Genomic DNA, 125,098 nt, shown 5'->3' on the forward strand with positions numbered 1-125,098 from the left:
CAGACACCCGCAGACTCACACAGACACCCACAGACTCACATGGAGACCCGTCAGTCGCGCATACGCACGTACCGTGCAGCTTCCCAGTAGACAGACCGGATGAGTGGTTATCATCATCATCATCGTCATCATGGTCATCATGGTCATCATCATCGTCATCATGGTCATCATGGTCATCATCATCATCATCATGGTCATCATGGTCATCATCATCATCATGGTCATCATCATCATCATGGTCATCATGGTCATCATCGTCATCATGGTCATCATCGTCATCATCATCATCGTCGTCGTCGTCATCATCGACAACATCATCGTAGCCGCCACCAGCATCGCCGTGATCGTAGAAAAATAAATCCCCGAAATCGTCCGCCACAGCCACCGTCACAAGCAATCGCCATCGTCACCTTCGATCGTCGTCGTCGTCGTCATCGTCATCTTCTTCGGATTCTTCAGTTGGCGGCCCCTGTGGGTGCTGTTGACGAGGCTGGCAGGACGCGCCGTGTTTGGCGTGGATTGGTGGTGGTGGGGGCACTTGTGCCTCCCTCCGTATGTTTGTACGGTCCCGACACGTACGCAGACACTCACAGGTCAATAAAGATTCGATTACCACTGCCAATTGTGCCTTTCCGTGAGTGTTGAGAGCTTGAATGAGACCATTAAGGGGCCACGGTGGCTAGGGGATGTTAACTACCTCGCCTGGTTTGCAGGAGGTCGTGGGTTCGATCCCGACCCTGAAGCCTGCTGCTGTATATGTGGAGTTTGCGTGTCTCTCTCTCTCATCATCATCACAGTGGCTAGGAGATGTTGACTGCCTCGCCTGGTACACAGGAGGTCGTGGGTTTGATCCCGACCCTGACGCCTGCTGCTGTATATTTGGAGTTTGCGTGTGTCTCTCATCATCATCATCACGGTGGCTAGGAGATGTTAACTACCTCGCCTGGTACACAGGAGGTGCGTGGGTTCGATCCCGACCCTGATGCCAGTTGTATATTTTGAGTTTGCGTGTCTCTTTCTCATCATCATCATTGCTTTTACCCGAAATTAACTGTCACTTATGATTGCAAGTTGTTGCGAGTCAGTGACTGCTTTAGTGTTAAAATATGGTGCTGTATTTTTAGGATAGTGTGTTTATAATATCATTTCACGTAGATATCCACATTTATTTAATATCTTTCTTTTGCAGTTTTTATTGGAAATGCAATATTCGATATCTCAAAAAACCTGACGTGATAGACAAAAACTGAGGCCAGAATTGGAATCAGCACCCCAAAATTGCATTAGAACCATTGGAATACCTTATGCCATAAAAAGTGTGTTGACCAGTGCTAATCAGTGCCTCCTACTCTGAGTCAGTCACTACACATGCGTGTTGAACTTCTTTCGCGCCGTACGTAGCCAACCATGCGAATGCTACTCGCTCGCCTCTCTAAAGTGCTACGTAGAAGGGACCATTGCCCAAAAACATCGCCGATCATCTACTGTACTGTACCTTTTAAAGACCACGTGCTTTTAAAGGCCAAAATAACTTCGATTGTTTTGCTGCTGCGATACATTCACACGTGACGAGCCACTTTGTTGAGCTATCATTCGTGGCCAAGTCGATTTTGAAGAAAGAAGCTAATAGCTCAGTGGGTATTACCTGGTAAGATTTCAAATAAATAGTAACATTGTATTTGGTTCCGTACACGATATGTATATATTTTTAAAGTTATTCGTGCACAGCAGTGGGTTCGATCCCGACCCTGACGTCTGTATATTTGGAGTTTGCGTGTGGTCTCGCTCCCCGTGGTCGCGTGGATTTTTTTCCGGGTCCTCCGGTTTTCCCCTCCAAATTTAGAAACATGCTTTTAGAGTATTTGGCGGCTATACATTTCATCATGAGCCAATTCGTTGAGCTATCATTTGTGGCCAGATCGCTTCTTAAAAGAAGCTGTATAGCTCAGTGGGTCTTACTTGGTAAAAATAAAAACTATATTTTTTTAGCTTTTAGAAAATGATCATACGAACATTTGAAATGCTGATCTTCAAAGAATGGTGCATCCTTCTGTTCCAAAAATAAAGCAAAACTGATGAAACAGTTACAGAACCATTAGCATCCTCTCGATTTTGAAGAAAGAAGCGAATAGGTCAGTGGGTATTACCTGGTAAGATTTAAAAGAAATAGTAACATTTTATTTGGTTCCGTACACGATATATATTTTTTTAGTTATTTGTTTACATTTCGTATACTTTACACTCCTGACGTGTTTGTTTTTTTGTATCGTCTGTTGTTGAAACGTCCTGAATCCGTGCGTGCCCCTACTGGACATGTGGTGGGAAAAGAGCTTTGGAGCTTATCGGATTCCTCCTCCAGTATAAATACAGTTTGAAGCGATTTGAAGCATGTTTTATTTTCAAAATGGAAATATGGTTTGAGGGGGGGGGGGGTGGCAGAGCTTTGTGACGTCATATTTGAGGGGGGGGGGTCTGACTTTGTGTGACGCTGTGTGACGAGGGAGGGGGGGGGTCAAAAATCGTCCAAAATCGCGTGACGTCATTTATGGACGGCCCCAATCCGTGTGGGTTGACAGGTACGGATTGAGAACCTTGGGGTGCAAGGCGTGTTTGGCGGGATACATGACGTCATGGTCTACCAAATGGCAGTGGCCTCTTCGGGCAGAGATTTAGGTGGTAATAGAGACACCCACAGACTCGCACAGACTCACACAGACACCCACAGACTCACACAGACTCACACACAGACACCCACAGACTCACACACAGACACCCACAGACTCACACAGACTCACACAGACTCACATAGACACCCACAGACTCACACAGACACCCACAGACTCACACAGACACCCACAGACTCACACACAGACACACACAGACTCACACAGACACCCACAGACTCACACACAGACACCCACAGACTCACACACAGACACACACAGACTCACACAGACACCCACAGACTCACACAGACACCCACAGACTCACACACAGACTCACACAGACTCACATAGACACCCACAGACTCACACAGACACCCACAGACTCACACAGATACCCACAGACACCCACAGACACCCACAGACTCACACAGACACCCACAGACTCACACACAGACACCCACAGACTCGCACAGACTCACACAGACACCCACAGACTCACACAGATACCCACAGACACCCACAGACACCCACAGACTCACACAGACACCCACAGACTCACACACAGACACCCACAGACTCGCACAGACTCACACAGACTCACACAGACTCACACAGACTCACACACAGACACCCACAGACTCGCACAGACTCACACAGACTCACACAGACACCCACAGACTCACACACAGACACCCACAGACTCGCACAGACTCACACAGACTCACACAGACTCACACAGACTCACACACAGACACCCACAGACTCGCACAGACTCACACAGACTCACACAGACACCCACAGACTCACACACAGCCACCCACAGACTCGCACAGACTCACACAGACTCACACAGACTCACACAGACTCACACACAGACACCCACAGACTCACACAGACTCACACAGACTCACACAGATACCCACAGACTCACACAGACTCACACAGACACCCACAGACTCACACAGACACCCACAGACTCACACAGACACCCACAGACTCACACAGACACCCACAGACTCACACAGACACGCACAGACTCACACACAGACACCCACAGACCCACACTGACACACACAGACGCCCACAGACACCCACAGACTCACACAGACACCCACAGACTCACACAGACACCCACAGACTCACACAGACACCCACAGACTCACACAGACACCCACAGACTCACACAGACACCCACAGACTCACACAGACACCCACAGACTCACACAGACTCACATACAGACACCCACACAGAGACCCACACAGACACCCACAGACACCTACAGACTCACACAGACACCCACAGACTCACACAGACACCCACAGACACACACAGACTCACACAGACACCCACACACTTACACACTCACACAGACACCCACAGACTCACACACAGACACCCACAGACTCACACAGACATCCACAGACTCACACAGACACCTACAGACTCACACAGACACCAACAGACTCACACAGACACCCACAAACTCACAGACACCCACAGTCTCACACAGACACCCACAGACTCACACAGACACCCACAGATTCACACAGACACACACAGACTCACACAGACACCTACAGATTCACACAGACACCCACAGACTCACACAGACACCCACAGACTCACACAGACACTTACAGACTCACACAGACACTCACAGACACACACAGACACCCACAGACTCACACACAGACACCCACAGACTCACACAGACACCCACACAGACACTCACAGACACCCACAGACTCACACAGACACACACAGATACCCACAGACTCACACACAGACACACACAGACTCACACAGACACCCAAAGACTCACACAGACACACAGATACCCACAGACTCACACAGACACCCACAGACTCACACAGACACACACAGACACCCACAGACTCACACATACACCCCCAGACTCGCACAGACACCCACAGACTCACACGGACACTCACAGACACCCACAGACTCACACAGACACCCACAGACTCACACAGACACTCACACAGACACCCACAGACTCGCACAGACACCCACAGACTCGCACAGACACCCACAGACTCACACACAGACACCCACACAGACACTCACAGACTCACACAGACACACACAGACACCCACACACTTACACACTCACACAGACACCCACAGACTCACACACAGACACCCACAGACTCACACAGACATCCACAGACTCACACAGACACCTACAGACTCACACAGACACCCACAGACTCACACAGACACCCACAAACTCACAGACACCCACAGTCTCACACAGACACCCACAGACTCACACAGACACCCACAGATTCACACAGACACACACAGACTCACACAGACACCTACAGATTCACACAGACACCCACAGACTCACACAGACACCCACAGACTCACACAGACACCTACAGACTCACACAGACACTCACAGACACACACAGACACCCACAGACTCACACACAGACACCCACAGACTCACACAGACACCCACACAGACACTCACAGACACCCACAGACTCACACAGACACACACAGATACCCACAGACTCACACACAGACACACACAGACTCACACAGACACCCAAAGACTCACACAGACACACAGATACCCACAGACTCACACAGACACCCACAGACTCACACAGACACACACAGACACCCACAGACTCACACATACACCCCCAGACTCGCACAGACACCCACAGACTCACACGGACACTCACAGACACCCACAGACTCACACAGACACCCACAGACTCACACAGACACTCACACAGACACCCACAGACTCGCACAGACACCCACAGACTCGCACAGACACCCACAGACTCACACACAGACACCCACACAGACACTCACAGACTCACACAGACACACACAGACACCCACACACTTACACACTCACACAGACACCCACAGACTCACACACAGACACCCACAGACTCACACAGACATCCACAGACTCACACAGACACCTACAGACTCACACAGACACCCACAGACTCACACAGACACCCACAAACTCACAGACACCCACAGTCTCACACAGACACCCACAGACTCACACAGACACCCACAGATTCACACAGACACACACAGACTCACACAGACACCTACAGATTCACACAGACACCCACAGACTCACACAGACACCCACAGACTCACACAGACACCTACAGACTCACACAGACACTCACAGACACACACAGACACCCACAGACTCACACACAGACACCCACAGACTCACACAGACACCCACACAGACACTCACAGACACCCACAGACTCACACAGACACACACAGATACCCACAGACTCACACACAGACACACACAGACTCACACAGACACACAGATACCCACAGACTCACACAGACACCCACAGACTCACACAGACTCGCACAGACACCCACAGACTCACACAGACACTCACAGACACCCACAGACTCACACAGACACCCACAGACTCACACAGACACTCACACAGACACCCACAGACTCGCACAGACACCCACAGACTCGCACAGACACCCACAGACTCACACACAGACACCCACACAGACACTCACAGACTCACACAGACACACACAGACACCCACAGACACCCACAGACTCACACAGACACCCACATACTCACACACAGACACACACAGACACCCACAGACTCACACAGACACCCACAGACTCACACAGACACTCACACAGACACCCACAGACTCGCACAGACACCCACAGACTCGCACAGACACCCACAGACTCACACACAGACACCCACACACACTCACAGACTCACACAGACACACACAGACACCCACATACTCACACACAGACACCCACAGACACCCACAGACTCACACAGACACCCACAGACTCACACAGACACCCACAGACACCCACAGACACCCACAGACTCACACAGACACCCACATACTCACACACAGACACACACAGACACCCACAGACTCACACAGACACCCACAGACTCACACAGACACCCACATACTCACACACAGACACACACAGACTCACACAGACACCCACAGACTCACACAGACACCCACAGACTCACACAGACACCCACATACTCACACACAGACACACACAGACACCCACAGACTCACACAGACACCCACAGACTCACACAGACACCCACATACTCACACACAGACACACACAGACACCCACAGACTCACACAGACACCCACATACTCACACACAGACACACACAGACACACACAGACTCACACACAGACACCCACAGACTCACACAGACTCACACATACTCACACACAGACTCACACAGACACCCACATACTCACACACAGACTCACACAGACACCCACAGACTCACACAGACTCACACATACTCACACACAGACTCACACAGACACCCACATACTCACACACAGACTCACACAGACACCCACAGACTCACACACAGACTCACACAGACACACACAGACACACACATACTCACACACAGACACCCACAGACACCCACAGACTCACACACAGACACCCACAGACTCACACAGACTCACACATACTCACACACAGACTCACACAGACACCCACATACTCACACACAGACTCACACAGACACCCACAGACTCACACAGACTCACACATACTCACACAGACTCAATCAGACACCCACATACTCACACACCGACTCACACAGACACCCACAGACTCACACACAGACACCCACAGACTCACACAGACTCACACATACTCACACACAGACTCACACAGACACCCACATACTCACACACAGACTCACACAGACACCCACAGACTCACACAGACTCACACATACTCACACACAGACTCACACAGACACCCACAGACTCACACACAGACTCACACAGACACACACAGACACAGACATACTCACACACAGACTCACACAGACACCCACATACTCACACACAGACTCACACAGACACCCACAGACTCACACAGACTCACACATACTCACACACAGACTCACACAGACACCCACATACTCACACACAGACTCACACATACTCACACAGACTCACACAGACTCACACATACTCACACACAGACTCACACAGACTCACACATACTCACACACAGACTCACACAGACACCCACATACTCACACACAGACTCACACAGACACCCACAGACTCACACACAGACTCACACAGACACACACAGACACACACATACTCACACAGACACCCACAGACTCACACAGACTCACACACAGACTCACACAGACTCACACAGACACCCACATACTCACACACAGACTCACACAGACACCCACAGACTCACACACAGACACCCACAGACTCACACAGACTCACACATACTCACACACAGACTCACACAGACACCCACATACTCACACACAGACTCACACAGACACCCACAGACTCACACACAGACTCACACATACTCACACAGACTCACACAGACTCATACATACTCACACACAGACTCACACAGACTCACACATACTCACACACAGACTCACACAGACACCCACATACTCACACACAGACTCACACAGACACCCACAGACTCACACACAGACTCACACAGACACACACAGACACACACATACTCACACAGACACCCACAGACTCACACAGACTCACACACAGACTCACACAGACTCACACAGACACCCACATACTCACACACAGACTCACACAGACACCCACAGACTCACACACAGACACCCACAGACTCACACAGACTCACACATACTCACACACAGACTCACACAGACACCCACATACTCACACACAGACTCACACAGACACCCACAGACTCACACAGACTCACACATACTCACACACAGACTCACACAGACACCCACATACTCACACACAGACTCACACAGACACCCACAGACTCACACACAGACTCACACAGACACCCACATACTCACACACAGACTCACACAGACACCCACAGACTCACACAGACTCACCCACAGACTCACACAGACTCACACATACTCACACACAGACTCACACAGACACCCACAGACTCACACACAGACTCACACAGACACCCACATACTCACACACAGACTCACACAGACACCCACAGACTCACACAGACTCACACACAGACTCACACAGACTCACACATACTCACACACAGACTCACACAGACTCACACATACTCACACACAGACTCACACAGACACCCACATACTCACACACAGACTCACACAGACACCCACAGACTCACACACAGACTCACACAGACACACACAGACACACACATACTCACACAGACACCCACAGACTCACACAGACTCACACACAGACTCACACAGACTCACACAGACACCCACATACTCACACACAGACTCACACAGACACCCACAGACTCACACACAGACACCCACAGACTCACACAGACTCACACATACTCACACACAGACTCACACAGACACCCACATACTCACACACAGACTCACACAGACACCCACAGACTCACACAGACTCACACATACTCACACACAGACTCACACAGACACCCACATACTCACACACAGACTCACACAGACTCACACAGACACCTACAGATTCACACAGACACCCACAGACTCACACAGACACCCACAGACTCACACAGACACCTACAGACTCACACAGACACTCACAGACACACACAGACACCCACAGACTCACACAGACACCCACATACTCACACACAGACTCACACAGACACCCACAGACTCACACAGACTCACACACAGACTCACACAGACTCACACATACTCACACACAGACTCACACAGACACCCACATACTCACACACAGACTCACACAGACACCCACAGACTCACACACAGACTCACACATACTCACACAGACTCACACAGACTCATACATACTCACACACAGACTCACACAGACTCACACATACTCACACACAGACTCACACAGACACCCACATACTCACACACAGACTCACACAGACACCCACAGACTCACACACAGACTCACACAGACACACACAGACACACACATACTCACACAGACACCCACAGACTCACACAGACTCACACACAGACTCACACAGACTCACACAGACACCCACATACTCACACACAGACTCACACAGACACCCACAGACTCACACACAGACACCCACAGACTCACACAGACTCACACATACTCACACACAGACTCACACAGACACCCACATACTCACACACAGACTCACACAGACACCCACAGACTCACACAGACTCACACATACTCACACACAGACTCACACAGACACCCACAGACTCACACACAGACTCACACAGACAACAACAACAACAACCGCCATTCGCCACTAAGTGGCGGTGACGTCACCACGACGCTTGTGCCAGGCCATGTGCACCCTGAGGCCACGTGAAGTGTCGAACGCCCGCTGGCAGGAGGTCACGGGGCAGACCCAGGTGCCACGGGTCGACTGACCGAGATGGCCGAGACGAGTGGCTGATGCACCACCTGTGCCCCCTACTGTGCCAACTTGCTGTGCTTTAGCCACCCAGCGCTCCGCTCGTTGTTGTGAGCGTCGCTCCTCCGCCCTCCGTTGTTGTTGGAGGGCGACTGCCTCCAACTGCCCAGTAGCGTCCTTCACGAGCCTCCTCCACTGAGGCCGATCTTGACACCGCTGGTACCAGTCATCGGCAAGTCCACTCAGCTCCACGTCCTCCTGTACCACATCACTCCATCTCTTCTCTAGCCCGTGCCGCGCCCGTTTAGCCCCCTCGATCCGGCCGAACAAAAGCTGTTTAGGCATGCGGTGGCTGGGCATGCGGGCTACATGACCCAGCCAACGCAGCCTTGCCTGCCGGAGGAGCTCACTGATAGGACTTTGCCCAGATCTTTCAAGGACTTGTGAGCTCCTCACACAATCCAGCCTGGTTAAACCCAGGATGGATCGTAGGCAGGCCAGCCTAAATGTTTCCAACCGGCGAAGATGCTCCACTAGGGGGGTCCACGTTTCGCAAGCGTAGAGAAGGGAGGGAATGACCGTGGCCGAGAAGACCTGAAGCTTCGTGCGGAGCGACAGACCAGGTAGCTTCCACACAGCGTTACGCAACCGATGAAAAGATATTGCCGCTCGACTGATTCGGAGTGAGACCTCTGCTGATAAACTGGAGCCGGTCATAAGCACACTGCCCAGGTATGGGAAACTCTCCACTCTCTCCACAACTGCCCCATCACCGATTGGGAGTTGTGGGGGTGGAGTGCCAGATGGTACAAAATACCCAGGCAGGTGCTTAGTTTTGGTGGGGCTGATGGTAAGGCCCCACCTCTTAGTGGCACGCTCCAGTCTCAGCAGCAGCGTCTCCAACTCCTCTTCTGAATGAGCAGCTATTACCAAATCATCGGCATACATAACGTGGTTGACCAATAGGGAGCCATCCCTTGATCGCACCCGGGCGTCGATCAGCCTCCCATTATATCTGTACCAAATGGTAATTCCCCCGGTACAGCTATTGAAGGCTTCACGAACTACGCAGTCGAAATAGATGTTAAATAATGTGGGAGCCAGAGGACATCCCTGTCGCACCCCAAGGTGTACAGGGAAAGGCTCCGACTCCCGGCCACGTAGTTTTACCCGGGCCCGCTCACCATCATGAAGGTCCTTAATGATCGTGAGCAGAGGGTCAGGGACTCCGAAAGCACGAAGAACAACCCAGAGCCCAGTCCGACTGATGGTATCATAGGCCTTGACCAGGTCAATAAAGCAGAGATGTAGGTCTTTTTGGAATTCCCTACACCTCTGCTGTAGCAGACGGACAGAAAATATGGCATCTGTGCAGGACCGCCCTTTCCTGAAACCGCATTGGGGCTCCGCAAGCCTCTCCTCAGCGTGCCTAGCAAGGCGATGTTGAATAATCCTTGCCAGGACCTTACCCGGCACACTGAGGAGTGAGATGCCCCTGTAGTTGTTACAGTCGGTACGGTCCCCCTTCTTAAAGAGGGGGACCACCAGGGCATCCTTCCAGTCCTGCGGAACCCGTCCAGTGGTCCAGACTGTTGTTATGATGTCATATAGGGCAGTCTGTGCACAAACGCCACCCTCCCTCAGCATTTCGCTTGGGAGATCATCTCTGCCCGGTGCCTTCCCTGGTCTCAGACTCCGGATCGCCCTCAGTACTTCCTCAACAGCTGGTACCTCAGCCAGCCACTCACAGGGGGTGACCTCTTCCAATATTTGAGGCACCGCAGCCTCAGCAGGGTTATCCCCACTTTGTGCCATGATGTTTTCCTGGCTGAGAGATTTTCCCTCCCCCAGGACCTCACAGAAATGCTCAGCAAATCTGCAAACCAGTTCCTGGGGGTCGGAGATTGGATCACCGTTTTTTCCTCTAATGATGGTAATAGGTGTGGCGCTGCAGGTTACTTTTTTGATGGAGTTAAATAGTGATTTGTGATCGCGGGCCACTGAGGCAGACTCCATCTCCTCAGCAACCCGCGACCACCACCCATCCTTACAGCGCCTTACGGCTCTCCGAACCTCCGAGCGAAGGCTGCGGTAAACCTCCTCATTCTCTGACGTGGGATGCTGTAGGCGATGAGAGTGGGCCTGTCGCTTTTTCTCAATTAACCTGAACACCTCCTCCGTCAGCCAGGGTTCCCGGGGAGGTCTGGACCGCGTACCCAAAGCAGCCATTGCAGCTGCAGACTCATACAGTTGACCCACAGACTCACACATACTCACACACAGACACACACAGACACACACAGACTCACACACAGACACCCACATACTCACACACAGACACCCACATACTCACACAGACTCACACACAGACACACACATACTCACACATGCACTCACACAGACTCACACATACTCACACACAGACACACAGACACACACAGACACACACAGACACCCACAGACTCACACAGACACCCACATACTCACACACAGACACCCACATACTCACACACAGACACCCACAGACTCACACAGACTCACACACAGACACACACAGACACACACAGACTCACACAGTCTCCCTGGCGGGGGGTATTGCGTGTTGCGAGTGTTCACGACGCGCCCGCCCCTCAATGGCAGCGTGTGCGGGTTACATGACGTCACGCCCTGCCAAATTAGATGACGTCACTGCCGCCCTCGCCGCCGCCGTGACGTCATACGCCTCGTTGGTGGCCACAGGGATATTTTGGCCGACGGACAAAGGGCGCGAACGAACGCGGCCCGCTGTACCCTGGACGCGCCGTGCGTGAGGGAGATGAGCACGGAGGTGGCTTCGCTGAGACCCGCGTGAGTAGCCTGCGTGCGCGATTGTATTTATTTGTGTTGTCGTGAGCATTTGCTGAGGAGGAGGTGAGAATTTGTTTTGAGAAAGCGGAAGGCCGAAGGCTTCAAGCGTAGGCCTTAGGCTTTGAGGTGATTTAGTCGTCACGCCGTGGTCTATCCGCTGCTGGATGGATGTGTAACACACGTACGTTGCGTGTGTGTGTGTGTGTGTTGTTAACGATCTTATTCGGCTCCGGCGTAGAAACTAAACGCGAGGCGATTCCGTCGCTCCGTCTCCACGGAGGTCTCGCGGCCTTCCAACCCCCCCACCCCCTCTCCTCACCATCAATCGCCTACCTCGGCTCCCCCCACCGATGTCGCTATTCTTTAAATCTTCCCTTCGTGTCGTAATTTCGCGCGTGGTAACGCGACGATTTTGTGTGTAACGAATGTGTTTGCGTAATTTTAAGGAGACACGAGGGGAGGTTTTCGTGGAGTTTGTGCGAGAAGTCGCGGCTGTTGGTGGTGACGCCAACGGCTTCGCCATTTTAAGTTTCACTTTTACACCCGGAACGGCTGTTGTTGTTGTATCCACATCTTAAGATTTAAATGTTATTTCTACTTTATTGTTTTATATTCATGAGTGTGTGTGTGTGTTTGTGTATGTAGTGTAGTGGGGAGCGGTAGTGTAGCGGTTAGCGCGTTGCGCTATGAACCTGGTGACCCGGGTTCGATTCCCGCTCACGGCTAACACCCAGTGACGATTATCTGAACCGGTCCTGGGCCTCCCCTAGGTCGACTCAGCCTTAAATGAGTACCTGGTGCGGTGTGTAAACATCGCCACTGGGGAGACAAAGGCGGTCGGGCGTGGTGCTGGCCACCCACCCCCTCGTGTACCGCTCTGGCCTTCATAGGTGCTCGCTAACAGCACTTGCCCCTACAGTCTGTTAAGGCTATACGGGGGATCTTTGTCTTTGTAGTGTAGTGTTCCGTGTTGTGTGATGAGCTCCCCCCTACTTCTCAACTGTTGTATTCATCCCGACCTTGCGATTTAAATGCTCAATAGCTACATTTTTATCCTTTCTACATTATTATTGTCGTATATTCATAAGTGTGTGTGTGTATGTAGTGTGGTGTTCCGTGTTATGATCTCCCCCAGACTTCTCAACTGTTATTGTATTCATACCTTGCGATTTAAATGTTCAATAGCTACATTATTGTTATCTTATATTCATGGGGGTGTGTGTATCTACATCTAGTGGAGTGTTCCGTGTTGTGTGATGATCTCCCCCCGACTTCTCAACAACCCGCGTCTCGCCAGCTTGGTGAAGTATATCCATAATACAGTTTTTTATTGTTGTGGCTTTGCTTTCCAACACACCAGTGTGCTGTACTAGTAACGAATTGGCATTTTATATTTACGTGACAAACCTTACTAATTGGTGGTGGCGGGTTTAACGACGCATTTATTTTTACGCTATCTAACCCAAAAAAACACTATTATGGATATAAGTCGCGAAAGCTTACGTGTTAAATTGGTGAAGTATGTACGTTGAACTTCTTTACGCACTAATCGGAGGTTCGGGGAAGGGCAACAAACTAGGAGTCTCTGTGAGTCTATGGGTCTCTGTGTGTGTCTGTGGGTCGCTGTGTGATGTTGTGGGTCTCTATGTGATGTTGTGGGTCTCTGTGTGAGTCTGTGGGTCTCTGTGTGAGTCTGTGGGTCTCTGTGTGAGTCTGTGGGTCGTCTGTGTGAGTCTGTGGGTCTCTGTGTGAGTCTGTGGGCCTCTGTGCGAGTCTGTGGGTCTCTGTGCGAGTCTGTGGGTCCCTGTGAGTCTGTGGGTCTCTGTGAGTCTGTGGGCCTCTGTGCGAGTCTGTGGGCCTCTGTGCGAGTCTGTGGGTCTCTGTGCGAGTCCGTGGGTCGTCTCTGTGTGAGGCCGTGGGTCGTTTCTGTGTGAGGCTGTGGGTCGTCTTTGTGGGTCTCTGAGGCTGTGGGTCTCTGTGTGAGGGTACGTTGAACTTCTTTCGCACCGTCCGTAGCCAACTGTGCTAATCGGACGTGCGGGGGGTGTGTGACAACAAACTAAACACAAAAAGCTGTTCCAAATAAATTAGTTTTCAATCTAGATGATGTAAAAGTGCAGCCCCCCAGTGGCTATGCTGGTTGATCAAGCCACCACGGTCCCACAGGTGTGGGGGAGACCCCTATCCAGCAAGTGGATTGACAACAGGGCCTGTTAGAGCTACATGTCCTGTACTATGTAGTTACGTTGTAATGTAACTACACCCACGAACGAATAACATCAGCAGTGAGTGATGGGTACACATTTAGCTTGCTGACAACATTGCCAGGCGCAAGAATAGAATACACGTGTACCATAATCTATGATGACACGTGTCTACCAAGGAAAGCCTTTAAAGCCTCAATTGTTTCGAAAGGGTCCTGAAAAGTCTTAAGTGGGGATTCGATGTTGATGTGTCATATTCGTATTTATATTTTCCACAGCGACAGTAATGATAGTTTTGAGTTATGTGTAATACGTAGCTGTCAACCCTACGGTTTATCTGTATTTTTGTACAGGAAAATAAAATTTTCAGGTCCATACGGCGTTCAGCCGTTTCAATACGGACTTTGTGGGATGGACGTTGAGATTTATAAAGGCACGGGTGACCAATAAAGTCTGAATTGGTCTGTGATAAGGTAGGCACTGATAAGGATTGACAGGTATGATAATATAATTTAGTATCGTTATCACAAAGGTACGGTCCATGCCAGTTAATATCAGCAGTGCACCAGCATTGATGTATTAGACTGCTGACGAAACACTGAATGTCGAAACTTCTCCATAGTTTGCTTGTGTCTAATCAATGCTGCCGAAATCATACACTCCCAGACGGCCACGTGGATGATCTGTTGTAAGATGTTTTTATTTCAAGATACGGATTTGGAGCAGTATACTGTTTTCCACAACAACGCTAATGATTATTTCGAGTTATGTAATTGCCACGGAGTTATTTGTAAGGTTACTTCTCAGCATCGAGATGTTGCTTGGCCAATACCAGTTGCAGTGTGTGCTTATGCTGTAAAATGTTTTATCTGTGGGAGGAAAGCCATGTTAGAACAGTTTGAGAATGTAAAAACGTCACGCAGAAAGGTGAATCGAACCCAAGGGCCCTTCTAGGTTTATGGTCACAAAAGCAAACACATTCCTGCGGAGGGAGCTGGTAGGAACGTTGGGTTGCTCGGTCAATGGCCAGGGTCAACGGCGGCGTGGTGTATTCCGCAAATATGGCCGACTGTGAGGGCGGGCACAAGCCGGCGTGAGTAGGTTAAACGTTGAGTTTTATAAGGGCACCACGGGGTGACCAGCCCCTCCCCACCCAGCCCCACCCCTCCCACCCTCCCCACCCAACCCCTCCCCACCCAGCCCCTCCCTGCACGACGGACGGACACAATAATTCCCTGTGGGCTGGTGTAACCAGGAGGTTCCTACCAGTAAAATATATCCTGTATCTCTGGGAAATTTTTGGCAGGATAAAGATGGTGAAAGAATAAGAATAGGCTTCACCCTTTTTGCCGATGAAACAGGAGGTGTTCAGATGTTCAAACACCAAATCAACGCGCCTATTGCAAGGCATCGCACTTTCTTGTGGCAAAACATCTAAACAAACGTGCTCTGATAATATAGTGGTACCGCGGTATACGTCGTTAATTCGTTCCAGAAGGTAGGACTTATACCGAAAATTACGTATACCCTTCCATTAAAACTTCAGGAAGCTGAAATTCTGGGGTTTTTCTCTTTTCTGTCTTTTTCTTGACTTGGACCTGGTTGAAGCTCACCAGGTTTGAGTTTTACTAAAAACCTGTCCATTGAAGTTTGTTTTTGCCTTCTAAGAATGTTCCTGAAGTGTGACATTTTCTGGTCATTCCACACAATACTGTTACGGCTTGTTAGAGTCGTAACAGTATTGTGTACGCGGGGACTCATCCCGACCCATACAAGTTCTAGCAAGCGCGTCATATCCCAAGCAAACCCAGCTTAAATATATGCTGCCAAGCGTGGTGGTGCTCATTCAGACGCTGTCTTTCCGACAGACCTGTTCTTCACCTGAGGACGGCTGCTTGCGTTGTGGCCGAAACGTCGTGAGAATTGTATTTTATTATGTTTTATTTTTATTATTTTATTATTTCCCTTCTACGTGACTTTACCGAAAGAACCAAGAAGACAGTAACTAATTGGCACGTCTTGTTTACGTGACAAACCATTACGGAAAAAAAATCTGACCCGCGACTACTGGACATCAATGACAAAGGGCTTTATATGAATAAATATTCTGATTCTGAATTGGCTGTGGCAGGCAGCGACGAGTTTAATGACACATTTATATTTCCGCCATCTAACACAAAAAACCCTTGGTTATGGACTTTATAGTAGTGTAATATGTTTTGACGGTGTCTCTCCGCGCTGTGCGTGGTGGTGGTGGATGGATGCAGGCGGCGGAGCAAGTGGGACGAGGCGGGTACCAGCGATGATCGGGTCCCGTGTGCGTTGGAGGCCGCCGCCGCCGCTGCGGCGCGCATCAACAACATGCTGATGGCCAGGGGGAAGCTCAAGGCGCCCGCCAACGTGAGCGTGAAGACCGGCAACGACACGGTGCGGGCTCCAGCCACAACGTCTTTGTCGTCATCGTCAACGTCACCGTCATTCTTAGCCCACGATCAATCAGGCCACTTCAACACGTAGGCTTTTGCGACCAATATCATCCATAATACAGGTTTTTTTGGGTTAGGTCGCGTGCTATTCTTCAGGAACGCAACTTCCACATTATAGGAGAACACAATGTCTCGCACCAGCGTGTAGCAGAGGTCGCAAACGGGTTTTGATTCCTTACCCGTACCCGGCCGCACCAGGGTCGCAAACGGGTACCCGTACCCTATCCGTACCCGGCCGGGTAGGGTACGGGTATCGGGTACCTGATTGCGACCTCTGGGATGAAGCTATGTTGCAGGCGCGGGTGGATTGATTCTAGGAACTTGAATTGTGAGAAGAGACAAGACGTTGGGAAATGAGTGACAAACGGTTACTCACCAGTGACTCACGGCCTACCCGTACCCGGCCGCACCAGGGTCGTAAACGGGTACCCGTACCCGGCCGGGTACGGGTAGCCGGGTATCGGGTAGGGTACGGGTATCAGGTACCCGGTTGCGACCTCTGGCGTGTAGTGATGGCCACTGATGGTGTGTGTGCGCGCGTGTGTGCACTTGTGCGCATGGGGAGCGGTTAGAGCGCCGCGCTATGAACCCGGCGACCCCGGTTCGATTCCCGCTCACGGCCAACGCCATTGACGAATATCTGAACCGCTCCTGGGCCTTCCCTAGGTCGACTCTGCCTCAAATGAGTACCTGGTGCGGTGTGTAAACACCCCCACTAAAGACAACAAGGGCAGTCGGGCATGGTGCTGGCCACCCACCCCCTCATGTACCGTTCCAGCCTTCATATGTGCTCCCGAACGACACTTGCCCCAACAGTCTGTTAAAGGCTATACGGGGGATCTTTGTCTTTGTGTGTGCAGCAGGTTATTGCCGGAATGGCGAAGTCGTCCCATGAGAAGGTGCAGGTCAACCTGGACATCAACGACATCCCTGCCGCAAGTCGCAACAAGATCACCCTCGTGCAAGTGCAGGAGGAGGTACTAACGACGACAATGATGTAAAGTCACGTAGAAGGGAAATAATAAAATAATAAAAATAGAACACAATAAAATAGTTACATGCTAATTTCTGACTTTAACATCCTGCTAATTCTCTCACATTAACACAGCTTATTCAATGCTAAATTCTTCTGTTGATATGTAAACTCCTTTGTCAAGGCGCTCTTCTCCTCTGACCCAGCTTAAAATACGCTGCCAAGCTTAGCAGTGTTCATTGGAGCGCTGTCTTTCACACAGCTCTGTCTTCACCCGAGGAACGGCTGCTTGTGTTGTGGCCAAAATGTCGATTGTTTTATTTTTTATTTCCCTTCTACGTGACTTTACCGAAAGAACCAAGAAAAGATGAATCCCTGCAGTCACGAAAGAAGCTTTAAATCGAAACTTGTCTCTTGTATTTGCAGATAAGTAAGCAGACAGGCACAGTGGTGTCAACCAGGGGGCGCTATATGACTCCGGAGGAAAAGGCAGTGGCTTCTCCCGAGTAAGTTGGCTACTTAATAATGAACTTGCTCATAGGGCTGCACGGGAGCTTCGTGGTAACGCTTGTTCCTTGCAGCAAGAAGGGCCCAGGTTCGATTACCGAATCTGGCGGCTTTCTGTGTGGCGGTTGTAAGTTCTCTTCCCGTGTTCGACACAGCGTCGGTGTGAGCGTGTGTGTGTGGATTGTGAGTGCGGTGTGTGTGGATTGTGAGTGGTGTGTAGTAAATATTGCCGCTACTGGGGAGACAAAGGCGGCTGATCGTGGTGCTGGCCGCCCCCACCCCCCTTCGTAGGTGCTCGCTTAACGGCACTTGCCCCTACAGTTTGTGAAGGCTATACGGGGGGGGGATCTTTGCCTTGGTAACCTGCTGTGTCACCTGTTGTGTTACCCATGAGTCTTCAATAATGAAGCAGAGGTCGCAACTGGGTACCCGATACCCGTACCCTACCCGCTACCCGTACCCGGCTGGGTACGGGTACCCGTTTGCGACCCTGGTGCGGCCGGGTACGGGTAGGCCGTGAGTCACTGGTGAGTCACCGTTTGTCACTCATTTCCCAACGTCTTGTCTCTTCTCACAATTCAAGTTCCTAGAATCAACCCACCCGCGCCTGCAAGATGTCTTCATCCCAGAGGTCGCAATCGGGTACCTGATACCCGTACCCTACCCGTACCCGGCTGGGTACGGGTAGCCGGGTATCGGGTAGGGTACGAGTACGGGGTACCCATTTGCGACCCTGGTGCGGCCGGGTACGGGTAAGGAATCAAAACCCGTTTGCGACCTCTGTAATGAAGGCTTTGTTGACCGCCACATGAGCAGCGTCCTTCACATGGACTCATCAATAAACGTCGATCATTGTTCACGCTATACCTTGCGCGTGTAAGAATTCATCGCGTGTGAATTTTACAGACGATATTCTAATGCTAAACATGCGCTAATGAAGAACAACGCCGTACAAACGAGGTTGACGCCCCTTGCCTGAGGGCCGTGGTTCTCTTTCATCAGTGGTGCAGGATACACGCGGCATCTGTTAGGGGGATGCCTTTGCTCATGCGGAGTCATGGAGCAGTGCTACTTTTTCTTGGTTCTTTCGGTAAAGTCACGTAGAAGGGAAGTAATAAAATAATAAAAATAGAACATAATAAAATAATTTTCACGACGTTTCGGCCACAACGCAAGCAGCCGTCCTCAGGTGAAGACCAGGTCTGTCGGGGAGACATTCAGACGCTGTCTCCCCGACAGACCTGTTCTTCACCTGAGGACGGCTGCTTGCGTTGTGGCCGAAACGTCGTGAGGATAATTTTATTATGTTTTATTTTTATTATTTTATTACTTCCCTTCTACGTGACTTTACCGAAAGAACCAAGAAGATGAATCCCTGCAGTCACGAAAGCTTTAAATCGAAATTCAGTGCCTGCTTTGTGCGTGTGCACGAGCAGTTCTGAACACGTCTGTTGTATATTCCTTGCACTTGTTTCACACCCCGTACATAGCCGACCGTGCTAATCGGAGGTGCGGGGGGGGGAGCAAGGACCGCAAACTAAACACACAAAGCATCTAAAGGCGGGTGAACACGTGCGCTCGGCAATACACCTGCTGTTGCTTGGGCTCTCTCTCTCTAGCCTCGACCATCTGCTCGGACATAAGTGTGTCCGTGAAGCTTGTTTAATTGGTTCAACTTGAGGTTTGTGTTTTAATACTCTTAGTTCTTTCGGCAAAGTCACGTAGGTAAAAAAATTAAATTAAAATTAATAAAAATAAAATAATAAAATCACGACGTTTCAGAGGCAACGTCACAGCCAGATTTGCTGCACCTTGATGCTGCAAATCTGGCTGTGACGGTCCCACCTGATGATGGAGACTTGTGTTGCCTCCGAAACGTCGTGATTTGATTTTATTATTTTATTTTTATTAATTTTAATTTCATTTTTTTACCTACGTGACTTTACCGAAAGAACTAAGAGTATGAATCCTTGCAGTCACGAAAGCTTCAAATCTAGAATTTGTGTTTTAATCTTGTGCAAATCGTTCATTTGTTGACAGTGACCAGCCACTTCACCTTCATATCAAGGGGAGCGGCGCGGATAGTGTGAGCTGTGAGTACCAGAATGCATGTAAACTTCTTTCGCACTGCTCGTAGCCAACCGTGCTAATGGGGGATGTAGCCCCGTCTGCACCGTTTCACCACCACACTTGCTCCCACTTTGTAATGCTGCCCCCTTCATTTCTTTCCCCAAGCTCTTGAAACAATAATAACCTTGGTCATTTCAAATAACGTGTTAACTCTCAGAAGGGAACTAATAAAATAAAAGAAAAAAATTCTCACGACGTTTTGACTGCAACACAAGCAATCGTCATTAGGTGTGAAATCCACAGCAAGAAAATGTTCACACCTGATGATGATTGCTTGTGTTGCAGTCGAAACTTCGTGATCATTTTTATTGTTTTATATGTATTTTTTTATTATTTTCCTTCTACTTGACTTTACCGAAAGAACCAAGAATATGAATCCCTGCAGTCACGAAAGCTTTAAATCAGTTACACTATGAGGTCTCTTTTACCAGTGGCAAAATATAGTAGTAGGTTTTTACCCTTTTAAACTGGTACAAAACTGACACCTTTATATGAAGACTCATGGGTAAAAGGTGTCAGTTTTGTACCAGTTTAAAAGGGTAAAAACCTACTACTGTACTTTAAATCAGTGTTAACCCTTATGACCCCATCACCTTGATCTTGTACGTAGTTTTTCATGACCGACGGGACGGTTCACTATTGAGTTCTTTTGTTGTGAGGTCGTCTCGGTGTAGTCGTGTCAGAACCGTGAAGCCCTCCACCACCCGACCAAAAAAAATGTATCGGCGCAAGTTAATTCGTTTTGTCTTGGACGGCGCTGTTCGATGCTGGCCGCTTGACATTTTTTTTGGGCCCGCGCTCGGCAATCGTGTTTTTAAAAATGAAAAAAAGTAAGAGACGCATTGGGGAGCAGCATTTTTATTTTTGCCAGGTAAGGCCCCACAGCTACCGAATAAACCTGGTGATCACAAGTGGCTTATCATCGTGTGGAAATATATAGCAGGCAAATTACTCTAAACCCTTGGTGATGTTGATTCAAAATGTGGAGGGATAAAACGGAAGGGCCCGGAGAAAAAGCCACACGACCACAGAGAGAGTGAGAGACACGCAAACTCCAAATATACAGCAGCAGGCGTCAGGGTCGGGATCGAACCCACGTCCTCCTGTGTACCAGGCGAGGTAGTTAACATCTCCTAGCCACAGTGATGATGATGATGAGAGAGACACGCAAACTCCACATACAGCAGCAGGCGTCAGGGTCGGGATCGAACCCACGACCTCCTGTACACCAGGCGAGGTAGTTAACATCTCCTAGCCACAGTGATGATGATGATGAGAGAGACACGCAAACTCCACATACAGCAGCAGGCGTCGGGGAACGGGATCGAACACACGACCCTCCTGCATTACCAAGTGTTGGCTTTTCGTTTATTGATGGCTGTTGCGCTTGTGCCAAACTTTTTATCGGCCTGTGGGGGGGATGGGGGGGGAGGTGAGGAGGGTCTAGAAGGTGGAGCGCCGTGAGGTTTTGGCGCTCCTGCCGATACTGCCCTCCCAGATCAAACAACGGCGGTGACACGAGATGCCTCACACCCTGAGTCCGTGGGTTTGGTGCACTAACACTCACCTACAGCGCACTGACACTCGCCTACAGCGCACTGACACTCGCCTACAGCGCACTGACACTCGCCTACAGCGCACTGACACTCGCCTACAGCGCACTGACACTCGCCTTCAGCGCACTGACACTCGCCTACAGCGCACTGACACTCGCCTACAGCGCACTGACACTCGCCTTCAGCGCACTGACACTCGCCTACAGCGCACTGACACTCGCCTACAGCGCACTGACACTCGCCTACAGCGCACTGACACTCGCCTTCAGCGCACTGACACTCGCCTACAGCGCACTGACACTCGCCTACAGCGCACTGACACTCGCCTACAGCGCACTGACACTCGCCTTCAGCGCACTGACACTCGCCTTCAGCGCACTGACACTCGCCTTCAGCGCACTGACACTCGCCTACAGCGCACTGACACTCGCCTACAGCGCACTGACACTCGCCTACAGCGCACTGACACTCGCCTACAGCGCACTGACACTCGCCTACAGCGCACTGACACTCGCCTACAGCGCTGCACAATGCCGGTGCGTACTGGCATCGCGGCCTCCGCGTTTGCTCAATTTGAAAATGGGCCTGCAAAATTTACTCTGGGGATTACACGCGGATTCATCTCGCCCGCCCCCCCCCCCTACCGAAACCGCTGCGGACTGTGAGACTGAGGCCGTGACCTTGAGGCCGTGACCTTGAGGCCGTGACCTTGAGGCCGTGACCTTGAGGCCGTGACCTTGAGGCCGTGACCTTGAGGCCGTGACCTTGAGGCCGTGACCTTGAGGCCGTGTGACTGAGGCCGTGTGACTGAGGCCGTGACCGTGAGACATCGCGTCCCTTTCTTGGTGACGATCGCCCTGCGCTCAACGACGAGTGGCGTGAATACCGAGTGTGCTACATCAGTGTTCTGCATTTGCGAGGTCCGGGGCCGCCACCAACAGGCCCCTGGGTGACCTTTAGTGAGGCCCATGACGTGACCCCCCCCCCCCCCCCCCGACAGTACACAAATGTGAAAACACCACTTGTGTAGGCAGTGTGGCGGCCCTCGCACTGATGACGTCTTATCGTCGAAAGTGGCCCCCCCCTCTGAAAACTTACACTACGACATTATGAATAATAGATTTGTATACTTTTAAACTGTTTTTTTGCTTTGGTTTTCTACTGGGCAATACTTTGCTCAAAACGGTCCAGTTTTTTCTCAATGCATTCACACTCTTGGTCTTAGTTGGAAAGTGTTATAATAGAGTAGCAGCAGCAGCATACCAATGTGTGTTTACACTAACGTTTTCAATTGGTTTACATTATACAGCTCTGACCGATTATACATTTACATATGCACAAATGACGAGACAAAAAATCCCCGGTATAGCCTTATTGCCAACATGTGTGAAGGCGGACACCACATCCGGTCGGCATCGTCTCCCCCGTGGCAATATTTACACACCGCACCAAGCGCTCGTTTGAGGGCAGGCCCAGGACCGGTTTAGATCATCGTAAGCTGTGTTGACCTTGAGCTGGAGTCGAACTCTCGTCGCCGAGTTCGTTAGCGCAGTGCGAACGCTCTACTTCGAGCAACTCCCGACGCCCATCCGATGGATCGTGAGAGGAGTCCGCACAGAGTTGCGATGTTTCACCGGTCCTCTCCGAACGCCGTACACTGTCTCGCACCGGCGCGTGGTGGTGGTGGTGGCCACTGACGGCGTGTGTGTGTGCATGTGTGTGCGTGTGTACGAGTGTGTGTGCCCATGGGGTAGTGCAGCGGTTAGCACCGATTAAAATTCCTCGCCGAGCTGAACTCGCCGGCGTTCAGATCGGATCTCATCTCGTCTTGTTTTTGTTTTCCTTGCCGTCCCGCAGTGGCCGTGCGGATGATCAACGATAAGATCGACGCGTGGGTGCGCGGGAACGGCCTGTACGAGCGCGTGTCCCTGTCCGACCCCGGCGTCGCCGGCATCAGCACGACCTCCCAACCGCCGCCCCCCCCGTGCGGCTTTGCGGCCGAAGCTGTGCCCACGTACCCGCCGGCCGCGGCGATGGCGGCGGGGGCGACGTCCGGGATGCTGTACGCGCCGCCGACGCCGCTGCCGACCGTCGGCTTTGCATCGCCCGCCACGGTCAAGACGCCGGCGCCTGCCTACCATCCGGCGCCTGCCTACCACCAGCCGCCGATGCCGGTGGTGCCGCAGGCGGCGCCGGTTGCGTACTCCCACCCGACGGGGAATGCGTTCGCCCCGCCGGCGAGTTACTCGGCACCGCCGTCCGGCTTCCGCATGTCCACACCGCTCGCTCAGCTGCAGCCCGGGGTACGTGAGCCAGATGTTAACTGCCTCGCCTGGTATGCAGGAGGTCGTGGGTTCGATCACGACGCTAGCACCTGCTGTGTATTTTGAGTTTGCATGTCCCCTCTCCCAGTGGTTGCATGAACAAAAAACTAAATGCAAAAGCAATTCTCAAGAAATTAGTTTATCAGTGTTGGTGATATTTAAAACGCGTAACTGGTCGGCTCTGAGGAGCGCAACGTCTCTACGCCCCGTCAACAAAGGGGGAGCAGCAGAACTACACAAACTCTCTCCTGATGCCCTCTCATCGTGGCCAGCAGATCTCAAAGTTGGGCATTTAGTTCCCGAACATATTGCCATCGTATGTGTAATGACGACTTGTCACACTTCTCTTGAGATGGAACTTTATTGAAGACTAGTTCACTTGATAATCAGGTGGAGATCCCCACTGCAACAGCCCCGAGTCTCCCGCGCATCTCTCCCTTGTACACCGACACGAGGTCACGCCCCCAATCTCGATCATTCTCGCTGACTCTGGACGCTCGCTCCACCCACAGACTCCACCGTCCTCTTGCGTCACCTGACCACGCTCCCTTCTCGAACATTCCCGTAGCCACCAGTCCCTACGCACTCACAACTGATTACCTCCCGTGGCCACTACTAGTCCCCTCACAACGCATGCAGGCTCTATTGTCACTACATATGTAAGAATTAAAATAGAATAATTCTCATCATCGTTGTCGTCCTCATCATCTTCGGGCCACGGTCTCCCGTCACCAGGTCTCGCGGAGGTCCGTCGTGACTCTTTCACCCCCTGTCTTGTTCTCCCCCCACCCCCCCTGGTACATTATGCCAGTCGCGTAGGGTCAGATTTTTGCGATGGGGGGTGGGGGAGGGGGACACGCAAACTGCTGTAACGGTCTCGTGAATCGTTACACAAAAGGTTAATGTAAATAAAAGATTGCGAGGTCCGCGATAGTACCATCGTGTGCCCGCTCTCCCGCACGCACTCGGTCGTCACCAGCTCCGCACCGCTCCCTTGCAGATGCACTACGTGCAGGAGAAGGTGTTTGTGGGGCTGGAGCACGCCGATCCGGCCTTTGGCCTCAAGGCCTCCTTGGAGGGCCCCGGCGGCTCCTACCTGCAGCACATCGTGCGCGAGACCGGCGCCAAGGTTCACCTGCGGGGCCGCAGCTCTGGCTACATGGAGCACGCGTCCGGCCGCGAGGCCTTCGAGCCGCTCTACATTTACATCAGGTGGGTGGGTGGGTGTGTGCGTGGGTGTGTGGGTGGGTCTGTGCGTGAGTGTGTGGGTGGGTCTGTGCGTGTGGGTGGGTGTGTGCGGGTGGGTGGGTGTGTGCGTGCGGGTGGGTGGGTGGGTGCGTGCGTGGGTGGGTACGTGGGTGGGTGCGTGCGTGCGTGGGTGGGTGGGTGCGTGCCTGGGTGGGTGGGTGTGTGCGGGGGTGTCTGCCTTTGTGGGGATGTCCATGTGTGTGGGTCTATCTGAGAGGTGCTCGCTACAGCACTTGCCCCAACAGTCTGTGAAGGCTATACGGGGGATCTGTTTCTTTCTTTGTTTCCCTACGTGTCTCTCTTTTGTGTCGAGTAATTAGCTGTTGGTAGATATGTGGACATGCCGTTGATACGTTATACCACGTTTCATTTGCTTTCAGATGTAACGATATGCGAGGCATGCAACAAATAATGATGATGATGATGAAGGGGTCTTACTCGTTTGTCCAGCCACTGGCCGTAACTAACCTGCCTTTAAAAATCTGTTATTCCCAGCCACCCCAGACCAGAGAAGCTGGCTTTGGCGAGAAAACTCTGCGAGGATTTACTCCAGACGGTGAGTGGTCGTTCAAGAGTGCGACATGCACGGCGCTCGGTGTCTATCGCCGGATTCCGCGTGAATAAGTCGCGATGAAATAAGCCAGCGCAATTTGAATCGCAGGCGTAGTCACCTAATTTTCAATTATCATTTGCCATCGGAGAATAGATTTTCCACAACTGCGCGTGCAGTGATTTAATCGCAGCGTGTTCCCGATTGGAATCATCTTTGATTCTACGGATGACATATCACGTAGCTTGATACTGGTAGGAACCTCCTGGTTCCACCATTCCACAGGGGATTATTGTGTCCGTCCGTCGTGCACCCAAAAATGGGGGGGGTGGGGCTGGGTGGAGAGGGGAGGGTGGGGCTGGGTGGGGGGTGGGGCTGGGTGGGGGGTGGGGCTGGGTGGGGAGGGGCTGGTCACCCCGTGGTGCCCTTATAAAACTCAACGTTTAACCTACTCACACCGGCTTGTGCCCGCCCTCGCAGTCGGGCATATTTGCGGAATACACCACGCCGCCGTTGACCCTGGCCATTGACCGAGCAACCCAACGTTCCTACCAGCTCCCTCCGCACGAATGTGTTAATTATCATTTGCCATCGGAGAAAAGATTTTCCACAACTGCGCGTGCAGTGATTTAATCGCAGCGTGTTCCCGATTGGAATCCTCTTTGATTCTACGGATGACATCACGTAGCTTGATTTAACTTGAAAGCCACTCTCGTGCTGGTGCAACTGTTCTGGGAAGGAGTCTTTTCTCTCCCTGTGCAGGTTATGGAGGTTATATTCCACACAGCAAATGTAGTTGGTCTCCTTATTGTTATACATGGAAATACCACTCGTGGGTTTCCTCTCACTCATGCCATGAATATCGTGGTTATTTTGGATAGCTTAGAGTTACATTGTACATAGTTCTAGTTTGTTTATTACTTAGTCATCACGTTTATTTAAAAAAAATCAGTTTTTGGTCGATGCACCCCCCCTCCCCTGCAAAAACCCTCCCTTCCCATGTGACCATTGATAAAAAAACCCTCCATCGCCTAGGGGGTTTAACCTGAAATAAACTGGCTGACCGTACATTATCACGCCGGCCAGTGTGCAGATTTTTTTTTGCCCCTCGGGACTGCTTCAGCTATCGCAAAGTTAATCGTAACGCCTGTAATTGTCACGATTTGTGGTTACGTTTGTGTGCGGAGCCGCAGTCCCGCTTGTCGCTTAGCTAATCGGAACAACTGTCCAATTCCCTCGAGGCTCGGGGAACGTTATGCAGAGAGAGATTTTTAGCTGCAGCTCAAGTTTAAAAAGATAGCGGATATTTTTATACCGTTGCCATTTTGGTGAGCCGTGCCACACGTGCGAATGAGACTATATTTCTTGATAGAAGACGTTGACTCGACTTCTTGCTGTGGATTTCACACCTGATGATGATTGCTTGTGTTGCAGTCGAAACGTCGTGAGAATTTGTATTGTTTTATATTTACATTATTTTATTATTTCCATTCTAACGTGACTTGATTTCACACCTGATGATGATTGCTTGTGTTGCAGTCGAAACGTCGTGAGAATTTTAATTGTTTTATGTTTATATTATTTTATTGTTTCCCTTCTACGTGACTTTACCGAAAGAACCAAGAATATGAATCCCTGCAGTCACGAAAGCTTTAAATCGAAATTCAGTGCTGCTTTGTGCGTGTGCACGAGCAGTTCTGAACACGTCTGTTGTATATTCCTTGCACTTGTTTCACACCCCGTACATAGCTTTAAATCGAAATTCTTTCTGAAGTGTTGCTTTGTTTTTTGTCCGTCTCCGCAGGTTCATGACAAGTACAGCGCTTACCAGAACTCGATGAGCGGTCAGGCAGGTAAGCAGTTCCGTTTGACACATGATCGGCTTTCGTGACCAATATCCGTAATAAAGGTTTTTGTTGGGTTAGATCGCGTAAATATCAATGTGTCGTTAAACCCGCCACCACCCCACATAGCCAATTAGTAAGCTTTGTCACCTTAACTAAACGTGCTAATTAGTTACTACTTTGGTGAAGTGCTGTGTCGGGCGGTGGCGGGTTTAACGACACGTGTGTGTGTGTGTATATATATGCGATATAACGCAAAAAAAACCAAGATTACGGGTTCTATCGTTGGTACGGTGGTGTTGGTGAAGGTGGCGCTGCTGGCAATGCTGCACGTGGCTGGTGATCTAGCACTGCAGACCAGCCAGGGCTGCTCAGTCACTTACACAAATTCGTGAAAAACTTGCAAACCCACTGGGCTTTGCCAGGAGATGGTGGCAGTACAGCAAGTGGGTTCAATTCCCCCCAGGGAATGAGTGTCACGCCTTCCCCACCTTCCTACACGAGTGGGTTTTCTCCAAGTTCTCCGGTTTTCTCCCACGTGCGTGAACACACGCATGACTGGAGTTGAACAAATATCCTCAACTGTTCGGGGAAGGAGTCTTTTCTCTCCCTGTGCAGGTTATGGAGGTTATATTCCACACAGCAAATGTAGTTGGTCTCCTTATTGTTATTCATGGAAATGCCATACATGGGTTTCCTCTCACTCATGCCATGAATATCGTTGTTAGTTCGGATAGCTTACTAGAGTCACATTGTACATAGTTCTAGTTTGTTTATGACTTAGTCATCACGTTTATTAAAAAAAAATCTGTTTTTGGTCGATGCACCCCCCCTCCCTTGCATACCCCCCCTTCCCATGTGACCATTGATAGAAAAACTCCATCGCCTAGGGGGGATTGAGTGTCACCCTTCCCCACCTTCCTACACGAGTGGGTTTTCTCCAAGTTCTCCGGTTTTCTCCCTCGTGCGTGAACACACGCATGACTGGAGTTGAACAAATATCTTCAATATAGGATCACAGAGCTTGGGTGGGGGGGGGGGGGGCGCCGGTTCTGGCTGGCCTTGGCGATCGACCGTGGTTTCTCGCGCCTCTGAAAACTGCGTGCGGCAGCTGCGGTGGTGTCACACGCGAGTGCGGTTTTCTTTTGTACTTCACCGTGAGTAGCCGAGCGCGAGCGGGGGAGGGTCTAGAAGGTGGAGCGCCGCGAGGTTTTGGCGCTCGTGCCGATACTGCCCTCCCAGATCAAACGGCGGTGATCCGAGCTGTTCCGCCCTGAACCCGTGGGCATGGACGTACTACACTCACCTACAACGCCACCACCGCCGCCACCGGATCGTCACTTGCTTTACCGGGTTTTGGGCGCGTCGCGATCCGACCGGATTTTGTTCCGTTTTGCCGTAGCCACACACACAGGAGAGGTCAGAGAGAGATGGAGTAGATACGATTCGGAGACTCCACTTGTTTGCAAAATGTGGCCAAATACGGCTCACGATTAAAAACAAAAATTCTGATGACCAATTTTGAAATCAACCTTTGAACAGTTACGTTGTCGGTAGAACGTTGCGTATCAAGTAAAACATCAATAATAAAACATGGAGTGATTTATATTACCGCCGTAGTGCCTTCCAGGTTACAGACGGTGCAGTGTGGCCCGTTTTTAAGAGGACATGTCTCTCGTAGCAGCTGCAGGTGTGCCCGTATTGTAAACAGAGGTCGCAACTGGGTACCCGATACCCGTACCCTACCCGATACCCGGCTACCCGTACCCGGCCGGGTACGGGTAGACCGTGAGTCACTGGTGAGTCACCGTTTGTCACTCATTTCGGGTAGGGTACGGGTAGGGAACGGGTACCCGTACCCGGCTGGGTACGGGTACGGGTACCCATTTGCGACCCTGGTGCGGCCGGGTACGGGTAAGGAATCAAAACCCGTTTGCAATCTTTGATTGTAAATCATCTTTGCCAGAGTTTTAGTGCCTGCCTATTACAGATTTACGCACAGAACTGACTCATCATTCCGCATGTTTACCCAGGGAAGCCTCACCGTGTCCCAAGACTCTGCAGGTTTATCCGCGTAGGCAGGGGGGAACGGTGTTGCCACTATGTGTCATCCCAATTGAGTAACTTGTAGATCATTTTTCAGCTTTGCAATGTTATGGGCAACACCCGTTAAATATATTCACGGGAGGAAATCGGATATCTTGGCGGGAGTGACTCATGCAGCCAGCTATGGCTGCAGGGTTTGGTGGTACATGTTGTTTATGTCGTTTATTGTTAAAATTCGGTCACAGTTCCTATGATCACTGTTACATTGCTTTTATGGCTTTATTTTGGTGATTTCGAAAACGTTTTGCCATGTTTGTTTGTTGTAGTACGGAGTTAGACTGATGGCCTTAATCTAAGTTGTCTTGTGGTTGTTGTTGTTGTTGTTTGACTTGCATCCCACTGGGATTTTTGCACACAGCGTTGGTGTACGGTCTTTTCTTGGATTTTCTGTTTGCACATAGTTACATGGTCACTTTAAGATGTTTTCATGTTTTTTGTTTGTTGCGGTTGCACCCGATTCAAGAGCCTAAAGGCTCGCAGGCCTATACCAAATAAATGAAACTGATGCAGAACACAGGGAGAACGTACCGACTCCTCACACTATCACACTCACTGTGCAGAACATATAAACTCCACATACTCGCACACACACTCTGTAGAACAGGAGCAGGGTGTACAAACTCCACACACCATCACTCGCACAATCGGCAGAACAGGGTCAGTAATATACAAAATTCTCAAGACAGATCCCCCGTATGGCCTTAACAGACTCTTGAGGCAAGTGCTGTTAGCGAGCACCTATGAAGGCCAGCACGGCACACGAAGGGGTGGGTGGCCAGCACCAGGTACTCATTTGATGCCGAGTCGACCTAGGAGATGCCCAGAACCAGTTCAGATAATCGTCACTTGTCTTGGTATTGAGCGGGTTCGTAGCACGGCTCGCTAACTGCTACACTACCGCACTCCACACACTCACACACTCTGCAGAACAGGGGCAGCATCATACACACTCCACATTCACACACTCTGCAGAACAGGGGCAGCATCATACAAACTCCACATTCACACAGTCTGCAGAACAGGGGCAGCATCATACACACTCCACATTCACACACTCTGCAGAACAGGGGCAGCATCATACAAACTCCACATTCACACACTCTGCAGAACAGGGGCAGCATCATACACACTCCACATTCACACACTCTGCAGAACAGGGGCAGCATCATACAAACTACACACACTCTGCACAACAGGGGCAGCATCATACAAACTCCACATTCACACACTCTGCAGAACAGGGGCAGCATCATACAAACTCCACATTCACACACTCTGCAGAACAGGGGCAGCATGATACAAACTCCACATTCACACACTCTGCAGAACAGGGGGCAGCATGATACAAACTCCACATTGACACACTCTGCAGAACAGGGGCAGCATCATACAAACTCCACATTCACACACACTCTGCAAAACAGGGACAGCATCATACACACTCCACATTCACACACTCTGCAGAACAGGGGCAGCATCATATAAACTCCACACAAGAATAAGAGACTCTAGGCCACTCTTGGTTGCGGGTCGCAAGCATTATCGCTGCGCTGCCATCCAACGCACAAAAAATACAATGCGACAGACGTCGTCTGCCTTTCACCTCCCCCCTCTCCCCGTGTGTCCTCCGCTATCGCGCAGGCTACTCGCAGATGAACAGCTACGGCAGGATGTCCATGTACCGCCCTGCCATGCAAGCACAGCCGGTTGGAACGGCGTGGCAGGGTCCTGACGGCATGCCGACGCCGTCACCGCAGCCACCTTCAGCGAATGCGCAAGGACTGGCGTACGCACAGTACCCCGCTCCAGCCTCCATGTACCAGCCGTCCGTACAGGTAACTAGCGATCTCGCTTGTTTCATCGGCAGCAGAAGCCGTGAACGATCAACCTGCTGGATTCTAGATTTGAAGCTTTCGTGACTGCAAGGATTGATATTGTTAGGTTTTTTCGGTGAAGTCACGTAGGTAAAAATTTTTAATTAGTAAAATAAAATAAAAATCACGACGTTTCGGAGGCAACACAAGCCTCCGTCTTCAGGTGGAACCGTCACAGCACGATAGCTGTATCAAGTGAGATAAATGCCAAGAAAACAGTCCTTGTATATATACTGGTTGAGGGTGGGAGGAGCCAAGGTAGGCCCTGAAAATTATTTTTGTGAGGTTCGGTGCCGCTGAAGCACGCTGTTAGGAATGAGCCTTTATTGTGTAAACTAGGTGCGGATAATGTAAAGGTGCGTGTAAAAGGGACTGAGCTTTTTTGTTATGTAGAGATGATGCGGCTGAAATCGCTGCCAGGAAATGAGTCTTTGTTGTGTAGAATGGATGTTATCTGCCTCGCCTGGTGGTACAGGAGGTCGTAGGTTCGATCCCGACCCCTGACGCCTGCTGCTGTATATTTGGAGTTTGGGTGTTTTCCCCGTGGTCGCGTGGATTTTTCTCCGGGTCCTCCGGTTTTTCTCTCCACGTTTAGAAACACGCGTTTTGGAGTATTCGTCTGCTATAAATTACCACGAGATGAGCCACTCCGTTTAGCTATCATTGGTGGCTGTATAGCTCGGTGGGTCTTGGCTGGTAAAATAAATAAAAAATGTTTTATTTTCTTATAAATAGGGTTTATACTTTCTGGTTCTTTCGGTAAAGTCACATAGGTGAAAATAAAATTTAAAAAACTAAATCACGACGTTTCGGAGGCAACACAAGCTTCCGTCATCAGGTGGGCCCACTACAGCAAAAAAATGTTTTTACTGTAGTGGGCCCACTACATCAAAAATGTTTTTACTGTCGTGAGCCCACTACAGCAAAAATGTTTTTACTGTCGTGGGCCCACTACAGCAAAAATGTTTTTGCTGTCGTGAGCCCACTACATCAAAAATGATTTTACTGTCGTGGGCCCACTACAGCAAAAATGTTTTTACTGTCGTGGGCCCACTACAGCAAAAATGTTTTTGCTGTAGTGAGCCCACTACATCAAAAATGTTTTTACTGTCGTGAGCCCACTACATCAAAAATGTTTTTACTGTCATGAGCCCACTACATCAAAAATGTTTTTACTGTCGTGAGCCCACTACATCAAAAATGTTTTTACTGTCATGAGCTCACTACATCAAAAATGTTTTTGCTGTCGTGAGCCCACTACATCAAAAATGTTTTTACTGTCGTGAGCCCACTACATCAAAAATGTTTTTACTGTCGTGAGCCCACTACATCAAAAAATGATTTTACTGTCGTGAGCCCACTACATCAAAAATGTTTTTGCTGTCGTGAGCCCACTACATCAAAAATGTTTTTACTGTCGTGAGCCCACTACATCAAAAAATGTTTTTGCTGTCGTGAGCCCACTACATCAAAAATGTTTTTACTTTAGTGAGCCCACTACATCAAAAATGTTTTTACTTTAGTGAGCCCACTACATCAAAAATGTTTTTACTGTCATGAGCCCACTACATCAAAAATGTTTTTACTGTCATGAGCTCACTACATCAAAAATGTTTTTACTGTCGTGAGCCCACTACATCAAAAATGTTTTTACTGTCGTGAGCCCACTACATCAAAAATGTTTTTACTGTCGTGAGCCCACTACATCAAAAATGTTTTTACTGTCATGAGCTCACTACATCAAAAATGTTTTTGCTGTCATGAGCTCACTACATCAAAAATGTTTTTACTGTCGTGAGCCCACTACATCAAAAATGTTTTTACTGTCATGAGCCCACTACATCAAAAATGTTTTTACTGTCATGAGCCCACTACATCAAAAATGTTTTTACTGTCATGAGCCCACTACATCAAAAATGTTTTTACTGTCATGAGCCCACTACATCAAAAATGTTTTTACTGTCGTGGGCCCACTACATCAAAAATGTTTTTACTGTCATGAGCCCACTACATCAAAAATGTTTTTGCTGTCGTGAGCCCACTACATCAAAAATGTTTTTACTGTCATGAGCCCACTACATCAAAAATGTTTTTACTGTCATGAGCCCACTACAGCAAAAATGTTTTTACTGTCATGAGCCCACTACATCAAAAATGTTTTTGCTGTAGTGAGCCCACTACATCAAAAATGTTTTTACTTTAGTGAGCCCACTACATCAAAAAATGTTTTTACTGTCGTGAGCCCACTACATCAAAAATGTTTTTACTTTAGTGAGCCCACTACATCAAAAAATGTTTTTACTGTCATGAGCCCACTACATCAAAAATGTTTTTACTGTCATGAGCCCACTACATCAAAAATGTTTTTACTGTCGTGAGCCCACTACATCAAAAATGTTTTTACTGTCATGAGCCCACTACATCAAAAATGTTTTTACTGTCATGAGCCCACTACATCAAAAATGTTTTTACTGTCATGAGCCCACTACATCAAAAATGTTTTTACTGTCGTGAGCTCACTACATCAAAAATGTTTTTACTGTCGTGAGCCCACTACATCAAAAATGTTTTTACTGTCATGAGCCCACTACATCAAAAATGTTTTTACTGTCGTGAGCCCACTACATCAAAAATGTTTTTACTGTCGTGAGCCCACTACATCAAAAATGTTTTTGCTGTCATGAGCCCACTACATCAAAAATGTTTTTACTGTCGTGAGCCCACTACATCAAAAATGTTTTTACTGTCATGAGCCCACTACAGCAAAAATGTTTTTACTGTAGTGAGCCCACTACATCAAAAATGTTTTTACTGTCGTGAGCCCACTACATCAAAAATGTTTTTGCTGTCATGAGCCCACTACATCAAAAATGTTTTTGCTGTCATGAGCCCACTACATCAAAAATGTTTTTACTGTAGTGAGCCCACTACATCAAAAATGTTTTTGCTGTCATGAGCCCACTACATCAAAAATGTTTTTACTGTCGTGAGCCCACTACATCAAAAATGTTTTTACTGTAGTGAGCCCACTACATCAAAAATGTTTTTACTGTCATGAGCCCACTACATCAAAAATGTTTTTACTGTCGTGAGCCCACTACATCAAAAATGTTTTTACTGTCATGAGCCCACTACATCAAAAATGTTTTTACTGTCATGAGCCCACTACATCAAAAATGTTTTTACTGTCATGAGCCCACTACATCAAAAATGTTTTTACTGTCGTGAGCCCACTACAGCAAAAATGTTTTTACTGTCATGAGCCCACTACATCAAAAATGTTTTTACTGTCATGAGCCCACTACATCAAAAATGTTTTTACTGTCATGAGCCCACTACATCAAAAATGTTTTTACTGTCATGAGCTCACTACATCAAAAATGTTTTTACTGTCATGAGCCCACTACATCAAAAATGTTTTTACTGTCATGAGCCCACTACATCAAAAATGTTTTTACTGTCATGAGCTCACTACATCAAAAATGTTTTTACTGTCATGAGCCCACTACATCAAAAATGTTTTTACTGTCGTGAGCTCACTACATCAAAAATGTTTTTACTGTCATGAGCTCACTACATCAAAAATGTTTTTACTGTCATGAGCTCACTACATCAAAAATGTTTTTACTGTCATGAGCTCACTACATCAAAAAATGTTTTTACTGTCGTGAGCCCACTACATCAAAAATGTTTTTACTGTCGTGAGCCCACTACATCAAAAATGTTTTTACTGTCGTGAGCCCACTACATCAAAAATGTTTTTACTGTCGTGAGCCCACTACATCAAAAATGTTTTTACTGTCATGAGCCCACTACATCAAAAAATGTTTTTACTTTAGTGAGCCCACTACATCAAAAATGTTTTTACTGTCATGAGCCCACTACATCAAAAATGTTTTTACTGTCGTGAGCCCACTACAGCAAAAATGTTTTTACTGTCATGAGCCCACTACATCAAAAATGTTTTTACTGTCATGAGCCCACTACATCAAAAATGTTTTTACTGTCATGAGCCCACTACATCAAAAATGTTTTTACTGTCATGAGCTCACTACATCAAAAATGTTTTTACTGTCATGAGCCCACTACATCAAAAATGTTTTTACTGTCATGAGCCCACTACATCAAAAATGTTTTTACTGTCATGAGCTCACTACATCAAAAATGTTTTTACTGTCATGAGCCCACTACATCAAAAATGTTTTTACTGTCGTGAGCTCACTACATCAAAAATGTTTTTACTGTCATGAGCTCACTACATCAAAAATGTTTTTACTGTCATGAGCTCACTACATCAAAAATGTTTTTACTGTCATGAGCTCACTACATCAAAAAATGTTTTTACTGTCGTGAGCCCACTACATCAAAAATGTTTTTACTGTCGTGAGCCCACTACATCAAAAATGTTTTTACTGTCATGAGCCCACTACATCAAAAAATGTTTTTACTTTAGTGAGCCCACTACATCAAAAATGTTTTTACTGTCGTGAGCCCACTACATCAAAAATGTTTTTACTGTCGTGAGCCCACTACATCAAAAATGTTTTTACTGTCATGAGCCCACTACATCAAAAATGTTTTTACTGTCGTGAGCCCACTACATCAAAAAATGTTTTTACTGTCATGAGCCCACTACAGCAAAAATGTTTTTACTGTCATGAGCCCACTACATCAAAAATGTTTTTACTGTCATGAGCCCACTACATCAAAAATGTTTTTACTGTCGTGAGCCCACTACATCAAAAATGTTTTTACTGTCATGAGCCCACTACATCAAAAATGTTTTTACTGTCGTGAGCCCACTACATCAAAAAATGTTTTTACTGTCATGAGCCCACTACAGCAAAAATGTTTTTACTGTCGTGAGCCCACTACATCAAAAATGTTTTTACTGTCATGAGCCCACTACATCAAAAATGTTTTTACTGTCGTGGGCCCACTACATCAAAAATGTTTTTACTGTCATGAGCCCACTACATCAAAAATGTTTTTACTGTCATGAGCCCACTACATCAAAAATGTTTTTACTGTCGTGAGCCCACTACATCAAAAATGTTTTTACTGTCATGAGCCCACTACAGCAAAAATGTTTTTACTGTCGTGAGCCCACTACAGCAAAAAATGTTTTTACTGTCATGAGCCCACTACAGCAAAAATGTTTTTACTGTCGTGAGCCCACTACATCAAAAAATGTTTTTACTGTCATGAGCCCACTACAGCAAAAATGTTTTTACTGTCGTGAGCCCACTACATCAAAAATGTTTTTACTGTCATGAGCCCACTACATCAAAAATGTTTTTACTGTCGTGGGCCCACTACATCAAAAATGTTTTTACTGTCATGAGCCCACTACATCAAAAATGTTTTTACTGTCATGAGCCCACTACATCAAAAAATGTTTTTACTGTCGTGAGCCCACTACATCAAAAATGTTTTTACTGTCGTGAGCCCACTACATCAAAAATGTTTTTGCTGTCGTGAGCCCACTACATCAAAAATGTTTTTACTGTCGTGAGCCCACTACATCAAAAATGTTTTTGCTGTCGTGAGCCCACTACATCAAAAATGTTTTTACTGTCATGAGCCCACTACATCAAAAATGTTTTTACTGTCGTGAGCTCACTACATCAAAAATGTTTTTACTGTCGTGAGCCCACTACATCAAAAATGTTTTTACTGTCGTGAGCTCACTACATCAAAAATGTTTTTACTGTTGTGAGCCCACTACATCAAAAATGTTTTTACTGTCATGAGCCCACTACATCAAAAATGTTTTTACTGTCGTGAGCCCACTACATCAAAAATGTTTTTACTGTTGTGAGCCCACTACATCAAAAATGTTTTTGCTGTCGTGAGCCCACTACATCAAAAATGTTTTTACTGTCATGAGCCCACTACATCAAAAATGTTTTTACTGTCGTGAGCCCACTACATCAAAAATGTTTTTACTGTTGTGAGCCCACTACATCAAAAATGTTTTTACTGTCATGAGCCCACTACATCAAAAAATGTTTTTACTTTAGTGGGCCCACTACATCAAAAAATGTTTTTACTGTCATGAGCCCACTACATCAAAAATGTTTTTACTTTAGTGAGCCCACTACATCAAAAATGTTTTTACTGTCATGAGCCCACTACATCAAAAATGTTTTTACTTTAGTGAGCCCACTACATCAAAAAATGTTTTTACTGTCATGAGCCCACTACATCAAAAATGTTTTTACTTTAGTGAGCCCACTTCATCAAAAATGTTTTTACTTTAGTGAGCCCACTTCATCAAAAATGTTTTTACTGTCATGAGCCCACTACATCAAAAATGTTTTTACTTTAGTGAGCCCACTTCATCAAAAATGTTTTTACTTTAGTGAGCCCACTTCATCAAAAATGTTTTTACTTTAGTGAGCCCACTTCATCAAAAATGTTTTTACTTTAGTGGGCCCACTACATCAAAAAATGTTTTTACTTTAGTGAGCCCACTTCATCAAAAATGTTTTTACTTTAGTGAGCCCACTTCATCAAAAATGTTTTTACTTTAGTGAGCCCACTACATCAAAAATGTTTTTACTGTCGCGAGCCCACTTCATCAAAAATGTTTTTACTGTCATGAGCCCACTTCATCAAAAATGTTTTTACTGTCGTGAGCCCACTACATCAAAAATGTTTTTACTTTAGTGAGCCCACTACATCAAAAATGTTTTTACTGTCGTGAGCCCACTACATCAAAAAATGTTTTTACTGTCGTGAGCCCACTACATCAAAAAATGTTTTTACTGTCGTGAGCCCACTACATCAAAAATGTTTTTACTGTCGTGAGCCCACTACATCAAAAATGTTTTTACTGTCGTGAGCCCACTACATCAAAAATGTTTTTACTGTCGTGAGCCCACTTCATCAAAAATGTTTTTACTTTAGTGAGCCCACTTCATCAAAAATGTTTTTACTTTAGTGAGCCCACTACATCAAAAATGTTTTTACTGTCGTGAGCCCACTACATCAAAAATGTTTTTACTGTCGTGAGCCCACTACATCAAAAAATGTTTTTACTTTAGTGAGCCCACTACATCAAAAATGTTTTTACTGTCATGAGCCCACTACATCAAAAAATGTTTTTACTGTCATGAGCTCACTACATCAAAAAATGTTTTTACTGTCGTGAGCCCACTACATCAAAAATGTTTTTACTGTCGTGAGCCCACTACATCAAAAATGTTTTTACTGTCATGAGCCCACTACATCAAAAATGTTTTTACTGTCATGAGCCCACTACATCAAAAAATGTTTTTACTGTCGTGAGCCCACTACATCAAAAATGTTTTTACTGTCATGAGCTCACTTCATCAAAAATGTTTTTACTGTCATGAGCCCACTACATCAAAAATGTTTTTACTGTCGTGGGCCCACTACATCAAAAATGTTTTTACTGTCATGAGCCCACTACATCAAAAATGTTTTTACTGTCGTGGGCCCACTACATCAAAAATGTTTTTACTGTCATGAGCCCACTACATCAAAAATGTTTTTACTGTCATGAGCTCACTACATCAAAAAATGTTTTTACTGTCGTGAGCCCACTACATCAAAAATGTTTTTACTGTCGTGAGCCCACTACAGCAAAAATGTTTTTACTGTCGTGAGCTCACTACATCAAAAATGTTTTTACTGTCATGAGCTCACTACATCAAAAATGTTTTTACTGTCGTGAGCTCACTACATCAAAAATGTTTTTACTGTCATGAGCTCACTACATCAAAAATGTTTTTACTGTCGTGGGCCCACTACATCAAAAATGTTTTTACTGTCATGAGCTCACTACATCAAAAATGTTTTTACTGTCGTGAGCCCACTACATCAAAAATGTTTTTACTGTCATGAGCTCACTACATCAAAAATGTTTTTACTGTCGTGGGCCCACTACATCAAAAATGTTTTTACTGTCGTGGGCCCACTACATCAAAAATGTTTTTACTGTCGTGAGCCCACTACATCAAAAATGTTTTTACTGTCATGAGCTCACTACATCAAAAATGTTTTTACTGTCGTGGGCCCACTACATCAAAAATGTTTTTACTGTCATGAGCTCACTACATCAAAAATGTTTTTACTGTCGTGGGCCCACTACATCAAAAATGTTTTTACTGTCGTGGGCCCACTACATCAAAAATGTTTTTACTGTCGTGAGCCCACTACATCAAAAATGTTTTTACTGTCATGAGCTCACTACATCAAAAATGTTTTTACTGTCGTGAGCTCACTACATCAAAAATGTTTTTACTGTCGTGGGCCCACTACATCAAAAATGTTTTTACTGTCATGAGCCCACTACATCAAAAATGTTTTTACTGTCGTGGGCCCACTACATCAAAAATGTTTTTACTGTCGTGAGCCCACTACATCAAAAATGTTTTTACTGTCGTGAGCCCACTACATCAAAAATGTTTTTACTGTCATGAGCTCACTACATCAAAAATGTTTTTACTGTCATGAGCCCACTACAGCAAAAATGTTTTTACTGTCGTGAGCCCACTACATCAAAAAATGTTTTTGCTGTCGTGAGCCCACTACAGCAAAAATGTTTTTACTGTCGTGAGCCCACTACATCAAAAATGTTTTTACTGTCGTGGTCCCACTACATCAAAAAATGTTTTTGCTGTCGTGAGCCCACTACATCAAAAAATGTTTTTGCTGTCGTGAGCCCACTACATCAAAAATGTTTTTACTGTCGTGAGCCCACTACATCAAAAATGTTTTTACTGTCGTGGTCCCACTACATCAAAAAATGTTTTTACTGTCATGAGCCCACTACATCAAAAATGTTTTTACTGTCGTGGTCCCACTACATCAAAAAATGTTTTTACTGTCGTGGGCCCACTACATCAAAAATGTTTTTACTGTCGTGGTCCCACTACATCAAAAAATGTTTTTACTGTCATGAGCCCACTACATCAAAAATGTTTTTACTGTCGTGGTCCCACTACATCAAAAATGTTTTTACTGTCGTGGGCCCACTACATCAAAAATGTTTTTACTGTCGTGGGCCCACTACATCAAAAATGTTTTTACTGTCATGAGCCCACTACATTAAAAATGTTTTTACTGTCGTGGGCCCACTACATCAAAAATGTTTTTACTGTCGTGGTCCCACTACATCAAAAAATGTTTTTACTGTCGTGGGCCCACTACATCAAAAATGTTTTTACTGTCGTGGGCCCACTACATCAAAAATGTTTTTACTGTCGTGGGCCCACTACATCAAAAATGTTTTTACTGTCATGAGCCCACTACATCAAAAATGTTTTTACTGTCGTGAGCCCACTACAGTAAAAATAAGAAAAATGTTGCTGTGGGTTGTCCCACCTGATGACGGAAGCTTGTGTTGCCTCCGAAACGTCGTGATTTGTATTTTCACCCACGTGATTTTACCGAAAGAACCAAAGAGTACATGGATCCTTGCAGTCACGACAACTTCAAATCTAAAAATGGGGTATAGTTGAAGTCGCTCCCCAGGCTTCTTGTCTTCACTCGCGATGCAGCAATCCATCTCGCTCCTGCACACGAGCCTATCTCGTCGTTCTGTCTTCACGGCAGATCCCCTCCTTTAGCTGCCACTCCGTTGTTATTCTTGAACATTGCCAATCGTCCGTTCCGGCCGTCACGTGTCTCTCTCCAAGCCCCCACTTTTTTATTTGTTTTTACCAGTCGGTGAGGTTTTCCTCACCTGAACCGTACGATCCCATCAGCGCGTTGCCTAACACTCTCGCGCACCGTTGAATACACAGTTCAATGTGCACATCGCTTTTATACGGTATGAGCATCTTCTCCAATCCCTGTGTTCCAGCAGCAGCAGCAGCCGCAGCAGACGCAGCAGCAGCAGCAGCCAGCTGCGACGGTGGCAGCTAGCAAGCGGCGCTTTGTCGAAGAGCTCGACAAGGCCGACCCGTCCAGGCTGCTTGGATACCAGGTAACTAACCACATAGCGCCACCCACTCAGTTCACCACAGCAAGGGCTCCGTACTGTCAACATTATTATTATTATTTTGTTATTATTAGTACGACTATGACGCCTGGTTTATCCGGGAAAGCCTCCCTGCTTGTCAGTGACTCTTTGTTCAGTAATGTCCTGCCAACTTTTTGGTCATTAGCGGTGCGATTAGATTTTTTTTTCTTTCAAAATTGGACCGTCACGCCGGCACGCAAATGTTGCCGCTCTCGCGAATGACGTCACGGGGTCTTTCACGTTCGCTGCGAAGCGGAAGGCACATTGCTGTTAGTACGTGCTGCAGTATTAGCCAGGGCAGCCGCTTCATTTGAACCTCGGTCGTTCTCCCGCTAGGTCGTGTCGCTGCCACAATAGGGGGGTGGTGAGGGAGGGAAGGTAAGAAGACCGTCTCACCTCTGTTCCAATGTGCCACTGGACGGGAGGTGATGGGCGGTGCCTGACGATGCCGTCGTCATTATTAGCTTCATCACACTGGATGTGGCTTATAGGGGGGTTCCCTGCCTTTGCAAGGCAGGATGGGTGGGGGAGTGACCTCTTTTTGTTACTTTACTTTTTGACTAATCGATGAATTGCCCCGGCTCTTCTCTCCTGCATGGATCGGAAACCCCGCTGTGTGAGTGCATCCTGCGATGCGGGATACGTGGTGTTGCTGCAGAGTGTGGCTCTTGAGTGCGTGTTGCCTGTGCTTGTGCGAGTGTGTGGGGGGAGCGGTGGCACAGCGGTTGATGCACTGAGCTACGAAGCCGGCGAGCCGAGTTTGATTCCCGCCCAAGTTCAACACCAGTGATGATTATCTGAACCAGTCCTGGGCCTCCCCGAGGTCCGATTAGAATGGTTGGCTCCGTACGGTGCAAAAGAAGCTCAACATATATACATCCAAATGAGTTCCTGGTGCTATGTGTACCGCGGTGGCAAGATCTTAACTTCCTCGCCTTGTATACACAGGAGGTGTTGTGGGTTCAATCTCGACCCTCAAGCCTGTATATTTGGATTTACACTATGAGATCTCTTTTACCAGTGGCAAAATATAATGGTAGGTTTTGACCCTTTTAACTGGTACAAAACTGACACCTTTATTCAAGGCATCATGTTTGCAATGACCACAACACAAGTAGTCAATAAAGCAAACAAAAAGAAGCAACTCTGATAAGGATAATAATATGCACTGTCCTTGAAGTTGATTGGCCCACACCCGAGACGGCTTTCTTTAGAGCCTAGTCCCCATTGGTGTAGGGCCAGATGACACCAGAAGGCGTACAACTCAAAAACAGTGCAATATCAGAGTATTGAGAGTTCGGGGTAAACATTTACACTATGAGATCTCTTTTACCAGTGGCAAAATATAATGGTAGGTTTTTACCCTTTTAACTGGTACCATTATATTTTGCCACTGGTAAAAGAGATCTCATAGTGTAAATGTTTACCCCGAACTCTCAATACTCTGATATTGCACTGTTTTTGAGTTGTACGCCTTCCGGTGTCATCTGGCCCTATACCAATGGGGACTAGGCTCTAAAGAAAGCCGTCTCGGGTGTGGGCCAATCAACTTCAAGGACAGTGCATATTATTATCCTTATCAGAGTTGCTTCTTTTTGTTTGCTTTATTGACTACTTGTGTTGTGGTCATTGCAAACATGATGCCTTGAATAAAGGTGTCAGTTTTGTACCAGTTAAAAGGGTAAAAACCTACCATTACTGTATATTTGGAGTTTGCGTGTTCTCCCCGTGGTCGCGTGGATTTTTCTCCGGGTCCTCCGGCTTTTCCCTCCACGTTTAGAAACCTGCATTCAGAGTTTTTGCCTGTTGTGGTTCTGGGCCTCCCCTAGGTCGACTCAGCATCAAATGAGTACCTGGTGCTGGCCACCCACCCCCTCGTCTGCTGTACCAGCCTTAGTAGGTGCTCGCTAATAGTACTTGCCCCAACAGTCTGTTAAAGATTATATGGGGGATCTTTATATGACTGAGAGTGTGTTGTGGCGAGGTGGGTGGAGCGGTAGTGTGGATGTTAGCGCATTGCGTTGTAAATCCGGAGTTGATTGCACAGCTATTATAACAATTATCTAAATCTTTCCTGGGCTTCCCCTAGTTCGTCTCGGCCTTAAAAAGGTACGTGGTCTGTTGTGTAAGACATCAACACCGGGGAGACAAAGGCAGCCGGGCGAGGTGTTGTCTACAGCACCCCCCCATTGTGCCAACTTTAATAGGCGCTCACTAACAGCACTTGCTCCTAGAGTCTGTCGGCTGTCGGGAGGGTGGGGAGCTTTTTTGTCTTTGTGGCAGCTGAAATCAACCAGTGCTGCTTCTGTGTTGCCACGATTGTACGTGCGATGTCGCTATCGGTGTCGAGAGTAACAACGACTCTACATTCGGCAATAACACTGCCTTGAAAGTAACAAAAATATATATAAAATATACATGATGAAACAAATAATACGAACATAAAATAACAAAAAAGTGGCTTTTGGATTATATTATGATAAGTAAAACCCCATTAGAATTTTTTTTTTTAGAAACTTGTGGTCGTCAACACTTGGGGCAAGTGCCTTGCTGCATAGCAAGCGCATAGCACGTGCTCCGAAGAAGGTCCATTGCCTGAAACGTCGCCTGTTACTTAGCCTTTTTAAGGCCAAACGGTTCTAATTCCGCCCCTGCGGTCGGCACGTTTGGCTACGGTACGGTCTAACACGGTTGACGAGCGAGTTTATTTGTTGCTTGTGCGCGCCGCTGCTCACGTAGCAGCAGCCGCAGCATCGGCGTCTCCGACGTAATGTGTTTTATCGTCGTAGACGCACTTTCTCCGGTGAGTACGAGTCTCCGTCGCGGGTCTCGCCGCGCTTTTCTCTCCCTGACGAGCGCTGAACGCAGCCGCCTGCAAATAGATTTCACGTTTGCAGGCGGCATCGGTGGTTTGGATTCCATTCGTGGGGGGGGGGGGCTTTCTATGTACAGTGCGAAAGAAGTTCAGTATAAAGCACTTACTGCACATCGACGAACACTCCCCGTAGACTCTACCCATAGATGAACACTACCCCTCAACTCAACACTGACCATATACTCAACACTGCCCATAGACTCAACACTACCCATAGACTCAACACTGCCCATAGACTCAACACTACCCATAGACTCAACACTGCCCATAGACTCAACACTACCCATAGACTCAACACTACCCATAGACTCAACACTACCCATAGGCTCAACACTACCCATAGACTCAACACTGCCCATAGACTCAACACTGCCCATAGACTCAACACTGCCCATAGACTCAACACTACCCATAGGCTCAACACTGCCCATAGACTCAACACCACCCATAGGCTCAACACTACCCATAGACTCAACACTGCCCATAGACTCAACACTGCCCATAGACTCTACACTGCCCATAGACTCAACACTGCACGTCCGATTAGCACGGTTGGCTACGTTTGGTGCGAAAGAAGTTCAGCAAACGTGTCCAGCGTCCCTTTTTCAAGAGGCGACGTCGTTTGCTGAAATGATTACGGCGCATCGGAGAAGCTGTTGCAACCTGGCTGAGGTGTGTGGCGAATCGCCACCCTGAGTCTCATGTCTCTGCCCGCGTTCCCGCTCCAACAGAGCAACGGACGGAAGCCCCCTACTCCTCTCCTGTTTACAGCACTTGAGCCAGTTGAGGAAATTCCACATTTCTGTGGCGGGGGCGAGCACATTCGTAACGTACGCGTGCTCACAGCAGCAGCAGCGGCAGGCCACAATGCTGAAGGGGTAGGGCAACGCACGCAACAAAATGGCCCAAACGATTAAACGATCAGAAAAGCAACACCACGCCCGAGGGCACGCACGCCGACTTGCGGAGGTTAGCGGTGTGGCCGCGAACGACTGTGCCCCCAAACAGCCCTTTCGTGAGCAATGCGGCGTTGGTGTTGCCGGCGTTGGTGTTGCCGGCGGTGGTTTTGCCGCCGGGCGGCGGTGAGATAAGCGACGCGCGTGGGTGTGTGACGGCACTGACTTGCTGCTTTCCCTTCCGCTGTGTTTGTAGCATGGCCCCATTCACTTATCTCACTCGAGTGCAGGCTCCTCGCAGAGTGCAGCCGGGATGGCCGCCTCAAGCCTCGCCACTCGCAGCGGAGGTGCTGACGCACGCTCCGGTGACAGGTGACGACGCGTGCCGCTAGCCCGCCGTGTTTTGTTGTCGCTAGCAGCTGTTTACCGCTCGCCCGACTTTCCCGGTCGTCGACTCGCCCCAACCCTCGCCGCTCCAGCGGGGTTAGAGGGGGGCGCTTCAAAAAAATGTTGACACTTACATGGGACTATCGTTTTTTTAATGGAAAAAGAACAGATAATTCACTGTAACTTGATGACAAATGTTTGTTAATAGCTTCATAAAGTGAACGAGTCTCCGCTTGTTGAGACAAATTTGAAGCACCCTGTACAATGCAGCAGGGGAGGCTGTTTGGGCAGTATGTACATAATAGAGGTTTTCTTTTTGTTGGGTTAATCACGTAAATAAATCAATGTGTAGTTAAACCCGACACCGCCAACTAGTAAGGGTTGTCACGTAAACAGAATATGCCAATTCGTCACTAGTACAGCACTAGTGTGTTGTGTGGTGTATAGTAGTGTAGTGTGTAGTGTAGTGTGTAGTGTAGTGTATAGTGTAGTGTATAGTGTAGTGTATAGTGTAGTGTATAGTGTACTATACTAGTACAGCACACCAGTGTGGAGAGCCAAGCCACAACATTTACAATCTGAGTACGACGTTTCGCCAGTAATTACAACCAGCATTATGCATGTGCATTATGCAAGCCAATTGTTCTTGTACCTGTGGGTGGTGGCGGTTTATATTTACGCGATCTAATCCAAAAAAAAAATCTATTATTAATTATATTGGTCGCGAAAGGCTACTTTGTTAAACCGTATGTACACGCGTTGAACTCCTTTCTCACCGTACGTCGCCAACTGTGCTAATCGGAGGTGCTCTGTGGGGGGGGGGGAGTGGGGGAGGAGAGTGCAGAGGCACGGGGTCTGAGTTGTTGAGCGTCCGCGCGATCCTGGCTTCTGTCCCGTTGTCGTGGTTGTCGTGGCGACAGCGAGCTGATGCCACCGCCGCCACCGCTGTCGGCAACATTCGTCGTGAGCCGCGCCGCGGACCGGGACAAGGGCCGGATGCCGCCATCACCACCCTCCTCCGCCCCCTCGACGGCGCCCGCAGGTGCGGGGGGAGCGCGCGCGCACTCGACACGCCGGGTGGTTGCGAGCAAGGGAGCTGTGCGCGCGATGGCGGGCCGCGGGCTTTGTTAATGGGTCTATTACAATTCTTCGCAAACACTCTTTTTCAGAAGCGACCTGACTATTACAAATGAGAGCTCGACGAAGCGGCGTGTCATCGCGTCGATATTTGCAGCAGCCAATTGAACGAAACGATGATTCTAAATGTGGAGGGGAAAACCGGAGAACCTGGAGAAATATCCACGGGGAGAGACAGATAGAGACACGCAAACTCCAAATCTAGAGCAGCAGGCGAGGTAGTTAACATCTCCGAGCCACCGTGATGATGAGAGAGCGACACCGCAAACTCCAAATACACAGCAGCAGGCGTGAGGGTCGGGATCAAACCCACGACCTCCTGTAGACCAGGCGAGGCAGTTAACATCTCATAGCCACCATGATGATGATAGAGAGACACGCAAACTCCAAATATACAGCAGCAGGCGTCAGGATCGAGATCAAACCCACGACCTCCTGTAGACCAGGCGAGGCAGTTAACATCTCATAGCCACCATGATGATGATAGAGAGACACGCAAACTCCAAATATACAGCAGCAGGCGTCAGGATCGGGATCAAACCCACGACCTCCTGTATACCAGGTGAGGTAATCAACATCTCCGAGCCACCGCGTCTACCCCACGATGCCGAGACGATTGCTCCGACGCTTTGGCTATGTTACGGCCGCATCGGAAATGGTGACATTCGCCGACTGGAAGAGATCTTTTCGGTGTCCACGTCCCCCTCCTCGCTCCAATTATATTTGCCTGGCGAAGATGGCGGTTCTATGAGTGGACTTTAATCCAGAGCTGTAGAGGCTACGAGGGGGTTGATGGATCGCACGCAGGTGCTGTGAAAGTCCCTTCCCGCGACCGTCGAGGAGGGGAGGGGGAGCCGTTACGTACCCTGGCTCGGCCAGGATAAGGCAGCGGCGGTACGAGGACAACGTGGACTAACCTCCATCCGTTCCACCTGTGTGGGATAGCGTTGCCCTCTGGAACGCAGGGGTTTTTTCCGGGTCCTCTGGTCTCCTTCCACGTGTAAACACTCATTCATTGGCTGAAAGCATCTTTATATGTTGAGGACGTCAGAGCTTGGCCAGCAGCTGTAAATGTCGACGCGGCGGTTCTTCTCCGAGCCGCACTTTTACCGAATGTGTGAAACAAAGAGCTTTATAGCAGAGGTCGCAAACGGGTTTTGATTCCTTACCCGTACCCGGCCGCACCAGAGTCGCAAGCGGGTACCCTACCCGATACCCGGCTACTACCCGGCCGGGTATCGGGTAGGGTACGGGTACTCGATTGTGACCTCTGGTATGAAGCCATGTTGCAGGCGCGGGTGGGTTGATTTTAGGAATTGAATTGTGAGAAGAGACAAGACGTTGGGAAATGAGTGACAAACGGTGACTCACCAGTGACTCACGGCCTACCCGTACCCGGCCGGGTACGGGTAGCCGGGTATCGGGTAGGGTACGGGTATCGGGTACCCGGTTGCCACCTCTGCTTTATAACTCATCGGATTCCTCCGGGGTGAATAATCTGATTATTTGAGAGCGAGCGAACGCTGTGCAGTGGGCGGGCTTTGTTTACAAGTCGTCGTCGTCTAGCATCCTTCTCTCTCGCTTGCCTTCGCCGAGCGAAAGTGGTGACGTGTACGGTCGATTCATCCAGCAGTGGATTGGATTAAAACGTGTCGTTTTACACAATCGCAGGAAACGTTACGTAAAGATTACAGATTACAAAAATCTTAATTTGCTGATTTGTGTATACATTGTGAGTGTTTCTATTAACACATCACCGCTGTGGAGGCGACGCTAATGTTGTCCCCGTGTCCCCCTGTCCCATGTCCCGTGGTCCTGCCTCGCCGCGCCCGTCCCGTCCGCCACGGGTCGTCCTCTCCTCCAACGCGTCCGCCGCCTGGACGCGCACCCTCGAACTATCACCCTGGAAAGTATTCCCTTCCTTCCTCCCTTTCTCCTGCTGCTCCGAATGTCCTTCGCTCTCCAACTTATCTGACATTCTCTCTCTCGCTCGCTCGCTCTCTCTCTCTCTCGTCTTGGTTTGTGATGTCGGGTGGGTTGGTTGGTGGCTTGGTTGGTGGGTGGGTTGGTGGGTGGTTGGTTTGTGTGGCGGGTGGTTGGTTTGTTTGGTGGGTGGTTGTGTTATGGGTTTGGTGGGTGGGTTGATTGTGTTATGGTCTTGGTGGGTGGGTTGTGTTGTGGGTTGGTTGGTGGGTGGGTTGATTGTGTTGTGGGTTTGGTGGGTGGGTGGTTGTGTTGTGGTCTTGGTGGGTGGGTTGGTTGTGTTGTGGTCTTGGTGGGTGGGTTGGTTGTGTTGTGGTCTTGGTGGGTGGGTTGGTTGTGTTGTGGTCTTGGTGGGTGGGTGGTTGTGTTGTGGTCTTGGTGGGTGGGTTGGTTGTGTTGTGGTCTTGGTGGGTGGGTTGGTTGTGTTGTGGTCTTGGTGGGTGGGTTGGTTGTGTTGTGGTCTTGGTGGGTGGGTTGGTTGTGTTGTGGTCTTGGTGGGTGGGTTGGTTGTGTTGTGGTCATGGTGGGTGGGTTGGTTGTGTTGTGGTCTTGGTGGGTGGGTGGTTGTGTTGTGGTCTTGGTGGGTGGGTGGGTTGGTTGTGTTGTGGTCTTGGTGGGTGGGTTGGTTGTGTTGTGGTCTTGGTGGGTGGGTTGGTTGTGTTGTGGTCTTGGTGGGTGGGTGGTTGTGTTGTGGTCTTGGTGGGTGGGTGGTTGTGTTGTGGTCTTGGTGGGTGGGTTGGTTGTGTTGTGGTCTTGGTGGGTGGGTTGGTTGTGTTGTGGTCTTGGTGGGTGGGTTGGTTGTGTTGTGGGCTTGGTGGGTGGGTTGGTTGTGTTGTGGGCTTGGTGGGTGGGTGGGTTGGTTGTGTTGTGGTCTTGGTGGGTGGGTTGGTTGTGTTGTGGTCTTGGTGGGTGGGTTGGTTGTGTTGTGGGCTTGTTGCGTTTGTTGCCGTATATTCCTCTCTCAAAGAAGGGTACAGCAGCTCGAGTCCACCAAAGAAGGCGATGAAGTCTGACGAGAGGCTCAAGTATTTAATTCAGTACGGAGACTCCTCCGACGAAGAGGAAGGGAAAGGTCCCAACTAGAGTCGGGGGCGGTACCACCACCACCACCACCACCCCCCTCTCACGGGGCTCCCTCCCGGAGGAGCGAGAAGCACCCCCACAATTACTCCACGGGAGTCGCCCTTTAACGCGAATGCGCTTTGAACAACGGAGCTCCCCGGAAATGAGTACGTCCCGGGGAAGCAGGAGAGGCTGCAGAGCGGACGCTGGGCAAAATGCGGCAGCGGCCTGCCCCGGTTAATGCCGCGGTGAGTGTGCGCGTGCGTGTGTGTGTGGGGAGCGGTAGTATAACGGTTAGCAAGCTGCGCTGTGAACCCGGCGGGCCGAGTTTGATTCCCGCTCACGGCCAACACCAACGGTGACAATCATCCGAACCGGTCATGGGCCTCCCCTAAGTCGACTCGGCCTGAAATTAGTGCCTGGCACGGTGTAAACATTGCCGCTGGGGGAGACAAAGGCGGCCTGGCATGGTTTTGGCCACCCCCCCCCCCCCCCCTCGTGTGCCGTGCCGACATTCACAGATGCTACTCGTTAACAGCACTTGCCCCACAGTCAGTTCAGGCAATACGGGGGATCTTTGTATTAGCCTGAAGAACGCTGGGCACTGTACACTTGGGGGGGGGGGGGGGCGAGGGGAGCGTTAAAGATCTCTTGGTGGCGTCGTTCGCGGCCGAGAGAGTGGTTGGGCCGTTGTGTGCCGGCGTCGTCACGCTCCAGATATTTGTTCGAATCGGGGAAAGTCCCCACCGCAAATGAATCCACGATGGGGGGGGTAAGGGGCGGGAGAGGGGGGGGGTAACGCACATTAACATCGCCCCCCCCCCCCCCGCACGACACGCCGTGAGCAAGTGGGAGAGCCTCCGGAGAAAGCAAGAGCCTGGAGAGAGAGAGAGAGACCCAGCGAGGTTTTTGCGGGCAAATAAATCTGAAGCTGATGTGTCGTCGTTAAAATTACGGAACGACGCCGCTGTTGTTTTAATGTGGGGGGGGGGGGGGTGTAATACGGTGACTGCACACGCCACAGTAGAGACTACATCCTGAACACCGCAGCCGTTTTGGTGTTTTTTTTTTCATCCAAGGGCTCGGGTGCTTTGTGTTCGCGCGCAACACCAGGAGACGCGGCAGGGACGCTGCCCCTTCCTGCGTTTTGTCATTCGCCGGCAGTGTACTTGACAGGGTAGGCAGGTTGCAATGTTGCTAAAGACGGTTTAGACGCGTCGAGCATTACTTTAAATGCCACTGGGGTGTGTGGTTAAGTTGGGGCGTTGGAATTTCCATCCGGTGCAGATACAACGGCTAGACTGATCGATGCCCGGGTGCGTTCGAGGGATGGCTCCCCTATTGGTCAACCACGTGATGTGTGCTGATGATCTGGTGATTGCTGCTCACTCAGAGGAGGAGTTGGAGGTGCTGTTGCTGAACCTGGAGCGTGCCAGTTCCAAAACTAAGCACTTGCCTGGATATTTTGTGCCACCAAACACTCCACTCCCTCACCTCCCCATTGGTGATGGAGCAGTTGTGGAGAGAGTGGAGAATTCCAGTGTGCTTATGACCAGCTCCGGTTTGACAGCAGAGGTCTCACTCCGAATCAGTCGGGCGGCATTATCTTATCATCGACTGCGCAATGCTGTGTGGAAGCTACCTGGCCTGTCGCTCCGCACAAAGCTTCAGGTCTTCTCGGCCACTGTCATGCCCTCCCTTCTCCATGCTTGTGAAACGTGGACCCCTCGAACGTAACATATGCGCCAATTAGAAACATTCTGGCTGGCATGTCTACGATCCATCCTGGCTTTAACCAGGCTGGATTGTGTGAGGAGCTCACAAATCCTTGAAAGATGTGTAAATATTCCCATCAGTGAGCTCCTCCGGCAGGAAAGGCTTCGTTGGCTGGGTCATGTAGCCCGCATGCCCAGCCACCGCATGCCCAATCAGCTTCTGTTAGGCCGCATAGAGGGGGCTAAATGGGCACGACATAGGCTGGAGAAGAGATGGAGCTGATGTGGTACAGGAGGATGTGGAGCTGAGTGGACTTGCCGACGACTGGTACCAGCGGTGTCAAGATCGGCCTCGATGGAGGAAGCTCGTGAAGGACGCTGCTGGGCAGTTGGAGGCAGTCGCCCTCCAACAGCAACGGAGGGCGGAGGAGCGACGCTCACAACAACGAGCAGAGCGCCGGGCGGCTAAAATGCAGCAAGTTGGCACAGTGGAGGGTACAGCTGGTGCATTAGCCAGTCATCTCAGTCAGCCATGGCACCTGGGTCTGTCCTGAGACCTCCTGTCAGTGAGCCTTTGACGCTTCACGTGGCCTCAAAGTGCACCTGGCATGGCACGGGCGCCATGGTGACGTCACCGTCACTTAGTGGCGAATGGCGGGTATTAGTTGGGGCATATTTTTGGGTAGACAATGGATAGTTCGGAGGTAATGGGTGAAAGCCATAGGACTGCCTTTCTTAAAGCTCCCTATGCATTTTATGAAGTGTTTGGTCATTTGTACCGCGCGGTTACTTTGCTAAGCCAAGTGTAAATTTTCTCGCATGTTGAGTTTGCTCGGAGGACAACACACTGTGAGAGCGGCACCGCTGAGATCCTGCGTATGGACCTGAAAACTCAATTTCTCTGTACAAGAATATGGGCTCAACCGTCTGGGTTGACGGGTACGCGTTCTCAAGGCCAACGAGGCGATGTTCTCGGCGTGACCGCCACTAAATGACGTACAGAGACCCCTAGGCTCGTATAGATACCCCCACAGGTTGACGTAGGAGAACCTGGAGAACTTTCATAGGTTGAGCTGTGATGAAACCGGGGCTGAGTTATCGAGCTGAACTTATTTCGCACCGTGCGTAGCCAACCGTGTTATTCAGGAGGTGCCGGGAAAAGGCAACGAATAGAACAAAAAGCAGTTGTCAAGAAAGGATTTCTCAATTTCGATTTAAAAGTGCATCGCTCCCCCAAGTGGCTTCCTCATCAAGAGTTGGTCTCGGCCCCAAGTCACCAACGGGACCGTACAGAATAACCGTGGCGTTGCATTCGGCTCAACTTTCACCTCTGTGAATTTAATTTAACCGTCACGTGGCAAACGGCGACCGCACATCAGTGTGTTTCGGGGTTGCCCCTCACCCTACACCCCCACGGTGGCTACGAGATGTCGTCTCCCTCGCCTGATATGCAGGAGGGGCGTGGGTTCGATTCCAACCCTTGACGCCTGCTGCTGTATATTTGGAGTTTGCATGTCGTCTCTCCCCGTGATCGTGTGGATTTTTCTCCGTGTCCTCCAGTTTCTCCCTTTTCACATTTTGGAATCGACATCACGCGTTTAGAATATTTGGCTGCTGTAAATTTCGACGTGGTGATGATGATGAGCCCACTTGGTTGGGCGATCATCTGTGGCCAGGTCGCTTCTGCAAAAGAGCTGTATGGCTCAGCGGGCCTTAGCTGCTGAAAAAATGTAAGTTTATTTGGGATAAAATTGAGACGAAAAAATTGGGGAGCTTCGTTGGCCTAATGTTCGCCAGCTGGCTAATAAGTGAATGAATGAAAGGGTATTCTTTAAAAAATGTCTTTGTTATGAAATGTCGTTTCACCTTCATGAGATGTGGTTAGCGCAGTATTAAAGCAAGCTGATATTGATGTGCCAGCAACGACGTTGGGGGGAAAATACAAATTAGAGAACATTTTAAAAAGATTTACAGAATTGCCCGCTTGTCTGTTAAATGGGTTTGGTGAGAAAACCTCATCACATTTGCAAAGTGAACAATTTTTAGAATCCATATTCTCTTAACACTCGCTAGAATGTTGTACAGTCGTTCGTATATGTTTACGAAAAAAGTCTTTAAAATAAAAAAATGCCTCCTTTTGAAATGTGTGCGCGTGTGTTGTGAGCAATTAATACCCAACTAAAACTTTTACATCCAGCTTTTTAGTATTCCCCATGCAAGCCTTGAGCACCCCCACACGGCAGAGGTCGCAACCGGGTACCCGATACCCGTACCCTACCCGATACCCGGCTACCCGTACCCGGCCGGGTAAGGGTACCGGGTACCCGTTTGCGACCCTGGTGCGGCCGGGTACGGGTAGGCCGTGAGTCACTGGTGAGTCACCGTTTGTCACTCATTTCCCAACGTCTTGTCTCTTCTCACAATTCAAGTTCCTAGAATCAACCCACCCGCGCCTGCAACGTGGCTTCATCCCAGAGGTCGCAATCGGGTACCCGATACCCTACCCCAGAGGTCTGCAACCTTTAAGACATAAAGAGCCACTTGGACCCGTTTCCGAAGGAAAAAATAAACTGGGAGCCGCAAAACCATTGCAACATTTAAAACAAATATAACACTGCATATATTGTTTCTTACCTTATTGCTATATACAGGATCGTGCAGTCAGCTGTCAATCTGAATAAAAAAAGGACTTTTTCACTTAACAATGTAAAATATATTTTTGCAAATTAATAGCTAAATTACCTGGTTAATGGGATTGTTGCTCCTGAACCTCAGTGCACAGTGTCTGCACATCAGGGCTGTAAGACGTCACCTTCATTTTCACACAGGCTTGCAAGCTGTCATCTGTGAGGCGTGATCGATGTTTGTTTTTAATATAGTTCATGTTGGAGAAGACCTGCTCACATACATATGTGGAGCCGAAGATCGACAGGACTCCAAATGCATACTTTTTCATGTTTATATAAGTGTTGGGGATGGCATTCCATGTTTCGAATACAAGTTTGTCCTGTTTGGGAAGGTTTTCAATATCACTCCATTTATGATTCTGAGCCAGAATGGCCTTCTGACGGGCAACATCCTCAAGAGTAGCGGTCAAGCATTTGAACTTGGACACCCATATATCTTTGTCGGCTATATCGGCCAGTTCCATCTCAAGATCAGGTTGACTTACACCTGCAAATGCAGTCATATTCAATAGGGATGGATCGATCGCCAGGGGAGTGACAGGGAAGGATAATGTAGTTTTTTCCTCTCTGAACTCACAGAATCGTTTCCCAAACGAACTTTGAATTGTGGTGATTGCAGACTTGAAATATTCCAAATTTATCGTATCATGACTTTGTTTGAACTCTCTCAAAGAGGGAAAGTGAGACAGTGTACCTCTCTGTAAATCTTTGACAAACACTGTCAACTTGCGCTCGAATGCCAAAACCTCCTCCAGCATGTGCAGGGCTGTGCCTCCTTTCCCCTGAAGGGTTGTATTTAGCGTGTTTAGATGTGCTGTCATGTCTACCATAAAATGTAATTTTTCCAGCCACTCTGGCTGTTCCAGCTCAGCAAAGGTGAGCTCTTTGCTGCCCAGGAAGGTTTTTACTTCTTCCAAACATGTGACAAAGCAACGGCAACGTTATTGCCTGTCACCGGGCGGGCAGTGTGGAGCGGAGCGGCGACCTGTCAGCAGCGGCAACGCCAGAGCAGGTGTCACAGTGCGCCTCCTCCCCTCGCTAGCATCCGCCCCGGAGCCGCGGTCAAGGTTCAAAAGAGCCGCATGCGGCTCCGGAGCCGCAGGTTGCCGACCCCTGCCCTACCCGATACCCGGCCGGGTATGGGTAGGGTACGGGTACGGCCGGGTACGGGTACCCGTTTGCGACCCTGGTGCGGCCAGGTACGGGTACGGGTAGGCCGTGAGTCACTGGTGAGTTACCGTTTGTCACTCATTTCGGGTGGGGTACGGGTAGGGAACGGTTACCCATTTGCGACCCTGGTGCGGCCGGGTACGGGTAAGGAATCAAAACCCGTTTGCGACCTCTGTTACACGGCACGACACCGTAGCCAACCCGGTCCCCTTGGGCACCGACTCCACGGGGAGCTCCTCAACATCCACGCCGGCAAGCGGACGCGGTCCGCGCAGCTCTCAATGGCTGGCTCGTGCGCCCGGCAGTATTCACCAGGGCGGCCAGTGCGTGCTCCAACCACCAACCTCTGTGAAAAGTATTCGACCAAAATTTGCTTTTACCCGGTAAAGTCCACATCACCTACACATTCCACAAGTAGTGACTAATCCCATATCTGCATTTTTCATAAATATGCTAAATTCCTATGTTGATATGCAAATTCCTTTGTCAAGGCGCCCTACTCATACCCAGCTTAAATATACGCTGCCAAGCTTAGCAGTGTTCATTCAGACGCTGTCTTTCCGACAGACCTGTTTTTCACCTGATGACTGCTGCTTGCGTTGTGGCCGAAACGTCGTGAGAATTATTTTATTATGTTTTATTTTTATTATTTCCATTCTACGTGACTTTACCGAAAGAACCACGAAGATGAATCCCTGCAGTCACGAAAGCTTTAAATCGAAATCCACTGAGCTGTTTTCAGAAGCGACCTGGCCACTTGGCACGTCTTGTTTAAGGGATGGCGGAGTTTTAACGACGTTTCTATTTACGCGATCTCACCCAGAAAAACCTTGATCTTAATATTGGTGACTGAAGGCCTACGTGGTTGAACTTGGCCATACCATGATAGGTCAACGAGAAGTGGTGTATGTGCAAAGTTGTACCGGTGGCCTTTTTAATGGGGGACCCTGACGTGCGGTCCTCACACTGCTGATGTCTTGTTGGCAAAAAGTGGCGGTGAAGAAACGCCGCTCCTAAAGCTGCACGTTGGTTCTTGACGCGGAGGGAAAACCCAGAAGACCCAGAGGGAAAAACCCACGGGGAGAGAGGCACGCAAACTCCAAATGTCCAGCAGGTGTCAGAGTCGAGCCCACGACCTCCTGCATCGCAGGCGAGGTAGTTAGCGTCTCCGCTGGACGCTGCTGAGACGGTGTGACTTGAACGTGGGCTCGGGCACCCGTCGTCATTTTTGCATCGTTCATTCGGTCAAAAAGAACAAAAGTTGCCCTCTTAAAAAATAGCTTTTATTAAATATTTCGCTTTGACGTTTCGCAAACGTGACCGTGCAAAATAAAGTTAACGGACCTTCCGCCAACGCGCTTGCGCAATCTTAGCTTGGCGATGAGGGCTGCGGTGTCGGCGGGGGGAGCGTGAATGCGAGGCGGGGAATGAAGCGAGGGGGGGGGCGAGGTGCATTTTTATCACGCGACGACATCTGCGAAAGTCAGCAGCTCGCGAGAAATGTGTGAGCCCCCACCCCCCCCGAGCAAGCCACCGGTTTGAGAGAGCGACGTGCGTTCCAAAGAAAACAACAGCTCCCGTGGGGGGTGGTGGTGGAGCGTTCGCTGGGCCGAGTAAGTGTTGGTTTACAGCCCCCGTGGCGTGCCTTCACTCGCGGCGAGCGGAATGTCCGGTCCGTCCGTTGGCTGAAAGGTTTTTTTTATTTTCTGGTTCAGTGGAGTTGCTGCTCGGCTTGCACCGCTGCCTCCCACGGCGGAGTAACGGTGAGCAGTGGGGGGGGGGTAGAGTCTGTAAGGTCCATGACGATGGTCGGGCTTGCCTCCTGCTGGCGTGAGACGTGAGAATCCCACCTGGTTCCACCCCGGTCCCCCGTGCATCTGGTCTGCCAAGTCGGACCCCGGTCACGGCGGCGGTGGTGGTGGTGGCGGTGGTGGTCGCGGTGGTGGCGGCGGTGGCGGCGGTGGCGGTGGTGGTGGTGATCGCGGTGGTGGCGGCGGTGGCGGCGGTGGTGGTGGCGGCGGTGGCGGTGGCAGTGGTGGTGGCGGTGGTGGCGGCGGTGGTGGCGGCGGTGGTGGTGGCGGTGGTGGTCGCGGTGGTGGCGGCGGTGGCGGCGGTGGTCGCGGTGGCGGCGGTGGTGGCGTCCGTCCACGGGCCCCTCCCACCCACCCACCCCTTGGCACTTTCACGAACTCTCCTTCAGCTCACCTTCGCGTGCTTTCGCGAAGGTCAACTGGCGAGATTGAAGTCCTGGCGCCGGAGTCTTCCCCGTCAATGATTAAGTTGTCCGTGCTGCTGCTGCTGCTGCTTTGGTTTGTCACGTTCCCCGCCACCCTGCGATGTCCTCTAGCCCCCCCCCTCCCACCGCGGCCTTGGCTCACGGTCATCCCCACAACGGAGCTGCTCGGCTCAATGTGGGGCGGGGGAGGGGGAGGGGGGGGAGGGGGCCACCCGCCTGCTGAAATAACAAATCGTGACCGTGAAGCGGTGAAGCGGTGGACCTGCGGGGGGTGCGACAATGCCCCTCACCCCCCCCCACCCCCCCACACCCCCCCCCCCTCCAGCTTCGCGCCCTCTCTCCCCCGTCGTGGAAGCGTTCTGTTCCAAGAAGGACCGTGCGGACCCGACGAGAATCTTCGTGCGGATCGTCGCGGTTGTGTTCGTTCGTGATGGGTTCCCTTCCTCTCCAGAGGTCGCAACCGGGTACCCGATACCCGTACCCTACCCGTACCCGGCCGGGTACGGGTACCCGTTTGCGACCCTGGTGCGGCCGGGTACGGGTATGCCGTGAGTCACTGGTGAGTCACCGTTTGTCACTCATTTCCCAACGTCTTGTCTCTTCTCACAATTCAAGTTCCTAGAATCAACCCACCCGCGCCTGCAACGTGGCTTCATCCCAGAGGTCGCGATCAGGTACCCGATACCCCTTACCCTACCCGTACGGGTACCCGTTTGCGACCCTGGTGCGGCCGGGTACGGGTAAGGAATCAAAACCCGTTTGCGACCTCTGTTCCTCTCCGCCCGTCCGCCTCGCTGTCTAAGCGGGGCCCAGAGCGACGAGTCGCTGCTTGCCGCTGCCGGGCAGGTCGCCGGGCGCTTGGCTCATCTGCTGCGTGAACCGCCGTCGCTTGAACCTGCAGAGAGCGACGGGAGGGGGGGGGGGGGCGAGAGACACGGGGAGGCGATGGCGGGCAGGAGGACAACGCGCGATGGAGCTTTGCCCCAATCCTCGCCAGCTGGCTCGACGAAACTCGACTAGCACAGAGACTCGTAGAGTTGCATATAGATACGGAGACGAATGCATAGAGACTCGTGGAGATGCATGTAGATACATAGACTTATAGAGATGCATCGGGATACAGGGAGACTCGAAGTGACGCATCGGTTTGCCCGATCCTAGTGAGCCGGCTCAACAAACTTAAACAAAACTAACTATAAACTATTATACATTTTTTTTATTTTTCCAGGCAAGGCCCACTGAGCTATATAGCTATTTTTCAGAAGGTGCCTGGCCAAAATTATTGCTCAACGAAGTGGCTTATCATCATGTAAACGTGTGAGTTGAGTGTGGAGGGAAAAACCGTGGGGACCCGGCGAAAAATCCACACGACCACGGGGAGGGAGTGAGAGAGAGACACGCAAACTTCCAAATATGCAGCGGACGTCAGGGTCGGGATCGAACCCACGACCTCCTGCATACCACGCGAGGTAGTCAACATCTCGCCACCGTGATGATGATGAGAGAGAGATGCAAACTCCAAATATACAGCAGCAGGCATCGCCAGTGTCGGGATCGAACCCACGAGCTCCCGCACACCAGGCGAGGTAGTCAACATCTCCTAGCCACCGTGATGATGATGATGATGATGAGAGAGAGACACGCAAACTCCAAATATACAGCAGCAGGCGTCAGGGTCAGGATCGAACCCACGACCTCCTGCATACCAGGCGAGGTAGTTAACATCTCATAGCCACCGTGGCAGCGAGGAGGCTGGCGAGGAGCAACGTGCGGGGAATTCGAGATTCGTAACTTCGGCCGCGAAGAAAAAAAGCCAAGTGAGCTGCGGCGAGGGGGAAACGTCACGGCGATGGCCGATGGTCGAGACTCATGGCGCCACGGGGTCAGGAGGTGACCTCCGCTGACTGTGGACACCACGGGGTCATGAGATGACCTCCACTGACTGGACACCACGGGGTCAGCACGGGGTCATGAGATGACCTCCACTGACTGGACACCACAGGGTCACCACGGGGTCATGAGATGACCTCCACTGACTGGACATCACGGGGTCAGCACGGGGTCATGAGATGACCTCCACTGACTGGACGCCACGGGGTCACCACGGGGTCATGAGATGACCTCCACTGACTGGACACCACGGGGTCACCACGGGGTCATGAGATGACCTCCACTGACTGGACACCACGGGGTCAGCACGGGGTCATGAGATGACCTCCACTGACTGGACGCCACGGGGTCACCACGGGGTCATGAGATGACCTCCACTGACTGGACACCACGGGGTCACCACGGGGTCATGAGATGACCTCCACTGACTGGACACTACGGGGTCACCACGGGGTCATGAGGTGACCTCCACTGACTGGGTGACACCACGGGGTCAGGAGATGGCCTCCACTGCGCGAACGCCACAATTCAGACGGCTCGTTTGCGTGAGCTGCGGTGACCAGGGTCACGTCGCCCGTCTTTGCCAAATGTCGTCCTTCACCATTGGAACCTCATTTGCCAGTAAAAAATATGATCATTGTTTTTTTACCATTTTATCTGGCAACAAAATTGTCTTTGAGTTGTGCGCCTTTTGGCGTCATCTGGTCCAACACCATGTGAGACTAGGCTCTAAGGAAAGCTGTCTCGGGTGTGGACCAATCAACTTCAAGGACAGTGCATACATTTTCAGAGTTATGTTTTTGTTTGCATTATGACTGCAGGTATTGTGGTCTATGCAAACATGACTCCTTGTAAAAAAAGGTGTCAGTTTTGTTGCCAGATAGAAGGGTAAAAAAACAATTATCAAATGTCGTCCTGTTCGTTGTTGCTCTTTTTAAAATTCTTTAAAAAAAAATTGTATAATTTCCTAAGAAACAAAAAATTATATCGTGACAAAAAAAATGTACGAAGTGACGACTTAAATGCGTGAAGTTATACATTAATATTAAACCTTGTACGTGACAATCATACTTTGTTGATTAGTTTCCGCAGTAATTTCCGGCAAAGCATAGCTGTAATCAATGACGGTGCCAGGATTTTCAGGTCAGGCGGGGGGGGGGCAAACCCTCCAGCAATGAAAAATGATAGAGGAGTTGTTAGTAAGTAAGGACTTGTTAATAAGTAAGGAGTTAGTAAGTAAGGAGTTGTTAATAAGTAAGGAGTTAGTAAGTAAGGAGTTGTTAATAAGTGAGGAGTTGTTAGTAAGTAAGGAGTTGTCCCTTGCTTTGTATTCGACGCGTGTGCGGCGATGGCGCAGCCATCGATCGAGGGTCGAATTCGAACCGCGTTGTGTGATCGGCATCGCGCTCGCTGAAGGTGTTGATGCCTTCAGGGAAATCGTGGACTCTGTGTACACAACTGCACACAATTCTGTGAGTCACTTATAACTGCTTTGCCGTTACTTATTGCCAACTATGGACTCAGACTATTGTCCTATCATCTCATAGAGTCCCTGGCACATAATAATAATAATAATATGCGACACAGTGGCAGTGGGGGTCGTAAAATGCCGATTTATTACTAATAAACCCCAATGATCCGATCGAAATTAGGGATTTCGATCGGATCATTGGGGGGCACGTGCCATACCCTCCCCCCCCACTGGCTCCGCCAGTTGCTGTAATTGGGCAATGGTTGTGGTTTATTGAAACTGCGCAACTGGTGCCAATTTTGCAACGTCTCACATGAGCATAAGTAGAAGATGGATCGGCACCATGTCTCCTTCACGCAATCTTTTTGGTACGCAAACAAATAAACATCTCTCGCACAACCCATGCCACCCCCCCCCCCCCGGCCTACCGGGAGGGCCTCGTTTCGTCAGCTGTGATTCGGCACCAGCACGGTTGGCTAACGTACGGTGCGAAAGAAGTCCAACGTGCAACCAACAACTCTGGGCTCGTTTCGAGTCGGGCTCCCCTTGATTCGTTGCCGGTGAACTTTGCCCAGACGCTTCTAGGCAAGGTTCGATTCCAACAGGCCGCCCTGGTTAATACGGCGGTGGGCGTGTGCGCGCGTGTCAGCCGTCGGGGAGCGGTGGTGCAACGGTTTAGCGCGTTGCGTTCCAAACCCGGTGGACCCGAGTTCGATTCCCGCTCGTAGCCAACGGTGAAGATTATATTCATCGGAACCGGTCCTGGGGCCTCCCCTACTTCGACTCAGCCTGAAATGAGTACCTGCTGCGGTGTTTAAACATCGCCACTAGGGAGACAAAGGCGGTCAGGCGTGGTGTTGGTCACCTCCTCCCCCCCCCCCCTCGTGTGCTAATAGCACTTGCCCCAACAGTCTGTTAAGGCTACACGGGGGGTCTTTGTCTGTGTTAGCTGCAAGGATCCAGGCAGGAAACCCATCGGTCGTCGCTCCCCGCAACGCGAGCGCTTAGATGACGTCACGCGATTTTGGACGATTTTTGACCCCCCCCCCCTCGTCACACGGCGTCACAAAAAAATCAGACCCCCCCTCAAATATGACGTCACAAAGCTCTGCCCCCCCCCCCCCAAATCAAATAAAGCATGCTTCAAATCGCTTTAAACTATTGTCATTGTAGTGCGTGTTTAATGTGGCGCTGCACTCTGATGTTGTCGGAGAAAACATTTATCGAAACGTCTATTTAATTAAGTAGAACGTGTTGTCTACGTTTATTTAAAGTTGCGCATTTTTACGTGACGTCACATTTCTCACCCCCCCCCCTCGTCACACATCGTCACAAATTACTGACCCCCCCCCTCCCCCCCAGGTGCGTGACGTCATTTATGGACGCCCCCCCCCCCCCAGGGCCACGCTACGCAGAGTTAATATCTCACCGGTGTTGCTGAAGTAGTAACCAATTCAATCTCGACTTGAAGCTTTCGTGACCGCAGGAATTCATCTTGTGTGGGCCTTTCGTTAAAGTCGCGTCGATGGGGTCAAAGAAATTAACGAAAACGACGACGTTTCGACCGCTTGCAGTTGCGATCGAAACGTCGACGTTTTCGTTATTATCTTCGAACTTATCATCGTGATAATAGGGGGTTTTCCCCCTTTTTTTTCTGACAACAAAACTGAAACCTTTTACAAGGAATCGTGTTACTGCATTAAGCACAATACTTGCGGTCAAAATGCAAACCAAAAAACATACTATGATAATACATGCATTGTCATCATGGGACCACCTTTGCCAGTACCAAAATAGATGACGCCTTTTGGCGTCATCTGGTCGAACGCCATATGAGACTAGGCTCTAAAGAAAGCTGTCTCTGGTGTGGACCAATCAGTTTCAAGGACAATGCATAAATTATCAGAGTGTTGTTTTTTGTTTGCATTTGACTGCAAGTCTTGTGGTTAATGTAAGCATGATTCCTTGCAAAAGGAGTCAGTTTTGTTGCCAAAAAAGGGGAAAAACCCTATTAGTAGATGCATTGTCCTTGAAACTGATTGGTCCACACCAAGGGACGGCTTTCTTTTGAGCCTCGACCCAATTGGTGCTAGACCAGAGGACGCCAAAAGGCGTACAGCTCAAAGACAATGCTGCACTATCAAAGTAATGAGGGCTCGGGGTGAGCATCTACATCATTAGACCTCCTTTGCCAGTACCACAATATAATAATATTGTACCCTAATGATGTAGATGCTTACCCAGAGCCCTCCTTCAGCCCGCCGGCGTGTTGGAGAGGAAATCTACAACACTGTAAATGTTGTAAATCTACATTGTAAATGTTGTAAATCTACAACACTGTAAATGTTGTAGATTTACTCTCTGCTGAAGTAGTAAACTAATTGGCGCGTTTTGTTCACGTGACAAACCTTACTTGGCCGTGTCGGGTGGTGGAGGTTTGCGACACAACATTCGTACTCACGCGGTCTAACCCAAGAAGCCTTGACTATGAATAACACTGGTCGCGAAATCCGACTGCGCGTCAAACTCCATTGTGGAGTTAACGTCTCGCCGCCGTGGCCGCCCCGTGAAGACGACGGGGTGACGTAGCGACGAGGGCGCGTGACACGCGAGGTGTGACGCGTGACGTGACGTGGTACGTGACGCGTGACGTGACGTGACGCGTGATGTGACGCGTGACGTGACGTGGAGCGTGACGCGTGACGTGACGCATGATGTGACGCGTGACGTGTGACGTGACGTGACGTGACGCGTGACGTGACGCGTGACGTGACGTGACGCGTGATGTGACGCGTGACGCGTGACGTGACGTGGAGCGTGACGTGTGACGTGACGTGACGCGTGACGTGACGTGGAGCGTGACGTGACGCGTGACGTGTGACGTGACGCGTGACGTGACGCGTGACGTGACGTGACGCGTGACGTGACGTGGAGCGTGACGTGACGTGACGCGTGACGTGTGACGTGACGCGTGACGTGACGTGACGCGTGACGTGACGTGACGCGTGACGTGACGCGTGACGTGACGCGGAGCGTGACGCGAGGTGTGACGTGGGCGTCACATGACTCGGAGCGTGATGTCACGCGTGACGTGGAGCATGACATGTGCGCAATGCGTGACGTTATGTGGAGCATGATGTGGCGCGTGACACGCGAGGCGTGACGTGGGCGTCACGTGACTCGGAGCGTGATGTGACGTGCGCGCGTCGCGTGACATCACTCGGAGCGTGATGTGGCGCGTGACGCGAGGGCTGATGTGAGCGTCACGTGACTCGGAGCGTGATATGGCGCGTGACGCGTGACGTGAGTGTCACGTGACGTGGCGTGACGTGTGCGTGGCGTGTGCGTGACGTGGAGCATGACGTGCGCGTGACGCGTGACGTGGCGCGTGACGCGCGCGTGACATCACGCGTTGCCATGGCCACCTGTAGCAGCACCAGGCCCAGGCGGCGAGCGAGGCGGCGGCGACGAGCATGAGCATGAGGGCGAGCACGAGGAGCGGCTCGACGGGGACCAGCGGCGCCGCCGGCTCGTCCTGACGCTGACGCAGCGACATGAAGTGGCAGCGGTGGCCCTCGAAGCCCGGCGAACACCTGGGGGGCAGGGGGGCAGGGGGGCAGGGGGGGGGGGCAGGTGCACGGAGAGAGGTTTAACTTTCGTTTAGACCGGACGATGATTAATTACATTATTCTTGGTTCTTTCGGTAAAGTCACGTAGAAGGGAAGTAATAAAAGAATGAAAATAAAACATAATTATTTGATTATGTAATAGAATAATAAAAATAAAACGTAATTATTTTATTATGTAATAGAATAATAAAAAGAAAACGTAATTATTTTATTATTTAATAAAACAATAAAAATAAAACATAATTATTTTTATTATGTTTTATTTTTATTATGTTTTATTTTATGAAACATAATTATTTTTATAAAACATAATAATTATTTTATTATGTTTTATTTTTATTATTGTTTCGCTGGTAATTGCATCCAGCATCATCGGCGGGCAATTCGCCAGAATGGTGAGGGCTCTTAAATAGAGCAGCAGCAGCAGCAGGGTGACGTCATCGTTTAACTCATCAGGTGCACCGGTAGGCTAAAGCATTATGAACTGATAATTGTTTTTTTAGCCTTCTATCTGGCAACAAAACTGACACCTTTTTACAAGGAGTCGTGTTTGCATAGACCACAATACCTACAGTCATAATGCAAACAAAAACACAACTCTGATAATGTGCACTGTCCTTGAAGTTGATTGGTCCACACCCGAGACAGCTTTCCTTAGAGCCTAGTCTCACATGGGTTGGACCAGATGACGCCAAAAGGCGCAACCCATGTGAGACTAGGCTCTAAGGAAAGCTGTCTCGGGTGTGGACCAATCAACTTCAAGGACAGTGCACATTATCAGAGTTGTGTTTTACTGGTATAAACGAAGTGGACCAGACCACCAATAGATTAATCCGTCCGTCCGTCCGTTCGTGTAGCAACATCGCCCCCTACTGCAAACACTTGGCATGACCCTGTCCGACAAGATGGCCGCCCGCTCCCCCTGCGATCTGTGAATTAAACAAGATGGCCGTCGCTTCCGGCGCCTCACGGCGAAACGTTTTGATCGACTGACTATGGGCGAACTCATTTATTCTGGTGGGTGAACAGTGGCGGGGAGGGGTGGAGGAGGAATTGATGATAAAAAAAAACACTTGCACCATCGCGACAGCTGCCGCGACGAGAGATGTGGGAGGAGAAGCGGCGACCGCTGCCTTGCAGGTGAGAGGTGCGTGTGTGTGTGTGCGCGTGTGTGCGCGTGTGTGCGTGTGTGTATGTGTGTGCGTGTGTATGCGCGTGTGTGTGTGTGCGTGTGTGTTTGCGTGCGTGCGTGTGTGTATGTGTGTGCGTGTGTGTGTGCGTGTGTATGCGCGTGTGTGTGTGTGCGTGTGTGTTTGCGTGCGTGCGTGTGTGTGCGTGTGTATGCGCGTGTGTGTGCGTGTCTGTGTGTGCGTGTGTGCGTGCGTGCGTATGTGTGTGTGTGTATGCGCGTGTGTGTGTGTGTGTGTTTGCGTGCGTGCGTGTGTGTGCGTGTGTATGCGCGTGTGTGCGTGTCTGTGTGTGCGTGTGTGCGTGCGTGTGTGTATATGTGTGACTGTGTGCGTGTGTGTGCGTGTGTATGCGCGTGTGTGTGCGTGTCTGTGTGTGCGTGCGTGTGTGTATATGTGTGACTGTGTGCGTGTGTGTGCGTGTGTATGCGCGTGTGTGTGTGTGTGTGTTAGCGTGCGTGCGTGTGTGTGCGTGTGTATGCGCGTGTGTGTGTGCGTGTCTGTGTGTGCGTGTGTGCGTGCGTGTGTGTGTATATGTGTGACTGTGTGCGTGTGTGTGCGTGTGTATGCGCGTGTGTGTATGTGTTTGCGTGCGTGCGTGTGTGTGCGTGTGTATGCGCGTGTGTGTGCGTGTCTGTGTGTGCGTGTGTGTGTGCGTGTGTGTATGTGTGTGTGTATGTGTGTGCGTGTGTGTGCGTGTGTGTTTGTGTGTGTGCGTGTGTATGCGCGTCTGTGTGTGCGTGTGTGCGTGCGTGTGTGTGTATATGTGTGACTGTGTGCGTGTGTGTGCGTGCGTGTGTGCGTGTCCGGCCCACTCGAGCGGCGTGATGAATGGGCGCTATTGGGCTTCGGATCGTTATTGACGGCGAACTGGAAGCGTAGCAACACAACTTCATTACGTGTGCGTGCGTGCATGTGTGTGTACGTGTGTGTGTGTGTGCGTGCGGTGTGTGTGTGCGTGTGTGCGCGTATGTGCGTGTGTACGTGTATGTGTGTGTGCGTGTGTACGTGTATGCGCGTGTGTGCGCGTGTGCGTGTGTGTGCGGTCGATATCCCTGTACCGGTATTAGTATTATTCCTACCAGCCCACCCCGCAGGGTCCTGTTTGTTTGCATTATGACTGCAGGTATTGTGGTCTATGCAAACATGACTCCTTGTAAAAAGGTGTCAGTTTTGTTGCCAGATAGAAGGGTAAAAAAACTATTATCATATTTTTACTGGCAAATGAGGTTCCAATCATTATGAACTGATTATGAACTGATTATGAACTGGTGAAATAAAATCGTTTAGTTTATTCTGCCTCTCTAAAATTACGTCAACAATAATGTAATTAAATTTCGATTTAAAGCTTTCATAAAAATAAAAGATAATAAAATAATTATGTTTTATTTTTATTATTTTAACAGGACCCTGCGGGGTGGGCTGGTAGGAACGAATAACCAAATAATATAAACATAATGTATTATTACACTTGTTAAGCAAGGAAAGCCCCACTGAGTCAAAAGGTTTTTGTCGGGTCCTGGCAAGTGTTTGCAGTAGGGGTCGATGTTGATACACGGACGGACGGACGGACGCATTAATCTATTGGTGGTCTGGTCTACTTCGTTCCTACCAGTATTACTTCCCTTCTACGTGACTTTACCGAAAGAACCAAGAAGATGAATCCCTGCAGTCACGAAAGCTTTAAATCGAAATTTAATGTTTTATTTTTATTATTTTATTATTTCCCTTCTACGTGACTTTACCGAAAGAACCAAGAAGATGAATCCCTGCAGTCACGAAAGCTTCAAACCGAAATTTAATTACATTATTGTTGACGTAATTTTAGAGAGCCAGAATAAACTAAATCGATGTTATTTCACAAGTTCATAAGCAGTTCATAATGCTTTAGCCCACCGGTGCATCTGATTAGTTAAACGATGACGTCACCCTGCTGCTGCTACTGCTCTATTTAAGAGCCTCACCATTCTGGCGAATTGCCCGCCGATGATGCTGGATGCAATTACCAGCGAAACGTCGTACTACTCCAAAATTGTAAATGTTGTGGTTTCACGTTTCAACACACCGGTGGGGCTAAAGCAGTGAACTATTTTGTCTTTTGTCAACGTGACACTTTTTTTACTGATTGGCCGTGTCGGGTGGTGGAGGGTTACGACACATTTATAAATAACGCGATCTAAACCCAAAAACGTTGATTATGAATAATATTGGTCGCGAAAGCCTCACACGTGTTAAACGTATTTCACCAGGCCAAGGACCAGTGAGCGAGACAGCTCGTTTTCAGAAGCGACAAGGCCACACGTGATAGCTCGACGAAGTGGCTCATCGCCACGTGGACATTGATAGCAGCAGCCAAGTCGTCTACAACGCGCGTAGTGATGTCGAGTCTAAATGTGGAGGGAGAAACCGGAGGACCCGGAGAAAAATCCACGCGAGCACAGGGAGAGAGAGAGAGAGAGACGCTGACTTCAAGTATACAGCAGCAGGCATCGTCAGGGTCGGGATCGAACCCACGATCTCCTGTAGACCAGGCGAGGTAGTTAACATCTCCTAGCCACCGTGATGATGATGAGAGAGAGAGACACGCAAACTCCAAATATACAGCAGCAGGCGTCAGGGTCGGGATCGAACCCACGACCTCCTGTAGACCAGGCGAGCTAGTTAACATCTCCTAGCCACTGTGGCACCCAATCATAATAAAGGTATCCTGTTGCACATATTAAATATTAAAGTAACTCGTAAAGTTTTCTTTGATGATCAAAAACACACTGCATCAACAGGTGTGAAACATGTTAAATTGCGAAACTCACAAACAATCTGCATTTTAAATGCGTTACCGATTTTTTTTTACATTTCCAGTAAACCCTCGCTCTGCGCGAGTTCTGGACTCGCGCGACCTATGGGGCCGTCCATAAATGACGTCACGCGATTTTGGACGATTTTTTTACCCCCCCCCCCCACTCGTCACACGGCGTCACAAAAAGTCAGACCCCCCCCCCCTCAAATATGACGTCACAAAGCTCTGCCCCCCCCCCCCCCCAAAACCATATTTCCATTTTGAAAATAAAACATGCTTCAAATCGATTTAAAGTATTGTCATTGTAGTGCGTATTTAATGTGGCGCTGCACTCTGATGATGTAGATTGTAGGAGAAAACATTTATTAAAAAAGTCTATTTAATACAGTAAAACGTGTTGTCTATATTTATTTAAAGTTGCGCATTTTTCCGTGACGTCACATTTCTCACCCCCCTCCACCCCTCGTCATACATCGTCACGAATGTCTGACCCCCCCCCCCAGGTGCGTGACGTCATTTATGGAAGGCCCCTATGTACTACGCAGTGCCTACAGACCACCGACACTGGGGTGGTGGCACACAGAATGTTTCGATTTAAAGCTTTCGTGACTGCAGGGATTCATCTTCTTGGTTCTTTCGGTAAAGTCACGTAGAATGGAAATAATAAAATAATAAAAATAAAACATAATAAAATATATTATTTAATGATAAAAATAAAACATCATAAAATATATTATTTTACTTTATTATGTTTCATTTTTATGATTTTATTATTTCCATTCTACGTAATAAAATATAATATTATTTTATTACGTTTAATTTTTATTATTTTATTATTTCCATTCTACGTGACTTTACCGAAAGAACCAAGAAGACACAGAATGTTGTTACATTTGTCACGGTCCGCTGCGGAGATGAGGCACGCGCCCTCGGCTGCCCGCCAAGTCGTCAGTCTCGCAGCGATTCAGCTCTGAACTCGCAACTGAGCGTTTGTATTTCGACTGAAAGCTTTCGTGACTGCAGGGAATTCACATTCCTGGTTCTTTCGGTAAAGTCACAAACTCTGTTTCTTCACCTGAGGGCGGCTGCTTGCGTTGTGGCCCAAACGTCGTGAGAGTTTTATTTTATGATGTTTTATTTTTATTATTTTATTATTTTCTTTCTACGTGACTTTACCGAAAGAACCAATAATATGAGCGTTTGTACTTTATACGTAGTTAACAGTCCTGCCAAGTTGCGTTTTTGAAGAATACCACGTTATGGAAAATAATATCGACAAATAATAATTCGAATGTATCAGTGCGCATTTCATCCTCGGATTCCACTGTGGCAATCCATGAAAAGCAGGAAACAAACAACAGAACCAGCGGGCAACTGACTAAACTGAAGAGGCAAGGTCACTTTAACAAGATGGGATTTTTAAAGCAGACTTCTTAAATATAAATATAGCTACCGACTCCGTTACATCAAGTTCAAGTTCATTGATTAGGTATAGCCCTGTGAGCCATTCGGCTCTTGAATCGGGTGCAACCGCAACAAACAAAAAACAAAAACATGAACAAGAAAACATCTTAAAGTGAATATGTGACTGAGTGCAAACAGAAAATCCAAGAAAAGGCAGCAAAATATTGAAGAAAAAAAAGCACCGTACACCAACGCTGTGTGCAAAAAATCCCAGTGGGATTCAAGTCAAACAACAACAACAACCACAAGACAACTTAGATTAAGGCCATCAGTCTAACTCTGTACTACAACAAACACACATGGCCAAACCAAAAAACGTTTCGAAAATCACCAAAATAAAGCCATGAAAGCAATGAAACAGTGACCATCGCCTGTGGGTGCCACGCTAACAAAAGTCCGGTCGCCAACAGAGTGCTGAGCAGTTGTAGATCAGAATATCTCAAGGACCTTGATGGAATATATTAATATATCAGTTCCTGCAAGTAATGTGGGGTGGTGAGCCCTTTGAAAACCTTATAGGTTAATAGCAGTATCTTAAAACAGTCTGCTGCCTCAGCAGCGGACCATGCTTTCCCACCTGATGACGGACGCTTTGTGTTGCGCCCGAAACGTCGTCGTTTATTTTATTTTCTACCCACGTGACTTTTACCGAAAGAACCAAAGAGTTTGAATTCCTGCAGTCACGAAGGCTTCCAATCAAGATCGCAGTGTCTTAAATTCCATTCTTTCTAGATTTGAAGCTTTCGTCACGTAGGTAAAAAAATAAAATAAAAAGTTAATAAAAGTAATAATGGAAATAAAATAAAATAACAAATCACGACGTTTCGGAGGCAACGCAAGTCTCCGTCATCAGGTGGGACCGTCACAGCTAAAATTACTGCATCAAGTGTGGAAAATTCCAAAAGACCAGCCCTTAAATACAAGTTAAGGGGGGAGGGGCTTCTCTGAATGTGACTGTGTTGAATGTGGTGAGATTTATTATTTTATTTTATTTCCATTATTACTTTTATTAATTCTTAAAATCCATTTCTCGATTTAAAGCTTCTTTCGTGACTGCAGGGATTCATCTTCTTGGTTCTTTCGGTAAAGTCACGTAGAAGGGAAATAATTAAATAATAAAATTTAAACATAATAAAATAATTCTCACGACGTTTCGGCCACAACGCAAGCAGGCGTCCTCAGGTGAAGACCAGGTCTGTCGGGGAGACAGCGTCTGAATGAAAATGTCTCCCCGACAGACCTGGTCTTCACCTGAGGACGGCTGCTTGCGTTGTGGCCGAAACGTCGTGAGAATTATTTTATTATGGTTTATTTTTATTATCTTAAATTCCACTCGGAATAAGACCGGTAGGCAATGAAGAGCTAGAGCTAGAGAGAGAGAGAGAGATAAGAGGACCGGTGTAAAGTTCCCACGGTGCACGTGGTTAGGAGATGCTCAGGGCTGTGATAGCCCCGCAAGAGGGAAGCAGCAGACGCAGCTGCGAGCAGAGGCTCACAGCTCTCCCATTGAAGGACGAGGCGCTGAGCCGAATGAAAGGTCCCCAGCGGGGGGACGTGATTGGGTTACGACTTACCGGTCTCATCACACGTGTCAGCCAAGGCCGTAGCCGTGGAGTCAACATTGCTGGGGGGACCAAATCTTGCAGGGGGTCTGGGGGATCCCAACCCAGAAAAAAAAATCTAAATTTGAAAACTCATTTCCTGCCTAAAATATTAACAAAAATTCACTATCACATGGGATGGACTTTTTATGTATTTTTTACAATAATGTCTAATAGTGTATTGTATTACATTGCTCTGTTTTTTACTTTTTTTTAACCTTTTCTTGATTCATTGTATGTAATGGCAGAGATTAGGGATTGATAAAGTACAACCATAACCACACCACATATAAACAGAAATCTACGCTTTGATTTATACGAAGACAAGTCAAGATATTGTGTGCCGATTTGTGTCCTCTCTCTGTGTGCCGTTGTGATGTCTGTCTGCTTGTATGTCTGTCTATAGTTTTCTAGTTAGATTTTTGTTGCTATTTCTTTTATACCTGATGATGATTGCTTGTGTTGCAATCGAAACGTCGTAATATGTTATTTTAATTTATTATTTTATTTTTAGACGTGACTTAACCGAAAAGAACCAAAGAATAATTCCTGCAGTCACGAAAGCTCCTAAATTAAGATTGTGGCCAAGGTTTAGCAAATTGTTGTTTTTATTTACATAGCATAGCTATTTTTTATAGCAATTTATTGGGGGGGGGGACATTTTGAGCATATTTGAATATTGGGGGGGGATGTGCCCCTCCATTAATAATTATAATTCCGGTCTTGGTGTCAGCACTTGAGCGACTGTATTCTGAACAAGCTGGAGTCTGACCGGCACTTTGCTCGATATCCCAACTAGGTAGACGTTGCAGTAGTCGAGTCGGGATAACACAAAGGCATAGACCGGTGTCTCCCAAGTCATCAGAAGCGATGGCAAGCGATGGCAAGCGATGGGAAGCGATGGGAAGCGATGGGAAGCGATGGGGAGCGATGGGGAGCGATGGGGAGCGATGGGGAGCGATGGGGAGCGATGGGGAGCGATGGGAAGCGATGGGAAGCGACGGGAAGCGACGGGAAGCGATGCATTCTGGCTGTATTTCTAAGGTGGATAAAGGACATTTTGACCACCATCAATATCCTCTTGGGTTCTTTCGGTAAAGTCACGTGGGTATAAAATAAATAAAATAGATAAAATAAATAATTAAATCTCGACGTTTCGATTGCAACACAAGCAATCGAAACGTGATTTAATTAATTAATTTAATCTATTTTATTGAGTTCATACCCACGTGACTTTACCGAAAGAACCAAAGAGTATGGATCCCTGCAGCAATGAAAACTTCAAATCTACACGATCGATAAATGTGCCTCAACGGACAATGACTGTTCAAACTGAACGCCCGAGGTTTCTGACATCCCATGTCGGATTGACATCGTTACCAGCAATCAACGAACGAGGCGAACCAAGTTCAGAAAGATGCAGAAAAAAACCACTCGAAAATACAAAAAACACTCAAGAAAACCAAAAAGAAAATCCACAAGAAACCCACTCAAGAATACAAAAAAAGAAAATGCACAAAAACCCACACTCGATAATACCAAAAAGAAAATCCACAAAACCCCCACTCAAAAATACCAAAAAGAAAATCCACGAATAAAAACCCCACTCAAGAATTACCCAAAACGAAATGTTATCCAAGCCAAGTCGTGGAACGAGAAACGGCTCCGTTCAAATGCAATTCCGAGCGGCGTCAGAAGACGTTCAAGTCGTGAATGTGGGTCGTCGTAAAGCGGAGACCTTCACTCGCCTGCAGAACCTGCGGTTCTCCATGATGAAGCAGACTCCGTGGAAGCAGTAGTGGTCGTCGGTGTCTGGACACGGCGATTCTGTGGCGCACACACACACGTGTACACACACACACACACGTACACACACACACACACGTGTACACACACACACACACGTACACACACACACACACGTGTACACACACACGTACACACACACACGTACACACACACACACACGTGTACACACACACACACGTGTACACACACACACGTACACACACACGTACACACACACACGTACACACACACGTACACACACACGTGTACACACACACACACACACACGTACACACACACACACACGTGTACACACACACACACGTGTACACACACACACGTACACACACACGTACACACACACACGTACACACACACGTACACACACACGTGTACACACACACACGCGTACACACACGCGTGTACACACACACACGTACACACACACACGTGTACACACACACACGTGTACACACACACACGTGTACACACACACGCGTACACACACACACGTACACACACACACGTACACACACACACACACGTACACACACACGTACACACACGTGTACACACACACACATGTGTACACACACACACACGTACACACACACACGTACACACACACACACACGTACACACACACACACACGTACACACACGTGTACACACACACACACACGTACACACACACACACGTACACACACACACACGTACACACACACACACGTACACACACACACGTACACACACGTGTACACACACACACGTACACACACACACACACGTACACACACACGTACACACACGTGTACACACACACACATGTGTACACACACACACACGTACACACACACACGTACACACACACACACGTACACACGTACACACACGCACACACACGTACACACACACGTACACACACACACACGTACACACGTACACACACACACGCGTACACACACACACATACACACACGTACACACACAAACACACGTACACACACACACGTGTACACACACATACACACACGTACACACACACACACGTACACACACACACGTACACACACACACGCGTACACACACACACGCGTACACACACACACGTACACACACACACGTGTACACACACACACGTACACACACACACACGTACACACACACACGTACACACACACACGCGTACACACACACACGCGTACACACACACACGTACACACACACACGTACACACACACACGCGTACACACACACACACGTACACACACACACGTACAGACACATGCGTACACACACACACGTACAGACACATGCGTACACACACACACGTGTACACACACACGTACACACACACACGTACACACACACACGCGTACACACACACACGTACACACACACACGTGTACACACACACGTACAAATACACAAGTACACATACACGTACACACATGTACACACACGTACACACACATACACGTACACACATGTACACACACGTACACACACACACACGTACACACATGTACACACACAAGTACACACATACACACACGTACACACGTACACACACACGTACACACACACGTACACACACACACGTACACACACACACGTACACACACACGTACACACACACATACACACACACATACACACACACGTACACACACACACGTACACACACACACGCGTACAAACACGCACACACGTACACACACGTACACACACACACGTACACACACACGTGTACACACACACGTACAAATACACAAGTACACACACACGTACACACACACACGTGTACACACACACGTACAAATACACAAGTACACACACACGTACACACACATGTACACACACAAGTACACACATACACACAAGTACACACATACACACACGTACACACACACGTACACACACACACGTACACACACACGTACACACACACATGTACACACACACACGTACACACGTACACACGTACACACACGAACACACACACACGTACACACACGCGCGTACACACACACACGTGTACACACACACACGTACACACACACACGTGTACACACACACACGTACACACACACACGTACACACACACACGTGTACACACACACGTACACACACACACGTACACACACACACGTGTACACACACACACGTGTACACACACACACGTACACACACACACGTACACACACACACGTACACACACACACGTGTACACACACACACGTGTACACACACACACGTACACACACACACGTACACACACACACGTACACACACACACGTACACACACACACGTGTACACACACACACGTGTACACACACACACGTACACACACACACGTACACACACACACGTACACACACACACGTGTACACACACACACGTGTACACACACACACGTACACACACACACGTGTACACACACACACGTACACACACACACGTGTACACACACACACGTGTACACACACACGCGTACACACACACACGTGTACACACACACACGTGTACACACACACACGTGTACACACACACACGTACACACACACACGTACACACACACACGTGTACACACACACACGTGTACACACACACACGTACACACACACACGTACACACACACGTACACACACACACGCGTACACACACACACGTGTACACACACACACGTGTACACACACACACGTACACACACACACGTACACACACACGTACACACACACACACGTACACACACACACGTGTACACACACACACGTGTACACACACACACGCGTACACACACACGTACACACACACGTACACACACACGTACACACACACACGCGTACACACACACACGTGTACACACACACACGTGTACACACACACACGTACACACACACACGTACACACACACGTACACACACACACGCGTACACACACACACGTGTACACACACACACGTGTACACACACACACGCGTACACACACACGTACAGACACATGCGTACACACACACACGTACACACACACACGTACACACACACGTACACACACACACACGTACACACACACACGTGTACACACACACACGTGTACACACACACACGCGTACACACACACGTACACACACACGTACACACACACGTACACACACACACACACGTACACACGTACACACACACGTACACACACACGTACACACACACACACACGTACACACGTACACACACACGTACACACACACGTACACACACACGTACACACACACACACGTACACACACACGTACACACACATACACACGACCCGGATTAAGGTACCTGTAGAATTTGTTATAAAGGGGTCCTAACTAAATAAATAAACACAAATATTTAAACACAACTTGTTTTTTACTTGCACAGTATAGTAATTCTATTTTTTCATTCGCTATACAGCCAGATAATAACGACAAATCGCTAACCTTAAACACCCAGTCGTTCATAAAAGTTGAAGGCGGTATAGTACTATAGTAATAGAGCAAGTGCCGAATGGCTGAACCGGAATTGATAGCTTGAAAGCGTTTACATTTGTAGTAGCTACTACATTTGTAGTACTACATATGTAGTAGCTACTACATTTGTATATACTACATATGTAGTAGCTACTACATTTGTAGTACTACATATGTAGTAGCTACTACTACATATGTAGTAGCTACTACATTTGTATATACTACATTTGTAGTACTACATATGTAGTAGCTACTACTACATATGTAGTAGCTACTACATTTGTATATACTACATTTGTAGTACTACATATGTAGTGGCTACTACTACATATGTAGTAGCTACTACATTTGTATATACTACATTTGTAGTACTACATATGTAGTGGCTACTACTACATATGTAGTAGCTACTACATTTGTATATACTACATTTGTAGTACTACATATGTAGTAGCTACTACTACATATGTAGTAGCTACTACATTTGTAGTACTACATATGTAGTAGCTACTACTACATATGTAGTAGCTACTGCATTTGTATATACTACTACATAACTCCTCAGAGGTTGACTCAACTCCTCAGAGGTTGACTAAACCTCAAAAAATTGCCGAGCACACTTGTGGACACCATCAGAAGGGAGACAAAGGCGGGCAGGCTTGTTGCTGGACAACACCGCCAGCTCGTTCATAGGGCGTGCCGATCCCACCTTAATAGGTGCTCGCTAACAGCACTTGCCCCAGCAGGCCCGTGCAGGCTACACGGGGCACCTTTGGCTTTGCGAGCTGATGTTATCGAGGATTTAAACCAGTTCTGGATGCGTGCAAGCGTGTAGGTGTGTGTCTGTGTGTGTGTCTATGTGTGTGTCTATGTGTGTGTCTGTGTGTGTCTATGTGTGTGTCTATGTGTGTGTGTAGGTGTGCGTGTGTAGGTGTGTGTGTGTGTCTATGTGTGTGTGTCGATGTGTGTGTGTGTCTATGTGTGTGTAGGGGTGTGTGTAGGTGTGTGTGTCTAGGTGTGTGTGTGTGTGTGTCTATGTGTAGGTGTGTGTGTGTAGGTGTGTGTGTGTCTGTGTGTGTGTCTAGGTGTGTGTGTGTCTAAGTGTGTGTGTAGGTGTGTGTGTGTAGGTGGGTGTGTGTCTATGTGTGTAGGTGTGTGTGTATGTGTGTACGTGTATGTGTGTACACGTGTGTGTGTACCCGTGTGTGTGTACGTGTGTATGTGTGTACACGTGAGTGTGTGTGTATGTGTGTGTGTACGTGTGTGTATGTGTGTGTACGTGTATGTGTGTACACGTGTGTGTACCCGTGTGTGTGTGTACCCGTGTGTGTACGTGTGTGTATGTGTGTATGTGTACACGTGTGTGTGTGTACGTGTGTGTGTATGTGTGTGTACACGTGTATGTGTGTACGTGTGTGTGTATGTGTGTACACGTGTGTGTGTGTGTGTACGTGTGTGTGTACACGTGTGTACACGTGTGTACGTGTGTGTATGTGTGTACACGTGTATGTGTGTGTGTACGTGTGTGTATGTATGTGTGTACACGTGTGTGTGTACACGTGTATGTGTGTGTACACGTGTGTACACGTGTGTACGTGTGTGTATGTGTGTACAAGTGTGTGTGTGTGTACGTGTGTGTGTGTGTGTATGTGTGTACGTGTGTGTATGTATGTGTGTACACGTGTGTGTGTGTGTACACGTGTGTGTGTACGTGTGTGTGTGTATGTATGTGTGTACACGTGTGTATGTGTGTGTGTACGTGTGTGTATGTATGTGTGTACACGTGTGTATATGTGTGTACACGTGTGTGTGTGTATGTATGTGTGTACACGTGTATGTGTGTGTGTACGTGTGTGTATGTATGTGTGTACACGTGTGTGTGTGTACACGTGTGTGTGTGTATGTATGTGTGTACACGTGTGTGTGTGTACGTGTGTGTGTGTATGTATGTGTGTACACGTGTGTGTGTGTATGTGTGTACACGTGTGTGTGTGTACACGTGTGTGTGTGTACGTGTGTGTGTGTATGTATGTGTGTACACGTGTGTGTGTGTACGTGTGTGTATGTATGTGTGTACACGTGTGTACGTGTGTGTGTGTGTATGTATGTGTGTACACGTGTGTACGTGTGTGTGTGTGTACGTGTGTGTGTGTGTACGTGTGTGTATGTATGTGTGTACACGTGTGTGTGTGTACGTGTGTGTATGTATGTGTGTGTACGTGTGTGTGTGTGTACGTGTGTGTATGTATGTGTGTACACGTGTGTGTGTACACGTGTGTGTATGTGTGTGTACGTGTGTGTGTGTATGTATGTGTGTACACGTGTGTATGTATGTGTGTACACGTGTGTGTGTGTACGTGTGTGTGTATGTGTGTGTGTACACTTGTGTGTACGTGTGTGTGTACACGTGTATGTGTGTACACGTGTATGTGTGTGTATGTGTGTGTGTATGTGTGTGTGTACACGTGTATGTGTGTGTACGTGTGTGTATGTGTGTTTGTACACGTGTATGTGTGTGTGTATGTGTGTTTGTACACGTGTGTGTGTGTACACGTGTGTACACGTGTGTGTGTGTGTACGTCATCTTACCGATCATCGTGACTGCGTCTTGGGGAGCGCGTGGCCACCTCGGCTTGCAGCTTCAACTCAGCCTGCAGCAGTAGCAGCAGCAGTAGTAGCAACAGCAGCAGTAGCAGCAGCAGCAGGAGTTACAGGAATAGTAGTTTCAGGAGTGCAGTAGTAGTTGTAGCAGCAGCAGTAGCAGCAGCAGTAACAGTAACAGCAGCAGAAGTAGCAGTAGCAGCAGCAGTAGCAGCAGCAGCAGTAGCAGCAGCAGTAGCAGCAGCAGCAACAGTAGCAGCAGTCATTGAGAGTTGGGAATACTTTACAGCAATCGTCATTAAACCACCGCCTCCACCGACGCAGCTCAACAATAACAACTGCGATGATGATGATGATGACTTCAACTTGCAAGCGATTAGTGACGAGAGTGTGAAGGTATTTTAGCTGCGTGAGTGCGGTGGGGGGGGGGAGCGGTGGCGCAATGGTTAACGCACCGCGCTCAGAACTTGACTCAGAATTTTTTTTTTTTGACCAGGTAAGAAGGCCCACTCAGTGCCGGATTAAGGGAGTGCGGGTTCTGTAGCATCTTCTTACCTATACAGTGAAACCTTGGATTGCGAGCACCTATACAGTGAAACCTTGGATTGCGAGCATAATTCGTTCCGGAAACGTGCTCATAATCCAAAGCACTCGTATATCAAAGCGAATTTCCCCATAAGGAATAATGGAAACTCAGATGATTCGTTCCAAAACCCCAACATATTCATATAAAAATGATTAATACAAAACACTGTACCTTTATTTCGATTTAAAGCTTTCGTGACTGCAGGGATTCATCTTCTTGGTTCTTTCGGTAAAGTCACGTAGAAGGGAAGTAATAAAATAATAAAAATAAAACATAATAAAATATGTTATTTTATTTTAAAATAATAAAAATAAAACATAATAAAATATATTATTTTATTATGTTTTATTTTTATTATTTTATTACTTCCCTTCTACGTGACGTTACCGAAAGAACCAAGAAGACTGTACCTTTATATTTTTTTAATTTAAATTTAATATAACGTAAATCACATGTATTCATTAAATGTAATCGTGGCTGGTGTGAGGGAGACGAGAGAGAGGAGAGGAGGAGGGGGCCATTGTTGCAGTACAATTACTAAAGAACAGTCACTACACTTGGACACAAAATAAAAAAAATGCTTTAGGCACACACACGTGGTCCCAACACTACAGTAAACAGTATTGTACACTCGCACGGATGTTGACTATACGAGTGAGGCACGTCGACTGAGACCGAGCATGGGAGACGATTACCCACAATCCCGCAGCGAGAGAGAGAAGAACCATCGGCTCAGTTGTGATCACGTGACGCTCGGCAGACAACGCGTATACTGTACGTACTGCTCGTATTGCAAGACATCGCTCGTTTATCAAAGTAATATTTACTTTAAAATGTTGCTCGTCTTGCAAAACACTCGCACACCAAGTTACTCGCAATCCAAGGTTTCACTGTAAAAGGCATTTTCTGTCTGTCCGTCTGCGCACGCTCGCTTGCGAAGGATTTGGCTCTCAAACCGTGGGGTTGACGTAGAAAATGTTTTGCCAGGCAGCACGCCATAAGCCCCACGGTGGGCAAGCGCTATGCCGTTTTCCCGTCCGTAAACTTTTAAGTAGTTAAATTAACAATTTAGTGTTATTTTTCTCTATTTAATTATTTTCCCCGAGCCGCTAAAGCTGCCCGGGGGTTGCCCCTAGCAACGCTCGCGCGTCATCGGTGGAGGGTGGGGGGGGGGCTTTCTCATTCCCGTTCAAAATGGAAAGTAAAATACACGCAACGCTGATGGTAAATTCATCAAAGTGTAATGTCCTCTTCTCTCCCCCCCCCCCCCACCCCAATGTGTGCACTTAATACTATAGGGTCGGTAGATACTAATATTATAGCGCTTAGATAGTATTATTGTAGCTCGGGCGGGGGGATGGTGGGGGGGGGGGGGGTAGCGGCCCAGCCCCCAGCCTGGCAATGTGTCACCTCCTCCGGCTGGGAAATCTAGGCGAGGCCGCGGGCTCTGCATGGGACTAGGCCTCACCACGGCAATGTAAAGTACAATTGTATTGAATCTTTCGCTAAGAACTCAGGTTTATTGTTTACTATTATGAAACAACTAAGTTGGCAAATATTACAATAATAATGTTTGTGTGCAGATAAGAACTCTGGTTCATTGTTTACTTTTGTGAAACAAATAAGTTGGCAGATATTACAATAATGTTTGTATGCAGAAAACTAATTTTTCATGATTAGGTTTCTAAATATTTCCTTTTTTAGCTGTGCTTTCATGACGCTGCGACGGTGTACTGCCAGTCTGTGCCGTGGCCTGCTGCCTGCTCATTAATTAACGTCAGTGCACTGCCATTCTATAATCTACACTGCTAACTTAGCTTTTGGCCATTATGAGTGTATGCCAGTTTATAATCTGTTGCCTGTGTCTTTACCTCACTCAGTGTACTACCAGCCTTTCATGTCGACTGTGTCCTGCTTTTTCAGCTGCTGCCCGTATTGCCAGCTTTTTATGTCGACTGTAGCAATGCTTATGTCATTGAGTCGGCATACTGGCAGTCTATAATCTAGACTGTCGCCTGCTTCTCACCTTACCTGTACGTACTGCTGCTCTTTAATGTTGACTTATTTCTGCTTGTTTCTTCAATGCATTTCTATTGTTTCGATCGCTCACGTCCCGCTATTTACTGATGCGTAGTTCTGCGATGCCGATTAATTTGTTATACTGCGAAATACGGTGGACTTTCTTAGCTAGAGCCCATTGCATTTCGTCTATCGTTTTGGCACATTTGTAGAGGAGTAAAATGGGGACGTGACGTCAGGTGTGCCGTTCAGTGCGATGACGTCACGTCTCCTAGGGTACTTAAGGGAGACCCCGTGACGTAAGCGGGGTCACTGTGGGAACGGGTAGAGTAAGCAGGGTGAAGAGGCGACCAGGGGTAGAGAGAGGGATCGAGTGGTGAGTCTGGGGAGAAGCCGGTGGTAGCCGTAGAGGTGCTTCTCTCTCCGCTCGGTGGAGTCGGCAGAGTCCACGATCCGACACGAGAGAGAGAGACCGGAGCTAGCCGGCAGGGACCCGGACTCAGAGTAGGACCCCTAGCCCCTGGGAGTTGTGTACCCTGCTGTGTAGTATTGTAACAGCTTTAATAAACCCTGGCGAAAGCCCTTAATCTTACCTCCGTCTCAGAGTGTGTCCGTCGGAACTTCTCGACACATTCGTGGGAACATCACCCATTTAAATGTTGCCGTACCGCACCTTTACTTTCTACCAAAGTGTGGAGCACGCAAGGGGGTTCAATGCCCCAAATATTGTTGACCGTGCTTTGTGAGGGATACATTGTTCTTCCATACCAAGAAAACACCATCGCACGATTTCCTGACACGAACAGAGCCTACGATGCCCTACAATAACACGTTTTCCTGTCGCAAGGCCAAGATGGGTACAGCATCAAGATTCCTACAATTACAAAGCTGCAGGACAAAGACATCCTCACAAAACTGTCTCCTCTCAAAAAAAAAAACTTATATTCCTTCGTGATCATGGACAGAGGAGGAAACCACATGTTATGGTGCGCCAACCTCTTTCACCAGGATGTTGTCGATGAGTATGCCAACACTGAGAGTGAGCGCCTTCTTTACATTCAACTGAATCCCAACCGCCTGCGTGTGGACAGTACGCTCATCTCTGGGACGCCATCAATGCTGAAGGAGATGGAAACGGTCACAATGTGGGCTGATTAGTTATTTTGCCTTCATTCTTCACAGCCCGTTGAGGCAACTTCTGGATTTCGTCTTTTATTCGACTATATCTTACAGTTTACTCCATGCTGCTGATAGGCAGCGTGAGAGGGACAGATAGAGAGAGAGAGAGACGCACTGCCACGTGGCAACTCGGAGCCCCGCTCCCGCGTGGCCTCCCCCCTCTGTTCGTTCCCGTTCTGACCACGTGTCGTTGGTCTCCACCCCGATTTAATACCCGGGTCACGTGGTACGTTTCCGCCAATCCTCGTTAGCCTCGCATGGAATGTTCCAGGCTCCCTCGTCAGCTTCCATGACCACGCCCCTGACTCGTCTCCCCATTGGCTGAGGCCAAAGCCAGCAGAACCAATCCTTACAGCTGTCACCTTTCCATCACGTCAGGGCCATGCCCCCAGGCTTCCCCCCATTGGCTGTAAACCAGGACCGGCAGAGCCAATCACCATGACGAGTTGTGATACGTCAGTGAGCCGGATATATCCTCTTATTACATCAGCATGAGAAGGCTCAGGATGCCATGACGTGCATCAGCCAATATGCCCACGCCCCATCTCTTCATCACCTTCACTTACTCTTTGGTTCTTTCGGTAAAGTCACGTAGGTAGAAAAATACAATTAAACTAAAATTAATACATCACGACGTTTCGATCGCAACACAAGCGGTCGTCCTCAGGCATAAAAAATAATCCAGTCGTAGAACTGCTGAACCAGTGAGAGAGCTGTTACAACAAGGTTATAAACACAATTGGAACCTCATTTGCCCGTAAAAAAATGATAATTGTTTTTTTTACCCTTCTATCTGGCAACAAAACTGACACTTCTTTTTTACAAGGAGTCATGTTTGCATAGACCACAAAACCTGCAGCCATAATGCAAACAAAAAACATAACTCTGATAATGTATGCATATGTTTTACTAGCAAATGAGGTTCCAATGGTGTAAATGCTTGCCCCGAGCTCTCATACTCTGATGGTGCATTGTCTTCGAGTTGTGCGCCTTTTGGCGTCATCTGGTCCAACCCACGTGAGACTAGGCTCTAAGGAAAGCTGTCTCGGGTGTGGACCAATCAACTTCAAGGACAGTGCATATCATTATCAGAGTCGTGTTTTTTGTTTGCATTATGGCTGCAGGTATTGTGGTCTATGCAAACATGACTCCTCGTAAAAAAGGTGTCAGTTTTGTTGCCAGATAGAAGGGTAAAAAACAATTATCAAGGTTATATATGTGGCGGAGATCCAGGTTTACCCTTATCCAAACCAAAAGCCACCAGACAGACATGACATCTTAGCGAGGGTCTTAAAACTCAAAGTTGATGACCTCATGATGCTGATTTGCGACCAACGAAGGCGGCGTCTTTGGATAGACAAGCGGTAGCTTGCGCAACCATTGGGTGGCAAAAAAACGTCTTTTTCCTCATGCTCACATTTCGCTATGGATGAGGGAAACAATCCATGCAAGTCACATTGACACATTTATCAGTGCTGAGTTACCTCACCCCCATCAAGACCCTGTCCATTTGTTTTGTGTGGTCTGCAACCAATTGGTCTATGGCCCATGTGGCCAGTTCTATCCAAATGCGCCATGTATGCAAGACCACAGGTGTACCTAGAGGTATCCACGGAACTACTTGAGAGACACTCAGTCGGCCCATGATGGCACTCCTCTATATCGTCACAGAAATACTGAGCATGGTGGATTTCAACCAACGCTCAGAACTGCCACTAACTCGCTAATTAAGGTTCACAACCAGTGGATCTTTCCCTACTGCCCTCTTCTGTGCAAGATATTCCAGGACCACTTTAATGTGGAATTCTGCTATACTAAAAAACAGCCATCAAATATGTTTGCCAATACATCAACAAAGGCTCTGACATGGTTGTCTTTGCCTTACAAAACAGAGGGGCAAAGTGTGCATGAGCTCAAACTTTTTTCCCAAGGAACATACATCAACAACAATGAGGACATTTGCTGAATTCTTGGCTTACCCATCCATGACCGCCCCCCCCCCAGTCGTCAATTTGGCACTTCACCTCCAAAATGGTCAACGCATCTACGTCACCAAAGGAAATGCCCAACAACAGGCCCTGGCTCCACAAGATACCACCCTTGTGGCGTTCTTTGTTTTGTGCCCAAGTGACCCATTTGCAGCCAACCTGCTCTACCATTAAGTTCCCTCCTACTATACATGGACTGCTAAAAAAAAAATGCAAGCGACGTGCTGCTGACGGTGAATCGGATGCCTTAGGACGAGTCTACACAGTTCATCCCAACAATCGGCAGTCCTACTTTCTCCCAATGCTTCTTCGTGTTGCCAAAGGGCACAAATCTTTCCAAGACCTCTGAACAGTGGAAGGAGTTGTCTGTCAAATATACATGGAAGCTTGCAATCTTCGTGCAATTCTTGCGCATGATCACCATCTTCATGAAGCTATGACAGAAGCTTCTGTTGGTCAGTCCCCTTTCTAACTGACTTTGCTCTTCTGCATAAATATTCAAGTTTGCAGCCCATCTAACCCCACGGGACAAAGAGGGCGTGAGTGAGGACATCCCTCCACGGAGCTCAATGACAAAATACAAACCTCGACTTCAACTTTTCTGATGTCATCTTCAAAATGGCCCTCATCCTCCATTGGTGGTAAATACCTCACGTCTATGGGACTACCAATACCCTACAGGGAGAACCTGCATGCCCTTGCTCAAGAGATCCTACGTCAAATATGCTATTATGCTTTACAGCTTCTTAAATGTATTTATGAAAATTAACCAAAGCTGATGGACGCACAAATAGAAGCCTACACGAAAATCTTGGAAGACATTGAGACTACAAAAATCGAGTCTTTTTTTTTCCTTGATGCACCTGCCAGTACTGGGAAGACCTTTGTGTTTCAAACTGCCCCTCGCTAAGGCTCGCCAGAGAGAGACAATTGCTCTAGTTGTGGCATCATCGGGGATTGCTGTGTAAGTCGATGTGTGTGTGTGTGAGTCGATGTGTGTGTGTGTTTGAGTCCATATGTGTGTGCGTTTAGGTCCATGTGTGTGTGTAAGTCGATGTGTGTTTGTGTCTTTTTAGCCCGGGCAACGCCAGATGTCTGTGTGTGTACGTCGATGTGTGTGTAAGTCCAAGTGTGCGTGTCAGTCGCTGTATGTGTGTGTTAGTCGATGTGAGTGTGTGTTAGTCGATGTGTGTGCATGGCTCCATGTGAGTGTGTAAGTCACTGTGTTTGTGTCTGTGTGTCAGTCGATGTGTGTGTGTACATCGATGTGTATGTGTGTGTGAGTCCATATGTGTGTGTGTTAGTCCAAATGTGTGTGTAAGTCCATATGTGTGTGTGTAAGTCAATGTGTGTGTGTGAGTCGATATGTGTGTGTAACTCCATGTGTGTATCTAAAGTCGATGTCTTTATGTGTGTGGGTCAATGTCTGTGTGTGTAGGTCGATGTGTGTGTCTGTCTTTTTTGCATCGGGCAACACCGGCTACTTATGTTATAAAGGGGCCCTGCACAAAAAAAAAATCACGTAAATATTTAAGCACAATTTATTTAACTTGCATAGCGAATCTTGATTTTAAGCTTTCGTGACTGCAGGAATCCATACTCGTTGGTTCTTTCGGTAAAGTCACGTAGGTATGAAATAAAATAGATCACGACGTTTCGATCGCAACACAAGCGGTCATCCTCAGGCGGAAATAATACAATCCAGCAGTGTAACTGCTGAACCAGCGAGAGAGAGCAGCTACAACAATATGTGTGACGATGGGCAAGCAAGCGGGGTCTGAGCTGGAAATGAATTCCATCCACGGACCCAAGCACGTCAGTTGTGTTCATGGGGGAGATTAGGGAGAGAGAGATTAGCATGAATGAGCTTCCGTCACCGCATAAGAGTATCATGCGCACAACAGCAGTGTTAATGAGAGATTAGCACTATGAGAGTGCAATCCACAGGGCACGTGAGCCTGATTGCACCTTTGCATAGCAAAGTAGTTGTATTTTTTAATTAGCTATACAGCCAAATAATACGACAAATCGCTAACTTTAAACACCCAGCCGTTCGTAAAAGTCGAAGGCGGTATAGTACTGTAGTAATTGAGCAAGTGCAGAATCACTGAACTGGAATTGATGGCTTGAAAGCATTTAGCGCGGGGCCCTTGAGAAGTGCGGAGCCATGTGTAGTGGCTACTACATATGTAGTAGCTATGCAGTAGCTGCTACATATGTACAGTGAGGGAAAAAGTATTTGATCCCCTGCTGATTTTGTACGTTTGCCCACTGACAAAGAAATGATCAGTCTATTATTTTAATGGTAGGTTTACTTGAACAGTGAGAGACAGAATAACAACAACAAAATCCAGAAAAACGCATGTCAAAATTGTATAAATTGATTTGAATTTTAATGAGGGAAATAAGTATTTGACCCCCTCTGCAAAATATGACTTAGTACTTGGTGGCAAAACCCTTGTTGGCAATCACAGAGGTCAGACGTTTCTTGTAGGTGGCCACCAGGTTTGCACACATCTCAGGAGGGATTTTGTCCCACTCCTCTTTGCAGATCTTCTCCAAGTCATTAAGGTTTCGAGGCTGACGTTTGGCAACTCAAACCTTCAACTCCCTCCACATATTTTCTATGGGATTAAGGTCTGGAGACTGGCTAGGCCACTCCAGGATCGAAATGTGCTTCTTCTTGAGCCACTTCTTTGTTGCCTTGGCCGTGTGTTTTGGGTCATTGTCATGCTGGAATACCCATCAACGACCCATTTTCAATGCCCTGGCTGAGGGAAGGAGGTTCTCACCCAAGATTTGACGGTACATGGCCCCGTCCATCGTCCCTTTGATGCGGTGAAGTTGTCCTGTCCTCTTAGCAGAAAAACACCCCCAAAGGATAATGTTTCCACCTCCATGTTTGACGGTGGGGATGGTGTTCTTGGGGTCATAGGCAGAATTCCTCCTCTAAACACGGCGAGTTGAGTTGATGCCAAAGAGCTTCATTTTGGTCTCATCTGACCACAACACTTTCACCCAGTTGTCCTCTGAATCATTCAGATGTTCATTGGCAAACTTCAGACGGGCGACCCAAAAAAAACGGCCCCGTGTACACTTTATGTGATATCTCCTTTATTTATTCACCGATTGCCCTTATTTTACAGGACATGGCAGAATCAACGACCGTGAGTACACCAAGACCCCAGTGGGAGCTGGGACAAAGAATACACTGTGTTAAATTTTACTACAAGACAGGCTCGTTTAAGAAAGCCCAGGACAGTTTCATGCGTCAGTTCGAATGTGAAAAGGCTCCATCCAAAAGCAGAATTCAGAACTGGGTGGCCCACTTCGAGAAGTATGGGACCGTGGAGAACATCAACGCTGCCAGTGAGAACCGTCCAAGCCACTCGGGACGTCCCAAGAAGCGAACAGCCGAGCTGGTCGAAAGTGTGAGAGAGTCTCTCCAGCAGAGTCCGAAACGCTCTGTGCGTAAGCGAAGTCAGTCCCTCGGTATGTCCCGTGAGACTTGCAGGAGAGTGCTGGTGAACGATATCAGGGCTTACCCATACAAAATACAGACGCTGCAGACCCTTACAGCCTCAGACAAGAAGCAGAGGAGCGCTATGGCAGTCAAGATGCTCGAGAAGATCGAGGAGACACCAAGTTCCCATAACCTCCTTTGGACCTCAGATGAAGCCCACTTTCATCTTGACGGAAAGGCGAACTCCAAGACAAATGTCTTCTGGGGGTCCTCCAGACCCAATGAAGTAGCCACCAAGCCCTTGCACTCTCCTAAGTGCACGGTGTGGGCTGCAATCTCGGCCAGAGGCATCATCGGACCAATCTTCATCGAAGAATCTGGCGCAGCAGTGACAGTCACCAAGGAGCGGTATGTGGAGGTCCTCAAATCCTTCAAGAGTGAGCTCCAGACCCTCTACCCGTCGCTCATGAGCAAGTTCTGGTTCCAGCAAGACGGAGCAAGTTCTCACATCTCAAACCTGTCCCGAGATTGGCTGAAAGAGAACTTCGGAGGCCGAGTGATCAGTCTCAAGACTGATTTTGAGTGGGCACCCCATAGCCCGGACCTAAGCCCCCCAGATTTTTTTCTTTGGGGATATCTTAAGGACAGAGTCTACACAGGGAAACCCAGAACCATCACGGAACTCAAGGAAACCATCAGGGAGGAGATGAGAGCCATTACCAATTTAGTCTGTAAGAACGTCATGGACAACTTCGTGCTGCGCCTCAAGAAATGCACGGAGCTAAATGGAGGCCATCTAGAACACATGCTGTAGAACGGAGAAAAAAAGGCCAAAGACCCTAGTGTTTTGATTTGATGTTTCGAATATAATAAACTAGTTATGACCAAAGTTTCATTTCGTTGGGACAAAACACTAAGAAACGGGGCCTAATTAGAGTTGGGGCCCGTTTTTTTTGGGTCACCCTGTATATGTGCTTTCTTGAGCAGGGGGACCTTGCGGGCGCTGCATGATTTCTGTCCTTCACGGTGTAGTGTGTTACCAACTGTTTTCTTGGTGACTATGGTCCCAGCTGCTTTGAGATCATTGACAAGATCCTCCCGTGTAGTTCTGGGCTGATTCCTCACCGTTCTCATGATCATTGCAACTCCACGAGGTGAGATCTTGCATGGAGCCCCAGGCCGAGGGAGATTGACAGTTCTTTGTGTTTCTTCCATTTGCGAATAATCGCACCAACTGTTGTCACCTTCTCACCAAGCTGCTTGGCGATGGTCTTGTAGCCCATTCCAGCCTTGTGTAGGTCTACAATCTTGTCCTTGACATCCTTGGAGAGTTTTTTGGTCTTTGCCATGGTAGAGAGTTTGGAATCTGATTGATTGATTTCTTCTGTGAACAGGTGTATTTTATACAGGTAACAAAGCACTCCCTTTAAGAGTGTGCTCCTAATCTCACCTCGTTACCTATATAAAAGACACCTGGGAGCCAGAAATCTTTCTGATTGAGAGGGGGTCAAATACTTATTTCCCTCATTAAAATGCGAATCAATTTATAACATCTTTGACATGCGTTTTTCTGGATTTTTGTTGTTGTTATTCTGTCTCTCACTGTTCAAATAAACCTACCATTAAAATTATAGACTGATCATTTCTTTGTCAGTGGGCAAACGTACAAAATCAGCAGGGGATCAAAACGTTTTTTCCCTCACTGTACATGATGGCAATCACCGTCACACCTCCACCCACTCCTCAAGATCCTCCTGAAACGAAACCTGAGACTCAGCGAAGCCTTCCCTAGCTGGGCGATCGACTGTAACAACAACAACACTCATCACGTCATTGTTGTTGTTGACGTTGTCCACGTAAACTACGGAGCGACAAGTGAATGGCGTGTAAATGTTGTGGATTTACTCTCGAACACACAACCGGTTAGCGCTGTACTAGTAAAGAATTGGCCATGTTCTGTATACGTGACGCAAACCTCACTAATTGGCTCTGTCGGGTGGTGGCGGGTTTAACGACACCACATTTATATATTCACGCGAACTAACGCCCCCAAAAAACCCCTGTGCTACGGATGATGTTGGTCGCGCAAGCCCTCAACAGAAGGGCTATCTTTCGATGTAAAGCTTTCGTGACTGCAGGGATTCATCTTCTTGGTTCTTTCGGTAAAGTCACATAGAAGGGAAATAATAAAATAATAAAAATAAAACATAATGAAATAATACAATTCTCACGACATTTGGCCACAACGCAAGCAGCTGTCCTCAGGTGAAGAACAGGTCTGTCGGGAAGACAGCGTCTGAATGAAACACCCCAGGCTTGGAGCGTATATTTAAGCTGGGTTGGAGGGGGAAGAGCGCCTTGACAAGGTGCTCTTCCCCCTCCAACCCAGCTTGACGATTGTTTTATGATGCATGTTGGAAGCAATTCATGTTGTTTTCATTCTCATCCTTGCATTACGTGGTAATGCTCCATCACATGTTTTAAATCTATTTACACAGTGAATATTGATATGGAGCTTGACTTTTAATAAAACTTAATCACAAATCAAATCGCAAAATCTGTCAGAAAAATCGCAATGAGATATTTCCCCCAAATCGTTCAGCCCTAGTGGCCAGCACCACGCCCGGCCGCCTTTGTCTCCCCGTCGAACGGACATCAACGACGGTCACTTCCATCGCCGCGCTCTCAGATGCGCTTCTGCGGCCCGTCTGGAACGTTCTTCCTTCCGAGATTAGGGAGCCACTGTGGAGCTTTGCTGCACTTTGAAATCATCATCATCATCATCGAGATTTACAACCTCGTTTCTTTAGAGAAAAAAAGTTGTGTGTAGTTTATTGTCCTTCTCCCGCTCCTGTGATTAGCACGGTTAGCTACGTACGGTGCGAAAGAAGTTCAACATACACACATCCCATAGCCTAACACTGCCCATAGACTCAACACTGCCCATAGACTAACACTGCCCATAGACTCAACACTGCCCATAGACTCAACACTACCCATAGACTCAACACTGCCCATAGACTCAACACTGCCCATAGACTCAACACTGCCCATAGACTCAACACTGCCCATAGACTCAACACTGCCCATAGACTCAACACTGCCCATAGACTCAACACTGCCCATAGACTCAACACTGCCCATAGACTCAACACTGCCCATAGACTCAACACTGCCCATAGACTCAACACTGCCCATAGACTCAACACTGCCCATAGACTAACACTGCCCATAGGCTCAACACTGCCCATAGACTCACACTGCCCATAGAATCAACACTGCCCATAGACTCAACACTGCCCATAGACTCAACACTGCCCATTAACTCAACACTGCCCATAGACTCAACACTGCCCATAGACTCAACACTGCCCATAGACTCAACACTGCCCATAGACTCAACACTGCCCATAGACTCAACACTGCCCATAGACTAACACAACCCATATACTCAACATTGCCCATAGCCTAACACTGCCCATAGACTCAACAATGCCCATAGACTAACACTGCCCATAGAATCAACACTGCCCATAGACTCAACACTGCCCATAGACTCAACACTACCCATAGACTAACAAGGCCCATAGACTCAATACTGCCCATAGACTCACACTGCCCATAGACTCAACACTACCCTTAGACTCAACACTGCCCATAGACTCACACTGCCCATAGACTAACACTGCCCATAGACTCAATACTGCCCATAGACTCACACTGCCCATAGACTCAACACTACCCTTAGACTCAACACTGCCCATAGACTAACACTGCCCATAGACTCAACACTGCCCATAGACTCACACTGCCCATAGACTAACACTGCCCATAGACTAACACTGCCCATAGACTAACACTGCCCATAGACTAACACTGCCCATAGACTCACACTGCCCATAGACTCAACACTGCCCATAGACTAACACTACCCATAGACTAACACTGCCCATAGACTCACACTGCCCATAGACTCAACACTACCCTTAGACTAACACTGCCCATAGACTAACACTACCCATAGACTCACACTGCCCAGAGACTAACACTGCCCATAGACTAACACTACCCATAGACTCACACTACCCTTAGACTAACACTGCCCATAGACTCAATACTACCCATAGACTCACACTGCCCATAGACGACTAACACTGCCCATAGACTCAACACTACCCATAGACTCAACACTGCCCATAGACTAACACTACCCATAGACTCACACTGCCCATAGGCTCAACACTACCGATAGACTCAACACTACCCATAGACTCAACACTGCCCATAGACTCAACACTACCCATAGACTCAACACTGCCCATAGACTCAACACTGCCCATAGACTCAACACTACCCATAGACTCAACACTGCCCATAGACTCAACACTGCCCATAGACTCAACACTAACCCATAGACTAACACTGCCCAAAGACTCAACACTGACCACAGACTCAACACTACCCATAGACTCAACACTGCCCATAGACTCAACACTGCCCATAGACTCAACACTACCCATAGACTAACACTGACCACAGACTCAACACTGCCCATAGACTCAACACTGTCCATAGACTCAACACTGCCCATAGACTCAACACTACCCATAGACTCAACAGTACCCATGGACTCAACACTGCCCATAGACTCAACACTACCTATAGACTAAACACTGCCCATAGACTCAACAATACCCATAGACTCAACACTGCCCATAGACCCAACACTACCTATAGACTCAACACTACCCATAGACTCAACACTACCTATAGACTCACCAGTACCCATAGACTCAGCACTGCCCATAGACTCAACACTGCCTATAGACTCAACACTGCCCATAGACTATCACTGCCAAAAGACTAACACTGCCCATAGACTTACACGACCCATAGACTCACACTACCCATAGACTCAACACTGCCCATCGACTCAACACTACCCATAGACTCAACACTGCTCATAAACTCAACACTACCCATAGACTAAACACTGCCCATAGACTCAACACTGCCCATAGACTCAACACTGCTCATAAACTCACACTACCCATAGACTCAGCACTGCCCATAGACTCAACACTACCCATAGACTCAACACTGCCCATAGACTCAACACTGCACCATAGACTCAGCACTGCCCATAGACTGAACACTGCCCATAGACACAACACTGCCCATCGACTCAACACTGCCCATAGACTCAACACTGCCCATCGACTCAACACTGCCCATAGACTCAGCACTGCCCATAGACTCAACACTGCCCATAGACACAACACTGCCCATAGACTCAACACTGCACCATAGACTCAACACTGCCCATAGACTCAACACTGCTCATAAACTCACACTACCCATCGACTCAACACTGCCCATAGACTCAGCACTACCCATAGACTCAACACTGCCCATAGACTCAACACTGCACCATAGACTCAGCACTGCCCATAGACTGAACACTGCCCATAGACACAACACTGCCCATCGACTCAACACTGCCCATAGACTCAACACTGCCCATCGACTCAACACTGCCCATAGACTCAGCACTGCCCATAGACTCAACACTGCCCATAGACACAACACTGCCCATCGACTCAACACTGCCCATAGACTCAACACTGCCCATCGACTCAACACTGCCCATAGACTCAACACTACCCATAGACTCAACACTACCCATAGACTAACACTTCCCATAGACACAACATTACCTATAGACTCAACACTACCCATAGACTCAACACTACCCATAGACTCAACACTGACCATATACTCAACACTGCCCATAGACTAACACTGCCCATAGACTTACACTGCCCATAGACTAACACTGCCCATAGACTTACACGACCCATAGACTCAGCACTGCCCATAGACTCAACACTACCCATAGACTCAACACTACCCATAGACTCAACACTGCCCATCGACTCAACACTGCCTATAGACTCAACAGTACCCATGGACTCAACACTGCCCACAGACTCAACACTACCTATAGACTCAACACTACCCATAGACTCAACACTACCCATAGACTCAACACTGCCCATAGACTAACACTGCCATAGACTCACACTACCCATAGACTCAGCACTGCCCATAGACTCAACACTACCCATAGACGCAACACTGCCCATAGACTCAACACTACCTATAGACTCAACACTGCCCATAGACTCAACACTACCCATAGACTCAACACTACCTATAGACTCACCAGTACCCATAGACTCAGCACTACCCATAGACTCAACACTACCTATAGTCTCAACAGTACCCATGGACTCAACACTGCCCACAGACTCAACACTACCTATAGACTCAACACTACCCATAGACTCAACACTGCCCATAGACTAACACTGCCATAGACTCACACTACCCATCGACTCAGCACTGCCCATAGACGCAACACTGCCCATAGACTCAACACTGCCCATAGACTCAACACTGCCCATAGACTCAACACTACCCATAGACTCAACACTGCCCATAGACTCAACACTACCCATAGGCTCAACACTACCCATAGACTCAACACTGCCCATAGACTCAACACTGCCCATAGACTCAACACTACCCATAGACTCAACACTGCCCATAGACTCAACACTACCCATAGACTCAACACTGCCCATAGACTCAACACTGCCCATAGACTCAACACTACCCATAGGCTCAACACTACCCATAGACTCAACACTACCCATAGACTCAACACTGCCCATAGACTCAACACTGCCCATAGACTCAACACTGCCCATAGACTCAACACTGCCCATAGACTAACACTGCCATTACCTCAACACTACCCATAGACTCAACACTGCCCATAGACTCAACACCACCCATAGACTCAACACTGCCCATAGACTCAACACTGCCCATAGACTCAACACTGCCCATAGACTCAACGCTGCCCATAGACTCAACACTGCCCATAGACTCAACACTACCCATAGACTCAACACTGCCCATAGACTAACACTTCACATAGACTCAACACTGCCCATAGACTCAACACTACCCATAGACTCAACACTGCCCATAGACTCAACACTGCCCATAGACTCAACGCTGCCCATAGACTCAACACTGCCCACAGACTCAACACTGCACCTCGGATTAGCACGGCTGGCTACGTACGGTGCGAACGAAGTTCAACATACATCACCTGCAGCTGAGAGCGGTGACATCGCTGCCGTCCTTCGTTCAGCAGCAGCAGCAGCAGCGTCGCTCGCCTCCCTCCCCTCCCCTCAACGCCGCCTCCTCTGTCTGGACTGGCCGCTGGGAGGTGGTCACCACCACTACTCGTGGTGGTGGTTGTGGTGGTAGTAGTGGTTGTTGGTGGTGGTGGTGGTAGTAGTGGTTGGTGGTCGTAGTAGTAGTAGTGGTTGGTGGTGGTTGTGGTGGTAGTAGTGGTGGTTGGTGGTTGTAGTAGTGGTGGTTGGTAGTGGTTGTGATGGTAGTGGTGGTAGTGGTTGTGGTGGTAGTAGTGGTGGTGGTGGTAGTGATGTAGTAGTGGTTGGTAGTGGTTATGATGGTAGTAGTGGTGGTGGTGGTAGTGGTTGTGACCTAGTAGTGGTGGTTGTGGTGATAGTGATGGTAGTAGTGATGGTTGTGGTGGTTGTGGTGGTAGTGGTGGTGGTTGTGGTGGTGGCTGTGATCGTTGTAGTGATGGTTGTGGTGGTTGTGGTGGTAGTGGTGGTGCTTGTGGTTGTTTTCACCACGGACAGAGAGCGAGCGAGTTGACACCTCGTGTCGTGAGCAGGCGGAGTGGAGTGTCGCCCCACGCACGCGACAAAGACAAAGCTCCCCCGGGTAGCCTCAACAGAATGTAAAGAGCAGCCTTCGTCTCCCCTAGTGGCGATTGTTTACACGTCGCGAGGGATACCCAATTTGAGGCCGAGTCGACCTAGAGGACTCCCAGGTAACTCGCTAGTAGATCCCCAAGGACCAGGTCCTGGCCTTTTGTCGACTTTGTCTTTTTTTACTGTTGGGGTCAAGCGCCGTGAAGCGAACAGGGCTCCGTGAATCCAGCACCGGCACAGCGAGAGGGTGGGTGGGTGGGCAACCCCCACCACCACCCACCCACCACCACCCACCCACCCCCACCACCACCCCCATCACCTCCACCACCACCACCTCCACCACCCCCACCACCACCACCCCCACCACCCCCATCACCTCCACCACCCCCATCACCTCCACCACCACCACCACCTCCACTACCCCCACCACCACCACCCCCACCACCTCCACCACCACCCCCACCACCCCCATCACCTCCACCACCTCCACCACCACCACCACCACCTCCACCACCACCCCCACCACCACCACCACCACCCCCACCACCACCCCCACCACCACCACCCCCACCCCCACCACCCCCACCACCACCACCCCCACCCCCACCACTCCCACCACCCCCACCCCCACCACCCCCACCACCCCCACCACCACCACCCCCACCACCCCCACCACCACCACCCCCACCACCACCACCCCCCACCACCCCCACCACCACCCCCACCACCACCACCCCCACCACCACCACCCCCACCACCACCACCCCCACCACCACCACGACTGCTGCGTAGTCGCGAGTGACGCACGCGCCTTGCTACCGTGAAGGTCACAAACACAGACGAGATGGCTCCGCCTCACACCCCCCTCCCCCTCCTCCCCCTCCTCCCCCTCCCCCACCTCCCCCCCCACCTCCCCCCCACCTCCCCCCCACCCCTACCCCACCCCCCTCCTCCCCCTCCCCCACCTCCCTCCCACCCCTACCTCCCCCCACCTCCCCCCTCCTTCACCGACCTCCCCAACTCAAAACCCGCGCCTGCGCCTGGAGCCAATATTTGGCTAAATTCGTATCCACTGCGGGGTGTCTCTGTGCGCGCGTGTTTTATAGTTTAGAAAATTACCCAAGAGATGTTTTACGGATTTTCTTTTTTCTTCTATTCGAAGCCCGCAGGCCCATTCGCCACGTGAGCGACCAGCCAGTGGGCCAGACAGCTTTGGGAGACAAAGGCGGCCGGGAGTTGTGTGGAGCACACCGCCGCCAACTTTAGGTGCACTGGGGAGGGGAGGTGGATCTTTGTCCTTTGTTCTTATTGAAATATTCTGGGGGTGAACCACTTTGCCTGTGCCAAGGTAAGTGATTCGCACGCTCGAGTGTGTGTACGGCGCGAAAGAAGTTCAACACACTGGACTTACGTAGACACGCACAAGCAAAGATCACGATCCCTCGCCCCCCCCGTATCGCCTGACCTAGACTGTAGGCGCAAGTGCTGTTAGCAAGCGCTCAGTAAGACCCGCACGGCACACGAGGGCATGGCGTGGCCAGCACCACACCCGGCCGCCTTTGTCTCCCCAGTGGCGGTTGTTTACTTCGCGTGGGACACGTAACCCACGTGCGCACACACACGCACACACACACACGCACACACATACACACACACGCACACACACGCACACATACACACACGCACACACACACACACACGCACACATACACACACACATACACACGCGCGCACACACACACACGCACACACGCACACACACGCACACGCACACACACACGCACACACACACACACGCACGCACACACGCACACACACACATACACACGCGCGCACACACACACGCACACACACACACATGCACACGCGCGCACACACACACGCAGACGCACGCACACACACACGCACACACACACGCACACACACACACGCACACATACACACACACGCGCGCACACACACACGCACACACGCACACACACACGCGCACACACATACACGCACACACGCACACACACACCCACACATACACACACACGCACAAACGCACACACACAAAACAACAACCAACAACCGCCATTCGCCACTAAGTGGCGGTGACGTCACCGCGACGCTTGTGCCAGGCCAAGTGCACCTTGAGGCCACGTGAAGTGTCGAACGCCCGCTGGCAGGAGGTCACGGGGCAGACCCAGCAGGTGCCACGGGTCGACTGACCGAGATGACCGAGATGACTGGCACATACACACACGCACACACACACACACACACCCACGTGCACACACACACACGCACACACACACGCACACACACCCACGTGCGCACACACACGCGCGCGCCCTTTCGCATAGCTGCGCACTTGCTCACCACGACGAGTCTGGCTCAGAAATCGCCGATATTCAGCCGTCTGCTCGACGCGTGATTTACTCGTTGGCGCGTTCCGCGAGGTTTGCCGCGGGGACTCTGTGATCTTCAAACCCAGAGCCATCGTCAGGGATGGAGAGAGAGAGGAGAGAGAGAGGAGAGAGAGAGAGGGGGGTGTGAGATGCGGGAGGGTGCTATTAGAAGCCACTGAACCCAACCCACCCACCCAGCCTCTCTCTCCTGCTGTAACCAGTGGGATTAATACAAATTGCCAGCCAGCCACCCACCCCGGATCTCCAACTCGTTCCACTCCCGTGACCCTCATTCGCCTGCGACACCTGCGGTTCATCTCCACGATGAAGCAGACTCCGCGTCTGGAAACGACGATTCTGAGACACACACACACACACACACGTACGAAGAAAAAGATAAAGATCCCCCGTATAGCCTTAACAGACTGTAGGGGCAAGTGCTGTTAGCGAGCACCTATGAAGGCCAGAACGTTAATTTTGGAGCTTTCGTGACTGCAGGAATTATTCTTTGGTTCTTTCGGTTAAGTCACGTCTAAAGATAAAATAATAAATTAAATAATAGCATATTACGACGTTTCGATTGCAACACAAGCAATCATCATCAGGCATAAAAGAAATAGCAACAAAAATTCTAACTAGAAAACTATAGACAGACATACAAGCAGACAGACATCACAAAGGACTCTTTGTGCCGATATGTGTTCTCTCTCTGTGTGTCCTTGTGATGTCTGTCTGTCTATAGTTTTCTAGTTAGATTTTTGTATGCTATTTCTTTTATGCCTGATGACGATTGCTTGTGTTGCAATCGAAACGTCGTAATATGCTATTATTTAATTTATTATTTTATCTTTAGACGTGACTTAACCGAAAGAACCAAAGAATAAGGCCAGAACGGCACACGAGGGGGTGGGTGGCCAGCACCACGCCCGACCGCTTTTGTCTCCCTAGTGGCGATGTTTACTACACACCGTACCAGGTACTCATTTGAGGCTGAGTCGACCTAGGAGAGGCCCAGGACCGGTTCAGGTAATCGTCACTGGTGTTGGCCGTGAGCGGGAATCGAACCCGTGTCGCCGGGTTCAAAGCGCAGCGCGCTAACCGCTACACCACCGCTCTCCATCCACACACACACATGTACACACACACACGCATACACACACACGTACACAACAACAACAACCGCCATTCGCCACTAAGTGGCGGTGACGTCACCACGACGCTTGTGCCAGGCTATGTGCACCTTGAGGCCACGTGAAGTGTCGAACGCCCGCTGGCAGGAGGTCACGGGGCAGACCCAGCAGGTGCCACGGGTCGACTGACTGAGATGACCGAGATGACTGGCTGATGCATCACCTGTGCCCCCTACTGTGCCAACTTGCTGTGCTTTAGCCACCCGGCGCTCCGCTCGTTGTTGTGAGCATCGCTCCTCCGCCCTCCGTTGTTGTTGGAGGGCGACTGCCTCCAACTGCCCAGCAGCGTCCTTCACGAGCCTCCTCCACTGAGGCCGATCTTGACACCGCTGGTACCACTCATCGGCCAGTCCACTCAGCTCCACGTCCTCCTGTACCACATCTCTCCATCTCTTCTCTAGCCCGTGCCGCGCCCGTTTAGCCCCCTGGATCCGGCCGAACAAAAGCTGTTTAGGCATGCGGTGGCTGGGCATGCGGGCTACATGACCCAGCCAACGCAGCCTTGCCTGCCGGAGGAGCTCATCGATGGGACTTTGCCCAGATCTTTCAAGGATTTGTGAGCGCCTCACACAATCCAGCCTGGTTAAACCCAGGATGGATCGTAGACAGGCCAGCCTAAATGTTTTTAACCGGTGAAGATGCTCGATTAGGGGGGTCCACGTTTCGCAAGCGTAGACAAGGGAGGGAATGACCGTGGCCGAGAAGACCTGAAGCTTCGTGCGGAGCGACAGACGAGGTAGCTTCCACACAGCGTTACGCAACCGATGAAAAGATATTGCCGCTCGACTGATTCGGAGTGAGACACACACACGTACACACACATACCAATACCCACCTATGTGACGGTGGCGTCACCACGGCGCCTGTGCCAGGCTAGGTGAACTTTGAGGCCGCCACGTGAAGTGTAGGAGACTCTCTGCTGACAGGAGGAGGTCTTGGGACAGACCCAGCAGGTGCCATGGGTTGGCTGACTGAGATGACCGGTAAATGCACCACCAGCTGTATCCCCCTTACTGTGCCAGGCTAGGTGCAGGAGGTCACGGGACAGACCCAGCAGGTGCCACGGGTTGGCTGACTGAGATGACCGGTAGATGCACCACCAGCTGTACCCCCCTACTGTGCCAGGCTAGGTGCAGGAGGTCTCGGGACAGACCAAGCAGGTGCCACGGGTTGGCTGACTGAGATGACCGGTAGATGCACCACCAGCTGTACCCCCCTTACTGTGCCAACTTGCTGCATTTTAGCCGCGCTCCGCTCGTTTGTTGTGAGCGTCGCTCCTCTACACCACCCACACACACCACCCACACACACCACCCACACACCCCACACACACACACCCCACACACACCACCCACACACACCACCCACACACCCCACACACACACACACCCCACACACACCACACACACCACCCACACACACCACCCACACACACCACCCACACACCCCACACACACACACCCCACACACACCACACACACCACCCACACACACCACCCACACACACCACCCACACACCCCACACATCCACTCACACACACACTCACACACTCACACACCCACACTCACACACCCACACACACCCACACTCACTCACACACTCACTCACACACACACTCACACATACACCCCCACGCTCTGAAACAAACGCACGCGCCGCTCTGTAATTGGACGGCCGCGCTGCTGATGACCAGGTGCCAGCCCCGTGAGTTACGGGAGTCGCGGGAGCCCCGTGAGTTACGGGAGTTGGAGCCGCGTCCTCCACCACGCCCAGGAATGTCATCCGAGATCACTGCCTCGCACCCTGCTGAGCGTGCAGCAGCAGCAGTAACAGCAGCAGCAGTAGCAACAGCAGCAGCAGCAACAGCCGCAGTAGCAGCAGCAGTAGGAGCAGCAGCAGCCGCAGCAGCAGCATCAGCAGCAGCAGCTGCAGCAGCTGCAGCAGCTGCAGCATCAGCAGCTGCTGCAGCATCAGCAGCAGCTGCAGCATCAGCAGCAGCTGCAGCATCAGCAGCAGCTGCAGCATCAGCAGCAGCTGCAGCATCAGCAGCAGCAGCAACCCGGCGGCCCATGTTCGATTCCGGCTCACGGCCACCACCAGTGGCGAACATCTGAACCGGTCCTGGGCCTCCCATAGATCTACTCAGCCTCAAATGAGTACGCCTGGTGCGGTGTGTAAACAGCAGCACTGGGGAGACAAAGGCGGCCGGGCGCGGTGTTGGCCATACGGGTCTTCAAGCGTGCTCGCTAACCGCAATGGTCTCAACGTTCTGTTACACGGCTATACGTGCAGGGAATCTTTTTATTCGTGAGTGTGCCAGGCTAGGTGCACCTTGAGGTCACGTGAAGTGAGTAGGGCTCGCTGGTAGGTCACAGGACAGACCCAGGTGCCATGGGTTGACTGACTGAGATGACACAGCTGATGCACTACAATTGGTCCCCACTCTGCAAACTCGCTGCGCTTTATCCGCCCGGCGCTCCGCTCGTTGTTGTGAGCGTCGCTCCTCTGCCCTCCGTTGGTGTTTCAGGGGCGACTGCCTCCAGCTGCCCAGTAGCAGCGTCCTTCACGAGCCTCCTCCTCCACAGAGGCCGACCTTGACACCGCTGGTACCGGTCTTCGGCAAGTACCAATCCACTCAGCTCCACATATTTCTGTACCACATCACTCCATCTCCTCTCTAGCCCGTGCCGCGCCCGTTTAGCCCCCTCTATCCGACCAAACAGTGGCTGCTTGGCCATGCGGTGGCTGGGCATGCGGGCTACATGACCCAGCCAACGGAGCCTCGCTTGCCGGAGGAGCTCACTGATGGGACTGGGTCAAGATATGTCAAGGGTCTGTGAGATCCTCACACGATCCAGTCTGGTTAACCCCAGAATGGAGCGTATACAGGCGAGCCTGAATGTTTCAAAGCGGCGCAGATGTTCCTTTAAATGGCGGGGGTCCATGTTTGTCAAGCGTGGAGAAGGGAGGGCATCACCGTGGCCGAGAAGACCCGAAGCTTCGTTGCGGAGCGACAGACCAGGTGGCGTCCACACAGTGGTTGTTTTTTGCCGCCGATGAAAACGATAATGCCGCTCGACTGATTCGGAATGAGATCTCCGTTGCCAAACCGCAGCTGGTCACGAGCACGCTGGCCTGGTTCTAGTTCTAGTTCATTTAATAGGTATGGCCCTGTGAGCCATTCGGCTCTTGAATTGGGTGCAACCGCAACAAACAAAAAACTAAAACATGAACAAGAAAACATCTTAAAGTGAATATGTGACTGAGTGCAAACAGAAAATCCAAGAAAAGACAGCAAAATATTGAAGAAAAAGCACCGTACACCAACGCTGTGTGCAAAAATCCCAGTGGGATGCAAGTCAAACAACAACAATAACCACAAGACAACTTAGATTAAGGCCATCAGCCTAACTCTGTACTACAACAAACAAACATGGCCAAACCAAAAACTTGTCGAAAATCACCAAAATAAAGCCATAAAAGCAATGCAACAGCGATCATAGGAACTGTGATCGAATTTTCACAATAAACGACATGAACAACACGTACCACCAAAACCCTGCAGCCATAGCTGGCTGCATGAGTCTCTACACAACAGCAGGAGGAGGAGCAACAGTCGGAGTTTGGTGACGGGGCACCCCGCCACGTCACCGACGGGGAAGCTTGTTGGGCTTGACAATGTTTGATACATTTTGACTTAAAACTGTCGTGACTGCAATAATGAATATTCTTGGTTCTTTCGCTAAAGTCACGTAGAAGGGAAATAATACAATAAAACATAATAAAATAATTCTCACGACGTTTCGGCCACAACGCAAGCAGCCGTCCTCAGGTGGAGACCAGGTCTGTCGTGGAGACAGCGTCTGAATTCAGATCTGGTCTTCACCTGAGGACGGCTGCTTGCGTTGTGGCCGAAACGTCGTGAGAATTATTTTATAATATTTTATTATTTTATTATTTCCATTCTACGTGACTTTACCGAAAGAACCAAGAAGAAGAAAAAAAGTGTTCGATACATTTTGACTTAAAACTGTCGTGACTCCGGTCATTTGGGCGGGTTTCGTAGCACAGCGCGCTAACCGCTGCACCACCGCTCCACGCACGTGCACACACAGGCAAAGATCCCCCCCCGTATAGCCTGCAACAGACTGTTGGGGCAAAGTTGATGTTGGCGAGTAGCAGCACCTGCGAAGGTCGGCACGGCACACAACGGAATGGGTGGTCACTAACACACCCCCCCGGCCGCCTTTGTCTCCCCAGTAGCGATATTTATCTTAGGCTGAGGATGCCCAGGATCGGTCCAAATAGTGTGGACCCTACCCGGTAAAATAACACAGAGAGAGATGAGAGAGACACGCAAACTCCAAATTAAAAAAAAGTTGAATAAAAATATTTTAAAAAGTTGAATAAAAATATAACGCTGATCACCGTGAGCGGGAATCGAACTCGCCTCGCCAGCGGCGTTCGTGATCGCCCCGCCCCCTCGTGCGCGTCACGTGACCCCCCCCCGACCCCTCCCACCTCCCCCCGGGTCTACCCACAATCCCTCTCTTCAGCCGAGGCCTCACGCAGACCACGAGGCCTGTTCCCATGCTCCCCAACATCCCCGCCTCTACCCCCTCGATTTGACCCCCTCGAGCCCCCCGACCCCGACCCTAACCCCCCTCTCGACCCCCTAAACACCCCCACACCCCCCCCGAGTCCGGGTACACCGCCGCGTCGAGGAGCGCAGCCATGGTGAGTGGCGCTGGGAGGCCTCTAGCCGACCTAGCGCGGGGCCTAGCGCCCTTTGGCCGCCGCCGCAGCCGCTTCGCGTTTCGTCGCCGTGTGGCAAGAGGTCGCAAACGGGTTTTGATTCCTTACCCGTACCCGGCCGCACCAGGGTCGCAAATGGATACCCGTACCCGGCCGGGTACGTAACCCAGTTAATTGCGACCCTGGTGCGGCCGGGTACGGGTACCCGTTTCTTACCCGTACTCTACCCGAAATGAGAGACAAACGGTGACTCACCAGTGACTCACGGCCTACCCGTACCCGGCCGCACCAGGGTCGCAAACGGGTTACCCGTACCTGGCCGGGTACGGGTATCGGGTACCTGATTGCGACCTCTGGGATGAAGCCATGTTGCAGGCGCGGGTGGGTTGATTCTAGGAACTTGAATTGTGAGAAGAGACAAGACGTTGGGAAATGAGTGACAAACGGTGACTCACCAGTGACTCGCGGCCTACCCGTACCCGGCCGCACCAGCGTCGCAAACGGGTTTCCCGTACCTGGCCGGGTACGGGTAGCCGGGTATCGGGTAGGGTATCGGGTACCCGGTTGCGACCTCTGCCATGAGGCGGATTGGGCCTCTGCTCCTGTGAATGTTGTTGGGGTGATCGCCTCTCTCTCGAGGGTTAGCGGCGGGCGGGCGAGCGCTCCGCCTCTTGAAGTGGAGACGGAGCGCGTCTCCTCGTGGTGCCTGGCGCAGGGATAAAGATCACTGCCCGGTTCAGAATGTGGAATCCGATTGAGCTATAAAACTATTCCTCTCTCTTACTTGGTTCTTTCTGTAAAGTCACGTAGAAGGGAAATAATAAAAATAAAACATAATAAAATGCAATTCTCACGACGTTTCGGCTACAACGCAAGCAGCCGTCTTCAGGTGGAGAACAGGTCTGTCGAGAAGGCAGGAGACTGAATGACGGCTGCTTGCGTTGTGGCCGAAACGTGAGAATTATTGTTTTATTTTATTATTTTCCTTCTACGTGACTTTACCGAAAGAACCAAGAAGATGAATCCCTGCAGTCACGAAAGCTTTAAATCGAAATGTATTCCTCTCTCTTAACGAGGGGTATTAGGGCCTACTCTTCCACGCTGTAGCGGAGAGATTTTGGGGAGGGTTTCCACAATTTGTAACCCAGTTAATGCGACCGTGTGGATGGATTTTAGTGCGGTTGTGGCCATTCAGATGGTGGGGGGGATCAGTGTCATTTCGTTTCTCTATCTTCGCGTATGGCAGGGGTCGGGAACCTTTTTGACTGGGAGAGCCATAAAAGCGAAATATTTCTAAATATATTTCATTGAGAGCCATATAGTATTTTTAACGTATAATAAATTAAATGTCTTACTTTTAATGCGACTTTTGGTGCTGCATGGTTTTGCTGATGGCCTTGTAGTCTGGTTCATACGTGGTGAGGTTGAGCTTCGTGCAGGCGTGACCCGTGAAATTTATCTTCAAAACTAATTTCTGTTTACTTTAAAATGACACAGTATTATTAAGCAATATCACAAGTATTTAAAAATCAGTGCCGTCACTGGAAGAGCCATATATGGCTCGCGAGCCATAGGGTCCCGACCGCTGGCGTATGGCATGGGTAGACGAACGATTCCTCGTGTGCGGCAAACGTGTCCCTGAGCCCAGAGTGTTCGTGCCGAGGCTCTGCTGGCCACGAAGAGAGAGGGCTTCTGAGGAGGAGGAGGAGGAGTTGTTGTTTTGCTCTTTGTTCCTCCGTTGAAGGAGCTCGCAGACTACGGCGGTTTAAAATGTGGCCCTTAGTTTGGGTGGCATGGCCTCGGTTTCACTTACGGTGGTTTAAAATGTGGCCCATACTGATGCAGTAATTTTGCTGTGACGGTTCCACCTGAAGACGGAAGCTTGTGTTGCCTCCGAAACGTCGTGATTCAATTTATTTAAATGTTTTACCTACGTGACTTTACCGAAAAAAACTAAGAGTATGGATCTTTGCAGTCACGAAAACTTCAAATCTAGAATGTGGCCCATAGTTTGGGTGGCATGCAGAGGTCGCAAACGGGTTTTGATTCCTTACCCGTACCCGGCCGCACCAGGGTCGCAAACGGGTACCCGGCCAGGTAGCCGGGTATCGGGTAGGGTACGGGTATCGGGTACCCAGTTGCGACCTCTGGTGGCATGGCCTCGGATTCGCTTACGGTGGTTTAAAATGTGGCCCTTTGTTTGGGTGGCATGGCCAAGGTCCCACTGAGGACCTCCCTTTAATGCATCTCTCTGATTGTGTGTGCCGAACTTCTTTCGCACCGTACGTAGCCAGCCGTGCTACATTTCTCGGCCTCTCTCGTGTACAGTATAACATGGAGGTTTCCATAATAAGTCTCGGTGTCCGTGCGACCTCTATGGGTTTACCAGGTCTGTGTCGCACCGCAGCGCAAACGTCTCCCGCTGTTGTGTGTGTTGCGTATGTCTGTGTGGGGAGCGGTAGTGTAGCGGTTAGCGTGCTGCGCTACGAACCTGGTGACCAGAGTTCTATTCCCGCTCACGGCTAACATCAGCGACGATTATCTGAAACGGTCCTGGACCTTCCCTAGGTCGACTCGGCCTCAATTGAGTACCTGGTGCGGTGTGTAAACATCGCCGCGAGGGAGACAAAGGCGGCCAGGCGTGGTGACGGCCACCCACCCCGTCGTGTGCCGTTCTGGCCTTCATAGGCGCTCGCTAACAGCACTTGCGCCGACACTCTGTTTGGGCCACACGGGGGATTTTTGTGTGTGCATGCGTAATACTCTGTGTCTTCCTGGCGCGTGTGCTCCACAGCCGCAGAACGATTTCATAGACCTCCACCGCAAGCGCTATGGCTACCGCCTCGACTACCACGAGAAGAAGCGCAAGAAGGAGGGGCGTGAGGCGCACGAGCGCGCACGCAAGGCCAAGAAGCTCATCGGCCTCAAGGCGAAACTCTACAACAAGGAGCGGCACAAGGAGAAGATCCAGATCAAGAAAACGTAATCCCCTCGCGAACCTCTCGCCCGTGCGCGTCCTCTCCGCTCCGTCACGTTAAGACTTTGCGTCCGGCACGATCGGCCAAGGGGCCGATCGTGCCGTGTCCAGTTCCGATGGCAGGGGCCGCGCTAAAGGCCACCAGGGCCCGGCCGCCAGTATTCCACGGCGGGCCTTGCAATGACCAACACGGGGCCTACAACCACGCAAGGCCTACCGCTTGGAATTGGCCCGCTCACAAAATTGTATCTCTCACCGCGATTATTTTAGGCGCACGAATCGGGGGCTGTGTACGTATGTGCGTTGAACTTCTTTCGCGTCCCTGCTAATCGGAGGGACGGCAAACTAAACGGTCCGCTAGAGTCATCTTCTTGGTTCTTTCGGTAAAGTCACGTAGAAGGGAAATAATAAAATAATAAAATAATTAAATAATTCTCACGACGTTTCGTCCACAACGCAAGCAGCCGTCCTCTTGCGTTGTGGTCGAAACGTCATGAGAATTATTTTATTATGTTTTATTTTTATTTTCTAATTTCCCTTCTACGTGACTTTACCGAAAGAACCAAGAAGATGAATCCCTGCAGTCACGAAAGCTTTAAATCGAAAGGTCCGCTAGAGGTGGCCAGAATATCTTTAACCTGGCAACGCTGTGGTCTCATTTTAACGCGCTTCTTGCAGTCACCGAAAGTGACTGGTGCGCGTGTGAATGTGCGGTTGCCTGCCCAAAGGCTTTTGAAAGTTCGATTTGACTTTAAGAAGGAAAAGGTTGATCACGCGTGTACGTGTTATCAGGCCCGTGCAGACTACCATTCTCATCATGGTGGCGAAATGTTAACTACCTCGCCTGGTGTGCAGGCCATGGGTTTGATCCTGACGCCTGCATTCTATATTTGGAGTTTGCGTGTCTCTCTCTCAACGTGGTCGCGTGGATTTTTCTTGCGGTCCACCGGTTTTTCCCTCCGCATTTAGAATCAACGTCACGCAGTTCAGAGTATTTGGCTGCTATAAATTTCCACACGGTGATAAGCCATACTCTTAGTTTTTTTCGGTAAAGTCACGTAGGTAAAAAATAAATAATAATAAAATAATAGAAAAATTAATAGAACTAAAATAAAAATCACGACGTTTCGGAGGCAACACAAGCTTCCGTCTTCAGGTGGAACCGTCACAGCACAATTGCTGTATCACTTGATACAGTATCACTTGATACAGCAATTGTCTATAATTGTTTCTATAATTTATTATTACTTATTTATATTATTTATTATTTACCTACGTGCCTTTACCGAAAAAACCTAAGAGTATGAATCCTTGCAGTCACGAAAGCTTCAAATCTAGAAGGTGACAAGCCACTTCGTTGCGCTATCGTTTGTGATAGCCAGGTCACTTCTGAAGAAAGAGCTGTACGGCTCAGAGGGGCCTTGCCTGCTAAAATAAAACGTTGTTTAGTTCATAGTTTTGTAATCGTACGCAAATGAACGCACGCCTCTTGGCCAGTAACAATTTTTAAATCCTTTATATTAAGTTCGCTTGCTTGCTTAGGACCGTGCAAATCTTTCGGTCGTTTTTTTAACCCACTTCCCGTGATCCAATCGAGCTGACATTTTCCACACAGACTCGTTGTGCTTGACAATTAATGTTCGTGAAAATTTTTTTCCAAAATTGTACACTTTTTAGGACAAAAATATTATTTTAATTACCAATTGCTTAATGGTGGCAGGCAATCATCTGACCCATAGGTGGCAGCCATCTCAAGCCAGAGGACGAGAGGACTCTAGCCGCCACGCATATAAAGGATTTATAGTGAAAAACTTTGTTTTTACGGGTTAATTTTTTGTTTTAACGAGCTCCGTTTATTTCCCCCCCCCCCTTCCCCACGTCGTCAACGCCGGGCAGCATCAAGATGCACGAGCAGAGGATGGCGAAACAGAAGGACGAGGACAAGACTCCGAAGGGCGCGGTGCCCGCCTATCTCCTGGACCGCGAGGGCCAGTCCAGGGCCAAAGTTCTGTCCAACATGATCAAGCAGAAGCGCAAGGAGAAGGCGGTGAGTTCCACGTCGCTCGCTCGCCACGCCACGCCGCGTGACGTCGCGCCACATTGCATCACGTCACGCCACATTGCATCACGTGACGTCACAATACATCACGTGACGTCACGCCACATTGCATCACGTGACACCACATTACATCACGTGACGTCACGCCACATTACATCACGTGACGCCGTGGGGTTCAGGAGGCGGTGACGCGGCCCGGCTTTGGCGGAGGGTTCCCCGCTTCTAGATTTGAAGCTTTCGTGACTCCTCTCCCCTCTCATCTCACTCTACTCCCCTCCACTCACTCTCCTGCCTCTCCCCTCTCATCTCACTCCCCTCCACGCACTCTCCTGCCCCTCCCCTCTCATCTCACTCCCCTCCATGCACTCTCCTGCCTCTCCCCTCTCATCTCACTCTACTCCCCTCCACTCACTCTCCTGCCTCTCCCCTCTCATCTTACTCCCCTCCACGCACTCTCCTGCCCCTCCCCTCTCATCTCACTCTACTCCCCTCCACTCACTCTCCTGCCTCTCCCCTCTCATCTCACTCCCCTCCACGCACTCTCCTGCCCCTCCCCTCTCATCTCACTCTACTCCCCTCCACGCACTCTCCTGCCTCTCCCCTCTCATCTCACTCCCCTCCACGCACTCTCCTGCCCCTCCCCTCTCATCTCACTCTACTCCCCTCCACGCACTCTCCTGCCTCTCCCCTCTCATCTCACTCCCCTCCACTCACTCTCCTGCCCCTCTCATCTCACTCCACTCCCCTCCACTCACTCTCCTACCTCTCCCCTCTCATCTCACTCTACTCCCCTCCACGCACTCTCCTGCCCCTCCCCTCTCATCTCACTCTACTCCCCTCCACTCACTCTCCTGCCTCTCCCCTCTCATCTCACTCCCCTCCACTCACTCTCCTGCCTCTCCCCTCTCATCTCACTCCCCTCCACGCACTCTCCTGCCCCTCCCCTCTCATCTCACTCTACTCCCCTCCACTCACTCTCCTGCCCCTCCCATCTCACTCTACTCCCCTCCACGTACTCTCCTGCCCTTCCCCTCTCATCTCACTCCACTCCCCTCCACGCACTCTCCTGCCTCTCCCCTCTCATCTCACTCCACTCCCTTCCACGCACTCTCCTACCTCTCCCCTCATCTCACTCTACTCCCCTCCACGCACTCTCCTACCTCTCCCCTCTCATCTCACTCTACTCCCCTCCACGCACTCTCCTGCCTCTCCCCTCTCATCTCACTCCACTCCCCTCCACGCACTCTCCTACCTCTCCCCTCTCATCTCACTCTACTCCCCTCCACTCACTCTCCTGCCCCTCCCCTCTCATCTCACTCTACTCCCCTCCACGCACTCTCCTGCCGCACCCCTCTCATCTCACTCCCCTCCACTCACTCTCCTGCCCCTCCCCTCTCATCTCACTCCACTCCCCTCCACGCACTCTCCTGCCTCTCCCCTCTCATCTCACTCCCCTCCACTCACTCTCCTGCCCCTCCCCTCTCATCTCACTCTACTCCCCTCCACGCACTCTCCTGCCTCTCCCCTCTCATCTCACTCCCCTCCACTCACTCTCCTGCCCCTCCCCTCTCATCTCACTCCACTCCCCTCCACGCACTCTCCTACCTCTCCCCTCTCATCTCACTCTACTCCCCTCCACGCACTCTCCTGCCTCTCCCCTCTCATCTCACTCTACTCCCCTCCACTCACTCTCCTGCCTCTCCCCTCTCATCTCACTCCCCTCCTAGCACTCTCCTGCCCCTCCCTTCATATTTCACAAGCGGCGTTATTGCCACGACGCGCCCAGCCCCGCCCCTCTCTTGCGCGGACGACAATCTCCCGAACGGTATTGCTCACCCCCCCTCCCTCCCCCCCCTCGCTCCCCCCCAGGGCAAGTGGGACGTCCCGCTGCCCAAGGTGCGCGCCCAGGGGGAGGCGGAGGTGTTCCGCGTGGTCCGGACCGGCAAGACGCGGCGCAAGTCGTGGAAGCGCCTCGTCACCAAGGTCTGCTTCGTGGGCGACGGCTTCACCCGCAAGCCGCCCAAGTACGAGCGCTTCATCCGCCCCATGGTGAGAGGGACCCCCTCCCTCCCTACCCCTCCTTCCCATCCCCTCCCTCCCCTCCCCGCTCCATCCCCCCTCCCTCCCCTCCCTCTCCTCTCCTCCCTTATCCACTCCATCCACCCTCCCCTCCCCGCCCCATCCCCCAACCCTCCCTCTCCTCCCCTCCCTTTCCCGCTCCATCCATCCACCCTCCCCTCCGCTCTATCCACCCTCCCTACCTCCCTCCCCCCACTCCATCAACCCCCCCACCCCTCCCCCGAACCCATTGCCACGCCGGTGGTTAACGTCTGCTCTCCCTCCCTCCCTCCCTCAATGAGGTCGTTAAAAGATTTTGCCGCGGTAAGTTTCCACGCGACGGGAAGCCACTTTAGCCGAGTTGCTGTGATTTGTGGCCTGGTCGCTTTCCGCAAAAGAAGCGGATTTTTATCTCAGCGTGGCCCTCAGTTGCCGAGGTAGGAAAATTGTTTAGTTCCATTTGAATAATTATGCCGGTAGGAACCTCCTGGTTACACCAGCCCACAGGGGATTATTGTGTCCGTCCGTCGTACAGGGAGGGGCTGTGTGGGGAGGGGGAGGGGCTTGGTGGGGAGGGTGGGGAGGGGCTGGGTGGGGAGGGAGAGGCTGGGTGGGGAGGGGCTGGGTGGGGAGGGTGGGGCTGGGTGGGGGGTGGGTGGGGCTGGGTGGGGAGGGGCTGCTCACCCCGTGGTGCCCTTATAAAACTCAACGTTTAACCTGCTCACGCCGGCTTGTGCCCGCCCTCACAGTCGGCCATATTTGCGGAATACACCACGCCGCCGTTGACCCTGCAGGCCATTGACCGAGCAACCCAACGCTCCTACCAGCTCCCTCCTCCGCAGCAGCAGGAATGTGTTTTAAGTGATTTGCCTACCTCCCGTATAACTTCCGTCGTGTTGTTGTCCCGTGTGTTTGTTGTTGCGACGTTCTGACCCCGCGCCCCCCCCCCACCCCCCGCTGACTGGGACGCCTGCGGAACAAACGAAATCTTTACAGCTCGTCGTGTTCCTCCGCTGCTGTAGACGCACATTGCGACCCCGCGCCTCTCTCGGTTTCGCCCGTGCAGGGATTGCGCTTCAAGAAGGCCCACGTGACCCACCCCGAGTTGAAGGCCACCTTCTGCCTGCCCATCCTGGGCGTGAAGAAGAACCCGTCCTCGCCCATGTACACCTCGCTCGGTACGCCGCACGTCATCCGGGCATCGCGGTGGCTGGGAGATGTTGACGACCTCGCCTCGTGCACAGGAGGTCGCGCGGAGTTCGAGCCTGACCTCGATGATGCCTGCTGCTGTATATTTGGAGTTTGCGTGTCTCTCTCCCTCATCATCATCATCACGGTGGCTATGAGATGTTAACTACCTCGCCTGGTATACAGGAGGTCGTGGGTTCGGTCCCGACCCTGATGATGCCTGCTGCTGAATATTTGGAGTTTGCGTGTCTCTCTCCCTCATCATCATCATCACAGTGGCTAGGAGATGTTAACTACCTCGCCTGGTATACAGGAGGTCGTGGGTTCGATCCCGACCCTGACGATGCTTGCTGCTGAATATTTGGAGTTTACGTGTCTCTCCCTCATCATCACAGTGGCTAGGAGATGTTAACTACCTAACTAAAGTAAACACAGTTGCTTGTCGTGTTCAGTTTGTGTTCCTTCCCCCCGCACCTCCGATTAGCGCGGGTGGCTACGGACGGTGCGAAATAAGTTCAGAGCACACACACACACACGCTGCTGCTGCTGCTGCTGTCACCATTGTTGTGGTGATCTCACCAGCCAGATCCGAGAGAGCGCTGCTGCCGATGTACGAACAGAACACCCCGTTCGAGACCCCCTAGAGAATAGAACTCGGCGGCACGGATCCGGCTCGGGGGTGGGGGGGGGTGGGGGGCCCTCGGAGGCCGCTGTGACCCCCGACCCCACCCCGAGCCAGCGACAACTCGGGCAACGGCCGCCGGAGTTGCTCCGACCGTCCCACCGTCGTCGTGATCGTCCGCCGTCGTTCTTCCAGCGTCCCCCCGGCCACGGTTTGGTTCCGTTCCGTGACTTTCCTCGCCCCCCCCCGCCCGGGTCTTCTTGTCGTGTGTGCGTGCAGGAGTGATCACCAAGGGCACCGTCATCGAGGTGAACGTCAGCGAGCTGGGCCTGGTGACGCAGGGCGGCAAGGTGGTGTGGGGTGAGTGCTGGTGCCACCGTCGCGTGCTTCCGTGATCGGCTTGGAGATTTTGACTACCTCTCCTGGAACGCAGGAGGTCGTCGGTTTGATCCCGACCCCAGCGATGACCGCTGCTGTATAATTGTAGTTTGCGTGTCTCTCTCTCATCATCATCATCACGGTGGCTAGGAGATGTTAACTACCTCGCCTGGTGTACAGGAGGTCGTGGGTTCTATCCTGACCCTGACGCCTGCTGCTGTATATTTGGAGTTTGTGTCTCTCTCTCATCATCATCATCATCACGGTGGCTAGGAGATGTTGACTACCTCGCCTGGTGTGCAGGAGGTCGTCGGTTCGATCCCGACCCTGACGCCTGCTGCTGCTGCTGTATATTTGTAGTTTGCGTGTCTCTCTCTCATCATCATCATCACGGTGGCTAGGAGATGTTAACTACCTCTCCTGGTATACAAGAGGTCGTGGGTTCGATCCCGACCCTGACGCCTGCTGCTGCTGCTGTGTATTTGTAGTTTGCGTGTCTCTCTCTCTGCCCTTAGTCACGTGGATTTTGCTGCGGCTCTTCCGGGTTTTCCCTCCATTTACAATCGACGTGCGTTGAGAGATCTCTGGTTGCTATCAATATCCACGTGGTGTTGATGTTGATGATGATGAGCCCACTTCCTCGAGCTTTCATTTGACGGCCCAGGCCTTGCGGCGGGTAAAATAAAAAACAAAACAGTTGAATGGTCTCTCTCTCCGTGAGTCGGCTCGCGAGAGAGAAGCACGGTTCGCGCGCGCAACCCTTTCGCAAGCGCCGCCGTGCGGTTCGACAGAGTTGCGCGCGACCGCCATCGGCCGGGCGTCGGTCGCTCGCCCGCGTGCCCTTCGCAAAGCGACGGTCGTCATCGCAAGCGGTAAAAAGGCGACGCGGGGGAGGGAGTGCGGCTCGGCGCGGAGCGGAGCGCGGCGGTCGTGTGGCTACGGTCTCCTGCGGGGAGCACGGCACAAAGCGGCGCTACTTGCTCCTCGAAATAAAATCGGCGCTTGCGCGTTGCGAGATTCGGCGGTGAACGGCACGCGCACCGCCCGCCCACCCCCCCCCCCGCTCCCTCCCAAGGGGTAATTGGTGAACTAATTAGAGGCGCGGTGGAAACCGTCGCCAGTGCCGCGGCTGTTGCGGGCGCCACCTTTCTGTGACGCCCGTTCGCGTGCGAGCGCTTTATTTACACGCTTTCTTTTAACTCACTCTGTTGTTGTTGTTGTCGTTGTATCCTCAATATTGTAACTCAAATCTAACCCGCTTCCCAATGTGGTATCGACTGCAAACTTGGTATACTTGTGTCATACTGATGACAATACTATATTCTATCATAAAATATACAAAAATAAATAGTTTTAAACATTCTTTTTTATAGGCTATGTTTCGGCTTGGGGCTAATTGTCCACGCTCAACTGACGTTGGCTGTAATTGGCCACGGCCCCTGACGTTGTGGCAAGCTTCGGGGCCACTTCCTGGAGTCGTGGAGTTCTGCCATTACTCGTACATTTCATAAAAGCGTGTTTTTAAGTTTTTATTATTAAATATATTACTTATTTATTTCCCGCAGGAAAGTACGCGCAGGTAACGAACAACCCGGAGAACGACGGCTGCATCAACGCTGTTCTGCTCGTGTGACTCCTCCTCTTCCTCCTCCTCACCACCACCACCAACGCCGTCTCACTCGCCACGCCAACGACGCCGCGTGCCCCTCGTCGGACGAAACCGCAAGATCTGCCAGCGCTGGACGACAGCGGTGGACCGCGTCTGCGTTGAACTTCAGTCGCACCGTACGTAGCCAACCGTGGCTACTCGGGGGTGCGGGGAAACGACAACAAACTCAACAACAACAACAACATCAACAAGCAGGATTGATAACAACGGTCCACGCGTGGTGCTTTGCGTGGCCACCAATCCACCGCTCTTCTCAATGCTAGCTGCAAGAGAGCGCTCCGATAGGCTTAGCCGGCGAAGTCGGTGCGTGCGTGCGTCTGTGCGTACAACCACGCCAAACTGGGGCCCGCACATCGTCAAGTAAATAAAGTTGGATCTTTGGATGTATCCCTCGGTGTGTGCGCGCGTGTTTGTGTGTTGACACCGTTGCCCGTGGCGGTGGAATAATAACGGAGCGGCGGCCAAGAAAAACGCGGAACTCGTCCGAGAGGAGGGCGTCCGGCGGGCAGACGGAGCGATGGAATCGGGTCGCAAAGATCGGGGCGGGCGGTGGGCGCGGCGGCTTCGGGGGGGTAGGCCTTGATCCGGCAGTGGACGGAGCATGGCTGTGGTGTTGGAGTGGTGGTGCAGCGGTTAGCGCACTGCTGTACGTCTGGTTACATGGGGGGCTGTAATGATTGTTGACTGGTACTTCCGTAATTGTCACGTTCATGGCTAAGATCAATGTGGGATTCAGTCTCAGTGAAACACATTGTCCTGCGGAGGGAGCTGGTAGGAACGTTGGGTTGCTCGGTCAATGGCCAGGGTCAACGGCGGCGTGGTGTATTCCGCAAATATGGCCGACTGTGAGGGCGGGCACAAGCCGGCGTGAGTAGGTTAAACGTTGAGTTTTATAAGGGCACCACGGGGTGACCAGCCCCTCCCCACCCAGCCCCACCCTCCCCACTCAGCCCCTCCCAGCCCAGCCCCACCCCACCCAGCCCCTACTTCCCCACCCAGCCCCTACCCACCCAGACCCTCCCCAGCCCCACCCTCCCCTCCCCACCCAGCCCCTCCCTGCACGACGGACGGACACAATAATCCCCTGTGGGCTGGTAGGAACCAGGAGGTTCCAGGAGGTTCCTACCAGTATTAACTCTCTTTGGGTCTTTTGGTCAAGGCACGCAAATAGGAATGACAGCTCACGACGTTTGGATCGCAATGCAAGCGACCGTCTTCAGGCGAGAGATCGAAACGAAAGGAGGGAGAGCTCCTTTCTCACCTGAAGACGGCTGCTTGTGTTGTCATCGAAACGTCGTGATCTCCTCTGTTTACCTTCTAGATTGGAAGTTTTCGTGACCGCACGGAATCCAAACTCTTTCGGTAAAGTCACGTGGGTGAAAATAATAAAAGTTGAAAAATAAATTAAATTGAACGGCGACGTTTCTTCCGCAACGCAAACGCTCGTCAGCATGTGGGGGACCACTACGGCCGTCCCAGCAGTTGCTTCTGGCTGTGATGGTCCCCAGCTGATGACGGGCGCTTGTGTTGCGCCCGAAACGTCGTCATTTTATTTAATTTATTTTATATTTAATTTTTTAATTTTTATAAAAAATTTACCCACGCGACTTTACCGAAAGAACCCAGAGGGTGCGAATTCCTGCAGCCACGAAAGCTTCAAATGAAGATCCGACAGCCCTGTTCTTCCCCTGAGGACGGCTGCTTGCGTTGTGGCCGAAACGTCGTGAGAATTATTTTATTATGTTTTATTTCATTATTTCCCTTCTACGTGACTTTACCGAAAGAACCAAGAAGATGAAGATTTAACTTGTGCGTTGTTGTGGAGAGGCCAGCGCTGATTGGTACATTGGCCCCGTCGTTCTGGCCGCGATCAATCCGATGCTGGGTGGAAGGCCTCGTGCAAAGCCGGCGGTCGTCAAAGTTTTCCGAAGTTCCGGTGGTGGGGGGGGGGGGTCTGGCATGCGTCCGCCGATCAATAACCGCCGCCGCGTATCGACCCCCAAAAAATCACCGCGGCCACAAGTTTTGCCGGCGCGAGAAAAATGCGTCCGCTGCAAGTATGTCCTCAGCTCGCTGTCGTCGCACTCAAGAGGGCGGCGACAGCAGCAGCAGCGGCAGCAGTAGTAGCAGCGGCAGCAGCGGCAGCAGCGACAGCGGCAGCAGCAGCGACAGCAGCGGCAGCAGTAGTAGCAGCGGCAGCAGGAGCAACAGCAGCGACAGCAGCAGCGGCAGCAGTAGTAGCAGCGACAGCAGCGGCAGCAGTAGTAGCAGCAGCAGCGGCAGCGGCAGTGACAGCGGCAGCGGCAGCAGCAGTAGCGGCGGCAGCAGCGGCAGCAGCAGCGGCAGCAGCAGCGACAGCAGCAGCGGCAGCAGTAGTAGCAGCGGCAGCAGGAGCAGCGACAGCAGCAGCAGCAGCGGCAGCAGTAGTAGCAGCGGCAGCAGCGGCAGCAGCAGAGACAGCAGCAGCGGCAGCAGCAGTAGCAGCGGCAGCAGTAGCAACAGCAGCGACAGCAGCAGCGACAGCAGCAGTAGCAGCAGTAGTAGCAACGGCAACAGCAGCAACAGCAGCGGCAGCAACAGCAGCGGCAGCAGCAGCGGCAGCAGTAGTAGCAACGGCAACAGCAGCAACCGCAGCAGTAGCAACAGCAGCGGCCATCGCCCCCTCCCCCCCTTCCCCGGCGGGGCCTCGCTGAACAAAAAGAGTCTCGTGACACCTCGGCAGGGGCGGGGAGGAGGTGGCAGAAGAAACTCGCCCGGCGGCGTTGGTGGCGGTGGTGTTGGTGGTCGTCGCGACACGAAAACGACTTTCGAGAGACATCCACGGCGGGGGGACCCCCTCGCGACCTCCGCTCCGGCGCGGGGGGCCACGTACGATGCGAAAGAAGTTCACCGACTCTGAGCTAAACGATTAATGTTTTTTTTGTTACCAAGTCAGGTCTGCCTCGGGCTTTGCAAACAGCCGCTCATCCTGCTACCTCGTGGCGCCTCTTGATGGAACGCGACCCTCGCGCTCGGCACGAGCGGCGGTGGTGGTGGTGGTGGTGCCTCTCACGCAGCGAGTCGCCCGTCCATGCCGTGATGTCAGCCCCCGACTCCCCGCGGGGCAGCTGTGGGGCTCAATTCCTTCCTGGGCACCATCGTCAAAGATCTTCTTGGTTCTTTCGGTAAAGTCATCACGTAGAAGGGAAGTAATAAAATAATAAAAATAAAACAATAAAATAATTGATAATTGGTTTTTTTACCCTTCTATCTGGCAACAAAACTGACACCTTTTTTTTGCGCCTTTTGGCGTCATCTGGTCCAACCCATGTGAGACTAGGCTCTAAGGAAAGCTGTCTCGGGTGTGGACCAATCAACTTCAAGGACAGTGCACATTATCAGAGTTGTGTTTTTTTTTGCATTATGACTGCAGGTATTGTGGTCTATGCAAACATGACTCCTTGTAAAAAAGGTGTCAGTTTTGTTGCCAGATAGAAGGGTAAAAAAACCAATTATATTTTTACTGGCAAATGAGGTTCCCATAGAATAAAATAATTCTCACGGCGTTTCGGCCGCAACGCAAGCAGCCGTCTTCAGCTGTAGCCGAAACGTCGTGAGAATTATTTATTATGTTTTGTTTTTATTATTTTATTACTTCCCTTCTACGTGACTTTACCGAAAGAACCAAGAAGATGAATCCCTGCAGTCACGAAAGCTTTAAATCGAAATCGTCAAAGATGGTCGCTGTCTTCACTCAGCTCTCCTCACCTCACCTCACAATCCATCACGTTTCCTCACCTCTGATCACCTCACCTCACCTGACTTCACCTCTCCACTCACCCCCTCACCTCTCCTCACCCCCCCCTCACCTCTCCCACCCCCCCACCCCACAACACCCCCTCTCACACTCACCCCCCTCACACCCCCACACCTCCCTACCACTCCTCACCCCCCTCACTCCTCACTCACCCCCCCCTCACTCACCCCCCCCTCACCTCACCCACTCCCCACCCCCACCCCCCACACCTCCTCACACACCCCCCCTCACCCCCCCTCACACACCCCCCCACACCCCCCCTCACCCTCACCCACTCACCCCCCCTCCACCCCCACTCACCCACCCCCCCCACACCCCCCCCTCACCCCCCCCACCCCCCCACCACCCCCCACCACACCCACCACCCCACCCCCCCACCCACCCCCACCCCCACACACCCACCACCCCCCCTCACCCCCCTCACCCCCCTCACCCCCACTCACACACCCCCCCCCACCCCCCCTCACCTCTCCACACCACCCACCCCTCACCCCCACTCACCCACCCCCCCCTCACCCCCCCACACTCCCCCCCCACCCCCCACACCTCACCTCACTCACCCCCCTCACCCCCCACTCACCCACCCCCCCCCACACCCCCCCTCACCCTCCCACCACACCCCCCTCACCCCCACCACACCCACCCCCCACCCCCCCCTCACCTCTCCTCACCCCCCCCCCACCACCCCCCCTCACCTCCCCACTCACCCCCCTCACCCCCCACTCACCCACCCCCCCCCCACCCCCCCCACCTCTCACTCACCCCCCTCACCCCCACCACCCACCCCCCCCCACCCCCCCCCACCCCCCCCACCTCTCCCACTCACCCCCTCACCCCCACTCACCCACCCCCCCTCACCCCCCCTCACCCTCCCACTCACCCCCCCACCCCCACCACCCACCCCCCCACACCCCACCACCCACCCCACCCTCACCCCCCCACCCCCCACCACCCACCCCCCCTCACCCCCCCTCACCCTCCCTCACTCACCCCCCCACCCCACCACCCCACCCCCCCCACCCCCCCACACCCCCACCACCCACCCCCCCCACCCCCCCCCTCACCCACCCCACCTCACCCCCCCCCACCCCCACCACACCACCCACCCCCCACCCCCCCCACCACCCCCCACCCCCCCCTCACCACACCCACCACCCCCCTCACCCCCACACCCCACCCCCCTCACCCCACCTCACTCACCCCCCTCACCCCCCCCACCTCCCTCACTCACCCCCCACACCCCCACTCACCCCACCCCCCCCCCACCCCCCCACCCTCCCACTCACCCCCCCCTCACCCCACCACCCACCCCCCCTCACCCCCCCTCACCCCCCCTCACCTCTCCTCACTCACCCCCCTCACCCCCACTCACCCACCCCCCCCCCTCACCCCCCCTCACCCCCCCTCACCTCTCCTCACTCACCCCCCTCACCCCCACTCACCCCCACCCCCCTCACCCCCCACTCACCCACCCACCCCCCCCTCACCACCCACACCACCCACCCCCCCCCCACCCCCCCTCACCCCCACTCACCCACCCCCCCCTCACCCCCCCTCACCTCTCCCACTCACCCCCCTCACCCCCACTCACCCACCCCCCCTCACCCCCCCCCTCACCCCCCCTCACCCCTCCTCACTCACCCCCCTCACCCCCACTCACCCACCCCACCCTCACCCCCCCCTCACCCCCCCTCACCTCTCCTCACTCACCCCCCTCACCCCACTCACCCACCCCCCCTCACCCCCCACTCACCCACCCCACCCTCATCCCCCCTCACCCCCACTCACCCCACCCCCCCTCACCCCCCCCTCACCTCTCCTCACTCACACCCCCTCACCCCCACTCACCCACCCCCCCCTCACCCCCCCTCACCCCACTCACCTCACCCACCCTCACCCCCCCCTCACCCCCTCACTCACCCCCCCCTCACCCCCACTCACCCACCACCCCTCACCCCCCCTCACCACCCCCCTCACCCCCCCTCACCTCTCCTCACTCACCCCCCTCACCCCCACTCACACCACCCCCCCCTCACCCCCCCCTCACTCACCCCCCTCACCCCCCCTCACCTCTCCTCACTCACCCCCTCACCCCCACTCACCCACCCCCCCCCCCTCACCCCCCCCTCACCCCTCCTCACCACCCCCCTCACCCCCCTCACCCACCCCACTCACCCACCCCCCCTCACCCCCCCCTCACCCCCCCACACCTCTCCTCACTCACCCCCCTCACCCCCACTCACCCACCCCCCCCCCTCACCCCCCCTCACCCCCTCACCTCTCCTCACTCACCCCCCTCACCCCCACTCACCCACCCCCTCACCCCCCTCACCCACCCCCCCCTCACCCCCACTCACCCACCCCCCCCCCTCACCCCCCCCTCACCCCCACTCACCCACCCCCACCCCCCTCACCCCCCCCTCACCTCTCCTCACTCACCCCCCTCACCCCCACTCACCCACCCCCCCCCTCACCCCCCCTCACCCCCCCTCACCTCTCCTCACTCACCCCCTCACCCCACTCACCCCACCCCACCCTCACCCCCCCTCACCCCCCTCACCTCTCCTCACTCACCCCCCTCACCCCCTCACTCACCCACCCCCCCTCACCCCCCCTCACCCCCCCCTCACCTCTCTCACTCACCCCCCTCACCCCCACTCACCCACCTCCCCCTCACCCTCCCTCACCCCCCCTCACCTCTCCTCACTCACCCCCCTCACCCCCCCTCACCTCTCCTCACTCACCCCCCCTCACCCCCACTCTCCCACTCCCCCCCTCACCCCCCCTCACCCCCCCCCCCTCACCACCCCTCACCCCCCCTCACCTCTCCTCACTCACCCCCTCACCTCTCCTCACTCACCCCCCTCACCCCCCCTCACCCCCCCTCACCTCCCCTCACCACACCCCCTCACCTCTCCTCACTCACCCCCCTCAACCCCCCCTCACCTCTCCTCACTCACCCCCCTCACCCCCACTCACCCACCCCCCCCCTCACCCCCCCTCACCCCCCCCTCACTCTCCTCACTCACCCCCCTCACCCCCCACTCACCCACCCCCCCTCACCCCCACTCACCCACCCCCCCCCTCACCCCCACTCACCCACCCCCCCTCACCCCCCCTCACCCCCACTCACCCACCCCCCCCTCACCCCCCCTCACCTCTCCTCACTCACCCCCCTCACCCCCACTCACCCACCCCCCCCTCACCCCCCCTCACCCCCCCCTCACCTCTCCTCACTCACCCCCACTCACCCACCCCCCCTCACCCCCCCTCACCTTCCCTCACCTCTCCTCACTCACCCCCCTCACCCCCACTCACCCACCCCCCCTCACCCCCCTCACCCCCCCTCACCCCCCCCCTCACCTCTCCTCACTCACCCCCCTCACCCCCACTCACCACCCCCCCCTCACCCCCCCTCACACCCCCCTCACCTCTCCTCACTCACCCCCCTCACCCCCCCTCACCTCTCCTCACTCACCCCCCTCACCTCCTCCTCACTCACCCCCCCCCCTCACCCCCCCTCACCTCTCCTCACTCACCCCCCTCACCCCCACTCACCCACCCCCCCCTCACCCCCCTCACCCCCCCTCACCTCTCCTCACTCACCCCCCTCACCCCCACTCACCCACCCCCCTCACCCCCACTCACCCACCCCCCCCCTCACCCCCACTCACCCACCCCCCCCCCCTCACCCCCACTCACCCACCCCCCCCCCCCTCACCCCCCCTCACCTCTCCTCACTCACTCCCCCTCACCCCCACTCACCCACCCCCCCCTCACCCCCCCTCACCCCCCCTCACCTCTCCTCACTCACCCCCCTCACCCCCACTCACCCACCCCCCCCTCACCCCCCTCACCCCCCTCACCTCTCCTCACTCACCCCCCTCATCCCCCACTCACCCACCCCCCCCTAACCCCCCCCTCACCCCCCCCCCTCACCTCTCCTCACTCACCCCCCTCACCCCCCTCACCTCTCCTCACTCACCCCCCTCACCCCCACTCACCCACCTCCCCCTCACCCCCCCTCACCCCCCCTCACCTCTCCTCACTCACCCCCCTCACCTCTCCTCACTCACCCCCCTCACCCCCCCTCACCTCTCCTCACTCACCCCCCTAACCTCTCCTCACTCACCCC

General features: G+C 50.7%; 4 protein-coding genes across 7 annotated transcripts in view; 3 read left to right on the forward strand and 1 right to left on the reverse strand.

The window, feature by feature from the left end:
• ETFA (electron transfer flavoprotein subunit alpha) overlaps positions 1-617 on the forward strand; it is a 21,957-nt gene extending 21,340 nt beyond the window's left edge. Inside the window, exon 9 of the mRNA XM_078880803.1 lies at positions 1-617. This exon is cut by the window's left edge and continues 710 nt beyond it. The gene's annotated coding sequence lies outside the window, so the exon portion shown is untranslated.
• Positions 618-12,831: 12,214 nt separating this feature from the next.
• On the forward strand, positions 12,832-52,003 carry LOC144950785 (KH homology domain-containing protein 4-like). Of its 2 annotated transcripts, none has more exons than XM_078880874.1 (14): positions 12,832-12,955; positions 17,427-17,586; positions 18,506-18,622; positions 19,045-19,124; positions 21,166-21,218; positions 24,669-25,114; positions 26,136-26,347; positions 26,879-26,939; positions 28,738-28,786; positions 32,525-32,718; positions 42,593-42,715; positions 46,779-46,894; positions 47,830-47,951; positions 50,997-52,003. In XM_078880874.1, the coding sequence occupies exons 1-14, from the start codon at positions 12,924-12,926 to the stop codon at positions 51,110-51,112; spliced, it is 1,881 nt and encodes a 626-aa protein (XP_078737000.1). In that variant the 5' UTR covers positions 12,832-12,923; the 3' UTR covers positions 51,113-52,003. The 2 variants fall into 2 exon arrangements, with proteins under 2 accessions (XP_078737000.1, XP_078737001.1); XM_078880875.1 differs by having other exon boundaries at positions 51,000-52,003.
• A 6,804-nt stretch (positions 52,004-58,807) lies between these two features.
• LOC144950694 (uncharacterized) lies at positions 58,808-98,123 on the reverse strand. 3 transcript variants are annotated; one of them, XM_078880766.1, is made up of 5 exons: positions 97,241-98,123; positions 80,811-80,872; positions 74,687-74,765; positions 65,686-65,853; positions 58,808-59,794 (listed from the first exon to the last, which is right to left on the reverse strand). In XM_078880766.1, the coding sequence occupies exons 2-5, from the start codon at positions 80,815-80,817 to the stop codon at positions 59,698-59,700; spliced, it is 351 nt and encodes a 116-aa protein (XP_078736892.1). In that variant the 5' UTR covers positions 80,818-80,872; positions 97,241-98,123; the 3' UTR covers positions 58,808-59,697. The 3 variants fall into 3 exon arrangements, with proteins under 3 accessions (XP_078736892.1, XP_078736890.1, XP_078736891.1); XM_078880764.1 differs by having other exon boundaries at positions 97,236-98,123; XM_078880765.1 differs by lacking the exon at positions 97,241-98,123 and having other exon boundaries at positions 80,811-80,945.
• A 7,923-nt stretch (positions 98,124-106,046) lies between these two features.
• Positions 106,047-117,554, forward strand: NSA2 (NSA2 ribosome biogenesis factor). The gene is made up of 7 exons (XM_078880876.1): positions 106,047-106,198; positions 109,011-109,198; positions 111,090-111,240; positions 113,122-113,301; positions 114,377-114,488; positions 115,400-115,480; positions 117,064-117,554. Exons 1-7 carry the CDS (start codon positions 106,196-106,198, stop codon positions 117,129-117,131), a joined length of 783 nt encoding a protein of 260 aa, XP_078737002.1. The 5' UTR covers positions 106,047-106,195; the 3' UTR covers positions 117,132-117,554.
• The last annotated feature ends 7,544 nt before the right edge of the window (positions 117,555-125,098 follow it).

Source organism: Lampetra fluviatilis, chromosome 59 (assembly GCF_964198595.1).
Source record: "Lampetra fluviatilis chromosome 59, kcLamFluv1.1, whole genome shotgun sequence".
Classification (NCBI taxonomy): domain Eukaryota; kingdom Metazoa; phylum Chordata; class Hyperoartia; order Petromyzontiformes; family Petromyzontidae; genus Lampetra; species Lampetra fluviatilis.

Excerpts from the sequence above, each read along its gene's own strand:
- LOC144950785 (XM_078880874.1), top strand. The coding sequence starts at position 12,924 with ATGAGCACGGAGGTGGCTTCGCTGAGACCCGC. Across the intron at positions 18,623-19,044 it reads TCGTGCAAGTGCAGGAGGAG|ATAAGTAAGCAGACAGGCAC; the intron begins GTACTAACGACG and ends TTGTATTTGCAG. Across the intron at positions 47,952-50,996 it reads CCCCTCGACGGCGCCCGCAG|AAGGGTACAGCAGCTCGAGT; the intron begins GTGCGGGGGGAG and ends CCTCTCTCAAAG.
- LOC144950694 (XM_078880766.1), bottom strand. Across the intron at positions 65,854-74,686 it reads GAGAACCGCAGGTTCTGCAG|GTGTTCGCCGGGCTTCGAGG; the intron begins GCGAGTGAAGGT and ends CCTGCCCCCCAG. Across the intron at positions 59,795-65,685 it reads TGGGCCTGGTGCTGCTACAG|GTTCAAGCGACGGCGGTTCA; the intron begins GTGGCCATGGCA and ends CGCTCTCTGCAG.
- NSA2 (XM_078880876.1), top strand. Across the intron at positions 109,199-111,089 it reads AAGATCCAGATCAAGAAAAC|CATCAAGATGCACGAGCAGA; the intron begins GTAATCCCCTCG and ends AACGCCGGGCAG. Across the intron at positions 111,241-113,121 it reads AGAAGCGCAAGGAGAAGGCG|GGCAAGTGGGACGTCCCGCT; the intron begins GTGAGTTCCACG and ends GCTCCCCCCCAG.